Here is a 139,826-nt window from a genome sequence, read left to right on the forward strand (position 1 = left end):
CGTTTCTTCAGTGGAAAGACGTGGAGGCTGTATTAGACGACCTTTAAATTCCCTTCCAGCTTTAAATTCCCTTTTGTGATACTTGTCAGACTTGTCTTACGGCCCTGGAACATCCCCTCCTCCTCCTCCCTCAGCTGCTACGCCCGCATCCCACACCAGAGGGCGCTCCAGGCGGGTCCTGGGTAACATGCGGTGGGCGGAGTGCAGAATCAGGGGAGCGTCCAGGACGCGCGGTGATTGGCCCCGGCCGGGGCGGAAGGGGGCGTGGGGAGAAGGGGGCCGATCTGCGCGGTGACCTCAGGATGGTGGGGGCGGGGTCGGGCCGCGCAGCGTGTGACGCCGCGGCCGCCTCGGAGCTGGGGATTAATGGGAAAAGTTTTGGCAGGCTTCGGAGGATTCTGCGGAGCCTGCGGGACGGCAGAGGCGGCGCGGGAGGCGGCCAAAACAGGTCAGTCCGGGTCGGGGGAAGCGGTAGCAAGCAGCGGAAGGAGGTGGCGGGCCCGGGCTGAGGCGGCCAGCCGGGTTGGGACCCGAGGCCCGGTGGGGAGTGGGGTGGGGGGAGCGGCAGGGGTCCGCGGGTTGAGTCGCTGCGGCTTCCCGATGGCCCGGCCCCGGCCGGTGCGCCGTGGTTTGTTGCTCTCCTGGCGCCCGCGCGCCCCCAGCCTTTTGGTCCCCCATCACTGAGCCCGAACCGCGAGCCTCCCCCACCAGACTCTGTGCCCCCTCTTGGGCCTAGTGGCTCCGTCTTGTCCCATTTCTGTGTTCTGAGAGCTGGGTCTAAGGTTCGGGGTCCTCTTCCCTTCCCTACCATTGCCTCTGACCTCTTCCTTCATCCCTTCTGTGGTGTCTCCAAATCATTGCCCTCTTTACCGAGGATCTCCTTGGGGATCTTCTCTGTCCCTCTCGTTATCTTTATCTCCTGCCTTCGTCCCCCTGTCTGCCCTCTCGGTCTTTGCTCTCTTTTCCCATCCTGGTCCCCCTTCTTCCCCCATTTCCTGCCCCCCCACCTCAGGATTACCGCTCCCCCTCATCTTCGCGGTGTTATTAGGCTTTTTCAGCCCCGTGCCAGCAATCCCTGTCTATCTAAGCCCCTTTTACCCTGGCTACCCTCAGATGCCCTGTTTTCGCCTCTCTAATTTCCTTATTAGCCCCGTCCCCTGCATTCCTGTCACCTACCTCCCAGTTCCTTGCCTCTACTTCGGGAAGAAGCATTAACTAGCTCCACGCTCTACTCCGCTTTTCCCTTGACTTGCTGTTGAGATACCCCCCTGGGGTGGGGTGGGGGGCATTCAGCCCCTGATTGAAGTAAGGGGCTGAATGTCTGAGGTAAATAGCAGGCAGGTCTGTTTGGGAGAATTGACTTGGGTGTTGCATCCGGGATGATGTCCAATTTGTACACCATTCTTCTAATCTCAGTTTTAATACTTCCCCTTTATGGGTCTGTTGACTTCCAGGAACCCTTGGGGAGAGACCAGCCGCTGAGTTGGGTGTGTGCCAGGGGTAGCTGGAGGCCTCATCCAACTCTTTTCCCCTTCCAGGAAACAGGGCTCCGTGTCTTTCCACTCTGGATGTACCCAAGCACGGTTACATCATGATACTCCAGATTATCTCTGTCCTCTCTGCCCACCCTTCTCCCCGTGCCCCATCCCAAAGAGCTAAGAGAAGTCTCCAGAAGTTGTGCCCCAGAGAATGCCTTAACCTTTTTCCTCTGTACTGTGTCCAAGACATTTTTTTCCTGCATGAGTTTTGAAATAGATTGCCAGCCCGATAGCCCTGGGGGCTGGCAGGCGGCTGTCCCGTTTGTTATTGGTCACCTGAACCAGCCTCTGATTTTCACTCGTACATCCCTGACCTCACTGAATGTGAGGGCCTCTGATGTCAGTCACTGAGCAGGTTCTCTTGAAGATTCTTCCTCCATTTTCCTTGAGAGCTTAATTTCCTGCGGATCCAAGAGGGAGGCGGACCATAAGTTCTGTTCCTTTTGCCCTGCCAGGTGGATATCTGCCTGGGGAGGTTGTGGGGCTGTATTGGTTAGATGGTGTCCGGAATTTGAGTTGTGTCCAGTCACAGACATATCCTCTCTGGGGCTAGAGACCCCACCACCTTCTTGATGTGTCTTCGTGTCAGGCAGAAAGTTCTTTTCAGATGCTTTCAATTTGCGCTCCTTTATTTGGCATTGGTCCCCTGGAGAGATCTTCAGGAAATAACATATCCTCTGTTTCTGCCCAATCTGATCTTGGAGGATTCTGAAAGCATGACCCACTCTCACATTTAGAAATGAAGGCCTGTTGTTTCACCTGGCTCTGGGTTTCTAGGTCTCCTCTTTTGAGGATCGTGCTCTCTGTCTTTGAGCCAGAATTGGACCCAGAATTGGCAACCTTCAAGAGCTGTGGTGGACAGCCAAGTGAACCAGCTTGGACCAGACTTTAAAGTTTTGGAATTCTCTTGTGCACTGACCCTTTTCTGTGAAAGGAGTACGATTGTGGACGGCTGAGCCAGTTTACTCTCCACTGGCCCCTGAGCCCCTTCCTAAGCAGTACTTGTGTCGGATTTGGGCAGAATGGACCAAAAGGGGTGGCCTTCTTCCTGTGAAAAGCATCCCTCCAGGGTTTGAATGGGTCATTCTGATGGAGGTGAGCTTGTGTGTTTGGCAGTAATTTAGTCCAGTCTCTGGCTCCCAAGGACTTGACCTGGCTTTTTGAGAGGTTTGCTACTCCTCTCTTTGCTTATCCGTTAGTGGGGCTCTGTACCCAGGCAGCAGGTGAGAAGGGCTTGAGAAGAGGGCAAGCCCAGTCCTTATGCAACAGCTTGGGCACCAGCAGCTCTGGCTGGATACATTCCTTCAGTTTGTCCACTCTGTGGCCTTTGTGGATGGTCAGGATTATCAATTACCAAGTTCCCATTCAGTGATTTTTTGCAGAGTTTGGGCCAGCCGTCTCTGTTTTTCAAAAGGTGTAGGCAGACAGACCCCTGACATTATTCTACAGAAGATGTAACCTGTCAGCTCCTTAGTTTAACGGACTGTTCTTTTGTTTGGCTGCCTTTCTCCTTGCCTCTCCACCAGTGTTTTCTTCCTTTGGTGTGTGCCTCTACCCATTGAAGAAGAATGGCCCTTACCAGGCCTGTGGTCCCTCAGATCTCTTCCCTAAGGGCCGGATAGAGGATAGCCGTGTTGTACACTGGCCTCGGAAGCAAGTAGGCTTCTGCTTTGGGTAGAGTACAGCTGTTCTGGCTGTTGTGCAAGCTGTCCTGAGGGCATGCAGATCCTGGCATGTTCTGGGACCGTGTAGCTCCTCTCTTTCAGGAGTTGGATTGTGGCTTTAAAGACTTCAGCTGTATAGCCTGTCACTGAGGCTCACCTCCCAGTGTGTTCCCTGCTGGCTGGGAAGCTCAGTTGCAGGGCCCTTGTCCAGTGCCTGAGTAGGGCCTGGAAATGCCAGGAGCTGCCCCACTGCCTTGCACTGTCCACGCTGGGATCACTCTCTTCTTCCTCCCTACCCAGCGTTTCCACAGACTTGGTCTGTCCTGCCAGGCTCTGGCTTGTGTCGGGTCAGAAGTTCTGTGTGTGATGATTCCCTGGTCTATGCCATGTTGTCCCAGATTGCACAGTGGCTGCTTGTCAATGGTTTCAAATCCCCGAGCATTTTTCTGTGCCTTGGGATCCAGGGGGAGGAGCCACTGACAGCAGCTGGTTTCAGAGGAGAGCTGGGCACTTGCTTGAGCCTGGCAGGGAGGAGATGGCCTCTTGCATCAGGTTTCAGACATGTGGGTCTTCTTCCTTGGCAGGTGGTTCCTGGCCTTCATAACTCCGAGGCTGGTGATTGGGGTGTGACTCTAGTCCTGGTTCCATGGGGCTTGGGTCAAGGACTCAAGCATGACTCAGGGCATCTCCATTTATGAGCTGCCACCTGTGGGGGATGTTGGACTCCAGATCCTTCTTCACGTTGCCAGCTCCTTGTGCCCCACCCTGGTAAAATCAGCAAAGCCGGTGTCTGCTTACTTGGAAATCAGCACACTACTTCCAGGACTGGGAAATATTTGCTGACTCAGGCTCAGAATAACAACATCTCAGGGTGTGTGTGTGTGTGTGTGTGTGTGTGTGTGTATGTGTGTGTGTGGGAAGGACAGAGAAAGAGCCAGCTTGCTTGGGAGCACCTTTTGAGCCCTAGTGTTTAATTATAATATTAAAGCTGCTTTTCTGACCCCTGGTGCTTCTCAGCTGAAGATGTTGGGTTTCTTTCTATCCTGCAGTGTTGCGTGGTGTTTTGGGCATGCACGTGGTACTCACGCAGTGGCTTCTGTTCACCGACAGATGAGGACAGATGCACCGAAGTGGTAATCCCATTTTCCTTACACAAGGACCTCTGACAACCAACTGACACATCCCAGATTTAGGATCCTGGCCCAAAAGATGAAGTGATTTCACTAGGGCTGAGTTCCTAGATCCCAGGTGTCTATCATAACATTTGGTACTCATTGTTTACACATAGTGGGCATTTATTTAAACATTATTAAAGGTCTATGGCTTATGTAGTTTTGGGGAGAGCACTGAGATTTTTCACCTTTACACCCACTAAAACATAGACTCCACGAGGGCAGGGACTTAACTTTGTTTCCTGTTGTGTCTAGGACTGCCTTGCACCGAGGAGATGCTAAATAAATATTTGTCGAATGAATCAGTGTACAAACTTTTCTTCTCTGTCTGTGTGGGTGCCAGACAAAGATGGTGTCTGTCATTTTCTTTCATTTGTGCAACAGACATTTTTGAGTGTCTGCTATGTGCCAGGCACAGTAGTAGATACTTGGGGAATGATGATAGTAAAAAAAACCAGATTCAGTCCCCATCTTATGGGTCTGTGGTTTGCTGGCATATGTGAGCTGGGCATAAGAAATGGAGCCGTTTTCTTCCATCTCTGCTAGCGTAGCAGATCTGCACAATGCTCTGGGCTTCTTGTTACTGTTTCCCTGTTTGTCCTCAGGATGCCTGGCAGATTTCATAAACTCTCAGAAGGGGAGCTACAGGGAATTCGATGTCATTGTCCCAGCTATTTGGGAGGCCGGGCTATGGCGAGGTCCCTGCCGGGGGCCAGGGAAACATGGGCTTCCATCTGGTTTGTTGTAATCTCTGAAGTTCAGTGGTTCCAGGAGCTGTTTATGAGCCTTACTTCCCTTTCTCTGCCTTTAACACCCTGTGGGTTTTCCTGTTGCCAAACAGGGTGCCGAGCCCATGTGTCTGTCAGTCTGTGGGGGTCAGGTTGTTTGTGGATCTTGCAGGAAGGCCTCAGGCGGGGGCCCCTCCTGTTGTCCAACCCGTACCAAGTCCTTTCGTCTCAAGGAAATGTGCATGAGGAAGAAGGGGGGCTTGGGAGACTTCTGAGGTTCCCTGCGAGGGGATAAGGTAGAACTTCCCCCTGGGTTCATTGCTCTGTCGTTTGTGTCAGCAGCAGCTAGTCACAGTGGCAGCAATTGTACATGTCCAGGGGTCACTTGTCCAGTTTATCCCTAGGCTCTGAGCTCCCAGTCCCAGCTAGAAGTTTTCTTTCTTAGTTTCCATTGGCAAAAGGTGAGGCTGTCAGAGTTTTCAGTGCTAATCTCAAAAAACTGTGGTTTGGTTGTTATCTTTGTCTTTCTCATCTGAGGCACTTTTGTGGGTCAGGTGCTGTGACAGATGTTTCAGAAACGGTCCTTGGCTGCTCCCGTCCCCCAAGTGTGTGGAATCTAGTTGGGGAGAGAAGACATGTGCACAAAAAGATTTTGAGGGGCGCCTGGATGGTTCAGTCAGTTAAGCATTCAACTCTTGATCTCAGCTCAGGTCATGATCTCATGGTTTGTGGGTTTAAGCCCCGTGTCGGGCTCTGTGCTGACAGTATAGAGCCTGCTTGGAATTCTGTCTCTCCTTTCTGCCCCTCCCCACCCCCTCTTTCTCAAAATAAATAAATAAACTTAAAACAAAGTCTGTCAAATACTCAAATCTAACTTATAATTTGTTACTCTTGGGGTGCCTGGGTGGCTCAGTCGGTTAAGTGTCCGACTTCGGCTCAGGCCATGATCTCACAGTTCGTGAGTTCAAGCCCCACGTTGGGCTCTGTGCTGACATCTCAGAGCCTCGAGCCTGCTTCGGGTTCTGTGTCTCCCTCTCTCTGCCCCTCCCCCACTCATGCTCTGTCTCTCTCCCTCTCAAAAATAAATAAACACTAAAAAAACCTTATAATTTGTTACTCTTTTCTTTCAAGTAAAAAATGTTGTATCATGAAAAAAATGACTGGTTTAGCTTGCAACTCAATCTCACGACTGTTTTTTCTCGATAACCACGTAACTCTTGTTTTATTACAAAGAATATTTAAAAGACATGTACTTAAAGGTCAAGATTTAATGAAGTTAGTTTTTATTGTCTCATTTAGGACATTCTTTTTTTAAATTTTTTTTATTTTAGAGAGAGAGGGAAAGAGGGAGAACCCCAAGCAGGCTCCACAGTCAGCATGGAGCCTGATGTGAGGCTTGATCCCACAACCCTGGGATTATGACCTGAGCCAAAATCAAGAGTCAGGTGCTCAACCGACTGAGCCACCCAGGCGCCCCTCATTTAGGATATTCTTAAGTGGAATTGATAATTTATTATCTTTCATTGTTGTTTGAGTTGACTGGCTCATCTGGGCAGTTCTTAGTTGGGATATATTGCTTTAGTCAAATGGAGGCTGGGACAGGAGTCATTTGAAGGCTCAACTGGGCTGGACATCCACCCTGGCTCACTCACATGGCTCGCGCTTGATGCTGGCTGTTGGCTAGAGTGCTTACATGTGGCCTCCGCATGTGACTTGGTCTTCTCACAGCACGATGGCTGGATTCTGAACAGAAACATCCCAAGAGGGAGTATACTGAGAGATCCAGGGCTAAAGGGCAAGGTTTCTTGTGACCTAGCCTTGGAAGTAACACAGTGTCAATTCCTTTGTCTTTTCCTGGTCTCAGGACCAGTTCAGATTCAGAGGACTGCACAAGGGTATGAATACCAAGAGGCATGGTTCATTGGGAGGGAGAGAGGGCTCCTCAGAGACCAGCTACTGCTTCTTTTTTAGCATCCCTTTTGTGAGGTAGCCTGGCCGGTATATATGAGTGATACTTCCAGGAGAAAAGTGCATCTTCTCACGATTTCCATTCCTGGGAACCACTGTTAGTTAGGAAATTCCTAGTAGGTTGGTAGAGGCCATCGAATGCCAGGTGAAGGAATTTGCACTGTGTGTTTTTTGGGCAGTGGATAGCCATTAATGGTTTTGGAGCAAGGGGTGATTGTGTTAATATTGCATTAAAGATTGATTGAATGGAGAAAGAATGGAGATAGAGAGGTTAGGTAGGAGACTACTCCAGTGGTCTGAATGTGAGGAAATTCTTCCTCATACTAAATCTGAGTTCCTCTGGTTTTGATTTCGATCTTTCAGCCACACAGATTGAGGACCCAGGGCATGGCTGGAGGAACCCCATCCCCCCTTTATTCAGGGACGCTGGTACACAGGACAGATCAAAAGGTTCACCAAAGGTAGAAGGCAACTAAAGTCAGGTTTTATTGTCAAGGCGCATTAAAAAGTTAATAAAAGAAAAAAAAGTTAATAAAAGAAAAAAAGAAAAACCAGTTAGTAAAAGAAAAAAATAAAGCTTCGTTGTAGCACCACTAACAGTGTTTCAGTTACATCTTCGTTTCGCTCTCATGGACCATTAGGGAGCGAGGAGAAGAGTGAGAGGCAGAAAGAGGGGGACATATTAGAGGCTGGTAGGGAGAGGGGGAGAGAAGGAGGCCAAAGGGGGAAACAGCAAAAAGAGTGTGAAGGAGGTTGGGAATGGAGGAACTGCTCCAGGCTGAGGGGCGACTCACCGAGCTGGCAAAGAGCCCACTCCTTCTGTGCTTCCTGGGGGGCCCTGGCCTCAGGGTTTAGACACCTCATGTCTTGCCCAGCCTCTGTAGCTTTTTCATTTGAGAAGAGACCGTGGGAAGAGCTGGAGTGGATTTGGTGTTGGACAGACCTGGGGGTGATTCAGCTCTGGTATACAGGGTATACGGGGTGACTGAATGGCTGACGTGAACCTTGGGCTGTGCTGAGGTCCCAAACCCCCTTTGTACCGAGCTACGTTCTGAGGTGGAGAGCTCAGGAAGAAATGCCTGTCCGAAACAGTGCCTTCCCTGAGTTGCAGGCTGTGGCTCCGGGGGCCCAGCCTCAGCACGGGGAGTCTGCAGGTGCTGTTAAACAGTTGGTGTCCCGGGCAGTGCGTTGCGACACCTCCCCTTCCCCACCCCCCACCCTGAGTCCAGTCTTCAGAGCCTGCCTCCCAGCCCGGCCTTGCCATCATCTCAGCAGCCCTCCCAAGACCATTACCAAATTCTCCACAGCTAATAGTGACACACCTTTGAAAGAGTTCTCTCATGAGGCGAATGCTGAAGGGAGAGGCTCCCCAGTGTTAGGGGAAAACCACTTGCTGCTGAAGTTCATTTCTGCGCTGTTAGACGAACAGGTATCTAAAAACAGATTTTCCCTGCCTTCACTTGTAATCTGCTGTAACACCGTGATCCTTGTCTTATCACTGCTTTCGGCACTTCCCTCATCCAAGAGTTGTGAGCTCAGAAGCACGTGTTTTTGGCTACTATGCCAATGGAAGTGCAGGCCAACTTTGCTCTCCCAATAGGCGACATTAGCCAAGCAGGCCACCCTCCATATACAACAGTCTGTGGGCCCACTCTCCTCAAAAACAGGCCGTCCTTCAATTTGCCAGAACCCAGAGCTTTATCTATCGTCCTCTTTTCCAAACAAGCAAATGTGGTGTCCCTTCCTCAGTTTCCCTTAATTGCTTCAAATATTGCCTTGTTCATAACTCTCACTTTACTTTCTTTGCCTCTGGTTCCATTTCCTTTAGCACCAGGTTTCTCAGCCACAGACATTTTGGGCTGGGTAAGTCTTTTATTGATTGATTGAAAGTGTGTGTGTGTGTGTGTGTGTGTGTGTGTGTGCGCGCAAGCAGGGGAGAGGCAGAGAGAGAGAATCCCAAGCAGGCTTTGCCCTGTCAGCACAGAGCCAGATGCAGGGCTCAATCTCATGTAACGTGAGATCATGACCTGAGCTGAAACCAAGAGTCAGACGCTTAACCAACTGAGCCACCCAGGCAGCCCTGGGCTGGGTAATTCTTTATCAAGTGGGCTGTCTGTGTATTGTAGGATGTTTAGCATCATCCCTGGCTTCTACCCCACTAGATGTTGATAGCTCCTCCCTCTACCAGTTGTGAAAACCAAGAATGTCTCCAGACATTGCCACATATCAAGGGGGCAGAATCACTCTTGGTTGAGAGCCACTGCTGTGTCACTTCGCCCACTAAATATTTCTGGCCAGCTGGATCCACCGGTGAACAGCACATCAGTAAAACCAATACAGTAAGCGTGTAGTTCTTAACATTGGAAATGTATCCTCCTCAGTCACATCACTGGGCCCTTGAGGACTTTGGGGAGCAGTGAAATAATTGACAATGAGTAGCATGTTCCAACTAAGTAAGTGACAATGAGTAGCATGTTCCAACTAAGTAAGAAGCCGTATGATGTCTCCATAACAGAGGGACAGTGTCCAAGGTGTAAAGCAATCTCCTGGAGTGGTTGTGTTTCTTGTGTTTTGCTTTTCCAGGTCTTTTGGTATCTGGGCCAAAGCCACCTTCCTATAGCTCCCAGAGGTGCCGTGCAGGATAGAGTTGGTAATGTGTAGCGTGTAAACTGTCATTAACCTGTCCGTTCCTGGCGTCAGACATTACTAGCTGATCTGGTGCTCTGATCACAGCAGCATTCCTCTCCAAAGCCACATGAGTTCTTGGAACCCTCTACGCAAGGCAGTTCTCATGAGAGAAGGCTCACCTGCCATCCCTGATCTTGAGCTTGCTTGTCTGGTCCAGACCATTTCTTTCCAGCTTCCCCTACTGCAAAAGCCTTTGGGACAGTCCAGAGATCCTGGTGGGTTCCCTTTGACCCCACAGCACTTGCCTCTTGGGATGAACTCCTATGTGGTCCATTGGAGGCTTCAGGTTGGAGACTACCGTTCTCCCTTAAGGAGGCCTTCCAGCGGCCAAAATGCTCAGTTCCATGAAATTAGTTCCCCACCCCTTAGATAATAGCAAGCAATGATAGCAAAAGAAAGACCCTAGTCCAGGACGCTGCCAGGATTCTTGTTCTGACCCTCTTTCATGTGGACCAGAGGTCTGAACTATGTTCCTTCCGCACTTTTGGAGTCTGTCTTCCGTGGTGGTAGACTGGGAATGGTCCCCAAAGATATCCAATATCCAGCCTGTGACCCCTAGGACTTGTAGATGCTACCTTATATGGCAAAATGGACTTTGAAGATGCAATTAAGGATCTCAAAATGGGGAGATTATCCTGGATTATCCGAGTGGGCCCTAAGTGCAGTCACAGGTGTCCTGTTAAGAGGGAGGCAATGGGAAATTTGATACAGAGGAAGGCGGTGTGACTGTCACTGGATCTCAAGATGGAGGACGAGGCCAAGGAACACAAGGAATGCAGCTCTAGAAGCTGGAGAAGGCAAGGAAACACATGTTCCCCTAGAACCTCCGGAGCAACGTGGCCTTGCCAATAGCTAGATTTTGGAGTGAAACCGATTTTGGACTTTCACCTCCAGAACTGTAGGAGAATAATTATGTTTTAAGCCACTAAGTTTGTAATTTGTACCCATGGCAGTAGGAAGCTACCTATAGGTCTCATTTACCTCCAGGCACAGGTGGTGACTTGGCTGGTCCTCGTTCCTATTTTAAGGCAGTCTTAGAGCATCCCTTTTACAGCAGTTCAAGATTCTAGGTCCTGCCTTTTCCCAGACTAATATTTGAAACAATATGCTCTTTGGGGGAACCTTTAAAAGAGTTCTTAGGAGTAAAAGAGAAAGCCTCAGGTAGTGTCTGATCCTTGTTTTTGTAAGTCACCCCATACCTTCAATCAGACCAGTAATAGTTTCTTTCATACTGTTGAGGATCCAGGATTAGTGTACATCTCACTCCGCTTCCATCTACCACTCATTAATAGGCATATATTGGGTACCTCCTATGTGCTAGGCATTGGGGTGAAGGAGTGAACAAGCAGATGAAGAAGACTCCTGCTCTCATGGTGGTTGTGGTGGAGAATGAGGAGAGAGCCAGAATTATGTAGTGAACAGGTCAGATGGTGGTAAATGCTATATCAAAAAATAAAGCAGGAAAGAAGTAGTGGCACTTTTAAATAGAGGGATTGAGGAAGGCCTCACTGAGAAGATAATCTTAAGGCTCGAAGAGGAGAGTGAGCCATGTATGGGAAGAATCTTCTGAGTGAGGGAAAACAAGTGCAAAGGCCCAGAGGCGGGAACATGACTGGGTGTTTGAGGAATAGTCCGGAGGCCACTGTGGCTGGAGTGGAATGAGGGGAGAAAAGAATAGAAGGTGAGGTCAGAGAGGTGACTGGGGCCAGATCACCGTTGACCCAGAAGTCTGTAAAATCTCTTACTTCACCTGGCCCTTAGCCTCTTCCTTCCTTTTCTCCTCACACGACCCCTCAGTCTTTATGCCTGTGTTCCTCAGTTCCTTTACATAGAATACCTATCACATCGTACCTACGGCGCATCAGCAGGTAAACGTAGTCAACTTAAAATGTTGGAAGAGGGGGGAAAAGCATTCTCCTCTTTCTGAATAATAAAAGCACTTTCACTGTCAGTAGTGGTATGGAGCTGTGTTCCTAGGGATGCAGGTTGGCTGCTCTGCTCTCCCCAGGCAGTCCTGGGGTGCTTCCTGGGGGTCCTCACTTCGGTCACCCTCCTCCTCAGCCCATGAGGACCTCCAAGCCCCCAGGCCTGCTACTTCTTTCCACTCCACTCCTCCTGGGCTACTTAGTGTGGGTCCCACAGCTGCCTTCCTGACATTCTGTCTAACCAGCCCACTCTTCTCCCTGCTTTCCTCCCAGGAGCAGCACATAGCCTGCCTTCTCCCCCACTACTCAGCCAGGTGGCTGGGGGCTGCTGGAAGAAGGAGCAAAGTGTGCAAGCTGGTGCCACTGCACATTTATGGTCACCACTTAGCTTCTCAGCAGCCACAGGCCTGCCCCCACCATGTCTCAGAGCCCCTAGCTCTCCTGGGAGTGGCCTTTCCAATCCGAGGGAACTCTGCCTCCTCTAGGTCCTCATGATGTGGTTTGGGTTTCTAAGAATCAGGTCCATACAGGTCAAGTAAGCCCAGCTTGAAAAGTCATACTGTTCCTGGATAGTGACCCCATGCCAGTTCTGGTGCTTTGGCAACTTTTCAGAATGACAATCTGTCAGTAGTTCATGGTAAGCTTCATTGCCATCTAGGGGTCAGTTACATATTGTCCCCACAGATTAAATTCTCCATGCCCGTGTCCCTGATTTTATAGTCTGAGGTGACGCTTCCCAGCACCTGCTTTAAATAATGGCATCAAATTGATTGTTGCTGAGAAATTAAAAATCCTTGGTAATAAGCAAACTGAGCAATGATCATTTTCTATCTCCCAAGTGAAAATCACTAGGTGAATAAATTCCCAAACTGTAGAATGCATCCAATCAAAATTGTATTATCCCAGTCTTGTTTTTATTTTTGCAGTGTATGATTTCTATGACATCTCTTTTTTTTTTGGCATCTTAACGCCCCAGTGTATTGACAACATCTACTTACAATTTGCCTTTCATGTCCTTACAGCGTGTCACCTTGTAGAAAAATATTTTGTCCATTTTCTAGCCCATTTCCTGACCTAGTAGGCTTATCTGCACCCAGGCCAAGGCCTGTCTCCGTCCCCTGCCAGCCTAGGGTAGCCTTGTCTTCTCACGCACAGCCAGGACCATCTGTTTTTGATTCACTTTTGTACCCCCACCCTGGGCACGTTGCAGACAACCAAGAATACCTCTCCTGAGGTGGTTCCAGCGCCGCCAGTGCTGCCCATGTGCTGCTTTCCCTCTGTGGTCTGCGGCCTGGACCTTGCCCTCCTTTCTTCCTTCTGCTTCCACCGTGAGAAAGAACTGATCCATCCATCTGATGTTCTCGATGAATCAGAGACCTTGTTGAGTCGCAAGGGAGCAGCCTCCACCGCACAGTCACGTGCTCGGTCCTGATGAGTGTTCATTAGCCACGTTCAAAGATCATCTCCCCCGAAATTGGCTCCTTGATGGGCAAGTGTCTTGTGCAGAGATGGCTCACCAAGCACTTGTCAGACGGAAGGGTGACTGGATGGCCAACCTAAGTGGCTTGCTTCCTAGAGTAGCACTGGCACTAACCTGTGCCGGAGCCCTGTCTGGGAAGTCACTTCACGGGGCAGCAGTCAGACATCTGTAGAAGGAAACTTAAGGACCCCTTGGCTAGTTATTGCTCTTCCCTGTGGTTGAAGCTCAGTGAAAGACAGCTGAGGTTTTTGGTTTTGGCAGTCTTTCCCATTTGCCTCCTTCTCTCCACTTCCTCCCCCGGGGGTCTGGGGAGCCTCCCTTCTCGTACCTCTGGCTCAGCACCTACCGTGCTATATTATGGTGGAGTTATTGCCTGCATTCTAGGCTCTGATGTCTGATTGTGAGTTCTTTCGAGAGCTGGGCTCACCCGTGTCTAATACCCACAGAAGTCAGTAGCTACCCAGGAGCCAAGCAAGCTATGGCTCTAAGGTGTTGAATGCACTGTGCTAATCACGTCACATGTATCACCTTGTTGAATCCCCACAACCCTGAGAGGTAGGACTCATTATGCCCGTTTTATAGATGAGGATGTGGAGGCTCAGACTGGTTAGGAAAGTTGCCTAAAAGCTGCACAACTAGTAAGTGGCAGAGCTGAGATGTGAACCCAGGTGTGTAAAGCTGTGTCTTTGATTACCACACAGCAGGCCTCCCCACAGAGGATGGCTGGTTGACTGTAATTCTTCCGGTGTGGAAAGTACCTGCTTGACTGGCCAGACTGGTGTTGGCTTCCAAGAGCACTCCCTGCTTTTGAGCCCAGCAGAGTGTCTTGTTGGTCACTGGGCAGAACCAGATGTTGGCAGGCGTTGGAGCCCCCTGCGCAGTCTTGTGCCAGGTCAGTGGGAAGAGGAGGCCCTGAGAATGGCTGTACTTCGTGCCTCCCTGGATCTGCTTCAAGGCCGTGAGCAACCCCCTAGAACCAGAAGAAATAACCAGCCAACTGGTGGGCCAGGCATGTGTAGTGGCAGGGGCTTGAGGGAGGAAAAAAACCAATCTCTGATCTGAGTGATTAATCAGCCTGTTTGCAGTCTGGCGAAGGGAGAGAAGAAAGAGAGAAGGTGGCCCAGGTGTGCAGATATGGAGAGAAGAAAGAAAAGGAAATTGCCTTTATTCAGATTCTCCTTTGGGCCAGATGTCATGCCATGGGTGAGCTCACTCTCCTTCATACCAGCCTGCAAGAGGCAGGTATTGGTATTCCCATTTAACAGATGAGGACGTGCAGGATCACAGAGCTTAAAGAGCCCACTCAAGTCACACACCTGACAAATGACAGAGCTGGGGTTTAAGCCCTTTGGTTCCCCCTGTGCTTCTCAGTTCAGACTGCTTTTCCTGCTCTGTCCCCTTAGCCTGGGCTTTGCAGGCACTTGTGAATGTGTGCGGGTATCCACTGTGAGCAGAGGCTGAAGCAGAATTAGGGCTCTGGGTACCTGTCCTACTCAGCTGCTTGGTTCCTACCTAGACCAGCAGGACCCTGGGCTCAACCAGCAGGGCCTTATGTTTTTCCCCTTTCTAGTACCTTGCCATCCTTGGCTTATTTTTAGAGAGCTATTTTTATTTCTGCTCCCACTTCCTGACTGGAGGCGCAGGGTTTGGGGTACAGGGAAGGCTCTGGGAATCAGAAGAGACAGGCATAAGTAGCATCTCAGCGGTGTCCTTGGCTGGGCTCTGGGGACTGTGCTCCCCTGCCTGCCTTGATGGCCCCTCCTCAGGCCAGCTGTAGGCCCAGGGGATCTTGGACAGAGGGACAGTCGCACTCCTCCTTTCTTTGGCTCCTCAGAAGGGAAGGAGCTTTCCCCTGAAGCAGAACAGGAAGTAGCATGTGGCACTCTTCATATTTTTAGCTCACTGGCTCTTTCTGAGGATAAGGACTTTGAGGGAATTTGGGGTACTGGTTGAGAGCCAGAATACGTGGGACTGAGTTCTGGCTCTACTAGTAGCTTTGGGCAAGTCACTTTATGCCTCAGTGGCTTCCTCTTCTATAACAAAGGGGAGATAACTACCCCTCAGGGCTGACTTGAGGATTAAAAGAGCTCCTACTTGTAAAGGCATAGGTGTATCACTCATTGAGTGTTGATTGTTTTATTGTTAGTGTATCTCTGGACCTTAGGCACCTAGGGCTTGGGGTGGATGCCAGTACATGTTCCTTGGTGAATAGAACTTCAAGACTATTTATTTTCCTGTTTTCTTCTGAATGTTGGCTGGAGTGGGTGTTGACTCCCTGCGGAGCCCACAGAGTAATTCTCATGGCAGCTTCCTGCAGTCCACCCCCTCTAGCCCTTACCTGAGCCTTGGATGAGACAGTCAGGTGAAGTGAGGAGTCTTCCAGCTGGAGGATGTCAGTTGCCACCCCCCACCCCCCGCCCTGCTTTTTTACTTTTGCACCTTTCTGAAGCTCTGGCTTTTGGTTGTGAGCTCTGGAGGGGTAGGGACCTGGATCCCATGGGTGCAGACACGACCAGGCGATTCAGGGTGCTTGGGCCCAAGGTTTTGAAGGGGGGAGGGGTTTGCCACTGGCAAGCTGTTTAGCTAGTAACAATGAAAGACATCTTTGGAAACTTGTACTTGAGGGCTTGGAAATTAATCAGATACCACCAGTGGCCAGTATAATGGAATTTGGAAAACAGTCGTTTTTTAGGATATGGAGCTGGCACTCAGGCACAAGCGTTTCCATGTGTGTGGTTTTTAATTTATCTTAAAATGTCTTAATTATATAAATAATGCTTATTCATAATAGACAATTAGAAAATACTTAAGTCATGGGGATAGAATGGGCAGCATGCATTATTATAGTCAGTAACATTGTATTACAAATTTGAAAGTTGGTGAGAAAGTAAATCTTAAAGTTCTCATCACCAGAAGGAAAAAAATATTTGTAACTTTGGTGACAGATGGTAACGAGACTTATAGTGGAGATCATTTTGCAGTGGATACAAATGTCTAATCATTATGTTGTACACCTCAAACTACTGTATGTTGGTCATACTCCAATAAAAAAAGAAAATACACCTAAGCACTGAGAACGAAATACAAGTCATACATAGTCACACCATCCATAAGTGACGGCTGTAAAGTTTAGTCTGTGTTCAGATTTTACTATGACTTTGTGTACTTATTTTTTTTCTTTCAAGAATGGGATAGTATTTAACATTCAGTTTTGCGACTTGCCTTTCCAATTTTTCAGGTGGTTTCTTTCTTTTTTTAATTTTTTGGGGGGAGGGTTTGTTTATTTTTGAGAGAGAGAGCACTAGTGGGGGAGCGGCAGAGAGAGTGGGAGACACAGCATCCAAAGCAGGCTCCAGGCCCTAAGCTGTCAGCACAGAGCCCGACGCAGGGCTTGAACTCATGAACTGTGAGATCATGACCTGAGCCAAAGTCAGAACTTAACCAACTGAGCCACCCAGGCGCCCTGATAAGGAAATATGTCTTGGTGAAAGGTGCTCTTCCACCGAGGCCCTGCTCTTTCCATGAACTTGCACCTGGTCTGCTTTCTCCACCTGGCGGTGCCCAGGCCAGGTGGTTTCACAGGTCTGGTGTGCCCGGCCCTGCTGGCCTCTGTGTGTCAGCAGCTGCTCCGTGGCACCTCACTGGGCAATAGGCAGGGATCTGAGCATAGTAGTCAGGCATAAGGAAGATGTTCCCAGCACCCTCAACGGCTCAGATTCCATTCTAGAAAAACAGCTCAGATCCAGCAAGAAAATTGAAGATGGGGTATTCTGGGAGGAATAAGCTATGCCTCCCCTTTACTTCTTACAGAAAAAAATGAGATCTCTGGCACTAGGTGAGGAAAAGGCTTGTCTGAGCCCTGAGGGTGAGTGAGTCTTGGCATCTCAGCTTTTTTTCTGGGCCCCTCTGATTTGCACACAGGCTGGTGTTACATGGTGAGGCCAGGAATTCATGATTATGGACAGGATGACTTCTGTAAGTTGTGTGTTCCTATGGGCCTTCCTGGATCATACTTGTTTTCCTGTGGATCCCAGTCTTGGTACAACTTGGCAGAAACCCTCTGGGCCACAGAGCAGGGTAGCTTCCTGTACATCCCCTCAAGCATGCACTGCTCTTCTCCCTTCCTCCACTCCTGAGCTATAATTAAGTTCCTCCGTGAAACCGAATCCCTCAGCTGACACATGCTTGTAACTGCAGTCCTGGTCATTGGGCAGCTCGTCTGGGGTGACTCTTGGGGCTGGTGTCTCAGCCTCCAGACGGTCTTGGGTAGGTCTGTAGGAGGTGGAGACCTGCCAGGACAGGGATGGGTCTAAAGAAGCAGGGACAGGCCTTGCCCAAGAGCCCAAAAGTAGGAAGTCATGGGAGCAATGAAGGGCTTGTGAGCAGCCAGAGTGTGTTAGGGGACACAGAGGTGGAGGGGATGGACAGGCTGCCTTGCAGGGTGAGAGGGCACGGACAGGGACAGGCTTTTGAATCACTGAGCCCCAAGGCAAAATGTGAGCAGTTTATTTTATTTTACTTTGTATATGTTTCTCTAGCATTAAAAAATTTTTTTTGATGTTTATTCATTTTTGAGAGACAGAGCACGAAGGGGCAGAGTGAGAGACACACACACAGAATCCGAAGCAGGCTCCAGGCTCTGAGCTGTTAGCACAGAGCTCTCTATGTGGGTCTTGAACCCACAAACCGCGAGATATGGTCTGAGCCAAAGTTGGACGCTCAACCGACTGAGCCACCCAGGCGCCCCATAGTTCTCTAGCATTTTAAAATTGAGATATACTTCACATAACATAAAATTCGCTTCTTTAAAGCATGTATGTCAAGGGGTTTTGGTGTATTCTCTCTGATGACCTCTAATTCCAGAACATTTGCATCACCCCAAAACAAACCCTGTACCTATTTGTACTTAGCCCCTGGCACCACTCTCCCCTCAGCCCCTGGCAACCACTAACCTATCCTTCTCCCTGGATTTCCCTATTTTGGATATTTCACATAAATGGAATCTTACAATGTGTGGCCTTTTGTGTCTGTCTTTCATTCAGCATAATGTCAAGGTTAATCTGTGTACTTGCTATCTAAGTAGTATGCAATGGTACTTCATTCCTTTTTATGGCTGAATAACATTCTACTTTATGGAAAATACCATGTTTTGTTTATCCATTCAGCAGCTGATGGACATTTGGGTTGTTTCCATTTTTTGGCTGCTGTGAACATTCATTGACAGGCTTTTGTGTGGATATATGCTTTAAGTTCTTTTGGGAATATAACTAGGGATGGAATTGCTGGGTCATATGCCAACTTTGGCATTTTGAGGAACTACCCAAGTGGCTGCAGAGTGCCCTCACTCATTTATTTATTATGTTTATTGGCTCTTTATTTTTATTTTTTTTTAAGGTTTATTCATTTATTTTTGAGAGGCGGGGAGGGGCAGAGAGAGAGAGGGAGAGAGAGAATCCCAAGCAGGCTCTGCACTATCAGTACAGAGCCTGATACAGGGCTTGAACTCACCAACTGTGAGATCATGACCTAAGCCAAACTCAAGAGTTGGATGCTTAAGCGGCTAAGCCACCCAGGTGCCCCATATTGGCTCTTTCTTTCTCTCTTTATTTTAAGTGTTTATTTTTGAGAGAGAGGCACGCAGAGCACAAGCTAGGAGGAGCAGAGAGAGAGGGAGACACAGAATCTGAAGCAGGATCCAGGCTCTGAGCTGTTGGCACAGAGCCTGACGTGGGGCTCAAACTCACAAACCGTGAGATCGTGACCTGAGTTGAAGTCAGACGCTTAACCGACTGAGCCACCCAGGCACCCCGGCTCTTTATTTTTAATTGTAAAATATACATAACATAAAATTTACTGTTTCAACCATTTTTTTGATATGTTATTTTATTCAAATACCAGTCTGACCACACATGGTCCAAAAATATGCAAATAACCAACCAAATATAGACAGATGTTAAAGACTTGTCGCCCTGGAAGGAGGTGGCCTCAGACTTGAGAGCGTCGATGCAGTTGTTGATGATCTGGTTGACCTTGTCCCCCTCCTTGGCGATGGTGGAGATTTAGGCCACCGAGGTCTGGCTGTCAGGGCTGGGCTGGCCCAGCTCGCAGTCCTTGCGCTCGGCCTGCTGTCCCATGTGCACCTCCATGGAGTTGCCCTTGCTGGCCTTTGGCGTGTTGTCGCTATCCACCAGCTGTACTGCTCCGCCTCGCTGGCGGCTGCCGGCAGGTATGGGATGAGGGTCATGGCCTTGGGTCCCGACAGCGGGGCCCGGCCAGGTGCCTCCATCTCGGGCCGTACATGAGCTTGATGATGGTCTTCTTGAGGCCGCCGGCCGCGGCCGCCTTCTTGTGCTTCTCCTCCTGCCGCCTCCGCAGGCAGTAGTAGACGGTGCCGAGCACCGGCACCATGCCGAACAGACAGCTGTGTTCACTGGTCTGCCTCCTTGCTTCACATATTGTATCTTATCCCTCCTGGCATACCAGTACACTATGGAGCTTCCTCATTCTTTTTCGCGGCTCCCTCATTTGCTACATGGGTATGCGGGTGATTTCCAGTCTTCTGCGGCAGTGAATAACCTTGCCATCTGTCGTTTTGCACACAGATAAACAGGTTGATAATGATACAGTGTGACAGATGCAAGGATGGAGACATACTTGGGAACAGTGTTGGTGGGGAACAGGGAAAGGCTCCCAGAGGAGGCTAGTTGATGGTACTTTAAGAAAGTCTCAGGGGCGCCTGGGTGGCTCAGTCGGTTGAGCGTACGACTTCGGCTCAGGTCACAATCTCGCGGTCCGTGAGTTCGAGCCCCGCGTCGGGCTCTGTGCTGACTGCTCAGAGCCTGGAGCCTGTTTCAGATTCTGTGTCTCCCTCTCTCTCTGACCCTCCCCCGTTCATGCTCTGTCTCTCTCTGTCTCAGAAATAAACGTTAAAAAAAATTTTTTTTTTTTAAAAAGAAAGTTTCAGCCTGGGTGGCTCAGTTGGTTAAGCATCCAAGTTCGGCTCAGGTTGTGATCTCACGGTTCCTGAGTTTGAGCCCTGTGCCGGGTTCTGTGCAGACAGCTCGGAGCCTGGAGCCTGCTTCGGATTCTGTGTCTCCCTCTCTCTCTACCCCTCCCTGCTCACACTGTCTCTCTCTTTCTCTCAAAAATATAAAAAAAGTCTCAGGGTGAGCACTGGCATATGAGGTGGGCCCTGCAGGCTGGAAAGAAGTGCAGCAGGCAGAGATGTGGGAAAGGCAAGTGTGAGTCAAGGAGCAACAGCTCAGATGTGTTCGGGGAAATCAAGAGTATTGGTTATCTATCACCTCATAACAAATTACCCCAGAGCTTAGCGGCTTCAAGTAACATTTATGATCTTGCAGTTTCTGGGGGTCAGGAGGCAGGTATTATTGCGAGCAAGTTTAGAAGACCACCTCCAGTAGCAAGTTGTAGTGAGGATGGGGTTGACTGGAGCAGGCCAGCATGGCCGTATGCAGCCATTATTGTAGGTAATCTGACACGCTTGGCTGAGAAGTTGGGATTGACGTGAGGACAGGGGGAGCCAGCGGAAGGCCTGTGAGTAGGAGAATAATGTGGTAGCTGTCATTTTAGACAGTTAATCTGCTAGCATTATACTAGAGGGGTCAAAATGGAGAGAGAGAGAGAGAGAGAGAGAGAGAGAGAGAGAGAGAGAGAGACATAGAGACATTAGGAGATGTCTTTATTAACCTCGGTGAAAAGTTGCTGGCCCATAGTAACAGTTGCTTTATATTGAGCACTTTCTCTGTACTATGTACTTTGGCTGCATTTTTCTTATCTTTGAAACGACCACAGATTTACTTTGCAGCTGAGGAGACTAAAGCCTCCAAGAGATAAGAAGCTTGTGTATGGTCCACAGCTAGGAAGTTGGAGAGGAGCCCTCAGGTCGGCCTGGCCTTGAAGACGGCCTTTTGGTAGCCATGGGGGTGACTGGGGAGGCCTTGGCCGTTCCTGGATGCTGAAGAGAGACAGAGGAGTCTTGAGAGGTTGGCGTTTTGAACCCAGGTGGCTAGGACAAAGATGACACTGTAACAGGAAGGAGAGACACCAGAGGGGACACTGGTGTGGTGGGGGAAGATGAGTCATCCTTGGAATATGGGGCACTTGTTGGCGTGGTCCCTCCCAATTGTAGGGAGATCGTAAATAGTCCCTGTACTTTGTATATGAAGATGTACCCTTGGCTGAAAAGGGCTCTACAAGTGGGAGCTTGTTGGTGAAAGGGTACTTACTGTGGGGTTGTTGTTTGTTTGAACACTAGGTTTACACGTTCTCTCGGCAGCCCGTATGTTCTTGCCAAAGTCTGCTGGTCAGAGCAGTCACCGGCCAGCCCAGATTCGAGGAGGGGAACTAGACTCCACATCTTGATGGGAGGAGTAGCAAAAGGATTGTAGCCATCTTTACTCCACAGATAGTCAGTCATGGAGAGCAGAGATTTGAACCCAAATCTGTGTGACTCAACTAGAGCTCTTTCTGCCACACCATATCGTGTCCCTTTCTGCTTCTGATTCCTTGGGGGCTGCAAAGATTGCTTGCTGGCTCATGTATATGTTGTTAGAGGAAATGATTCTTTTTTTGGTCTCCCAGAGTAGGAGTTGCACTGGTTACCCCTTTTTCCCAGGTTAGCATCCAAGATTACTGAGCCTGAGAGAACCTTCCAAAACAAGCTTTTTCGTAGGGATTTGCTAGCTGCCTCCCCAGACTCCGGCGCTCCTTGCTAGACATGCATGGAATTTCCCCATGGAGTTTCCCTTTCTGCACTTTGTAGCATTTCGGTCCAGCGCTGGTCCTGTGGGATCCTTGTGGTGTTGCAGCCAGATGTGCAGGCTGGCCTGGTTGCTAGTTGTCCCCGACAGTATCTAGTCCAGTGATTCCCAGACATGGCTCAGCGGGCAGATTCACCAAGGAATTCTGGAAAAAATGTAGATTCCTGGGTCTTGTCTCAGACTCCTTGAATTAGAATTTCCAGAAATGATGTCCAGGAATCGGCATTGTAAAACTCCCCAGTAACTTGAGAGGGCAGCCTGATTGGGGAACCACCGACTTCTCAGAAAGGTGCCTTCTTAAAAAAGAAAAGAAAAGAAAGGTGCCTTCTTTTGAGGTCACTGATCAGAGGAATTAGTGGGGCCTGACAGTGATTGTCCAGAGGGCCTCACTCTTTACAACCAGGAAGTGACCCCTGAATGCATCCAGGAGATTTCTGACGCATCTGCTCAAATCTTTGATATGCTTTTGCATTCTTTGATAGTTTCTGAACATTATGGTGACAACTGGTTTTCTTTTAAGGCGTTTGCAGAGGGGAGTAAGCTCTGCCAGTGGTCGGCAGACCCTTCTTAACTGGGACCTCTTTGGTCCGATTTATCTGGAATACAAAATTTGTTTGCTTAGCTGTCTGATTATCTTTGGTGCAAAGGCTGGGACAACCTTATATATAAATAAGGTTAATTTGGATACATATATCCAAGTTAGGACAATAGTCAGACCTTCCTAAGTTCTGTGTCTCGGGCCTACTTAAGGTCCTCTTGTAGCTTTTAAAACCCTAGCTGTTTTGTCAGTTAAACAACTGGTAACTACATTTTAGAATAGTTGGAAATTACAGAGAAATATAAAGAAGAAAATAAAAATTACCTTAGAATCTTCCTCCCAGAGACTTACCACAGTTAATATTTTGATGGATATTCATTCTTTCATTTTTTTGTGCCTTCTCTCTCTCTCTCTCTCTCTCTCACCGCCCCCCCCCAACACCTTTATACACCCTCTTTTAGAAAGCCACATTGAAGTCATATTGTGATACGATTATTTAGCAGCTTAACGGAGATATAATTCAGATACCGTAAAGTTCACTGGCTAAAATGTACAATTTGATGGCTTTGAGTATATTTGCTGAGTTGTGTAACCATTGCTATAATCTAGTTTTAGAACTTTTTCATCATCCCAAAAGGCAGTCTTGTATCCATTAGCATTCACTCCCCGTTTTCTCCTCCCCTGCCACCAGCCCTAGGCAACCACTAATCTACTTTCTGTTTCCACGGATTTTCCTTCTCTGGACATTTCATGGGAATGGGGTCATACAGTATGTGGTCCTCTGTGATTGTCTTCTTTCACTGAACATAGCTGTGATACTATTTTGAAACCTGCTTTAAACGTTTATATCACTAGCAATTTGAATATAGTTTTCAAAAATGCATTTTTGACAAAGCAGAGCAGTATTCCATCTTAAGAGTGTATCTGAGCTTATTTATTTAACCAATCCTGCTGATGGACCCTTAGGTTATTTATCCTTTTTTGCTATTATATCTAATGCTTCCTGTACTCAGAAATCATCTTGTCTGTTAATTTACTGCCTAATTGTCTGAATTCCTGACCCAAACAGAAGCCCTTTGGGGGTAGCCACCTCATCTGTCTTGTTAACATTGTCTTCCCACTACCTGGCATTGTTCCTGGCTACTTGGTAGGTATTCGGTTGTATGTGTATATAATTTTGAAGGATCCAAAATGTTAAGGCTATTGATAAACTTCACCAAATTGCCAAATTCTAGAGTTGTACTAATTTACCATCTCTCTGCAGTATATGAGAGTGTTTGACTCCCTGCCCCCTTGACTGTGACTTAATTTATAAAGGAAATCCTGTGATCTTTTGTAATATAGCACTCTCTGACCTGTGAACCAGTTAATTTAGGAGTCAGTGAGTGGTCACATGCCCCTTTCTGTGGGCCACAGAGTCCTGCCTGTTGAAGGAGATGGTGCTCTGGACTCCTGGGTCCTCATTGTAGGCATTGTATCATTCCTTAGAGAGGCTGCGTGGCATCCCTGTCACATGTGGACATATTGGGGAGTGAGTAAAGTTGGCTTGGTCAAGTATGTGTAAGATGTTGTTTCCAGCTGCTGATTGAAATGCCTTTGAAGTTACCAAGAGAGATGTCACCTTGGAAGTTGTGTGTCTTCAAAAAAAGAAATAAAGAGGGGCGCCTGGGTGGCTTAGTTGGTTAAATGTCCAACTTCAGGTCATGATCTCACGGTTCGTGAGTTCGAGCCCCACGCGGGGCTCTCTGCTATCAGCATGGAGTCCACTTCAGATCCTCTGTTCCCCCCTCACCCTGTTCCTCCCCTCTGCGCTTGCTCTCTCTCTCTCTCTCTCTCAAAAATAAACATTAAAAAAATAGAAATGAAGAAATGCTTCCAGGAAGTGTGACACAGTCAACCCAGTGTGCCCTCTCTGAAGGTGGTGGGCACCCACATGGTTGGTAAACACTGCCTGAGTCACCACTGGCCGCAGCCCCTGCTCCTCTCCACACAGTTCCTGTCTGGGAAAGCCTGCCACTCGTCCGTGACGAAGAGCTGCCCCCGACAGTTGCCAGGGACGTGTGGGCACGTCTCAGGGTCTCACAGCAGCCCTTTCCTCCACAGATAAGCTGTGGCATCTGTTTGTTCTTTAGAGAAGTATATGCAGTGGACACGAGATTTGAAGAAGGAGGTGGGTAGTGCTTGTGTGTAGCAGAGGGCTCCTGTGTCCTTGCGTGGGGCCAGTTAAAGCCTAGTAATTCACCTTCTCCGTAACACCTGGCTATTTGTCCTTACACTCGTCTCTCATGGTTTTCATATCACGTTCCACTTAGAGCTTGCGCCAAGCCTTCGCCCACTCACTCCCATCTTTCTCCTGGGATCCTGCTGCGTCTTAGAACCGTGGTCAACACAAGTGCTACAGGTGCCATAACTTCTTTTTGCATCTCTGAGATCTCTCCTATTAGGTCTCTCACGTAATTGTTCACTGTTTGAGTCTTACTTTAGCCTACTCTCTGCCCACCACCTTATTAGACCGTGGAAATAAACCCCAGAAAGAGATTGGCCCCTGCCCTCTCTGAGGCCGACCGTCTTGTCTCCCTTGGCCCCTGTTCCTGTACTCTCTGACCGTGCCTTCGCTGCCCTGTGCCCTGCTTCCTCTTCCTCTTTCCTCTGCCTGCCTGTGAGTGTGCTGTGTGGTCTGCCCTTTTGCTGCTCCTCTTGGCCCTTCCTGGGGCTAAGACCTTCTTCCCTCATAGACAAAAATAGAGAACTTCTTGCCACAGATCCTGTTCTGCTGAATGCCAGACCCACATGTCTACCAGGCTACTGGAGTGCTCCGTTTTCAAGGCAGAGCTCACCTTTCTCTCCCCTCTTCCCACGCCTCTGTTTCTTTTCGTAATATGCCATTCTCTCAGCTCCTGGGAGCCTTATGACAGCTTGAACCCTTCTCTCCTCTGCCATCCACAAGTTCTCTCCATGTTTGTCTCCACTCTAATGATTTCACGCCTTTAGTGGGTTGGCTAGTGGCTGCCCAAGCAATATATCCACATTCTAATCTCTAGAACCTGTGAATGTGACATGATTTGGAAAAAGGCCCTTTGCAGGATTCTTCCGGGCTCTGCAGCTGTCTATAAACCTGTGCTCCTTGACCTCCTCTCTGGGCCTCCCCTCGGCCTGAAATAGGGACGGTGTTCCCAGTTTACAGTGATTACAGGTATATTATCTTGTTTGATCTTCTTGAGTCCAAAGGCAGGGTTCTCTGCCTTTCTCTTCCCCCTCACTCCTAGGTCTGGAGATGTTCAAGGCTGTGTGCACAGCAGCTACAAGTGCGGTCCTTGGAGATAGGTCTGGGTTTAAATCCTGGTTCTCTCACTCAGTAGCCGAGGGCCTTTGACAGATTATTAACCCCTCTGAGCTTCAGCTCCCTCTTCTAAGAGATGGGGCTGGTGGATTGTTGTGAGGAATAGGTTATGCAGGAATGTCTAGCACGGGTGCCTGACACTGTTTGCTTTGTAATTGGAGAGACGCTCAGCCTCCACAGTGAGCACTCAAGCCGGGCCTAGCCCAGGAGCTCTGACTCAAATCCAACCCCCCTGCTCTGTCGTCCTGCCCCAGTGTTCTTCACCTGTGCGCTGTGCCTGGTGCTAGCCGGGGAACAGGAATGTGATGGCGTGGTCGTCTAGGAGAGTAAGCAGGACATGTGTGTCCCTGGGGTGGTATGACAAAGTAATTAAGGATGTGGACTCTGCAGGTGGACCGGGGTTCAAATTCAGGCCCTGTGACCCTACCTCAGTGACCTTGGGGAAGTGTTCTTTGCCTTTCTGAACCTCACCTTCCTCATCTATAAACTGGGAATAACAGTGGTACATACCTTAGAAGGTAATTGAGGGAATTAAATGAAAGAATGCTCATAAAGCCTTCAGCACGTGCCTGATTCTTTGTAAGCACTTAATAGATTTTATTAGAAATCACCAGCTTCCACTGTGGAGAGGAGTAGGTACATCGAGGAGGTCCTGAGCCTCTGGGAGGCACAACTGCAGGAAGGCTGGTGCCCCTGGAATTAGGTAATGGGGACGGAAGTAAGAACATTTCCGATGTCGCCTCTTCCGTGAAGTCATGACTCTTCCCCTGAACTGCACAGAGCGCTTGCCATTCTTCAAACCCAGAGCTCTCGGTATTTCTCTTGTGGGGCTTGTCATAGTCTTTCTTGTATTATGGTTATCCTTTACACCACTGTATACCCCCTGGGAGCAGGATTGGGCAAACTACTGGATTACTGGAATTCAACCTTGGGATTTAGCCGCTGATATGGTCAACCCACTGGTAGCAAACCATAGAGGCCCTCTGGCTCCTGACCCCCACTTCTGGTGAGGCTTTTTACGATGGCTCTGAAATACAGGGTGCCTCCTTCCAAAGAGCTTTCCACTGTGTACATGGGACTTGAAGTGACTCCAGAAGTCCTAGGCATTGCCACTGTTGAAATCTGTCACTGCCTCTCTACCCAGCAGGGGCCTTGTTTGGATGAGCCACGCATCAGAAGGAAACACAGGTTTACTGCCAAGGTCACTGTAAGTCTAAGTCTTGGGGCTGGCATTTGAGGTTTGGTTGAGGGGTGCCTGGCTGGCTCAGTTAGGTGTCCGACTCTTGATTTCAGGGCAGGTCAAGATCTCACGGGTCATGGAATTGAGCCCCACATTGGGTTCTGCGCTGACAGAGAGAAGCCTGCCTGGGATTCTCTCTCCCTCTTTCCCTGCCCCCCCTCTGCTCATGCACGCACGTGTGTGCACACGTGCCCTCTCTCAAAGGAAATAAAATTAAAGAAAAAAAAAAAAGAAACAATAACTATGTACATTCTTAATACTGAGTGTTAAGAATCTCCTCTGGAAAACTCCAGAATAACCCAGTGGACTTGTGACTGTGTAACTGCTTACAGGACATCTGCACCTGAGGGTCTCTAGAGTTCCTGAAACACAGCATGCCCCAAGAGGACCCCTATGTTTTTTGCCAGACCTCCTCTTCCCACAGTCCCTGCCTTATAGGGAGCGTCCCCATGCCCCTGGTCACCTGATGGTTGCCCTCCATTTTTTCCCTCTCAGTCACCAAGTCTTGTTGACTCTTCCTTCTAAATATCTCTTCTGCTTTTTGCCCTAATGTCAGATGACACTGGTGCTGCCTCAGCTTGGGGTTGTTGTTTGCATTGAATTTTCAACCTTCTGTGTCCTCACGTTTTGGGAGTTTTCTTTCATAAATAGAATGTGACTGGATTTAAAATTTTAAATCAAATCTGAAAATCTGTCTTAAATGAATATAATTTATTTACATTTTTGGTATTTGACTTAAATATATTATGTTTTTAAGTACTTTCTGTATACCTTCCTTTTTTGCCTGTTTTTCTCTTTTCCTGTCTTCTGTTAGATTGCTTTAGATTTCTTTATTCCTTTTACTGGTTTGACAATTCTACATCTTGGTAGTCCTGGCTGGCCCAGTCAGAATAGCATGTGCCTCTTGAACTCAGGGTTGTGAGTTTGAGTTCCACATCGGGTGTAGAGATTATTTTTAAAAAAATAATAAACTTAAAAAATATATACATTTTATTTCTCTTCTTACTCCCACACCCCCCCCATCATTTTACTTTGAAAATACATGAAAATAGTATAGTGAATACCTATACCCTTTTTACTTACACTTAGTTAATGTATTTCTCTCTCTACCTCTGTATGCTTTTGCTTAGAACCATTTGAAGTAAGTGCGGATTTGTTTTTCATTTTCTTGTTCAGGATCTGGTGTGCTACTTCTATCCACTTTTTGAAAAAAAATCTTTTTATGTTGGAATAATTTTAGGTAGATTTAAATTTAGAGAGTTTCTGTATCCCTTCACCCACCTTCAACTAATGTTAACATCTTACATTTAATTCTTTTTTAAACTCCGGGAAATTCTCGGGGGTGCCTGGCCAGCTCATTTGGTTGAGCATGTGACTTTTAACCTTGGGGTCATGAGTTCAAGCCCCATATTGCGTGTGGAGCCTACTTAAAACATAAAAATAAGTAAAAATAAAATTCTGGGAAGTTCTCATGTATCTCTTTGGTTCTCTCCCATTTTCTCTACTCTGGCCTTCTGGAATTCCTCTTAGATATATGTTGACCATTCTACCATCCAAGCTTCTGCGTCTGTATTTTCTGTACTGCTTTGTCTCTTTAATCTAAATGTTCTCATTTCATAGTCTCAGATTGTTTTATTATTTCTGATTCTTGGGATGATAACTACTCTTTTTTGGTCTTATGCTTGTCCCTCTTGATAGTTTATTTCCTTGTGTGGTTTATAACTTGAGTTGTGGGACAAGTGGGTGGTTCGGTCAGTTAAGCGTCCAACTTCTGCTCAGGTCATGATCTCACGGTTCGTGAGTTCGAGCCCCACGTTGGGCTCTGTGCTGACAGCTCAGAGCCTGAAGCCTGCTTCCGATTCTGTGTGTCTCTCTCTCTCTTTCCCTCCCCTGTTCATGCTCTGTCTATCTCTGTCTCTGAAAAATAAATAAATGTTATAACTTGAGTTGTGAGTTCATCTTCAGGAAGGACTGTTTTATGGGTAGGTTTTGTGTCCTGGGTTGTGAAAGTATCCATAAAAGCAGTTTGCTTCTGGTGGGGCCATGGGTGCTTGAGTGGTCCTGGTTCAGTTTTTATGTTCATTTCTCAGTTTGGCACCTCTTCCCCCACCCCCTTGGTACAAAATCAGATTCATATCCATGGGCGGAACTGCTTAGTAGTGTAGCTTTCTAGGTGACCTCCTTCCCTCCAGTAGAGCCTTGGAGAAATTGCTAGCTTCTTGTGGCTTTCCTGAACTAGGCAGTCCTTTGAGGCTGTTGGTATTGGGGCTCACAGCCACAGCCAGCTATTCAAACCACTTCAGATGTGGGTTCAAAAGTCCACGGGTCATTTTGGTGTCCACTCCACTTACTGTTCATGTTTCCATTTTTCTTGTCATTTCTGGCATATGGGTTTTTTTTTCCTTTTTCTTTAAAAAAATTTTTTTTAATGTTTTATTTATTTTTGAGAGAGAGAGAGAGAAAGAGCGGGGGAGAGGCAGAGAGAGAGGGAGACACAGAATCTGAAGTGGGCTTCAGGCTCTGAGCTGTCAGTAAAAAGCCTGACGCAGGGCTCAACCTCAGAAGCCACGAGATCATGACCTGAGCCAAAGTTGGATGCTAACCCGACTGAGCCACCCAGGCGCCCCATCTTTCTTTCAAATTTGGGTGTATTTTTAAGCATATTTTTGTCTAGTATTTTATCTAGTATTTCTATGTGACTGTAGTGGGAAGGGGAAGCTCTTTCACAATAATTCACTACACTACATTGCCAAAAGTTCAAGTCCAAATTCTAGCATAGTGTGTGAAGCCCTTTTTGATCCAGCCGCTGTGTACCTGTCCTGCATAAGCTTAGCTCTTAAATTTTATACCAGCAAATTGAACTCTTTGCACCCCATGTACTGTGATGTTTGGAAGCTTAGATTTTAGAGTCCCAACTGTTTGTTTTGGAACCTGTCTTCATGCTTTTGTAACTTGTGATTTCAGACAAGTTTCTAATCCTCCCTGCCTCCAGTTTTCTCATCTGTAAAATAGCAGCATCTGGCACACAGTAACCTAATCCCTGTTAGCTCCCTCCGTGGTTACGCTCTCCACTAGGCCACACTGTCCGACTTCTGCACCTTTGCACATGTTCGTTCCTCCCAAGTAGTGCTCGTCTCCCCTTGACTTCCTTCCTTGATCCCCCTCGACGGAGTGGCCGTTACTCTTTCTGTGCTTGGGGTCTCTCTCTGTAGAAATTATCGCTCTGTGGGTCATTGCTTATTTATGTGTCTCCTTACCAGACTCTGAGCCCCTTGAGAACAGGGTCTTATTTTTCTTGGTGTTTGAAGCTCGTGGCATTCTGTCTGTCACTTGGTGTCTGTGTTCAGTATTGCCCGTGGAGTTGAACTATATTGAATTTCTCTGGTTGAATAGAAGCAAGCTGGGAGTGGTAAGAGATGCAAATGCAGAGAAAGAGAGAGAGTAGAAAGTTTGTCTTTTTGGCAAGTTTTATGCCAAGTTGATGGAAGTGTGACTGGGACACAAGGTAGCAGTTCTCAGTCTAGCTGATAGTGCCAGAGACTTAAAGCAAGACAGCAGCCAGAAAAAGCCACGAAATCCTGCAAAATTGAAGCAGTTTCCGGCCTTAAGGATGCATGCCCACATTCTGTCCCCAAACTTGGCTTCTCCAAGTGCCAGGCAGAGGAGCACAAACTAATTATAATCCCTAGTGGACCCTAAGAACCTTTAATTTTAGAATAAGGCTGTATTTCTGAAAGGGACAGTTGCTTTAGGAGTGGATGATTCCATGTGCTGGGGCTTCCAAAGGAGGCCAGGGTGTTAAATCTCAGTAGCTTGGTGTTGAGAGCTACAGGTCACCTACACCCATGACTTACAGCCCACTTCAGGTCTCTACCCCACGGAGAGTTCAGCAGCTGAAAAGGGTGGGTTGGATACACCTGGGATAGAGCTAAACAAGTCCTATGCCAGCCCTCTTTAGCTTTGCCCATGTTCTCTGGACTCATGGGACTCCAAAACAGGAATCGTTTCAGAAGTGAAGGGAACTTGTTCTTTGAAGATCCCCAGAGGGTGTCCAGCAGACAGTCTGGTGGGAGTGATGAACAATGAATGACAGCACTGATTCTCCATCCGCTTCACTGTGGTTTCAGGAATCAGCCTCAACTCAGGTAGGCACAGTGCTGGGGGTTGGCAGACAGCTTAGCCAAAACCCGCGGTTTCGTTAGTTCTTTCCTGATGACTCCCAGTCTGTAGCTGTGAATTCAGCACCTGTGTGCTCACTTCCGTGTTGGGCACTCTTGCTGAAGACACCGAAACAGTAATAACACAGCCGCTCTCCTTACAGTCTAGTTGGAGAGAATTTCTAGCACGCAGGAAGCTGCTGCCATCCGTGCGAGACGAATTCTGAGTGATGCTGCTCTATGCAAATCTGCCCCTCTTAACAGCCTGGTACTCTTGCTCAAAAGGAGCTCTTCTCTTTGTGAGGGTTAGACCATCTGTTTTTTTCTTGGATGATTTGTTAGCGCTGTTACTGTTTGGTCTCAGATTACTAGGACCACCTTTTATGTTTCTGAGGCATGGCCCCAAATGTGTCCTTATGAACTTTTCCTTCCTTCCATTTCTTTAAATATTGACAGGTTGGTTAGTTGTACAGTGGCACTTGGCTGGTCTCCTGGGACAGATCACCAATCAACAGTTGCTACTTTTGAGGCATCAAGGTTTTTCCTGTGGACTCTCAAGATTGTTTCTTTGCCTTTTCTAGTCTGACTCCATCTTTCTAGCAGACTACATCTCAAAGTGATTGTTGAATCAGGATCTCTGGGAGTGGGCCTTAGAATCTGTTATTGAGGATTGGAGGAAAATCGAGCAAATTGAGATCTAAAGCAGTTATAGATGGATTTATGGATAGGAACTCCAAGTGGATTAGGTAGTCTGTAGTCTCAGGTAGTTGTGGAAGCTCCACTACATCATAACGGACCCAAGCTCCTTCCAGTTCCTTGTTCTGTCATTCTTAGGGTGTGGCTGTTGTTCTCATTGCCCAAAATGGCTGCCATGGATCCAGCTATCACATCCGCATTCCAGGCAGTAGGATAGAGAAAGAAAGAGGGAAGGGTGACATCTCTCCTCCCTTCCTTTTAAGGCTACTTCAGGAAAGTCGTCTGCCTCTACCACTTTCCGTGACTGACGGGAAATTATTTAATATGTCAGAGCCACAGTTACCTCATTTGTAAAATGGGCATGGTAACGCTTACCTCAGGGGGTGAGGATTAGAGAGAATCACCCAGTGTGTGGCATAATGCCCAGCCCACGGCGAGTGCTAACTAACTGGTGACTGCTGTGGCAGCACATCTTGACACCACTCCCTTTCCCTTCTTCTCCGTGGTCTCTACCCTGCCTGTCATCTTCCCCTTTCCTTTTCTCTGACATGCTTTGCCCTCTCTTCCTACCCTGCCTTCCCCCCACATCCCTCTCTTTTCTGCCCCTCGTTTTCCTGCTCGCCCTCCTGCTGCCGTCTTTTATGATCTTTATCCTCTGTTCCACCACCTTGTCCTACCCTATCCTTGTATTGTTTCCATCCCTCCGTCTGCCTGATGTCCCTAATTAGCGGCAAACTATTGTTATATTACAAAGACCAGAAAGGTTAGAGGTGGTGACTGGCCTTTGAACTGCAAGTCCGCGATGAGTAATTTAAGAAAACATGTTTAATTGGTTTATTCATGAGTCAATTGCCAGTTACACTTGGCAGTTGGTAAGCAGAGATCAGAAATAGCAGTGGCTTAAACCAGCAGAAGTTTATTATCTGTTAGGGTTTTTTGTTTTTTTTTTTAATTTATTTGTTTTGAGAGAGAGCGCGCGCAACAGGGGAGGGGCAGAGAGAGAGAGGGAGAGAGAGAGAGAGAGAGAGAGAGAATCCCAAGCAGGCTCCGCGATGTCAGCGCAGAGCCCGATGCAGGGCTCAAACTCATGAACTGTGAGATCATGACCTGAGCTAAAATCAAGAGTCGGAGGCTTAACCCACTGAGCCAGCCGGGTGCCCCTCTGCTAGGTTGGGTTCAAAGAAGTCCGGGGAAGGCAGTCTAGGACCAGTCTCTGTTCTGCCATCCTTAGTGCATGGCTTCCAACCCCAGGGCTGCATCACAGTCTAAGATGACTGCTGGAGCTCTAGCTATTGAGTCAGGTTTCCAGGAAGGAGGGAGGGTATGGCAAGACAGAAAAGACATCCATACGCCAAGCTGTCTTTTCTCCCTCTTAAGAAACTTTCTTGGAAGTCCCACTCAATAGCTTGCACTTCTTCATTGGCCTCCCATCGCTGCAAGGGAGGCTGAGAAGTCTTTTAACTGGACACATTGCCACCTGAAGTAAAATTGGGATTGTGTGACTAAAGGGGAAGGGGAGAGAAGATATTGGGTTAACAACTTGTGAGGAAGGTCTGCCATGAATCATTCAGCATTACTTTATTACCTGCGGTCTGTCTGCTAGTTATTAGGACCAGGGAGTCCCCATTCCAGAGGGGAGACATAGAACATAGACAAGTACAGCAGAGAGTGAGGGTGGTGGAAAGAGAGGAGTGGCATGGAAGAAGGCGTGAGGAAGCACACCTCACACTTCTGCCCCCCCCCCCCCCCCCACACACACACACACCAGTCTCCGGAGTTTATCACACCCAACTCACTTCGCTGCCACTTGGTTCTTCTGTGACCTCTCCTCTGCTCTCTCCCTTTTATTGCTGTCATCGTTGTTGCTGGAGGGTTTTTTTTTTTTTCCCCCTTCGTTCTGACCCCAGCAATATCCCCTAGGACCTGAGCAAGTGGGAACAGTTGGTGGCTTAGTGGGAACCTCTGGGCTGAGGCCACACGTTTGAAGAGCCAAGTCGCAGGCCCATAGGCAGTTAGGGGCTGGCGGCAGGAATGCATCCTGCTCTTGCACAGGTTGTAGTCCTGCCCGGAGACATTGCTCCAGGAATGGGGTCGTCATTGGGAGGGGTGTTCCTCATCAGGCACCCGGCATCGGCTGTGCTGTGCTGTCCCTGACGGCTTGTCATCAAAATGAAACCTTTAGAGCAGTAAAATCCTTCTCCAGGTCCCATTAGATAGGCATGAGTATCTTAAGTAATCAGGAGTCTCTTTGACCTGTGGTCTCTTTGAGTTTGATCTCAGGAGCACCAATTGCCCTCCCTCCTCCTCCTCCTCCTCGTCCTTGCCCAGTTCCCTTTGGGGTGTCAGGGAGGTAACAGGAAGCTTACTGCAAACATTTTTTTAAAGGTACATTTCGGCCCTTAAGGATTTAATCTTTCAAGGAAGACTGATGGGTTAAAAGGTTATTATTTATGACCTAGTACACTCCTTATGAGCTTGACTGTGACCCTGGGCAAGTTATTTAGCCCTCCTGTCCTCGGTTTCCTCATCTGTCCAATTGTAATCCTGGTTGTTACAGAGATTAAGGGGTACGTGGGAAGCACTTGGTACACACGAGTTCTTATTACTGCTCTTACCTACTGTGATTGGACTTCTAGATTGGGGCCAGAGTGTGGGAGGCCTTGGATGCCCCATTAAGGAGTTGGATTTTATTCTTTTGGCACAGTGAGCTGCAGATTTATGGGCGGGGTTTTAACAGATCATGTCTGGGCTTAAGAGTGTCACCAGCAGGAGCAGGGAGGCTGGACTGAAGCAAGGGAGTGTCTAGAGGGAGTTCCAGGTGGGGGTGTGCAGGGCCTGAGCCACAGCACAATCACGGAAAGGGGGCGATGGGTGGTTGGAAAGTCAGGAATGAGGGAAGACCTGATGATGATGTTTTAGCTTGTGTGGCACGACGGTGTCCCGCTGACTGGTACCAGGAGCATCTGAGGAGCTGCAGGTGGAGGTTGCAGGAGAGGAAACAGCACTTGATGCCTGCCAGGTAGTCTGCTGGGCACGAGGGACGGGGCCGCCTCAGGCCTGGGGCAAAGATCACTGTGTTTTTAGACACGTGATGAGGCCCTGCAAGGCCTCGTGTGGTGTTTAGGCAGTCAGTAGGTGAGAAGCCTGAACAGACATGTAGGATGTGGTCACAGTGTGTGAAAACGGCGGTGATATTTTGTGTGGTGAGCAGAGAAGCCAGCCAGGCACAAGACCAGGGAGGAGTGTGTGTGACAGAGGGTCATCATTTCAAAGGTTGGTGAAGGGAAGGGCAAGCAGCAGTGTGTGTGTGTGTGTGTGTGTGTGTGTGTGTGTGTGTGTGTGTGTGTATGTGTGTGCGCGCGCGCGTGTGCGTGTGCATGCGTGTGTGCACACACGCGTGCAATCCCCAGGAAGGCTCGAAAGAGAGGCAGAGCCTGGATCAAGAAGGACCTCGTGCAACACAGCCAAGAGCTTGGGTTTGTTCATTTGGTATGTGGACTTTTTGGATCTTGGGAGCTCATTAAGGAGGTGAGGGGATAGCTTCAAGGTTAAGATCTCAACCAAGAGCTCACCCAAACATAAACCAGGAAGGTGATAAGGGACTCTGCCTCACTGCTAACCTGGCAGCTGGAGTTTGTTGATTGACCCGGAGAGTCCTGTAACTCCTCAAGGTCAAGGGTGAGGCTTAAGAATGGGCAGCCCTGTAGATGGGAGAAACAGAGATAGGCCCTTGCAGAGAGGTTGCTGCGATGTTTCTCCCTCCACCTTCAGGAAGCCCTGCTTCTACTGTATGGCTCTCAGAGCTGGGAAGACCAGCAGCCCCCTGGGGGCCCTTGTCCTTCTGCCTTCTCCCTTGGGTTGCTTCTCCCAACCTTGGGTTTGCGTATTTGTCAGGAGGTGGGGGAACCAGCCTCCTCCTCCCCCACCCTGCCCCGGGCCAGATCAGTTTGAACCACATAGCAGGGTGGGCAGCTTTTTTTTTTCCCCACTGTGGCCCCAGACTCACTGCTCCCCCTGTGGCCCTAGGCTCTCATCTCCCAGCCATTGGCTGCTAAGCAAAAGTGGAATTGTGTCAGGTCGTTGCTCCTTATGAGGCCTCAGGGGGGCTCTGGGTGAGCTCACAGGCTGTGGTCAGCTCTCTGACCTGTACTGAAATTCTGCCTCCAGGCTGTTTGCCCTTGACTTCTGGAGCCTGAGTTCAGGTGTCAACAGGCTGCCCTCAGTTTACCCTCAGGATGAACTGTAGTCATTTTACCTTATTTTTATGTTAAAATGTCTATTAATATAAAAATAATCCATGGACAGATGAGACAATTCTGTGACAAAAAGTGACTGACTGGCTGTAGGACTGCAGCTTCTCTCCCAAAGGGTGCAGGGTGATCAGTGTCCGGTGCATTCTTCCACAATTTTCCGTGTACATATTCAAGTGTATGTGTATGTTTCCTCTTCCCCCTCCTGTTTCCCTGTGACAGTGGGGAGCACACCAAATTGTTTGTGGACACCTAGTTCTTCCCTTAAGTGTATCTTTGAAATCTTTCCACATCAGCATACACAGATCCACTGCATTCTTTTTTTTTTAATCTTTTTTTGTTGTACATATGATGCATGTATAGTTTAGCCAATAATTTTCCAGCACTCACGTAACTAGACTTTAAAATGCCTTAGATTTGTCAAGTGAACTGTGGCTTATAAAACATCCTTGCAGCTGCTTTCTGGTGTGATGCTCCTCGTCCTACGAGGAAGACAGGCCAGGAGACATTTTCTGCAGCTCAGGATACTCTGTGAACAGTGAGGAGGTGAGAGAGGTTGGTTCTCCTTAAAGAAGAGTAAAACAGTGTTTCTCCTTTGAGCGACTCCACCTGTTTGGGGAGTAGAATCCAGAGGTACACGCACATCTACCCAGAAAGGACAGGCGAAGCAGCCTCTGCGGGATAAATGTGGTGGGCAGTGGATGCCGTGGGGGTGACCTTCCCCAAAGGGGATGGGTCTTGAGCCAAACTTTTAAAAAAGAGGGAGGTAGGAAGGATTTTGATACAAAAGGGAGGGCTGGGGTGCCTGGCTGGCTTAGAGGAGCGTGCGACTCTTGATCTTGGGGTCAGTGGGTTCAAGCCCCATGTTGAGTGTAGAGATTACTAGTAAATTTACATTTTTTTTATTTTTTTTTTTACAAGGGAGGGCATTTCAAGCAGGATAGCAGCATAGGCAGAGGCATGGAGATGCAAACACGGCCGAGATTTGGGGTCCCTAGGCACTCTTGCTTCCTGGTCTCATCATTCATTGAGCACATGTTCACATGCCTGCTCTGTGCCCAGCACTTTTGAGGTCCAGAGAACAGCAGGAACAACTCCATGGGCTCTCAGACTCCAACCGAGAGATGCTGGATGCATGCCAGGCAAAACTAGTTGATGTTGGTAGAGGTCAGACTAGCAGTTACCTCTTACTGAGGGCACTGACTGGGAAGGGGCATGAAGAACATTCAGGGGTGCTGGAAACGTTTGGGATCTTGAGCTGGGTAGTGATTTTGTGGTGATATATAAACATAAGACTTCATGGGGCTACATACTTAAAATTAACACAGACCGCACCTTCGAACCGTGAGCACTCCTGTTATAGAGCAAGGAAACAAGCAAATAAATAAATAGCATATCCCCAGAATAAATAAATGAGTAAAATACAACAGTTAGAAAATGTAGGAAGGGCTGTGCTTGAGGAAATTCAGGGCCGTTACGGGCGCGTTGCAGGAGGCTTATCTGAGGAAGTGTTCTTTCTATACACTGAGATTTGAAGGATGAGCAGGTATTAGGTTAAGAAGGGAGTGAGGTGTCCCAGGTAGAAGGAACAGCCTGTGCTGAGAGCCAGAGGCAGAGATAGCCTGGTGTCCTGGAACGTTCTAGGTGAAGAGAGTATAGCATTTGGGAGGGATGAGAGATGAGATTTCAGACCCTCCCCCTCTCTCACTGCATTGTTTCAGAAGCCCCCTAGTGAGTCTTTCAGCCTCTCTCTGCTCTTAAAGGCATTCAGACCAAAGCACCTCTTTGATTATACCTTCCCCCTTGCCTCAAGGCTGGCCATATTGGGGCCCTTTATCTGTCCATCAAAGATGGTGGACTCCCCAGCCAAGGGGAAGCTCACTGTTCCCAGATGTGCTCTGCGTTTTCAGCTGCCTTGCCTGGCTCACCTTCGCCTTCCCTCAGAGTGCCTTTCCCAACCTTCTGGCCCCATTGAAAGAAGGGCCATAACAACTACTCCAAAACCATCCCTGTTTCTCCCGAGTTGGAAGTATTTCTTCCTCCCATATGTCTCCCTCCTGTGTGGCCTCCACCACATAGTTCTTTGTGTGCTCACTGTCTTCAAGGGGAGTCTTTGTCTTACTCTTTTGGCATCTCCCCCTATAGGAGTCTGGGTCAGTGCTGGTGCGCGTAGTTCCCAAGTCAGTCCCATAAATGATTTTTTAATTGAAGGGCTCTGGCTAGAGGCAGGTGGCAGGTTACCATGGGGTCATAGCAAAGGCTGCCTGGAAAAGTGTCAAGGCTCTGGTGCTTCCTAACTCCTGACAGTTACTCTTCAGGATTTAGGAACAAGGAATTGAATTTCCTGGGAATTCCCCAAATCATGTTATTCTGTATCTTTCATAACACTTCATTTATGAGTTTTATGATTTTTTTTTTAATTTTATTAAGTGTTTGGGGTGCCTGGGTGGCTCAGTTGGTTAAGTGTCTGACTTTGGCTCAGGTCATGATCTCATGGTTTGTGAGTTCGAGCCCCGTGTCAGGCTCTGTGCTGACAGCTTGGAGCCTGGAGCCTGTTTCAGATTCTGTGTCTCCCTCTCTCTATACCTTACCCCTGCTCATGATCTCTCTCTCTCTCTCCTCTCTCTCTCAAAAATAAACATTAAAAATTTTTTTTTAATTTTATTAAATGTTTTACTTTAATTCCAGTATAGTTAACATACAGTGTTATATTAGTTTTAGATGAACAATATAGTGATTCAACAGCTCTGTACGTTATTCAGTGCTCATCAAGATAAGTGTACTCTTTAATCCCCTTCACCTGTTTCACCCATCCTCCACATTCCTCCCCCCCCCCCCCCCCCCCCCCCCCCCCCCCCCCCCGCCACCTCCTCTCCGGTAACCATTAGTTTGTTCCCTATAGTTAAGAGTCTGTTTCTTGGTTTGTCTCTCTCTTCTCTTTTTCTCTTTTGTTCGTTTGTTTTGTTTCTTAAATATCACATATGAGTGAGATTGTATGGTATTTGTCTTTCTCTGAATGACTTATTTCACTTAGCATTATACTCTCTAACCCCATCCATGTTATTGCAAATGGCAAGATTTCATTCTTTTTTATGGCTGAATAATATTCATGTGTACACACACACACACACACACACACACACCCGACATCTTCGTTATCCATTCATCTTGTCAGTGGATACTTGGACAGCTTCCATAATTTGGCTATTGTAGATAATGCTGCTATAAACATAGGGGTGTATATATCCTTTTGGATTAGTAAGTACTTTTGTATTCTTTGGGTAAATACCCAGTACTATGATCACTGGATTGTAGGGCAGTTATGTTTTTAACTTTTTGAGGAACCTTCATACTGTTCCCCACAGTGGCTGCACCAGTTTGCATTCCCACCAACAGTGCCTGAGGGTCCTTTTTCTGAACATCCTCACCAACACTTGTTGTTTCTTGCATTTACGAGTTTTTAAGAATGACAGACCATAATAAACTGAATTATTTTTCTGTGGTAAAAGTTTTAGAGGTTATTTTGTAAAAGAAGAAAAAAGATGTGATAGTATATGCATGATTTATTATTCTTATTAGGAACACTATATTGTGACAAAACTATAGATTTTATTTTATTAATTTATTTGTTTTTAAGTAGGCTCCATGCCCAATATGGGGCTTGAACTCATGACCTTGAGTCAGGAGTCACATGCTCTACTGACTGGGTCAGCAGGTAGCCCAAGATTATGTATTTTATTAACTTGTATAAGTGATCTCTACCTGGGGCACCTGGGTGGCTCAGTCAGTTAAGCATCTAACGCTTGATTTCAGCTCAGGTCATGATCTTGCAGTTCATGAGTTTGAACCCCTGTGTCGGACCCTGCACTGACAGTATGGAGCCTGCTTGGGATTCTCTCTCTCCCTCTCTCTCTCTGCCCCTACCCCGCTCGCAAGCACCTGCCTGCGCTCGCTCTCTCAAAAATAAACATTAAAAAACAGTTTAAAAAAATGATCTCTACCTGATACAGATGTTTGATAATAGGAAATGTTAAAAGATGAGAACATTAACACAAAATGAATGCCAAATAGAAATAATTTAATGATTTAAGGATAATACCACAAACACTTAATATTTAAAAGTTATTCTTAAATAATTTAAAATTTTTATTTTTAAATTTCCAGACACTAAAATTCACCCTTTTGAGCGTGCAGGTCTGTGAGTTTTGGCAGATTTGTAGTCATAAACCACCACCATGATCCAGATGAAGAACTGTACCATCACTCCATAAAAACAATGACATTCCCTCGTGCTACTCCTTTGTAGTCAAACCTCCGTGTATCATTAACCCCTGATCTATTGTCTGTTCTTGTAGTTTTGCCTTTTCTAAAATGTCATATGAATGGAATCATAAAGTACGTAGCATTTTTTTAAAATCTCTCACTTAGCATAATGTATTGAAATTTATCTGTTATTGCATGTATCAGTAGCTCCTTTTTATTGTTGAATAGTAGTCCATTGTAAAGATGTACCACAGTTTGTTTATCCATTTGTTTTTTTTTTAATGTTTGTTTATTTTTGAGACAGCGCATGCATGAGCAGGGGAAGGGCAGAGAGAGAGGGGAACAGAAGATCCAAAGCAGGCTCTGCGCTGACAGCAGAGAGCCCCATGTGGGGCTCTAACTCACAAACCATGAAATCATGTCCTGAGCTGAAGTCGGACACTTAAACAACTGAGCCACCCAGATGCCCCTGTTTATCCATTCTTTAGTTGAGGGACATTTACGATGCTTTCAGTTTCTGACAATTTTGAATGAGCATTCATGTGCTGGTTTGAACTTAGATTTTCGTTTTACTTAGGTAAATACCTAGGAGTGAATTGCTGAATCTATGGTAAGAATGTGTTTAACTGCCAATCTCTGTTCCAAAGTGGCTGTGCTAGTTTGAATTCCTATCAACAATGTATGAGATTCCAGCTTCTCTGCGTGGTATTGTCACTTTTTGTTTCATTTTGGCCATTCTAATAGGTATGTTGTGGCATCTCACTGTGTTTTAATTTGCTTTTCCCTAATGACTAAGGATGTTGAGCATCTTTTTTTGGTGCTGACTTTAATCTGTTTATCTTCTTTGGTGAAGTATCTGTTCAATTTTTTGCCCACGTCTTCTTTTTTTTTCTTTTGTCAAACCTAGAGGTTTTATTTATTTTTATTTTTTAATGTATTTATTGTTTATTTATTATTGTTTAATTTACATCCAAGTTAGTATATGGTGCAACAGTGATTTCAGGAGTAGATTCCTTAATGCCCCTTACCCATTTAGACCTTCCCTCCTCCCACAACACCTCTAGCAACCCTCTGTTTGTTCTCTATATTTAAGAGTCTTTTTATGTTTTGTCCCTTCCCTGTTTTTATATTATTTTTGCTTCCTTTCCCTTATGTTCATCTGTTTTGTATCTTAAATTCCTCATGTGAGTGAAATCATATATTTGTCTTTCTCTGACTGACTTATTTCACTTAGCATAATACCCTCCAGTTCCATCCACATAGTTGCAAAGGGCAAGATTTCATTTGTTTTGATTGCTGAGTAATACTCCATTGTGTGTGTGTGTGTGTATACATACACACACACACACACACACACACATATATATATACACACACACACATATATATATATATACACACACACACACACATACCACATCTTCTTAATCCATTCATCTGTCAATGGACATTTGGGTTCTTTCCACACTTTGGCTATTGTTGAAAGCACTGCTATAAACATGGGGGTGCGTGTGCCCCTTCAGAACAGCACACCTGTATCCCTTGGATAAAAATACCTAGTAGTGCAATTGCTGGGTCGTAGGGTAGTTCTATTTTTAGTTTTTTGAGGAACCTCCATACTGTTTTCCAGAGTAGCTGCACCAGTTTGCATTCCCACCAACAATGCAAAAGAGATCCTCTTTCTCCACATCCTCACCAACAAAAAAGATTTTATTTTTAAGTAACCCGTACAACCCAACGTGGGGCTCAAACTCAACCCAGAGATCAAGAGTAACACATTCCACTGTCTGGGACAGCTAGGCACCCCAAGATATTTGTTTTCAATAATTATTGCTGAGTCTGGGGAGGGTTTTTTTTTTGTTTTTTTTTAATATATATTTAGGCTACAAGTCTGTTGTGAGATACGAGATTTGCAAATATTTTCTGTTAGTGGCCTGACTTTTCATTCTCTCTATGGTATCTTTCAAAGAGCACAGTCCTTAATTTTGATGAAGTCCGATTTATCAATTTTTAATGAGTTGTGCTTTTTTTTAAAATATAATTTATTTATTGTCAAGTTAATTAACATACAGTGTATACAGTGTGCTCTTGGTTTTGGGGGTAGATTCCTGTGATTCATCACTTACATACAACACCCAGTGCCCATCCCAACAAGTGCCTTCCTCAGTGCCCATCACCCAATTTCCCCTCCCCCCACATCAACCTGCAGTTTGTTCTCTGTATTGAGGAGTCTCTTATGAGTTTCCCTCCCTCTCTGTTTGAAACTATTTTTTCCCCTTCCCTTCCCGCATGGTTATCTGTTGTTTCTCAAGTTCCACATATGAGTGAAAACATATGATATCTGTCTCTTTTCTGCCTGACTTATTTCACTTAGCATAATACCCTCCAGTTCCATCCATGTTGTTGCAAATGGCAGGATTTCATGCTTTCTCATTGCCAAGCAGTATTCCATCGTATATATAAACCACATCTTCTTTATCCATTCATCAGTTGATGGACATTTAGTCTCTTTCCATAATTTCGCTATGTTGAAAGTGCTGCTATAAACATTGGGGTACCTGTGCCCCTATGAGTCAGCACTCCTGTATCCTTTGGGTAAATTCCTAGTAGTGCTATTGCTGGGTCATAGGGTAATTCTATTTTTAATTTTTTGAGGAACCTCCACACAGTTTTCCAGAGCGGCTGGACCAGTTTGCATTCTAACAACAGTGCAAGAGGGTTCCCATTTCTCCACATCATCGCCAGAATCTGTTGTCTCCTGAGTTGTTAATTTTAGCCAATGAGTTGTGCTTTTGATGTCACATCTAAGAACTTCTTGCCCTACCCAAAGTCACGAAGATTTTCTCCTGTGTTTTCTTCTACAAGTTCGTAGTTTTTTATTTTAAACTTAGATTTAGGATTCATTTCTACACCCATAAAAGGTGTAAAGCATAGGTCAAGGTTCTTTTTTTGCATTTGAGTTGTTTCAATTGTTTCATCCCCGTTTGTTGAGTTCTATTGAATTCCCATTCACTTTTCTCACAAATCAATCGGTCATATCTGTGTGGGTCTAAAATGAAATTTTAAAATACACAAAGCACTGGGGCACCTGGGTGGCTCAGTCGGTTAAGCGTCCGACTTCAGCTCAGGTCACGATGTCACGGTCCGTGAGTTCGAGCCCCGCGTCGGGCTCTGGGCTGCTGGCTCAGAGCCTGGAGCCTGCTTCTGATTCTGTGTCTCCCTCTCTCTCTGCCCCTCCCCCGTTCATGCTCTGTCTCTCTCTGTCTCAAAAATAAATAAACGTTAAAAAAAATTTAAAATAAATAAATAAATAAATAAATAAATAAATAAAATACACAAAGCACTAATTGCTCTTTCTTATAGTCTTGATCTTTGTTTCTGGACAAATATTGCAGGCATAGAAAAATTTCTTTCATCTTGCATGGATGTTGGTTGAATCGTTAAGCATGTATCCACAAGTATCTTCAAGTTGGACGTTGAAGCACATGTTCCTTCATACAGGCTCATTTCCTTTTTTAGTGATGAAAATACTTTGCATGCCCCAATTTTGATTTAGTTATTCCCCTTACCAATTAATAATACTTTATGAATTCAGATTTTAGATCCGCTTCTGGTTTTGTGTCCTCGAATTCCACAATATTCACATCTTTTGTTTGTATTTCTTCCATGTCAAATAGTCAAACGCTGGAAAATGCCAGTGAACGTTATCGGGTAGCATTTGGATAACCGTACATGCCTATCTCCTAACAAAATTAAGAGTACCACACAAAATCATGTGTCAAAATTGCCAATTTGTGCATACTATGTATATAAATATATTAATACATATTTGCATGAATGACTCCCCATTCATGGCAAACACGGCCATAAACAGACACTTAACAGCGTGGCAGTGACTGAAAGCAAGGCTTGATTAGATTATGACTGCTTCTCTCCTTTGCACTCTTGTCATGGTTCCCAGATGTCAGCCTTAACCTTCAGCTGTGCCTGTTAGCTCCTTGCTCTTGCTTTGACTTGAAATTGGTGGATTCCTTCGAACCAGTAACATCTCTAGATTGATTATTCAGCTTTAATTCTCACCAGAGGATTATCATACTTTTTCCCATTTTCCCCAGTTTCTCCAATTGATGTTTCTCAGGTTTGGGGATTCAGTAAAACAGATATATTTCCCAAGAAGTGTTGAGAAGGAAATCTCATATGGGAGTATAGTCAAGAGTTCTCACAAGGCAGGACTTGACAAAAGGCAATTATAGTAGGGTTCTCTGGCGAGTAAGGTCCACTGAGTCTCGTCCATTACGGTGTCTCGGGGGCCAGGGTGGGTGCATGACCTGTGGAGAATACTCGGTGAAAAGTTGCCGGCTCAGCGAATGAGTTTCCAACTAATGGCTGTATGAAAGCAGTGTGTGAACAGTTGTGGCTGATGACGGTGGTTCAGGTTGTAGAGTTTTTGTGGAAGATGAGCTTAGAAAACTCTGAGATCCCTGTTGTGCCAAGGGATGCCTTGAATGACAGGGAAGCTTGGGTTTTTATATTCTGGACACTGGACAGAGAATTGAACATGATACAACTGAGACTTTGTTGAGAGCCATGGGGTGAGCTGAAGGCCGAAAAGCCTTTTTCTTCTCTGTTTTTTGTTTAATAAAAGGTCAAAGCTGCAGGAAAGTGGAAAGACTAGTGCAATGAACATGTGTATTTCCTTCGCTAAAATTTACCAGTTGCAAATAGTTTGCTACATTTGCTTGACATTGTGTCATCAATTGTCCACATTCCATACTTGTTGGGTTATTTCCTTGTGATTAGAAGCAAGTTACCACTTTTTGGTGAGAACCCGCATAAGCAGTGAGTGCTTGCTGTTGCTTCACAACAGGAAGCATGATGGTCCCAGTTGGCCCCAGTAAAGGTGATACTGACTTCAATCACCTGGTTAAATTGGTGTCTATGAAGGCTGCTTTTGTGTAAAGCAGAGAATTTTGGAAGGAACTTTTCACTGACTTGTTTCTCTGTCAGTTGTACCTGCTATTGAGAAACATTTTGGTGTAGTCAAAAAAAAAAAAAAAGCCCTGGAAGCCAGGAGACTGGGATTTGAGACCAAGCTCTACAGTCATCTCTCCCCCAAACTATAGACAAGTTACATCATCTCCCTGGGCTGAGCAGTTGTACATAAAAGGAAATAGATACTCAGAGAGGTGAAGCAATTTGCCCAAGGCCACTCAGCTAGGATTCACCAGCTGTTCTGTTTGGGCCAAAGCCCTGCCCTTGCCCTGAGGTGGCCAGTCATTATTATGGTGGCACCAAGCACTAGGAACTAGTGCTCAGAATCAAGCAAAACACCAGCCCTTGTAGCATCTGAGGCAAGAGGGAAGAGAGAGGTGGCTCTCTTGCCCAGTTTTCTCTCGTGCACACATGGCCTAAAAAGGCCCAGGCACCTCAGGTGAGCTGGTACGCAGGCTGTTAGGCTCTCTTTGCCACCTTTGGAATAAATGGTTCCATGTAGATGTGACAAAGGTGAGCTACTGGCCCCATTTCAGCCCCCACCTCCCAGACAGGGAAGGCTTTACGTACCTGGCCTTGGCTCATGTTAGGGTCAGTGCCCAGAGTCCCCAAATTGGCCCATGAATCCCAAGGGCAGTTTAGATGGATGGAGAAAGTACTGCCTCAGCCTGCCTGGGTTCCTGGGGGGAGGGAGGGAGGCAGGAAGGATTAATGGGGGAAAGGTGTGCAGAACCTTGCCAAGCAGGTCGCTGTGGGTGGGGAGTCACTGCCTGCGTGCTCTGGACGCCCTAGGATTTGGGTGGAGGTTCTCAAGGAGGCAGCCAGAAAGGAAGGCTGTGGCAGTGACTCTGGAGTGCTCCAGGACTGCTCTGCTGGCCCTCTGTGCTGGCAGCCCACCAGCCCACCAACTGACGTCTGTCTTCCCAGTTAGCAGCTCTCTCCAAAGCAAGTAGCACCTGAGCACTTGGTGAGTAATGTCTGTTCCTCATGCCCTTCCCCAGAGCAGTTGTTTTGAGGGAACCAGTGGCTCTGGCTCAATCAGGATATGGTTTGTCAAGGCCATGTTGTCCTATTGCTGTGGAGCTGAGAGTCCAGGAGAGTCAGCCTTCCTAAGTTCCTGCTGCTTCTCCTGGCATTGTTCATCCTCACAGGCCTCCTGGGAAGTGGCCAGATTCAGGGCAGGGCCAAAGTGGCGTGACCAGGAGCAAGCTATGCCTTGTGGGCCCAGAGGGGAATTCTGGGGAGCTCTTCTACGCTGAATGATGGCCTCCCTGGGCCCTGCATCTTGGAGAGACCCCCAGGGCTCTGGCGGCCGGGTAGGCAGCAGCAGGGGGACCCCTGGAGAGAACCACATAGGGAAAGCAGTGTTTATAGACCAGACTCCCCACCATCACTGGTTGTAACACTCGGGGAACAGTGGCAGTGCTTTACTTGATTCTTTTGAGGGAGCCCCTTCTTCCTCCTGCTGGATGGGGCTGAAATCCATACCGGGAGCCTGATGTGACCTGACATGTGAGGCCTTCTGCTCTCTGAATGAATTCCCCAAGTGTCATCCATAATTCACTCCAAGCCAGGTATTTCACCATCTCGTCCTGCACACCCCTCGTCCTGGCTCTGAGTCCCGAGAAGTGAGATGACAGATTTGTGACCAGCTTTCCCACCAAGAGCCCTTGAAGGCTCTGTCATGCAGGGATGAAACCCAGAAGCTACTGTCAAAATGATATGAGAATTGGAAGGTGAGGGCAGTTTTCTGACTCTCCAAGGTGCTTTGATGTTTAAAAAGTATGTTCTGGTGTTCCTGACATTTGAATACTTTTGTTTGATTTATTCTTTCATTCCCTCACCTCTGGCTCTCCCTTTCCTCTTTGAGAGACTTCATGCTTCTCAAATATTTGTTAAGTAGGCTCTTATCTGGGATCTTAGAGAGCAACCACATAGGTGTGCACTTGGGAAGGGAGAACAGAAAGCAAATTCTGAAAATGTGTTTTGAGATCCGGCACCAAGCAAGCTTTGCTTCCTCCAGGGTCCATATTCACCCTTAGTTCCCAAGCTGGTTTCCCGCAAGTGAGGTCCAGAGCTTTGGTTAGGGAGAAAGCAAGAAGTTTTTTGTTTGTTTTTTCGTTTTTGTTTGTTTGTCTGTTTGTTTGTTTTGAGAGAGTGCACACAAGTGGGGGAGAGGGGCAGAGAGAGGCAGAGAGAGAGAGAGAGAGAGAGAGAGAGAGAGAGAGAGAGAGAGAGGAAGAATCCTAAGCAGGCTCCATGCTCTGTGCAGAGCCTGACACCAGGCTTGATCTCACAAGCCTGGGATCACGACCTGAGCTCAAATCAAGAGTTGGACGCTCAACCTGAGCCACCCAGGCGCCCCGAGCCTTTGAAGGAGACTCCTTGCCCTTCTCAGCTTCATTACAAAAGACATTGGTGCCTGTTTTAAAGACAATTACAACTACACACCTGTAGAAACTGCCTACCATCACACTCCTCATTCCCCCCTCCCGTTCCTGACTGTTTTTCCCTTCGCAATTGTTGTGTTACTGGGCTAATGTGTGTCGGCTCTGTCTTGTCTTAAAATTGGTGTGAGGCAGATGTGCAGTGTGGCTCCTCGCGGTTTCCTTCCAGCGGTGTGTCAGGGCTGTCCTGCCATGGCGCCACGTGTGTGCCACCTGCTGCTCTTGACGACCTGCAGAGAGTTCCATGGCAGGGATGTGCCACAGTGTTGCATCTTGAGACTGACTTCTTCAGCTTTTCCTTCTTCATCTTCTCTAAAATAACGATGCCTTATGTTTGTATCATGCTTTTAAAACCTTTTTTTTTTTGCTTACTAAACAGTGCATGTTCATTATAGAAGATTTTTAAATATCAGATAAGCGGGGCGCCTGGGTGGCTCAGTCGGTTAAGCGTCCGGCTTCGGCTCAGGTCATGATCTTGCGGTTTGTGAGTTCAAGCCCCACGTTGGCTCTGTGCTGACAGCTCAGAGCCTGGAGCCTGCGTCTGCTTCCGTGTCTCCCTCTCTCTCTGCCCCTCCCCTGTTCATGCTCTGTCTCTTAATAATAAATAAACATTAAAAAAATATTAAAAAATAAATAAATAAATATCAGATAAGCAATAAGAGAAGAAATAAATATTACTCCTAAGAGATAACCATTATTAATATTTCAGCATATAAATTGTATAATGCAAAGGTCTTTCACATTTAATAACTCATTCAAGCCATGCGTCCACCATTAGGAAGGCATGTGGATACTAATCCCATCTCACAGATGGGAAAACTGAGCCGCAGAGAGGTTAGAAGGTTGCCCAGAGGTACACAGCATGTTAAAGACAGAACTGGGAGTATGCTTGTCATATAGTCCAGCATTAATGCCTTCCCCACTGTATCTTCTATCTTCTCACCTCCAGATAGAGAAGAGTCATGCCCGGAGTCTGGATTTCAGCAGGACACAGGCAGTCACTATAATTTGTTGAATTGCTCTATTCAGAGGTTAATAAATAGCACCTAGAGGAAAGCATCTCATGACACTTGGGCTCTTATTGACTTAGGAGAAAAGATAGATTTAAAGTATTGCCACTCCAATGCTTTAGCCTTATCTTGACTATTGGGGGCTTTAGAAGGGGCATTATTATGAGGGCATGAAAAACAAAGGAGGAGGGGAGGTCGGGAAAGGGTCAAATGACAGTTCCTGCAGTAACTGAGAGGTTTCACCTGGGCAAGATGGCTTGAGGGAGGAAGAAGGTGCAGTTTGGGACTTGGTGACCAGAGATCAGGCAGGACAGGACCAGGAATGGAAGTTAGTTGGAGGGAGGGTCTGCTTGTGAGGATACAGGAGACCCTTTAGCATTAGAGGGGCTCAGGAGTGGAAGCAAGAAGCAGTACAGTGGAGAGGTTGAGAGCTCCCACCCTGAAGGCAGATTGGCTTGACGGCTCTGCAGCCTGTCTCATTTGGGCACGAACATTATTTCACTCTTTCCTGCTCCGTTTTCTCATCTGTAACATTTTATTTATTTTTGCCAGATGGGGGGTGGGAGGGCAGAGAGAGAAGGAGACACAGAATCCAAAGCAGGCTCCAGGCTCTGAGCTGTCAGCACAAAGCCTGATGCAGGGCTCGAACCTACCAACCATGAGATCATGACCTGAGCCGAAGTCGGATGCTTAACCGACTGAGCCACCCAAGCACCCCTTGCTCTGTTTTCTCATCTGTAAGTGGGAATGGCAATAGTACCTGCTTCATAATTCTCACTTGTGAAGCCCCAGTGAGTCACTACATGTAAGGCACTTACAATAATGCCTGGCATCTAGAAATGCTTTGTACTGTTTGATTGAAGCAGAAGTTGGGTAGGCTCCGTGTGAGAGTTGTACGAGGTTCTCTGTGCGTTTGGCTATGACCTGCTTCCCCAGCCTTTTCTGGTCCCTGCCACTCAGTCTACTTGTGTCTCTGTCCATCCACCCCTTCCTGGGTCCAAACCCCTGCATTTCCCCTACCTAGAACACCCTGCTTCTCAGTCTGTATTTAAAAAGTAATCTGCCCACTCCTTGATTTTATTTTCTTCTAAGATCATTTCTGGACAACCCAGCTCTCCTTGGCCTTGAACCTTCCCTGAGGCCTCCAGCAGAAGTCACTCTCCCCACTCTGCCCCATTTGTGTACAGCTTTACTCAAGGTGATTGTATGTACTGGTCTTATCTTCTTCCTTGACTGGAGTGTAAACACTTTAAAGGCACTTGAGGATTTGTCACCACGTCCCCACCCCTCCCCTGAGGGGAACTGAGGCCTGTAAGTGACCTAGGCCTCTTTCCATTGACTATTGCTCTTGGGGTATGCTCAGTGAGAGTATTTTAGAGTTAAAAAGAGAGGTGGGGGATAGAAGCACCCAACAGTCCCTCCCCAAGGAGAGAATTAAGCCAAGAAAAATGAACCACTTTCTGCCACAGTCACCTGGCAGATTAGCAAAAGAGCTGGCCTGGAATACAGTTAGGCCCCCTCAGCCAGCTGTTTCTAGACTCCATGTCTTCCTCTACACTCCCATTTCTACCAATTCATTATAATCCTGATTAGCACTTCTTTTGCCTGGAGTGGTCTAGAGAGCAGGCTTAGGTACCCCTGGAAAACTGAATCCAAGGACAGTGATCTCTATGGAGCTGTTTCAGGGTGGGCCATGAATGGAAATCTTCTGTGCAGTTATAAAAAGTTATTCATTCAGGGGATGCCTGGGTGGCTCAGTCGGTTAAGTGTCCGACTTCAGCTGAGGTTGCAATCTCATAGCTTGTGAGTTTGAGCCCCATGTTGGGCTCTGTGCTGACAGCTCAGAGCTTGGGGCCTGCTTCAGATTCTGTGTCTCCCTTACCCTCTGCCCCTTTCCTGCTTGCACTCAGTCTCTCTCTCTCTCAAAAATAAACATTAAAAAAATTTTTTTAAAAAGATTATTCATTCAGCACATAGTTATTGAGCAATTACTGTCTGCCAGTCCCTGCTCTACGACTTGAAGATATGTGTGACTCTAATAGGTGAAAATCTCTGCCTTGTGGGGTTTATATTCTTTTGGGGAGAGACTGCCAATAAACAAATGAGTTTTTAAAAATACTTGTATGTATGTACATATATATGTACATACATACATATATGAGTACACAACACACTATTCCAGATAGTGGTAAGAGCTACGGAAAAAATTGAAGCAGGAAGGGAAATGGAAATACCTGAGGGTGGGCTAGGATGGTTTTAAATTGAGTGGTCAGGTGTCACTTTGAACAGAGGACAGGGAGAGACCAAAGAGGCAGGCCACTCCAGGTTGGTTAGGTGGCAGTTTTAATAGGCATAGGAAACTTACATATGAAGCTCATCTTGGGTGGCAGCAAGGCAAATGGATCCTCACCATGCCCACCAAATCTTAACAGCTTACAAAGAGGCCTTAATTGGATTCAGTCCTATAGACCATGCAGGTGTTTTCGATACCACATCACTACCTCCAGGCTGAATCCTCGGAACAGCCTCTGGGAACGGGAGAAGCAAGCAGAACCTACATTGCAAGGACTGGGAAGGGGGTGAGGAGCTTTTGATCACCTGGGTCCAGCTCACGGGTCAGTTGCTGGTCATATCTTTTCGTTTTCGATGACTGTCCCCAACATCAGGTTGACTTGTCACCTTGGAGCAAAGCCCTGAGGAAGTACATTTTCAGCCAGAGGGAACGGCAGCAAAGGCACTGCAGCAAGCTGTGCCTGCTGTGTTCAAGAGCAGCGAGAAGACCGTGTCCCTGTGCGTGGTATACCAGGAAGGGAGTAGCAGGCAGGGCACCCATTCCAGGAGGCTTCCCAGGCCACTGTAAAGATGGGCAGGAAGCTCCTGGAGAGATTGGATCACAAGAGAGACAGAATCTGACTTAAAAGGATCACTCTGACTGCTGTGTGGAGAGTAGAGGTGAAGCCAGAACCAGAAAAGCCAGGCGGGAGGCTGTTGGAATAATCCAGGCAAGAGGTGATGTTGGCTTGGACCAGGATCATTGCAGTGGAGGTGGTAAGAAGTGATTAGATTCTGGGCATTTATTAAAGGCACAGCCCACAGGATTTGCTGACTTCCAACATTTTGGCCTGACCAGCTAGAAGGTGGGAGGTGCCATTTAGTGAGATGGGACCTTGGGGAATGTCAGAGGCTCATTTTGGAAACAATTGGGGATCTATGTGAAGATGTCAGAGAAGCTGGACTGGAGAAGTAAATATGGGAGTCATAAGCATATTGAAGGTATTGAAAGCCAGTAGCCAGTTTAAGATCATGAAGGAAGGGAGTGTTGCTGGAGAATGAAAGAGATCTTCAGACTGGGAAGAAAATTCCTACCTGGGACCAGCAAAAGAAATTGCATAGGAGCAGCCAGGAAGCCTGGGAGCCAAGTAAGAAAAGGTGTAAAGGAGGAAGGATCCAGCAATGTAATAGATCTCTGATGGGTCAAGTAGGGTGAAGATAATACATGATCAGTATAGAAATTTTTAAAAGTACAGCAACAGAAAAACAGTCTATCACCTATCACCCTATTCATACAAGGGAACATCCTTCCATTTTTTCTCTAGTCATTTTTATGGGAATCATCCTGTGTAGTTCTGTATTTTTACTATTTTTTTTTAATTTTTAAAAAATGTTTTATTTATTTCTGAGAGAGACACAGAGTACAAGCAGGGGAGAGGCAGAGAGAAAGAGGGAGACACAGAATCCGGAGTAGGCTCCAGGCTCCAAGCTGTCAGCACAGAGTCTGGTGAGGGGCTTGAACTCACAAACTATGAGATCGTGACCTGAGCCTAAGTCGGATGTTTAACGGACTGAACCACCCAGGTACCCCAGTACTTTTACTATTTTTCACTTAAAAACAAGTTATTAAATACCGCATGGAAACATGAGTTTAATGGCTGAATAGTACTCCATTTTTCAGGGGATGCCTAATATATTTAACCATTCCTCTATTGGGCATAGAGTCGTTTCTGTTATTTTTCATTATAAATATTTCTCATTGTTAAAAAAATTTATTTCATTGTTGTAAATAACACTGCATTGAATAGCCCAGTGTATTTTCCTGTGAAGGGTATTACACGGTCAAAGGACATGAACAATTTTATTTATTTAAAGTTTATTTATTTTGAGAGAGAGAGTGCACATATGTGCCAGAGTGGGGGAGGGGCAGGGAGAGACTCCCAAGCAGGCTCTGGACTGTAAATGCAGAGCCTGATCTGGAACTCAAACCCATGAACCGTGAGATTATGACCTGAGTGGAAATCAACAGTTAAGTGCTTAACCAACTGAGCCAGCCAGGCGCCCCAAGGGCATGAACACTTTTTTTTTTTTAAGTTTATTTATTTATTTTGAGAGAGACAGAGACAGTGCCATTGAGGGAGGGGAAGAGAGACAGGAAGTTAGAGAATCCCAAGCAGGCTCCACACTGTCAGCATGGAGCCCGACATGGGGCTTGAACCCACGAAACTATGAGATCATGACCTGAGCCGAAACCAAGAGTTGAATGCTTAACCGGCTCAACCACCCAAGTGCTCCTAGGACATGAACATATATACGTATGTATGTCTGTATATGTGTGCGTGTGTGTGTGTGTGTAAAATATTTAAACAATTTTTAAATGTTTATTTTTGAGAGAGACAGAATGTGAGCAAGGAAGGGGTAGAAAGAGGAGACACAGAATCAGAAGCAGGTTCCAGGCTCCACACTGTCAGTGCAGAGGCCACCATGGGGCTCCATGAACCACAAGATCATGACCAGAGCTGAAGTCGGACGCTTAACTGACTGAACCACCCAGGCGCCCCATGAGTGTTCAGCTCTTGATATCGGTTCAGTTCATGATCTTGCGGTCTCAGTCTCATGGGATCCAGCACCTCGTCGGGCTCTGAGCTGAGCTTGAGATTCTCTCTCTCCCTCTCTCTGCCCCTCCCCTGCCTGTGCATGCGTTCTCTCTCTCTCTCTCTCTCTCTCTCTCTCTCTCTCACACACACACACACACACACACACACAAATAAGCATTTAACAAAATAAAAAGAGAAGGGTATGTGTAGTGGTATCTAGTCTGTGCCCTGTAACCACCTAGCTCCCAGAACAGGGCCACTGGTCCACAGTTTGGTGTGCTGGTTACGAGAGCTGTGTGTCAGGAGTTTGGAGGGCTTGGTGGAGTTGTCATGCCCAGAAATGTGGCTGCTTGTGTCAGTTGGCCTCCTGCCAAGCAGGGCCCAGGGCCACTGTCTGCTCCCCAGATCCATATGTATGTCACAGCTGGAATCACTATGACCAGGACAGAACTGGGAGGCTGGAGCCAAGAAGGCCAGAGCAGGAAGGGGCTTGGAGGTTATCTAACCCTGCCCTGACGTTTTACTTGGAGCACAGATGGAGCACCCAAAGAAGCATGCACCTCTGTGTGAGGGCCTCACCCCTCGGCTCTTTGGCCTGGATCTTCCCAGAAATGAACAGGTGGCTGCTTCCCATGCCTAGCCTTCCGGGGCTCTGGGAGGTGGCCTTTTCTCCCCTGTCCATGCCCCAGCTAGGTTTGCTATAGCCCTGGCTTCCCAGAACCCAGCTGAACTCTCCAACCTGTCCTCTGCAGCAGCCAGAAATGTTTTCTCTTTCTTTCTTTTTCTCTTTCTTTCTTTCTTTCTTTCTTTCTTTCTTTCTTTCTTTCTTTCTGTTTATTATCTTATTTTGAGAGAGAGAGAGAGAGAGAGAGAGAGAGAGAGAGAGAATATCCCAAGCAGGCTCCACACTGTTAGTGCAGAGTCTGACTCGGGGCTTGATCTCACGAAATCAAGTGCCAAATGCTTTACTGACTGATCCATCCAGGCACCCCAAGAAGTTCATTTTTTAAATGCAGCTCTGATCCTGCCCATCTTCTAAATGACCGTCCTAGGTTCTCTGCTGTTCTTCGGGTAAACGCCCACAACCCTAGCTTGCCCTTGGAAGCCCCAGATGATGACCAGCCTTCCTGTGCTCTCAGAGGGTCCATGCCATCCTTCTGTCTGTGTGGGACCTTTTCACATGTCTGTTCCTGGTGGCCCTGGGACCCTACAGGTCTCCCTCTCAGTCCGAGGTCTTGTCCTCAGGAGGGCCTCCCCTGACCACACACCCTAGGCTAGCATGCTCTGAGTGTGCCCCCACTGTACTTGACCTTTGTCCTTCAGAGCCCTGTTCATCATTCCTAGTTACATATTTGTGTTGGTTACATATTTGTGTTGGTTTGTGTAGCCTGGCACGTGATATTAGGTACTTAACAAATATTTGTTGGATGAGTGAATGAAAGCAGCTGGCAGCAGCTGGCAGGGACCAGAAGAAGAGTGGAGGGGCATTGATAGCACTGGCAGCCTTATTAGCACCTGAGGTCCTCAGATGAGGAGTGTTCTGGAAAGGTCCCCTGGAGTGACCCTCTCCTGCTGGCACAACCATCCTTACCTCGGGAGCCTTCTGTGAACAGTGGCAGATCCTCATTCCTCCCTCAGGCTTCCAGTAGGAAAGATCTGGGTCTCTTCTGGGCAGGCCTTTCTTTTACTTCATCAGTATCTCAGCATATTATTCAGTTTTCTTTGTTCATGACACTGTTTTAAATGTCTCCCCCCCCCCCCATCATAAAAGCAACCCATTCTCATTGTGAAGAAATTGGAGAACACAGAAAAATAGAATTAAGAAAATAAGAATCACCCATAACTTGACCCCTCAGAAAAAAAGTACCATCAACAATTTGGGCCATGTCTTTCCAGTTTTTTTCTTTCTTTCTTTCTTTCTTTCTTTCTTTCTTTCTTTCTTTCTTTCTTTCTTTCTTTCTTTTAATTTATTTATTTTGAGAGAGAACTCGAGCAGGGGAGGCTCAGAGAGAGAGAGAGAGAGAGAGAGTCCCAAGCAGGGGCTTGGGACTCGATCCCATGAACCGGGAGATTATGACCTGAGCCAAAACCAAGAGTTGGACACTTAAGTAATTGAGCCAACCAGGTGCCCCTCTTTTTTTTTTTTTTTTTTTTAATGTTTTATTTATTTATTTAGAGAGAGAATCCTAAGCATGTTTCTCACTGTAAGCACAGAGCCTGACACAGGGCTCGATCTCATGAAGTGTGAGATCATGACCTGAGCCAAACTCAAGTTGGATGCTTAACCGACTGAGCCACCCAGGCGCCCGCCCCTCCCCCCCCAGTTTTGTTTTTATGCCATATGTACATGTTTCGACATCGCTGAGGTTGTGTTGTCTGTGAAAACCAGATTTTTAATATCCTCAGTCTGCAGCAGCTCCACTCGGAGGCAGCGGGGACAGTGCTCAGGGGGCAGTGCTCAGCGGGTTCACCCTCACAGCGGGAAAGGTGATGGCTGAGGGTCTGCGCCTCAGCGTACTCAGGCCCCGCTGATCCCAGGTGAAGAGCCCTCTTTCCCCCTCACGTCTCTCTTCCCCTACAAGCTCTCAGTAGCTCCCTGAGGCAACTTTTCCTTTTATTTTAATTCAGCTCCACTCTGCAGGGGTTAGGAGCTAAGTTAGATAATGTGAGGGCAAGCATGGCCTGCTGCCTGTCTTTTCTCTGGTTCCAGCACACTCTGAATAAAACCAGCCCCCGGCTACTTCTGGGGTTAGCTTCAAGATGGCCTGCCAGCAAGAAGGTACACAGGCTTCTCCTGTACCCTGAGAGGAATGGGGTGATCTGAATTGGCAAATGGAAAGCAAAGAGCCCTGTGGAGTTGCTGGTCTGGAAAACCAGGGCACTGGGTCAGTACCTGGATTAATGATTGATTGGAAAGCTTGGGACAGAGTCAAGCAGGTCCATCCTCCCATGGCCTCTCTCACTGCTGATCCTGAAAGCACTTACCAGGGAAATGGGGCAACCTCTGCCCGTCTTCTGGAGACTGCTGACCCTCATCCTCCTGCCGTGGTGGGAGGGAGGAAAGGGCAGCAGCTGGGTCATCTGCATCAGGGCAGAGGGCACAACACGGGGAGGAAGTCTGGGCCCAGCTCTCTGAAAGAGAAGCACATGTCCAGAGTAGGGAGCTCCCTGTCAGTTCCCTTTTACACAGTTGATTGTAAAGCAGGGAAGTGGGAAATTCTGTGTTTGTGTAAGTCCTGGAATATCACTTGCTCCTTCTAATCCCTTAAGATGAGCCAACAGTGATGATAATGGCAGCAGCCACAGTCCCTATTGGCCAGACATTTACCATATACTTAACGCTATTTTATTTTATTTTATTTTACTTTATTTTATTTTATTTTATTTTATTTTATTTTATTTTATTTTATTTTTAATGCTTATTTATTTATTTATTTATTTATTTATTTATTTTAAGAGAGAAAGAAAGCAAGTGTGGGAGGGACAGAGAGAGAGAGGGAGAGAGAGAATCCCAAGCAGGCTCTGTGCTGTCAGTGGGTTGATCCCACGACCTGTGAGACAGTGACCTGAGCCGAGATCAGCTTAGAGCCACCCAGGTGCTCCATATACTCAGCACTGTTAAGTATTTGCTGTGTGGTTAATGAATACTTATGACGTCTGTTCAAGTTAAGTGGTAGTTTCCCAAATTCAGGGCTAAGAAACTCTGAAGAGTTAGTTTCTTCCCCCAAGTCACAGAAAGGGTGGGCAGAGCCAAGGTTAGAGCCCAGGCCTGACACAGAAGCCCCTGGAATTAACTTCTATAGAGTATTGCATCTCAGGGGCAGTGACACATGAAAATGGATAGAGCGGCAAAAGCTACAAGTGAAAACACTGTGCCTGAGCTTAATGTTTGTACTCTGTGTGTTCATTCAACAAGTGTGTGTTGTGCACCCACTAAATGCCAGGCGTGGTGTCAGGTGCTGGGGACCTACCTCACTCGGCAAGATAGAGGGCATTGTCTGGGAAACTGATCATAACATGGTGAGGCCACACCAGTTGCCTGACATTGCAGTTTGCTGCAGTAATCGCAGATCCGGAGAGCCAGGCTCAGGTTTGCCTTAGGAAGGAACAGAATGGGACCACTCAGGGAGAGCTTCCTTCCTTGAAGGAAGAATGGGCCTTAACTAGTAGAGGGGACAGCATTCCAAGCTGAGGCCTGTACGTCCCTCCACTTTCAGAGAGTGATGCTGGGACAGGGGCAGGTGAGATGGGACTGGAGAAGGAGCCAGAGACCAGAGCCTATGGCTGTCTTTAGCACACAGAAGTCATTTTCTGGCAGGGAGTATTCAGAAGGGCTTTGACCCAGGGTACTGTTGACAGAAAAACAGTAGGGGATTGGCAGCTAGACAAAGAATTCAGCAGTGATGGCTCCAGACTGAGGCTAAAAGCAGCTTCTAGATCCAGCAGGGCAGGGACATACCAGCCTCTGGTCCAGTCTCACCCGGCATCACATGCAAGGCACACAGTGCACTGATGAACACCAAACCAACCTGCCTGGGCTCCAATCCTGCTATTCCAATTACTGTGTGACCTTGAGTCAGTTACCTTCCCTGTCTGGGTGCGATTTCCTCATCAGTTAAATGGAAATAATAACAGCATCTGAGTCTTAGGGTCGTTGTGAGGGTTAAATGTGTCCGTACCCACGGAACCTGGTATGTAGTAAGCCCTCGGAGAACGGAAGCGGTACTGTTGTGATGGAGGCGGTGGGCTGGAAGCTTAAGGCTGGGACCCAGCGTGGGCTCTGATGCAGAGAGAGGCCTGTCAGGTTTGAGGGATGAGTGGGGCTCCGGCACTCTGCCTGACCCCAGTCGGAGCATGCGGCCTGCCGGGGGGCGTCAGGGATGCTCCATCTCCTGAGGACGGCTAGGGATGGATCAGGGCACCAGGTGGTGGTTGCTCAGACCCCAGACCAGGCCTCCCTAGGGTCATTTGGGTTAAGCTCCTAACTACCTCTGCCCGTGGGATGGGCAGATGGGAAATGGATGAAGTGTGTGCCTCCCCCCACCTCTGCTGCCAGAAGGCCTGACTTTCTTCTTGGGGCAAGAGAGTGGGTGCTGGGATGGGAGCACTAGTTTGCTTGCGCGACAGGCTCGTGTGTGCACTTATACACACAACACACACGTGTGTGCGTGCCAGAAGCAGAGTAGTCCAGGCATTTGTTGTGTGAGAAATTCTTTTGCTGGGGACTCCATTTTTTGTCCAAGGGCAGCAGAGCAGCGCCTCCTCGTGCCGGCTGCGGGACCTTTGCCCCGTTTGACTCCAGCACCAACCTCCCAAATAGGGGGAGGCTGTGACACAGTCAAAGGGTTTCTGACTCTGGCACAGCCCTGGGGGGTGGCAATAGCTAAAACCTGGGCTTCTCAGCCACATAAAAGTCAAACCTAGTGCCAGGGCATGCTACTTTCAGTGCTAGGGCTGAATAAAGGAAGGGAAATAAGGTCCATTGCAGGGGTAGTGGTAGTGGGGTGGCAGCCACCTGTGAAAACCCAGCCTGTGGGCCTGGGCCCTGGGGTGGCGGGGGGCGGGGAGGGCCCAGGGAGATCAAAGTAGCTCCTGACTGGGCAGGCTGAGAACAGTGGTAGGGATGGGGGCGGCCTTGGCCGCTGGGAGGTGGGCAGACCTCAGCTGTAAATGGAACAGTCAGGGCTGTGTGAAAATGGATGGTTTCTGGCAAAATGCAGGGATGGGCTGCAGCACAGTGGTTACATCTAAATATGAAACAGCCCAAGGGACGTGTGTGGGTTTTCGAACAGCCGGACTGCTGCTCTCCTCCCCCTTCAGCTGGTCACAGCCAGAAGAGACCATTCCAGTCTGGGGAGGACCGTCTGCCTAGAATCCGAGGATCCTGGCCCCAAATGCAGAACTCTGGCGAGAGTCCAGAACCACATCTGTTTCAAGAGGTGATCACTTGCACCCTCCCCCACCCCCCCAACTGATAACAGTTCCTCTGGTCACCGGAAATAACCTTCCAGCAGTTGAGATATGGAGCAGAAGCTGAGGCTCAGGGTGTCAGAGGTACATAAGGTGGCCCACTGCCCACAGCTCCTCAGAAGCCTGGCACCTTTTCCAGGAGACACCCTGTCAGGCTCCACAGGACTGAGCTTTTGTCGCTTCCCTCATCTCCCTAGGGGAGCTCACAAGGCTCGCCCGTGGCAGCTCGTGAGGATTGGCAGAGCCTGTTTTTCACACGCCGGATGTGACGTGTAGTGGGAGCTCAGTCAGCACCCACCCCTCCTTCCAGGACTCAGTCCTGACCATGAACTCCGTCCCGTCTCCCCAGAGTCACTCAGAGGATCAGAGGGTGTGAGGGAATGAGTGAGAAAATATTTTGTCAAGTATCTGTCTGAGGCAGGGTTGTGGTTTTCCCTCCTCTGTTTCCAGCTGCCAAGGGGGACCCCAAATCTTCATGTCCCTGTCTCCCCAGCTCTCACCACCACGGTCCGGGGTGCATTTCCACTGACATCCACGCTACACGGATCCAAAAAGTTGGTTCTGATCAGCCTCACGCCTCTTACCCTGTGGTCATTGCCACCGCTGTGCTTGTAGCTCTGAGAAACCACATTGTGTGACCCTTCTGTCACCATGCTGCCCATACTCTCGTTGTGGCTCCTCAAGCCTCCTTGTAGTCCCTTCTGCCATTGGCCTGGTTGAGGGTTTCTCACGCCTCACCTGCCCCAGCCTCCTCCACCTCCAGACTTTTCAGTCCTGTGGAGAATGAAGATTCCGTGTGCCCGGCCCCTGCTGTTCAGATAGTAACTAATTAGAGCGTTTACTACATGCCACACTAGTCACAAACTGCTCCTGGTAATCACCAGGGTCCTTTTCCCGGTGTTGTCGCCATCCCCCTTCCACAACCCTGTTCTCCTCCTTGGCTAAGTGTCCTGTATCTTGCTGTTTTAGTTAGGATTGTGTTCAGCTGCATGCGGCTGAAGTCTGGCAAACAGAGCCTTGTAAAACAGGCATTTCGTTGTTTCACCTCCGCAAGCTGTCTGGAGACAGGCCTTCTGGGGCTAGGTCAGTCCCTGCACAAGGCCCCTTCATACTTTCTGCCCCACCCTCCTAACCTGTCTTCTCCTGCTCAGAAGGGAGCAGTTACACCTCCAGGCACAGTATTCCTGTTGCGGGCAGGAAGGAGAGAAGGTAAACCTTTGTCACTTTTTATCAGGAGAAAAACAGTATTTTCAGAAGGCCCTCCCAACAGATTTCTGTTTACATATCGTTGGTCAGAATTGTGTCACATGAACTGGATAGCTGCAGAAGAGCTCAGGAAATTGAGTGTTTAGCTAAGCGCGTGGCTGATCCAAAGAGATTGGGACTCAGGAAGATGGGGAGTGGAATTAGGTAGACAACTAGAAGTGATCGCCCCAGGCCACCAGTGGTAATCAGAGCCACAGGGCTGGCCATGGGAACTGCCTTACTCTGGGTCTGGTGATTGCCAAGTTTGATGATCAGGGATTGATCCTTGAGGAAGTGATTTATTCTAACCAAACTCAGGTTCCTGCCGGAGGGGACACCTTTAGGGAGTGACAGCAGGAAGTAGTAGAGACGGGACCAGAGGTGAACACGTGTGTAGGTAAAGGGGTTCTGCGTGGTGTCAGGGGCATGCAGGCACCCAGTGGCCAGGTCTGCCCAGTTTTCAAGAGAAGCCAGAAAGCCAGAACGTTTTTTAGCTGTTTTTTGAAAAAACTGTAGGGTTATGGAAATACCACAGCGATCACACAGAGTTCCCATATGTCCTTCATCCAGCTTCCCCTAATGTGCACAATCTTACGTAAACTCCGGACACGTACCCAAACTAAGAAACGAACGCTGGTTCAGTGCCACAAACCAAGTGGATTTTATCGGATCCTGCCAGTTTTTCTTCTACTGTCTTCTTTCTGTTCCAGGGTCCATCTTACATCGTATTTAGTTTCTGTGTCACCATAGTCTCCCATCTGTGAGACTTTCTCAGTCAGAAAGGTAGAGTTTTACATGGCTTCTAAGTTTTCCTACTCTACGATAATAATTTGGAAATCATACATGCTATTGTATGTATGTATGTATGTGTGTATGTATTGTATGTCTTAGTGGTCATCTTAGAAATTTTTCCATTTATATTTGCCCGAACTGTTAAAGCTCATCAGCACTTCCAGCTGCCTCCCTCTCATCTTCCACGTTGTCATTTGTATGTTTTACCTTTTTTATTTTATTCCAGTTTAAATTGTTTTTGGAACAGGCAACACGCCTGTAGTTCAGAGTTTAAAAGGTACGAAAGGTACCGTGAAATACCCCTCTCCCTTTAGTGGTCCAGAGGCAACCAGTGTTCCCAGTTCTGTGTAGCCTTCCTGGCTTACACACACATGAGCAAACATAGCTTCAGTAGATCTTTCTTGCATGAGGTTGTAGCTCTTCACTTCATTCTGCAAGTTGCTGTCTTCCCTTACTAATATGTCTTAGAGATACTTCCATTTCAGTCCATAAACATCATGACTCTTATATGTGGCTGTGCAGAATTCCTGTTTCCGTATCATAATTTATTTGCAAAGGCCCCTGTTAATAGACATTCAGCTTGTTCCCCACCTCTTACTAGTCAAATAATACTGTCACGAATAACCAATACTTTGGGTCATTTTGCTGCAGTAGAAACAGCTGTAGAATACAACGTAGAAGTGGCATTTCTGGGTCAAAGGGAATGTGCACCTGTAATTTAGATAAATGTAGCAAATTACCCTCTTCAGAGGTTGTGCCCACTTACCTCTCTACCAGGGATGTGTGAGATTGGTTCCCCACATGTTTAGCAGCGTGTTAGCTTTTGTTTGTTTTAAGTTTATTTATTTGTTTTTGAGAGAGAGCGAGCAAGCATGTGTGCAAGTTGGGGAGGGGCAGAGGGAGAGAGAGAATCCCAAGCAGGCTCCACACTGTCAGCACAGAGCCCAACAAGGGGGCTCAATCCCACGAACCATGAGATCATGACCTGAGCCAAATCAAGAGTTGGACACTTAACCAACTGAGCCACCCAGGTGCCCTAACATTTTGTTTTAATTTGATTGTAAAAAGTATATTTCAGTATTGTTTTAATTTGAGTTTCTTTTTTTTATGAGTGATATTCAGCAGCCTTTCAAATGGGTACCTTTTCTGTATACATTTTCATATCCCGGGCCTATTTATCTATTAGATTGGTGTCCTTTTACTTATTCATAGGAAATATTTTAGAGAAATTAGTCCTTTGATGAGAGTTGCAAATATTTTTCCCAGTTTATTATATTTTGTTTCTTATGACTTTTTTTCTACCATGTAGAAAGTTTATATTTTCATGTAATCAAATTTACTAATCTTTTATCCATAATCTTTTAACACATAAAGTTTTTACAGCTTTAGTGTCATGCTTAGCTCTTCCCCACCTCAAGAGTATTTTTATAGTTCAAATATGTAAAAATTTTTTTCAAAGTGGGCTCTGCCCAGTGTGAGGCTCGAATCCACAACCCTGAGATCAACAGTTATATGTCTCATTGATTGTACCAGCCACGTGCCCAATAGTTCATGTATGTTTGTGTTTGTTTGTTTAAAGTTTATTTATTTTGAGAGAGACCGAGAGTATGAGTGGGGGAAGGGCAGAGAAAGAGAGAGAATCCCAAGCAGCTCATGCTGTCAGCACAGAGCCCAATGCGGGGCTCAACCTCATGAGACCGTGAGATCATGACCTGGGTCGAATCGGACGCTTAACTGACTGAGCCACCCACATGCCCCCATATAATTTTGTTTTAACTTAAAATTTTTGTTTACTTCTTTGGACCTTGTCTTGGTGTAAGGTTGGAGGCAGAGATCCATCTTAGTTTTTCCAGATGACTATTCAGTTGTCCCAGTACCATTTCTTGGAGAATCCATTTTTTTCCTTTGGTTTGAAGTACTATCTTTATAATATGCTAAAGTTCCGTATGTGTTTGCATCTATTTATGGACTCTTTGTATTCTCTCTCACTGATTGTCTGTTCATGTGCCAGTGCGACGGTGTTTTAATTATTGTGGCTTTACTGTAATTCTTTTTATTCCTCTCCCGTGAATTCCCTGTCATGTTTGCCAAAGTGCCTCCACCCAGCCTCTTTGCTTCCTGCAAGTCCCGTCTTTTACTCTCCATAGACAACTTTCTCTTCTACTTTATTAACTAAAAGAGTGAGGCCATTCCATATGAACTTTAACCACCCCCTCCCCAATTGCTATGATACTTCTTTGTGTTTTGCTCACCCTGTGCCCTTGAATTATTCCCCTCGCATCAGTTATTCTGCCACAGCTACCTCCCTGAATCTTCAGACTGTCTTTCTCTGCAGACCTCTTTATCCACAGACCGAGTCTCCCCTAGTCTAAAATACTTCCTGGCTTCAGCACTTTCTCAAGGCAGTATCCTCTTGTACATTTATTTCCTTGACATATTTACCAAAAAAAGCTCGTCTCCATTCACTGTCCTACCTTCTTCACTACCACTTATTCTTCAGAGCCCAGGGTTCCGTCCTAACCACTTGACTTAAAACTTGTCTCACAAAGTCACCAACAACCTGGTAGTCACCGAATCCAGGGGTCATGTGTCAGTTTATCACCCTTAACCTCTGCAGCATTTGAGATGGTTGAGCCCTCCCCTGTGAAACAGCCCTTCCCATGACTCTGAGTTGTCCGGCTGTCCCCAGTCTCTCTTGCCCCTGACCTTCCTTGACATGTTGCTATCTCCTTTGGTGAACTGAATCCCTTCCTGTGACTGTCAAATCAACAAGGACACTCCCTGTATCTTCAGATTCCCAACCCCCCAGCTCTTAGACTCTAGGGCTGGATTTCCAAACTGCCTTTTGTTGACAAACTAAGAGGTTATTGTCAGTCTGAACAAAAAATGAAAGCCTGATGGAAAGGAATGATGAGAGGGAAGATTTACTGTCAGTTGGAAGTTGCTTTGCTGTGGAACATTGATTCCCAAGCTTGGCTGTACATTAAAATCAGCAGAAAAATTAGAAATAAAGATCCCAATGCCCAGGCTGCTCCCCAGACCATCAGATGAGAAGCTCTGGGGACAGGCCCAGACATCCACATTTTAAAAACTCCCCAGTGGTTCCAGCGTACAGCCAAGTCTGCAAGTGTAGAGCAGCGTGGGTGAGGGAAGAGTCTCAGCTCACCCTTGCCTTCTGGCTTTGAGAAGTGGGTGGATGGGCACACGGGTCACTCAAGTGGGGATTACCAGAGGAAGGGTGGGTTTGGGGGAAGATGATGGGTTCTGTTTGGATAGGTTGAGTTTGAGCTGCCCATGGCACATGCAGGAGAAGTCCCACAGATGCTTGAATTTCTGTAAAGCAGACCTTTCCTCTCTCTATCCTCCCACAGCCTGCACGTGCCTAGATACAGCCCACCTTCCCAGCCCTCCCTCCACATCCTCTCTCCTGCAGCACCCACTGCCTGGTCACCAGGACTCCTTACGGTTCCCCCACTGTGCTGCCTCCGAGTCTTTTCTCGTGCTGTACCTCCAAGACAAGTTTCATGCCATCTCTGGTCAAAATCTACCCCACTCTCAAGGCCTCTGCCTACTGTCCCCTGCCAGGATGACCCTCACCAGCAACACCTCAGGATCTTACCACCGCTGACTGTGGCATTTGTGGGCAATATTTTATTTGGAGATTGGAACTGCCTCCTCCTGGGTGATAAGGATGTGGGGGTCACCACCCAGTAACCCATCTTGGAAAGTCCTGGACAGAATGCATCTCCCCTTGCCTGATGGCTATGCTATTGAGGGTCTAGTTGCAGATCTGCTGCCAGTTGTGAGCCTAACCCAGCAGGGACTCATGTCCTCTTCCCCCCACACCCAAACACAGGAAGGATAGGATCCGCTCCCTTCAAGAATTGTGGCTTAGGAGAGCCTGAGTGCTGGGGGGCGGGGGCAGGGGGTGGGGGAGTAGGGACAGGATGGTGGTTAGGAGGTGCAGTGCTTATCAGGAGCTTGAAAAAATCCCCTGAAGTCGTTCTGATCTGGCTCAAAGAGCAGGATGGGGTCGAGGAGGCTGGGAAAAGTGATGTGGTGGCTTGTCGCCCTGTCTGGTTCATGGAGACTGCTCTGAACCCCACAAACCTGTCTCAGGAACCAAATGGATACAGGGCAGAAGGAGAAGTGCCTCGTGGTGCAAGGAGTGGAGACCACAGGATAGCACTGCAGGAGGAGGCGTTCCTGCCACGCAGGAGCAGGAGCAGGGGAGCCCCCTCCATACCGGCTCCTCAGGTGTTAGCCCTCATGCATGCCCTGCTCCATCACCTTCTCATCCTCTTCCTGTCTGCCCCTTGGCCCAGGCTGATGGGAACTTCCCTGTAGAGGTCCATCTGCGTCCAGACCCAGATGATGCCAGAGCTATGACCGGGCCTGCAGGCGTGGCGCCGAGGGGAAATCAGCCATGGAGCAGCCACCAGGGGAAGCCCCTGAGGTCCGGCAAGAGGAGGAGAAAAAGGAAGTGGCAGAGGCAGAAGGAGGCCCAGAACTCAACGGAGGACCAGAGCGCTCGCTTCCTTCCAGCAGCTATACAGGTGAGGGCGCGGCAGGGGACATGGGGCGGAGGCAGCACGGCAGGCAGAACAGGAAATGCCCTCTGCAAACAACGTCATGGGGTGCAGAGTAGCAGAGTGGTTCAGGACTGGAGCCAGACAGCCTCTGTTCACACCCCTGTTCTGTTGCTCATCAGCTGCAAGACCTCAGGCAGTTGCACTTCTTCTTTCTGTAAAACAGACGGGGCTTGTGGGGGATGTGGACAGGGAGTTTTGTGGGAATTAAATGAGCTGGCATTTGTCATGCGTGTCGTCAGTATTATTCCCACTGCTACTGCCCAAGGGATCCGGAGCCAATCTACATTAACAACACACTGGAAAGGTCGACTGTACCTGTGACTGTAATGATCAGTCAGAACACCCAACTCCATTGATCTGGTGCCAATTATACAAGTCATCGAGCTGCACTATAATTAGGCATCAATGCTAAGCGGTTAGTATGAATGACTGTAATTAAGATTACTTTTGTGCAGCCAGACAGTTTTTAGCTTCTCTTATCTCGCTTGTTGGTTCCCCTTTTGTTTATCCACTGTTAGTAGCAGGGTAGACATTCTTCTCTGGGACCCTGTACCTTTCTGTCCCTGTCACCGTGATGATGTTACGTCCACCTTCAGGGGCACTCAGAATCCACTTCTTGGCCCCTGGTTTTCCCTGCTGCTGATGCTGCCTCTTCCCTGCTCCCAGCGCCCTCCCCACCACTCCTCTCCTTCTCCCTCCACATAAGTGCCAACACATTCAGTTGATTCTTGCTCCCTTCCCTCAGAGGGAACTCGGTGTCATGAGAGGATGTACTTCCAGGAGGGGACATCCTGATTTTGCTACTGGTTTCCGCTGAAGGAGATCCTGACCACAGATGGTGGTGATTCAGGGTGGAGGAGTAGGCCCACCCCACAAGGATGGACTCTGGAACCCATCTCTGCGTGGAGAGGAGGTAGATGGTGTCAGAGTTGGGGCAGGGGCTGTTGAGGTAGAACAGGTTCCTGCCTAGCCTGTAGCTAAGAAAGGCCCAAATCCTTGAGCCACACTATTTTGAACCTGCAAAACGAGTCCCTGGATTTTGCAGCGCTTCTTCCTCTTCCGGGCACGTGGCGGGGGTAAGGGAAAGGCCATTATCCCATCCCTCTGAGCCCACCCACATACCCAGGAGTGACCAAAGTGGGCTTGGTGTGATTTCAGGCCTTAGGAGAAAGTATCCCCCAAACCCCACGGTAACCTATTCCCTGTGTGTTGGCTGGTGACTGGGATGAAGTTGGAGACCGAGCCTTTCTCAGAAAAGGAATAGCTAACCAGAGGTGATCGGTCACTTAGTGCTAATAGCATGTACTGTTCTGAAATTGAGACGGGCAAGGAAGGTTAGGAAGCAGAAGGAAGACACCAGGGGCTAAGAATGAGCAAACTACGTCACTGAGGAAGAGTGAAAAGGGAAGAAAAGGCCATGGGATTTGTGGACTCACCACCCAGCCTGGCCCACCCTATCCCCACATCTGGGGCCAGGCACACAGAAGTAATGACCTGTCCTGGAGTTTCCTACACAGCCTTGTGGGACCATATCCTCACATGATACTGCTGTTCACGTACAGATCAGAGTACAGTGCCTGCATGCCCAGGCAGGGCAAGTGGGCAAGATGATGGCATCTCGGGGAGCTTTATCCATGGGATTAGGGCACGCAGGGAGATGTCTGGGGGGAAGTTTGCCCAACCGCCCTTGCGGTGCTATGTATGATGTGGTATTTAATATATTCCATTTATCAATAAATCGATGAAGAAGAGATAGGAAGACTTCCTTGCTCAGGATTTGAAACAGGAGGGGGTTGTTTAACATAATCATAATGTGTTAAAGCCATAGTATAAAAAATGTTCCCACAAATTCTATAAGGCAAACAACCGAAAAATAGAAACAGGCAGTTCATGGTAGGACAAATACAGCTGGCCAGAAAACAAAATGTTTTTCAGTCTACTCACTAATCAAAGAAGATGTCTTCAAGATAAAATGTCATTTAGCCTGTCAGATTAGCAAAGAGAACCGTTTTGGCCAGAGGGGGAAGACATGGCCCTCCAGCTAAGAGGGTGGAGGGCAGTTTGGCTACGCAGGCCAACACTTTTTACATTCCTTTGGCCCTGCAGTTCCCCTCCTAGGAATGTATCCCATGTAAATACCCGCGCAGAACACGCAGAGATTTCCACACTTATTTACTGCAGCACTGCTCATAGAAGCAAAAAATTGGCAAGCTCCCATCGTAGGGAATTGGTTATATAAACTGTGGTAGAGGCATATTGTGGAATGCGGTGTAGTCATTAACAAGGATAGGGTAGGTCTGAATACACTGACGGGAAAAACAGCTCCTGACAAATTGGGGATCCCATTGCTTAAAAATCTTTTAAGTATCGGGGCACCTGGGTGGCTCAGTCGGTCAAGCGTCTAACTCTTGATTTCAACTCAGATCATGATCTCACGGCTCGTGGGTTTGACCCCTACAAGTTTAAATAAACTTAAAAAAAAAAATCTTTAAGTATCATGGAAGGCACTAGAAGAGTATGCACACAAAGGACTATGCCATTAACTCAAAGGAGTAGGATCTTTGGTACATGCCATTATGTATTATTCTCAAATCTACAGTACTCTCCTAATTTAAGAAGCAAACGCATTGCTTTTCTTTAACAGGTTAAAGTAATTTGGGGGCACCTGGATGGTTCAGTCGGTTGAATGTCTGACTCTTGATTTCGGCTCAGGTCATGGTCCCAGGGTTGTGGGATCAAGTCCCAATTTGGGTTCTGAGCTGACAGTGCAGAACCTGCTTGAGATTCTCTCTGTCTGTCTGTCTGTCTGTCTGTCTCTCTCTCTCTCTCTCTCTCTTTACCCCTTCCTGTTCATGCATTCTGTCTCTGTCAAAATAAATAAACATTAAAAACAAAAAGTTAAAGTAGTTTTGTTTCCCAAAAAAGGCCAGCAGGTGAAAGGCCCTGGAAGAAAGAGCCTCACCTTGGGGAGCCAGAGCAGGGATCTCAAGTCTGTGTGATTATGAGCTGTGGCTTTTGCTGGTGACTTCACTTCTCCAATCTCAGTCTTCACTTCTCCATTCTCAGTCTTTACTTTTACATTTTATTTTTATTTATTTTGAGGGAGAGATAGAGAGCAAGCGGGGGAGGGGGAGAGAGAGAGAGAGAGAGATAGAATTCCAAGCAGGCTCCACACTGTCAGTGCAGAGCCCAATGTGGGGCTTGAACTCATGAACTGTGAGATCATGACCTGAGCTGAAATCAAGACCTGGACGATTAACCGACCGAGCCACCCACGCACCCCTCAGTCTCTACCTTTAAAGTGTGCCCACCTCAAGGGCTGGCTGGGTAAGGTTCTCTGCCATGAGTCTATGACTTTGGCCTCTGGAGTCCCCTCAGGAATTCAAGAGGATGGGACACAGCCTCAAGCCCTGAAACAGAAGGAAGATCACACAGTTTGCTTCTCTTCTGACCCTTCAGAGGTTCTGCACTGATTCTGTGTCTATACCGAGCTCAACACCTGAGAAGGCAGGCAGGACGAAGAAACTCCTATGCCCAGTGTCCCCCCGCTGGGTCATGGCAAGGGTTGCTGTCCCCTCCTGCTTTAGTGATGGGCATCCCAGCCACACCCTAGAAAGAAGTCAGGGGTCTTCATGTGGGGATGGAGCTGAGAAAGATCAGGTGTCCTTCCTCCTGGCCTGGGCACCTCCTCTCTCAGCAAGTATGTGGTGGGTGTCCAGGCAGGGGCTGGCTGTGCAGTTGAGGACAAGGCTGTGCGGCAGCCCTGAGAAGCCCACTGTGAAGTGAACAGGACAACAGAAGTAAGGAGGCTGCTTAGTACCCCGGCTCCAGAGTCCCACAGAATTGGCCCTGACACTTCAGAAGCTATTTACCTATGGGGCTCTGCCAGCAAAGGTAACCATGTTGGCCCCTCCTGGCCACTCTCACGGGTGTGACAACAGCATACCTGCAGTGATGGAAACTAGATATGCGCGAGAACCTTCATCCATACATAAATGATGTGAATAAGGTCAGTAGTGTCTATTTGCTGAACTTGTAATCCAAGATGGTACAACTGATTGTTCGTTCACTCTCTGGGAGTTGGGTTTAGTGTTTACTCTGAGTCCAAACATTTGAATAATGGCACGGTGTCATCCTCAGCAGTGACATGTCTCATCATTTATCATAATCATGAATTACTGATTTAATAGTAATGAACATATACATGCTTATGGGAAGTCATAGAGTACAATAAGAGCTCAGCCCAAGGGATTGGATGGTTTTAGGTTCCAGTTCTTATTCTGCTGCTGTATTAGTCAGGGTTCTCTAGAGAAACAGAACCAATAGGATGTGTGCATACATAGAAAGAGAGGGAGTGTGTGTGTGTGGTTTTTTGGTGTGTTTTTTTGTTTTTTTGTTTTTTTTTTTTTAGACAGGGAGAGACAGAGCATGAACAGGGGAGGGTCAGAGAGAGGGAGACACAGAATCTGAAACAGGCTCCAGGCTCTGAGCTGTCGGCACAGAGCCCGACGCGGGGCTCGAACTCACGGACCGCGAGATCATGACCTGAGCCGAAGTCGGCCGCTTAACCGACTGAGCCACCCAGGCGCTCCTGTGTGTGTGTTTAAGGAACTGGCTCACACCATTGTGAAGGCTGGCAAGTTGAAAATCTGCAGGACAGGCCACCAGACAAGAGACCCAGGGAAGTTAATGCCGTAACTCGGGTTTGAAGGCAGTCCCGAGGCAGAATTTCTTCTTTCTTAGGGAGGCCTCAGTCTTTTCTCATAAGGCCTTCAACTAATTGGCTGAGGCCTACTTACATTATGGAAAGTCATGATTTAAATGTTAATCACATCTAAGGGCGCCTGGGTGGCTCAGTCATTTGACCCGGTTTCAGCTCAGGTCATCATCTCAGTTTCATTAGTTTGAGCCCCACTTTGGGTTCTGCGCTGGCAGCTCGGAGCCTGCTTGGGAATCTCTCTCTCTCTCTCTCTCTCTCTCTCTCTCTCTCTGCCCCTCCCCTACTCGTTCTCTCTCTCAAAATAAATAAATAAACTTAAAAAAATTAAATTAAAAAAAAACTTTAATCACATCTAAAAAATACTTTCACAGCAACATCTAGACTGGTGTTTGATCAAAAACTGGGTACCATGGGTATCATGGCCTGGCCAAGAGGACATATAAAATTAACGATCTGGTTAATGCCACTGTCAACATGTTACTTAACCTTCTGAACCTCACTTTCCTCACCTATAAAAGGATAAGTAGACCTGCCTGAAGGGTTATTTAAGGTTCACATGGGATTAATGGTACAACGTATCCAGCAGAGCGCCTGGTACACAGTAGGCGTGCCCAAAAAAAGAGCTGTTATTCATATAAATACACAGTCTTTACAGGGCAGTCAGGTTTAGGTTCAAGTCCTGGTCCCACCGTGTATTAGGTGACCTTGGGCAGATCCCTTAACCTCATCTTAAATGGGGTCAGTTCTGTCTTCCAAGGTGATATGAAATGATACTAACAAGCTCTTAGTGGGGGGCTGATAAATGCTGGTTCTTTCCCCCTCCCCTCCTGCGGTAGAGGGGGAGGTAGACCCTCAGGAGATGTTTGGGAGGTCAGGCAGGGTGCGGCTGGAGTGGAAGTTCAGAGGCGGGGGCTCAGGGCCCAGATGATGGCCATCAGGTGAGCAAGTACGTTTCCTGAGAACAGAGGAGGAGCGGGAGGAGGGCTGTGCTGTGCCGGCTTGGGAGAGTGGCCCGCTGTGCAGGCAGGCAGCCCTCGGAATGGCATGCCCTAATGGCTCCACCCAGCATTCCTGAGGGACACCAAGGCTGGGACTCCTGGTATGGGAGGGCCTCTCAGAACCCTATGGCTCATGGTGAGGCTGTGGGGCCTTCGGAACCTGGTCCCTAGAACGCGGAGCATTCTGCCATCATTACTTTTAGGTAGGGTGGTGATTCAAGGATAAACCCTTAAGCCAGGTGGTCAACCAGGAAGAAACCAAATTCTTTATCTTTTATCTTTAGAAAACCCACTCTCGAATCACCACCACTCCAGTAGCACATGCACACTGCCACAAAACCTCCCCCTGGAGAATGCATACGCTTTTGCCCACCCTAGCCCCTCATCTCCTCTGCCTCTTTCTGCCTTTTGGGTCAGTTTTTTTGTTCTCTTATTCCCCTCAAATGGGCAGCGGGTGCCTGTGTCTCACTAGCCTGCTACCACCAAGCCTCGCTGACTGCTTTCAAGTTCTGCAGCCTGTGCCTGTTCACCACCTGGGGGCAGGACATCCATCTCCCAGTGCCCTGACACCGCCCTGGGCCTGTTTCTCCATAGTCCCCATTTGCAGCACTTCCCTTGGGATGCACACCCAGGGTCTCTCCTCAGGATGCAGAGCTCAGGTGGTTTTGGTGGCTAGTAGGGCTTGAGCAGCTTGGCGTCTCCCAGGTGATCCTGATGCCCCTGGGCCAAGGGCCGGTGGCAGGCCAGGGGAAGTGAGACGCTTGGTCTTGGCCTGGGGCCTCTCCGGGTCTCATAAGCAGAGACGCTCCCCTCCCCCACAACCTTGGATTTCTGTGAAGCTGTGGGTGAAGGGGTACAATCAGCCAGAAAGAGGAAGGTCCCTGCCTGTGTGGGGTACACAGCTTGGAGAGGGCAGAATTGCAGCTTGCTGACGGGCATCCTCCTAACTTAACACTGATAGTTCCGTGCCTCTTCCAAGTTCTAGGCCTTCTGTCTGTGGTAGTTCCATTACTTTTCACCATGACTCTCAGATAGATATGCCTGTCATCTATCTCTCTTTTACTGAGAAGGAAACTGAGGCCCAGAAGGCAGAGCTGGGTTTTGAGCCCAAGACACCAATTTGATCTCAGACCACATGGCTCCTGAGTCACATTCTTAACTCTCAAGCCTGCTGTTCCTGAGCATCTGGAAGCTATTTGGAGGTCTTCCAAAGCTCTCATTTTTTTTTTAATTATTATTTTTTTAAGTTTATTTATTTATTTTGAGAGGGAGGGAGGGAGGGAGAGAGAAGGAACAGGGGAGGGGCAGCAAGAGGGAGGAACAGAGGATCTAAAGTGGGCTCTGTGCTGACAGCAGAGAGCTCGATGCAGGGCTTGAACTCATGAACTGTAAGATCATGACCTGAGCTGAAGTCAGACTCTTAACCAACTGAGCCACCCAGGCACCCCCAAAGCTCTCACCTTTGAGCCCAGAGGGAAGCAATCTCCCTGACAGTCTCATGTCTGAGTGGTGGCTCCTTCAACAGTCCTGTGTCATCTGCCTGCCCCTCGGCCAGTGATGCCACTCGCCATGTTGTGTTCCAGTTTTCTTACCTCATTCTTACCTGAGCTAGTCCAGGGCAGGGTCCGATCCCACCCTGCACACAGCTGGTGCTCATCACATGTCTGTTGAATGAAAAGAGAGGGTGGCATTGCAGTACAAATGACCAGACACCTGCCCAGCCTCCAGGGTCACGAGGGAAAACAAGGAAGGCACCACCCAAGAGGTTGGTTACTGTGGACGAGACTCGGTGGTGGAGGTGGGCTTTGAGACCCAAAGACAACGTGATTAGAGATGTCCCAAGTCTAGCAGAGGAGGCAGACGTGTCAGCCACAAAAACAACACTGCTTACAAGAAGTGACACAAAGTGAGCACGCCTACAGACCACACAGATCAGAGGAGGAAGTGCCGGAAACCCTTGTGCCTGGCATCTGCGCAGGTCTCGTTTTCTCCCAACAATTCGCCCTGTGAGTTCTCCTGCCCTATTAAAATGCCTCTAGGAGTGGTGGATATTGCCCAGCTCCTCTAGCCAGTTGGTGCTGAGCTCAGGATGCCCAGGGACCTTAAGGACCGCTTATTCCAGAGTCACTGAGTGCCGGCTCCCCATCCGGCAGCACCCTGGTGGCAGAGCTCCTGTGCCGTGGCCCTTACGTTCTGGTGGAGGGCGCCCAACACTGAGTAAACACACATAGTCTGTCATGTGGTGACAAAAGGCTAGGAAGAAAACCAAAGTGGCTTTGCCCTCCACGGCTGGAGGCTCCCCTACAGCCCTGTGCCCAGGAGAGGAAGGGAGCCCACTCGCCCCCATCTGTGGGCTGAGGTGGGTGCTTCCACCCCGTGGAATGACAGAAGGTTAGGAGCTAAGTCTCTGGGACAGGACAGGCCATTTTAGGAACCAGGGACTTGTGTCACCCCTGCCCTTGTGTCACCAGCCCAGGATGGCAGCAGACCGCTCGGTCCTCCCTGCTGGGGTCTGGTCTGGTGCTTGTGTGCCCCTCCCTGTGGCCGAGATGGGGTCTAGCTGAAGGCTCTTCTGCTGTCACTCCTAGGACCCGAGGGAGAGCTGAGGAAGGTGTGGGAAGAGTGGAGTGCACTTTGGTCTGGGAGGGTGGGTTACTCCATGGGAGGGAAATCAAGATATGTTGTGGAGTTGGCCTAAATCTGTATTACGTAGAGGTAGGAACAGCAGCCTGGGAAATGTTAAATCTGGGCTCATCTCCATGGTCTGAGTCTCCCTAAGGTACCATCCTGCTCTGAGCCACTGCTTCTCCGGTCTGGGGATTTGGCCTGTGCCGCCGATGAGGTTGCTTGGTCATCAGGAAAGAGAGCAGAGAATAGAGCAGATTGGCAGGCCAGCATTGCAGGCCAGATGGCACGTGGGGCCATGCAGCTGGCCCTGGGCTGGGAGACTGGGGCTCGGGGCACGTCCCTTTTCCCCGGGAAGGGTTCGTTTCTGAGTGCCCAAGGGAGAGATTCAGAAGGGATTCCCGGAAATTCTTACTAAGTCATCTGGCAGCACATACACCCTGAAGTCATTGCCACGGCCGAGTGCTTTCCGCGCTTACACTCACAACGCCTGGTTCGAACATCTTGTACATTTAATAGGAAAAAACTTGGGGAAGTTCAGTATGCTTCCCAGTCAACATGACTGATACCTGCATTCTTTGTACTTGAGCAAGAAGTTTTGTGAGAATGAATCTGAACTTCTTGAGTGATCCTTTACAGCATCTCCGGAGTCCACGCAGGAATCACATTTCCCAGCAGAGGGGAGTGAAGGGCAGCTCTGCAGAGGTCTGCACTAATTCAGTGTCCACAAAACACATTTCACACAACCCCACGTGGTCCACACAGTGGAGCCTCTTAAGCTAAGAGAGCTACTTCCCAAGGATGGTCTAAAAAAATTCTGTCTGCTTCCTCCCTCTTGCTCCTTTCTTCCCAAAACAGTCGCTTCTCCCAACACACACACACGCACACACCCTCTCTCTCCTCCCCAGCGGTGAGCTCAGCCCAGGAATGCTCTGACTTACCCTGGAGAGTAGAGCTGCCATTTCCCAAATGCCTGCTGTATGTCAGATCTGGGGAAATGCTTTGGAAACTTTTTGCCATCCTCCTAGAGAAGCCCCACGTTCTAGATGAAGAAAGCAATCCTCAGAGAGGTCGACTCCTTGAGGCACATAGCCCTCAAGTGTCTGAGCTGAGGGCTGTGTGATTCAGAAACATGGGCTCTTCCCACCGCCTGCTCTGCCCCCACAGTCTCTGTCCACCTCCCCTGGCCCCAGTCCTGGCAGCGTGTGAAGCCACCCCTATGTTGTGTGTCTGCAGACCTCTCCCAGAGCTCCTCACCACCCTCGCTGCTGGACCAGTTGCAGATGGGCTGTGACGGGGCCTCGTGTGGCAGCCTCAGCATGGAGTGCCGTGTGTGCGGGGACAAGGCATCAGGCTTCCACTACGGTGTTCACGCATGCGAGGGGTGCAAGGTAGGGGCCATGGCGAGTGGGGGCTGGCAGTCGGGGCTGTGATTACATGGTGAGTTGAGCTGCCAGAGAGGCCGGGCCCTGACAGTGCCTCCAGTGGAATTCCCACCTGGGAGGCAGCCAGGCCCTTGGGGCCATTCCAGGCCTCCACTCTGGGTCCTGCTGGTCCCTCGTCAGGCCTGCCCTGCTGGGCGCCACCCCAGCAGCTCACATGGGCTGTCTGGCTGCTGGCACCCCTGGGGACTCAGCTGTAGAAGACCAGCAGGACAGAATGAGGGTCTTGGGCTGAACCATCTCCTGACATCAGAGCTTCCAGCATGTCGAGGCCTGAAAGGGGCTCTTTGACATTTCTTTTTCCAGTCGTGCTTTTGGGATTGTCCTCCCAACTGCACACCCATCAAAATGTCACATATATGTTTTTAAGTTTATTTATTTATTTTGAGAGAGAGAATGAGAGCAAGTGAGCACCAGCAGGGGAGTGGCAGAGAGAGAGAGAGGAAGAGAGAGAATCCCAAGCAGGCTCGGCACTGTCAGCACAGAGCCTGACTCGGGGCTCGAACTCACAAACCATGAGATCATAACCTGAGCCGAAATTAAGAGTCAGACGCTCCACTGACTGAGCCACCCAGGCGCCCCTCACATATCATTTTATTAAACCACTGCCTGGAAAGTACACAGAACCAGATACATTTCTGAATGAATCAAGTTATCCAGGATACAATTTTATGTTACCAAACTAACAAAGAAGCACGTAAAATAAATAAGGGGCGTCCCGAAGTTTGCTTGGGATTCATTCTCTCCCTCTCTCTCTCTCTCTCTCTCTCTCTCTCTCTCTCTCTCTCTCTCTCTCTCTGCCTTACTCTCTGCCCCTCCCCTGCTCTCCTTCTCTGTGTGTGTGTGTGTCTCTCTCCCTCTCTCAAAAATAAACATTTTAAAAAAAATTTAATAAATAATTAAGATATATAAATATATATTTCAAAAGTTTTCGAGTTATTTCTTTTCCTTCTCCCTCTCCCCTCCAAAAAAATTTCCCTGCATTACTTCCAGAGCTCAGGGATTTTTACATCCTTACACGTAACTGGGGCCCCTGACGTAACCCATTGGGCAGAGCGGGATTCCCAACTTTCTCCCTTTCTCATGGCTTTTCCTCACCTCCTCACCGTCCCTCAGGGCTTCTTCCGTCGGACGATCCGCATGAAGCTGGAATATGAGAAGTGTGAGCGGATCTGCAAGATCCAGAAGAAGAACCGCAACAAGTGCCAGTACTGTCGCTTCCAGAAATGTGTGGCCCTGGGCATGTCGCATAATGGTGAGAGCCGACCCGGGCAAGGCACAGGGGATGCTGGCTCCCTCCACACAGCCTGGAACTAGGCTCCCGGGAGCCCAGAAAGGGAGTGCCCTCGGAGCAGTGCCTGGCACGCAGCAGGCACTGCATACGTGTCACAATACCAGCCGGCCTAAGACCTGCCTTCCCCAGGCTGCTCAACGCCCACATGGGTCCCGGGTCCCGGGTCCCGGGCAGTCACCACCTCTCAGTACCTGAGGCTTAGCCTCTGTGGCCCAGAAGGGAACTGGGAATGGACCCCAGCTCCAGTAGTGTTGGAAACATCACTCCTAGAACCTCAAGCCTGTCTCAGATGGCCTGACAGAGGGTGAAAAGCCACTGCCAAAGCCTGGGATCACCTCAGCCCTTCTTGGTTATCGAAGGCGGGCAGGAGCCACCAAGTGACCATATGTGTCAGCTGCCAGAAGCCAGGCAGGAATTTCCTGGAGGCCGGCCACTCCTGGGAGTCAGAGCCTGCCCTGCACGCCAGGCCTCCCTCAGTCTTGTCTTCAGACCCCATACAGTAGGATTTTGCGGCCCACCTGCCCCCTCTTTGCCTATCTGGGTCACCCACCCCCAGGGGACAAGGGGGAGCCTTCTTGTTTAAAGGTCTTCACCCACAGCTACCCTCTCTTACATTTTAGATGGTGGCAGGACCCAAGCCCTCCATCTGAAACATTTCCTAGGTGCTGGGGCCTGGCACGTCTGGGGTTTGATCCCTCCCCTCAGTCTGTAAACGCCTGGGCTCCATTCCTTGGGTGGGCTGAGGGGATTTCTTAGGAGATCCCAGGGCCAACTCCATTCTTCTCACCTTTTCTTTTAGAGAAGCCAGATTTGTATCCTGTTCCATCACTAATGACTAGTTTTTGAGTGCTTACCGTGTGAACATTCTTATTTAATTGTTTTGAAGCTGCCTTCTTAGCACAGCGGGCAGCGCGTCAGTCTCACGACTGTTTTGACAATCCAGTGAGGTTGAAGTATTGGCCCATTTTTCTTATGAATAAAGGTGAAATAGCCTGCCTTAAGTCACATGGCTAGTAAGCTGCCAAGCTGGAACTCGAGTACAGGCCTTTGACACCGGAGACCGTCTTCCTACCTGTCACACTGCACTGCCTTCCAGCCACAGAGGCTCAGTCAACTCCATGAGTTAGGGCCCTTGTGTGCCAGGCACTGTGAACAAGACAGAATCCCTGTCCCCCCGGAGCTTACATTCCGGAGGAGTTCCCCAACATGTCCAACGTTGTGGCTCTAGAGCTTCTGAGGGTCCTGAGGTCAAAAAGTATGTTTCCATTTTGACCCACGTAGCTGTAGTGGGACAAGGAGGTCAGAGGTGCTAGCCCCTGCCTGGGCTCCTCGATGACCTCTCCCTCACCCCCACCCCACAATACAGCCATTCGCTTTGGCCGGATGCCAGAGGCCGAGAAGAGGAAGCTGGTGGCAGGGCTGACAGCAAGCGAGGGGAATCAGCACAACCCGCAGGTGGCCGACCTGAAGGCCTTCTCCAAGCACATCTACAACGCCTACCTGAAAAACTTCAACATGACCAAAAAGAAGGCCCGCGGCATCCTCACCGGCAAGGCCAGTCACACGGCGGTGAGTGTCACTGCTCGGCCTGGCGGTCCCAGGCTCTGGGCCCTGCTGCCACCTGCCTGACTTCTGGGAGAACCGGGCCTCCTCCCTCCCCTAACTTCATGGTACAGGCAGGGGGTCTGGGGAGCATATGGGCGGGGGTCCCCCAAGGCCTGGCCTCTAACGGGGCCTGGTTTTCAGCCCTTTGTGATCCACGACATCGAGACATTGTGGCAAGCAGAGAAGGGCCTGGTGTGGAAGCAGCTGGTGAACGGCCTGCCACCCTACAAGGAGATCAGCGTGCATGTCTTCTACCGCTGCCAGTGCACCACAGTAGAGACTGTGCGTGAGCTCACCGAGTTCGCCAAGAGCATACCCAGCTTCAGCAACCTCTTCCTCAACGACCAGGTGACACTTCTCAAGTATGGTGTGCATGAGGCCATCTTTGCCATGCTGGCCTCCATTGTCAACAAGGACGGGTTGCTGGTGGCCAACGGCACTGGTTTTGTCACCCGTGAGTTCCTGCGAAGCCTCCGAAAGCCCTTCAGTGACATCATCGAGCCCAAGTTTGAGTTTGCTGTCAAGTTCAATGCCCTGGAACTTGATGACAGTGACCTGGCTCTCTTCATTGCGGCCATCATTCTTTGTGGAGGTAAGTGAGGGTGGGGCAGGTAGGCCTGCCCCACACACCCAGCCCTTCTGGGGGTTGGGCCCTCACTGCAGGGCGCCAAGCCTAAGCTGGAGCAGCATGGGGAAGTGTCCATGTGATGATGGCAGTGGAACACACGAGGCACTAACTGTACGTGGAGGACCGGCTCTGTCTTATAGATGGAGAGGAGACGGAAAAAAGACTGAAAAGGAATGTGCCAATATGTTAATGGGAATTATTTCCCTTTTTTTTTTTGAAGTTTATGTATTTACTTTGAGAGAGAGAAAGAGAACGAGCGGGTCGGGGCAGAGAGAGAGAGAGAGAGAGAGAGAGAGAGAGAGAACCCCAAGCAGGCTCAGTGCTGTCAGTGTGGAGCCCGATGCGAGGCTCGAACTCACGAACCGTGAGATCATGACCTGAGCCAAAATCAAGAGTTAGACGCTTAACCGACTGGGCCGCCCAGGTGCCCCTTCATGGGGATTATTTCTGATGGTAGAGAAATTTTCCATCCTTGGCCTGCGTTTTTCAGATTCCAATACAATAGATACAGTACTCATGCTAACAGTGCCACAGAACTTACTTCATGCCAGGTACTGTTCTGTTTCCTAGAGTATAACTCATTTGATCCTCACAACAACCCTGTGCAGAAGGTGCTTCTGTTACCCCATTTTACGGGTGAGGAAACTGAAGTCAGAGAGGCTGAGTGGCCTGCCCATAGCCTCATCGCTAGTCTGTGGTAGCGATGGGAGTTGAATCCAGGCAGCGAGTCTCTTAACCCTGATGGGATACTGCCTTTTTCAGAAGAAAAAACAAAAAAGCAAAGGAGATGGGCCAGGACCCGGGGTGGAGACACTAGAATACTCAGTGGGGCAGTCACCGACAGGCCAGGGCTTGGGTCCATCACAGCAATAGGTCTGCTGTCCCCCGGGCCGAGTCACCCACACAGGGTAGGGTAGAGGTAAGGGAGCTCCTCTGACCCCGTTATGTCCCCATGCGTGCCTGCCCCCTCCCACACCTCTGCCCTGTGTCCCCACAGACCGGCCAGGCCTCATAAACGTTCCCCAGGTGGAGGCCATCCAGGACACCATCCTGCGTGCCCTCGAGTTCCACCTGCAGGCCAACCACCCCTACGCCCAGTACCTCTTCCCCAAGCTGCTGCAGAAGATGGCCGACCTGCGGCAGCTGGTCACCGAGCACGCCCAGATGATGCAGCGCATCAAGAAGACCGAGACGGAGACCTCACTGCACCCGCTGCTCCAGGAGATCTACAAGGACATGTACTGAGGGTGTGCGCCTGGGGCCTCCAGGGGCAGGTGGACAGAGCAGGGATGGGCACCACCCACGGGACGTTTCCGGAGAGCAGCCCTGAGCGCCGGCGCCGCTTGGCACCACACTGCACCCGGAGCCGCACCGGGAGCCGTGGAATCCCGTCCTGCGCTCAGACACGCGGTCTCTCGCCCCTGCTCTGCTCCCTGCGCTCCCTTCTTCCTCGTGCTCGGTCTCAGTCCCTCTTTCTTCTCTAATTTCCTTGCGCTCCCTCTCTTCCTTTCTCTCTGTAGGTTTGCCTCTTCCTCCCTCCCTCCCTCCCTCCCCTTCTCTCTCCCCATCCCTGTGTCTGTCCCTCCTTTTGTGAGACAGTTTGTGTTACTTCACCAGCAGCATGGAACGGGTCCTCTGCCTTTGTCCGCCCCGTCCCCTGTCCCCTAAGGAGCAGGAGGAATGGGCCTGCCCTCTGTACCAACAGTCACCTGCAAGGGTAGGGGCCTCACTTCTCCTGTCTTCACAGCAAAGGATTTGGGCCATCCAAAGAAACACTAAGTTCTCTGGGCCAGGCTTCCTGGGGAAGCCACGCAGGGCCTGGGCTGACTGCAGCAACAGCCCGAGTCACCGAGTCACTCCCCCAGACTATCACCGCCCTCCCCTACCCAGCCAACCCCTCTCCAGCAGCACGTCCCAGCCCCACTGATACCAATGCCCTCTCTGTTCTTCTTTTCACCAGTCTTCCAGGTCAGTGTCACTGATGGTCCCCTGCGCTGGCCGCTGGGGGACACCCCCAGCCTGGAAGGAGGTGGACGTCCCTCCAGGTGGGACCCCCACTGAAGAGGAGCAAGCCTCGAGGGAGGCAGAGGTTGGCAGGGAAGGCAGCAGGCGGTGTACTTAATTCTGACCCCAGGCCTTGGTGTCATCGGCACCCACCCCCCCTACTCCCACTCTGCAGCAGCCACTGACCATGACTCCTGTTTCTCCACTCAGTGCCAGGACCCGGCCTCAGATGCATCCAGGAGCCCAGCTGAAGCCCACACCCCCACACACACACTCCCTGGAGCTGCCACTCCACACACACAAGCACTGACTCACTTTACCTGGTTCCACACCCTTCACCCTTCCCTCCCTTCCCTGAGACAGATGGGCTAGAGAGGCCTACAGGCGGATGGGCAGAGCTGGGCCAGATCCCTTGGTGGCCAGGGGTCAGCTGAGCCAGCCCAGCACCTGCTCACGTGTGACTGCTCAGTGTGACGTCCATTCGTCCCAACAGTTCTGCCGCCCTCCCCTTCCCGTGTTTGGCCCGGCTGGTCACTGACCCTGTGCCGCTTCTGGTGACCAGAGATCTTGCCGGGCCCAGTCCCGCTCCTCCCACGTGAAGCACTAAGCCCGGGAAGAGGGGCTGAAGCCCAGCTTGGATGCTGTGTCTGAGCAGGAAAGCTGAGAGCCCACCCAGGCTGCTTCTCCAGGAAAGAGACTGGCCTGGAAGGGCGAGGGACTTGGTGAGGGTCTATGAGAAAGGTTGGGGAAGGCCTGAGGCCAGAGCCCAGGCTTCCTGGGTCCCGTCCATCTGCCCCTGCCTTCCATGCCCTGGGCTCATTCTCTACTGACAAGATACTTCCCTCTCCCACCCCCACCCTCGGCTGACCAAGGATTGGGGTTGGGGTGCTCCCTTTGAGCCAGCGCTGTAAAGGGAGAGACGCTGTGCCTGACCCCCAGCCCCACCCCCCACCCAGGTCTGGTGCTGAGGATATAGCTCTTCTCAGTGTCTGAACAATCTCCAAAATCGAAATGTATATTTTTGCTAGGAGCCCCAGCTTCCTGTGTTTTTAATATAAATAGTGTACACAGACTGACAGAACTTTAAATAAATGGGAATTAAATATTTAAGAGTTGATTTAGGCTGACTCAGTTATTTACATGTTTTTCCCAGGCGGCTGACCAGACCCCTCCCCCTCCTCCATGTCCAGCGCACGAAGTGGGAAACTTGGCTGGGCAAGTGAGACTTTGGGGTGCAGGCCAGGAGAGTTGATTCTGGCTTGTGAGAGCTGCCCACCTTTCCCCATCCCCCGCTTTGCCCACCATCCGTCAGTGAGCGAGCGGGGGCGGAGGAGCGAGAAGATGCCATCCCCGTCCTGCAAGGAACATCCGGGGTACCGGCGGGGGGTGGGGGGCGGGAGGCGGCAGAAAGGACACACACACCCCCTTGGTGTCACGGTACAAACCAGGGTGGTGTGAGGAGGGCCTGGGAGGGTCTCAGAAGGGCCTTGAGTGGTGTGTGGAACTGCAAAGCCAAAAACCTGTCGTTCGCTGTCCAGTTTTGGCCACCCACACAAGAGACCAGGACTTTCCTCAGCCGACACCCCAGTTTTCTCCTCTGCTTGCAGAGGTGCCATCTTCACAGAGGCCCCAGGAGCGCCCAGCCCTCAGCAGCCAGTGGGCTGGGCCGCCGTGAGGCCAGCTCGGGGTACGTTTCAGTGCTTATCTAGCCAGGAAAGCAGACACCCCTAAGAATTTCAAAACGGGGAATTTACTACAGGAAGTTGTTACAAAAGCATTGGAAGGACTGAAAGATCAAAAGGGGGTAAGCGGAGGTCATCCAGACATCAATAGCGGGCCGACACTCTCACCCCCGGGGCCGTGTGGGAAATGGTATCATCTGGTGGCCAGCATCTCTCGAACCTCCACCGACGCTGCAGAAACCAGGAGCCCAGAGCCAGCGATTAACTAGCACAAAGTGCAGACACCCGCTGGAGGGGAGCGGCCCCAGGAGGCTCAAGCTTATGGTGACGGTCAAGTGTGACACTTGCCTCCTGGTTTTCTCTGTTACTGGCCAGAGTGATCTGAACTGTCAAGTCCCATGAGGTTCATCTCAGCCAGGAGAGTGACAGTCCCAGGGGAACAGGAGGAAGTGAGGAGCAGGACGAGGAATGCTTGGAACAGGGGCATCTCTGAAATTGATAGCCTTGCTTGCTGATCTGCTTGGTTTCTTTTTCTCACTTCCCTCTCCTTTCCCACACACTAGGCGGTAGAAAAATAGTTGAAGACTAGCTCAGCTGTTAAAGGCCAGTCCTCTTCCCAGTGCTAAAGAGGTAAGGACAGAGGATACCAAATAACTAAATAACACTCAGTTCAGGGAGGAGAAGGTAAGTCTCAGTACCAGTTTTCTTTATTTTTGTAAGATTTTATTTTTAATGTAATCTTGACACCCAGTGTAGGTCTCAAACTTATAACACCAAGATCAAGAACCCCATGTTCTACCAACTGAGCCAACCAGGCACCCCACCAGCTTTCTATTGTTACCTGGCTTCTGGTGCTGTAAAGAGATAGCATCTCTTCGCTCTGGCACCTTATTATTGCTGTCACTAAGTGATATTCTTTATTAAGCACCTATTTTGAGCCAGGCATTCTATATACATCACCTCTTAATTCTCACCACTACCCTAAGGTAAATACTATCACCTGCCCGTTTTGCAGGTGAGGCACAATGAGAGATTAGCAAGTGTGGCTGGGGTCACTCAGCTGGAATGAGGCATACTGTTCCAGGGCCTTAGGCCATCTGCTTTTTACCTGTGAGCAAAACTTAGGGAGCAATAGTCACCCAGTCTCCTTTTAATGATGCTCAGGACAATAAGTGAATCAAATATTTAGACTAAAAGAGAAGAAAGCAACCTTAAGAGAATTAGAAGATACTATCGTTGTGATAGTTCTTTAAAACTTCTGAAATTATTTTTTTGAAAAAGAAAGAAAGAAAGGGGTGCTTGGGTGGCTCAGCCAACTAAGCTCTTGATTTTGGCTGCAGTCATGATCTCATGGTTCCTGGGATCAAGCCCCATGTTAGGGGCTCTTGCACTGACAGTGTGGAGCCTGCTTGGGATTCTCTCTCTCCCTCTCTCTCTGCCCCTCCCCTACTCAAGCTCTCTCTCTCTCTCTCTCTCTCTCTCTCTCTCTTTCTCTCTTTCTCTCTCTCTCTCAAAATAAATAAATACGAAGGAGGGAAGGAAGAGAGAGAGAAAAAATACGAAAAGAGGGGTGCCTGGCTGACTCAGTCAGTGGAGCATGCGACTCTTAATCTCAGGGTCATGAATTTAAGCCCCACATTGTGTATGGAGCTTATAAGGAAGGAAGGAAGGAAGGAAGGAAGGAAGGAAGGAAGGAAGGAAGGAAGGAAGGAAGGAAGGAAGGAAGGGAGGGAAGGAAGGAAGAGAGAGAGAGGGAGGGAGGAAGAAGAAAGAAAGGAAGGAAGGAAGAAATGGGGTCTCAGGCTGGTAATATCCCTGGGGAGCCTGGAAGAAACATGCAAAACCTTTCTGGAGGACACATACTGGCAGTTGAGAATTCCCACAAAATTACAAAAATGAAGAAAATAATCCTGCATGAAAATACGTAGCCATAACAACCAGTGAAATTAGAACCCCCAGGACATCCAAAAATATAACTTGAATACATTATAAGAAATAAATAGGGGCGCCTGGGTGGCTCAGTCGGTTGAGTGTCCGACTTCAGCTCAGGTCATGATCTCACACTCCGTGAGTTCGAGCCCCACGTTGGGCTCTGTGCTGACAGCTCAGAGCCCGGAGCCTGCTTCGGGTTCTGTGTCTCCCTCTCTGCCCCCTCCCCTGCTCATGCTGTCTCTCTCTGTCTCAAAAATAAATTAAAAAAAAAAAAAAAAAGTAAGTAAATAAATAAATAAATAAAGGCGCCTGCCTGGCTCTGTCAGGAGAGCATGCAACTCTTGATCTCGGGGTCATGAGTTTGAGCCCTACACTGGGAGTAGAGATTACATAAAAAAATAAAATCATAAATAACTTTTATATTTTTAAAAAATACAAAGAAAAAAATCAACACTGTAAGGAGCAGTTTGTTTTCTAAGAAAGAAATAAACATTGTATTTATTTTATTTTTATTTTTTTATTAGAGAGAGAGAGAATCCCAAGTAGGCTCCACACTCAACACAGAGCCCAACGTGGGGCTCCATCCCACAACCTGGGATCATGACCTGAGCAGAAATCAAGGACACTCAACCAACTGAGTCACCCAGACACCCCCAAGAAAAGGAACATTTTTTTTTTAATGTTTATTTATTTTTCAGAGAGAGAGTGAGTGAGTGCGAGTGGGGGAGGGACAGAGAAAGAGGAAGACAGAGGATCTGAAGGGGGCTCTGCTGACAGCAGAGAGCCTGATGTGGAGCTTGAATTCATGAACTGCGAGATCATGACCTGAGCTAAAGTCAGACAGTTAACCAACTAAGGCCCCCAAAAAGAAACATTTTAAAAGAAATACCTGGAACTTCCAGGGGGAAAAAGGGGAAAAAAAAGAGTTAAACAAAACAGGTTAGACACCATCAAAGAGATCATTTTTGCACCACAAGAAGGATCTATGGAAATATCCCAGAAAATAGTATGGAAGACCAACATAGAAAATGTCGACAGAAAGAATAGCAGTACAAATTCTTATATGCTGAGAAGGGAATAGAAATTGGTATAATCCACTTGAAAAACAAGTTGGCAAAACCTAGAAAAGCTAGGGGTGCCTGAAGAGCTCAGTCAGTTGAGCGTCTGACTTCGGCTTAGGTCATGGTCTCCTGGTTCATGGGTTTGAGCCTGGTGTTGGGCTCTGTGCTGACAGTTTGGAGCCTGGATCCTGCTTTGGATCCTCTGTCCCCCTCTCTGTCTCCCTCTCTGTCTAAAACAAACAAACAAAAAAAAGCGAAAATGTGACTGTGCCTATGGAGGCTGTGGAGCTTCCAAGAGGTTCTACCACCCAGAACCCAGGCACTAGTTTCCACGGCCGCTGGGCTCACAGCTGACTTCCTCTCAGGAAAGTGCTCTTGCTCAAAGGAGTTGCCTTGCCCAGGATAAGCACATCCCCAGGGGTAGCCTATAGCTAACACTGGGCTATGAAGCCAAGCTACCCTGAACTAGTTTCGTTTTTAATTTTTTTTAACGTATGTTTATTTTGAGAGAGAGAGAGAGAGCACAAGCAGGGGAGGGGCAGAGAGAAAGAAGGAGACAGAATCTGAAACAGACCCCAGGCTCCGAGCTGTCAGTGGGGCAGAGCCCGACGTGGGGCTTGAACTCAGGAACATCGAGATCATGACCTGAGCCGAAGTTGGACGCTTTACTGACAGAGCCACCGAGGCGTGCCTACCCTGAACTAGTTTGGGACAGCCTGAAGAATCACCCCAGCTCCAGAGTTGAGGCTTCTGTTGTAACTACAATGCAGTTTAACTTCTCTCCATACCATCCTGCTTCTTTCCAATTCCTTACAGCTGTTGTACCAAAGAGCACTCCCTAGTGAGTGTCCTGCACGTAAACCTCCAAATGTATTTACTGGAGAAGCCAACCTGACACACACCCTAAAGTGAGACCCTCTAAATTATAAAGACTCCTATGCATTTTCACTGCAGCAATAACAAAAACTTGGAAACGAAATAGTGTTCATCAACAGGACAATGGATATACTTGATATATTTATACAATGTTTAAAAAAAAAAAGAACTTGGGACACCTGGGTGACTCAGTCGGTTAAGGGTCCGACTTCTTTGGCTCAGGTCATGATCTCGAGGTTATGGGTTTTAGGCCTGTGTCAGGCTCTGTGCTGACAGCTCAGAGCCCAGAGCCTGCTTTGGATTCTGTGTCTCCCTCTCCCTCTGCCCCTCCTCCACTCACGCTCTGTCTCTCTCTCTCTCTCTCAAAAATGAATAAACTTAAAAAAAAATTTTTTAAAGAACTAGAAGAAACACATGGGGAAAGATTTTTATATAAAGTGGATAGATAGACCAAAGTGTATTGTATACACAAAACTTTCTACTTTTCATGCAGCATAAACAAAACTTAGAATGTATCAGATAAAAAATGAAAAATCTTACTATGTATACATCTTAAAATTTTCTTCCTGGGGCAAAAACCATAAAACACTAAGTCAACCATGTGAAAAGAGGTGTGGCATAATCAGAGAACTAGTTTCCTTAATAAATAAAGAACACCTATAAATCAGTGAGTAAAATGTCAACAACCTGTTAGGAAAATGGGCAAAGGAAATCAATAGAGAAAGAAAGGCCTCTGAAACATATGAAAAGATGCTAGGGGGCGCCTGGCTGGCTCAGGTGGTAGAGTGTACAACTCTTGATCTCTGGATCGTGAGTTCAAGCCCCATGCTGGGTGTAGAGATTACTTTAAAAACAAACATATGAGAAGATGCTTAATTTCATTCATAGAGAAATATAAATTCAAACCAAATGAGATACTGTTTGTTTAATTACCAAATTACCAAATACTAACAAGTTTGATAACATTGTGTTGGCAGGGGTGTGCAAAAACAGGCACTCTCATGTTGTTGGTAGGAGTATAAATGGACATAGTCTCCATAGAGGGAAGATTGGCAGCACCTATAAAACATTTTTCAAGTTTATTTATTTTAAGAAAGAGAGAGAGTGGGAGAGGAGCAGAGAGAGAGGAGAGAGAGAAACCCAAGCAGGCTCCTCACTGTTAGCTCAGAGCCCCATGCGGGGCTCAATCTCATGAACCCTGAGATCATGACCTGAGCAGACATCAAGAGTTGATGTTTAACCGACCAAGCTACCCAGGCACACCCCCCCAAATTTTTAAAAATAATTTTGATCCATTTGCAATGATGTGGATGAAACTAGAGAATATGTTAGGCAAAATAAGTCAGTCAGAGAAAGACAAATAGCATACCATCTCACTCATATGTGGAATTTAAGAAACAAAACAAAGGAACAAAGAGAAAAAAAGAGACAAACCAAGAAACAGACTCTTTATAGAGAATGACGGTTACCAGAGGGCAGGTGGGGGGGGGGGGGGAATGGGTGAAACAGGTGATGGAGATTAAGGAGGCCACTTGTGATGAGCACCAAGTGACGTACGGAAGTGTTGAATCATTATATTGTACACCTGAAACTACTATTGCATTGTATGCTAACTAAATGGAATTAAAATAAAAACTTAAAATTAAAAAAAATAATAATTTTGATCCAAAACTGGCTCCATAGCTCAGTGGTTAAAGCAGTGGCCTTATAAATAATTTTGATCCAGCAAAAGTAAAAGAAATAACAAAGATGTCCAAGATTATTGGTTTCCCAGTCTATGGTCTCAATTTACTGATAGATATAAGAAGTTGTTTAAATTTAATTTTAAAACTTCTCCTTTAACTTTATAAAAAGTGTTTACTTATTTATTTTGAGTGAGAGAGCAGGGGAAGGGCAGAGAGAAGGGAGAGAGAGAATCTCAAGCAGGCTCTGCACTGTCAGTGGGGCCTGAACCCATGAACCGTGAGATTGCGACCTGAGCCAAAATCAACAGTCAGATGCTCAACCGACTGAGCCATCCAGGCACCCCTCTGCTTTACCTTTTAAGTGAATTCCTCTCATTTGGTCTTTTTAAACTTCTCTTCCACCCAGGGCAGTGCAGTCTAGCGGAGACAACAGGGGCTCTGGAGGAGTTAAGGGGGTATTAGATGGGACTTGAGGGGGTATTAGAAATAGAACCAGGGGCACCTGGGTGGCTCAGTCAGTTGGGTGTCCGACTTCAGCTTAGGTCATGATCTCATGGTTCATGAATTTGAACCCCATGTTGGGTTCACTGCTGTCAGAGCAGAGCCTGCTTTGGATCTTCTGCCCCTCCCCCACTCCCACTTTCTCTCTCTCTCTCTCAAAAACAAGCAAACATTTAAAAATTAAAAAAGAAGAAAGAAAAAGAAAGAAAGAAAGAAAGAAAGAAAGAAAGAAAGAAAGAAGAAAGAAAGAAAGAAAGAAAGAAAGAAAAGAAAGAAAAAAAAGAAAGAAAGAAAGAAAGAAAGAGAAAGAAAGAAAGAAGAAAGAAAAGAGAAATAGAACCAGAGGGTGCCTGGCTGGCTCAGTCAGTAGAGCATGCAATTCTTGATCTTGGGGTTGTGAGTCTGAGCCCCACGTTGGGTGTAGAGATTACTTTAAAAAATAAAAGAAATAGAATGGGAAGGGAAAGACTCTTAAAGCTCATGGTCCCCCTTGCCCTATCTCCCCATCCTCAATGGGCCCAGCCCATTGCTCTCCCCCCACTACAAGCTTTTGAATACACCAGGGCTTTATGCTGCCCAAGATGGACACTCTGTTTGGCGGATTTAGTATCATCCGATTCGAGGTGTCCTCCTTGAATAAAGCCTTGGGCAATCCCCCTCCTGGCCACCTCTCATGGTAGCCCTTTCTGAGGCACCAACACTGTTCTAATTTCTTACGATCAGGATAGCAAACTGGCTTCAAGACCAGGCCACGGTGACTTTTTCTAGAAAGAACATCTTGGTCTTGGAGGCAAGTCCCCAGAGTCTCTTGGATCTGTCTAGTACACGGCCCCTCTGGAACAGGCCTCTCTGTACCCCATGCCTGGCTTACACCAACTCCCGAAGCCTCCCAAGCCTCCCAGCCCGCCCTCTGATTTCTCCACCAACCTCAGCTCCACCTGTGGAGTTTATGTAGCCTGGAGTTGGGGGAGGCCCCCCTCTGGCCTCCTCTATTATAAACTTCCCTCAGATACCACAAGTTAGTTCCTCAGCCCCAAGACTCGAGCCTCTGAGAACTTTGGCCCTGGGTCCCAGGTCCTTATATCTCCTCCCAAGTTACCCTGCCTTCCTGGACCCTTAAAGTTTTAACCCATTCACCAGTTTCCTTCAGTAATCACCTAGGGATCCCTGAAGGTCCTCGTGCCCCACCCCACCCACATCCTGGAGCCTGGACTGGGCAGTTCAACGCCAGAGCCTCCCAGCCATCCTGCCTCTGCCCTCCATCCCTCCTTCCTGCAGGCCTGCGGCCAAGGGAAGGGGCAGGCCTGGCTGTGGAGCCCCTCCTCCTTTGGGCCCGGCCTGGAGAGGGCGGGATAAAGGAGCATTGGAGCAGGCCTGCTTGACGTTCACTAGTGGCTACAGCTGGAATGGACCCCACAGAGTCAGATGGCAGCGGCCATGGTAAAGACAGCAGCCCCCACTCCCAGCGTCCATGCAGGTAGGGGTACGGGCCTCAGGGTACATGGGGAAGGTGGGAGAAAAGTCTTTGAGGTTTGGCCTGGCCTTTGAAAGCCCAGTCTCTAAGAATTTGGGGTGCATCAGGGGGAGGAGGGGTTTCCTTGCCCCACCCCAATGTTAGAAGGGTCTAGAGATCATTTCCCATGCCCTCATTGTCCAGAGGAGGAGACTGAGACCAGAGAGGAGAAAAGGCACACCAAGGCTGCACAGCTGAGTCAGGGCTAGCTCAGGTCTGATCATTTAGAACAGGTATTCCCCACTTGCCTTCTTTCTCTTCCACCCAGCAAAGGTTTCTCTGCCCAGGAATACCAAGTATCTCCCTGTGGGTGGGATCCAATGACCTGGTCACTTCTCTAGCCCCAGAATTTAGCATGAAGCCAGGTGTTCATAAACATTTAAATGGAAACATATCAGGTTGAACATTACACCATTAGAGAATCATTCTCTGGGGCATGCTGACTCAAACATTCATACCTTAGCCTAACTTCATTTTACCAACAGTTTGAAGAGCTCAGTTCCCTCAGAGAGAACTGAAATTTGGGTAAGGATGGGATACTTGTAGATCTTAGGGTCTCAGAGGGAAGTGGTTTTCCCAGGCTGGGAAGAAAGGCAGCTAGGTAGCAAGAGGAAGGCACAGATGTTTACTGAAGGAGATTATCAATTGTTCCTTCCTGAGCTTTGGACAGGGCCAGAAAGGTGACAGCCTGGACTAAGTTTGGGCCCTCAGTTCTAAAAACCCCAGTCAGAGGGCTCATCTGGCAGGCTCCACCTCCCCCTATACCATACCCAACCCTAAATTCCTCAGTCCCTCCTCCTGTACCCAGCCCCCCACAGTGCAGTCCTGATTCCCCAGGCTCACTACTCAGGGGTCCAAGGCTCCAGCACCCCAAACACCAAGGCCCTTTGGCTGCCTCCCCAGGCCTGGATTACCTATGATCTCCTGCTGCTCTGTCCCTCCTCCTTGGCCTCAGACCTTGACTTGAGAAATTTCCCAAAGCCGGCAGACCTCACCCCTGACAAGTCAATCTTGTTTACTTAGAGGATGATTGGGCTGAATGAGGGCACCTGGGTTGTACGGTCCTGGCTCTTGTTCCGGGGCCCAGGCCAGTTACTTTACTTCTCTGAGCCTCAGCTTTTGAAAACAAAACAAAACAACAAAAATGACTCCTGACTTTAAGGCTTGTTTTGAGGATTCAATGAACTAATGACATTTCCAAAAACAAAATGTGTTTCATCAGTACGTTAAGAGTGTGGGGGTGGAGGGCCTAAACAATTAACGATAAAAATAGGTTTAAGCAATGCTGGGTTAAATCAAATAGGTTCCTTTGCGGGGCTTACCAGAGCCTTTAATACGTTCACATACAGTAAGCAATACACAACACGGCTTGAAGAAAATATAGAAGGAAGAGTTACTCAAATGTGGCTTTGATCGCAAAGCCCCTAGCCCCTTTTCTTGTGCCTCATCCAAGGGGCTGAGCCCCCCCGTGGACATGCTTGGAGACCTCCGGTCACCGAGCCTCTCAGGAGTTAGTTTGGTGGCCCCTGTTTTGGCAGTCCTGGAAGTTGGCCTCATTGGTGGTCTTTAGGGAAAGGCAAAGTTTCCCTAGCACATCTCTCCTTCTGGAGGCTTCCATTGTTGAAGAGGAGACCTGCAAACCCTTCCTCTGAGGGTTACTGGCTCTTGCTCTAGGATCCCCCCCTTCCATGGTGACTCTTCTTTTCCATTTCCCCCATCCTCAGCCCTGCTGAACTTTGGTTGTCACCTACTGGTCTGGTCCCTACCCCAACCCAGTCTTTTCGTGTTTACTCCCCCGACATGGTAATTGGGAGCAAAAACAGAGCAGACCAGGCATCTTCCACAAACCTCCTAAAAGAAATTTGGACAACCGCATGTCCCCTCCACACTTCACGTTACCTACTGGTTTACGTGGTAATGTGAATTGTTGCAAAAGATGATTGTCTCTAAAGTATTACAAATAGTCCCATTTTAAAATAAAACAATTACTTTTTAAAAAATTCCAGAAGCTATTTTTAAAAGATGTTTTTAGAGACAAGTTACATCACTAAATCAGATGCATTTTGTCATTTCTGAATCTTTCCTTTCCAAGGCTGGTCCTTCAGGCAATATTTTGAGGGATGTGTTCAAAGCCCTCAGCCCACAAGAACTTGCCCTCAATCTTCCTGTAGCAGCTTCTCATTTTTTCCAAGCCAGGCAGTGAGGATGATTACAAGGCACCACAGAGCACTGGGCTGGGGCAGGCTGTAGCTCTGGGTAGAAATCTGAATCCTGCTTGCTTTGGGTCCTACACTTGCTGTGTAGGCAGACCAGTAATGGCAGGTAAGCGGGTAGATGTGAATAAGTCCATTCTTCTTTCCATGTATCCAATGTCATCCATCTAAAAAAAGAAAAAAAAAAAAAAAGAAAGAAAAAAAAGAGAAAAAAATATATATACAGGCTCTTAGAGTTTTACATAATTCCCTTTTCTCCTTGCATGCCTCCTCCATTTCACTTTCCCCCAAAATTTTATCCTAACATATTTTTATTCTCAGATGCTGTCTTTTGCTGATCACAATATTATATGTTTCTGCAACAAAGATATTTGTGAAACAAAATTAATTTTTTTTCTGGATTTAGTTATTGGTAGTACTCAACTGATCCAAATAACCTGAACAGTTAATTACTAAATAACAAAGAATTTTCTTTAGAAAATTTTCTCCTGAGGTAGATGGAACAGTTGCTTTTTTTTTCTGCTCCCCAGAAAGCTCATGTATCCATGGATATAAATATTACTTATTGCTAGAATAAGCCAACGTTCAACATCAATTTCTTTTTTTTTTTAATTTTTTAAATGTTTATTTATTTTTGAGAGAGAGAGTGTGAACAGGAGAGGAGCAGAGAGAGAGAGAGAGACACAGAATCTGAAGCAATCTCCAGGCTCTGAGTTGTCAGCACAGAGCCCAATATGGGGCTTGAACCCACAAACCCAAGATCATGACCTGAGTTGAAGTCAGATGCTAAAATGACTGACCGACCCAGGTGCCCCAACATCAGTTTCTATTTTCAGTTTTTGTAAATGGAAGCACTATGAAATCTTGTTCACATAAATAAGTGGATGGGAATGAAAGGTGATTTGTTCTGCTGGGGCACTGAATTCTTTGCATTTCCTCTGAATTAAATGGCAAAAATTACATAGTACTCTCATCAAAAAGTACTGTTTAGTGATCTTACATTACACTCAAAGGCCTTCCCTGACCACCCTGTCGAGTGCCCACCTTGCCAGCCATTTGTTTCTGTCTGAGCCCTTTTCACGGTCTGTGTTTGTCCTGGTTACTTGTGTCCTTGCGGGGCCGGGGAGGCAAATAGCTTGTGTGGCGTTGAACCCTCTCTTTGTTTAAAAGTTTGATATTTGTCCAGTGTAGATTTTTTTGTGTGTTAATTTTGATCTTTAAAATATGATTTCTTTTATTGGTGAGGTTTTTTGTTTGTTTGTTAGTTTGTTAGTTTGTTTTTTTGGCATCCCCTGAGTTGTTGTGTCTGAGGTGAGTACCCACTCTCCTCCCGCTAGTCCTGGCCCTGGTTTCTTGGTTGTGTGCTCTGTCACCTCAGCAGGAGCTCCATAGGCAGGTTCCTCATCCAGGAGTTCCACACCATCGTTGAATATGAAGGACCACGTGCCCCACAATCTGGAACCCTCACCAACAAGTCCTGTCGCCCATCTTTTTTTCCCTTGGCCTACTTCTCTGCTGGGGCCTCTCACCATTGGACATTCTTGAGGGAGTGGTGCCCACCAGTCTATGGCAGACCCTTAGCTCGGGTTGGCAATCTGTGTTCTCTTGGGACTAGAATAAAGCCTCTGTCCCCATCCCTGATGCCCTGCCCACCTCATGTGTGGCCTCATTCGCCCTCCAGGCAAGGAAGCACATGACAAAAGTGGACCGCTGTCCCAGAGCCCTGGCCCAGGCCTGAACATGTGGTAGATTCTTAACAAACCCAGCCTCTTCCTTCCCTTCTCCATCTCCCACCTTGACCCTCAAAAGCCCCTGTAATAGTGATGATGAGGAAGACAACAGCTATTATTTTATTGAGGGCTTGCTATAGGCCAGGTGTCTCACATATATTATCTCATTTACATTTGACATCCCTCATGTCAATGTACAAATATTATCGCCATTTTACAAGTGAAGAAACTGAGGCATAAAAAGGCTGTCCAAGCTCAAGCAACCAAGAAGTAGCGGTATCAGGCAGAACAGGCTGTGTAATCTGTGGGCCCCCATTCAAAATGAACATCACGGCCCTTGTTAAAAAATTTAATCATTTCAGGTGGGCAACAGCAGATCATTAAAGCAAGTGTCGGGCCCCTGTGTGACTAAATATCCATGCCCATGAAGCTGGTCCTAGTAGCAGAATTTGAACCCAGAGTTCTGATTCCAGAACCTACAAGACTCTGTACTTGGAGGACAGAATAGTAATCACTATGATTTACTGAGCACTCACTAAGTGCCTTGTGCAAAACCTTAAAAAACAAAACAAAACAAAAAAAACCCCTTGCAGGGTGCCTGGGTGGCTCAGTCGGTGAAGCATCTGACTTCAGGACATGATCTCACACTCTGTAGGTTCAAGTCCCATTTTGGGGTCTGTGCTGACAGCTCAGAGCCTAGAGCCCGCTTCGGATTCTGTGTCCTTCTCTCTCTGCCCCTCCCCTGCTCATGCTCTGTCTCTGTCTCTCAAAAATGAATAAATGTTAAAAAACAAAAACAAAAACTTTGCAACAACTCTGAGGTAACAAAGAGGCATTGTTAACTCTTTTTGTTTGTTTGTTTGTTTGTTTATTTGTTTGTTTTGAAAGAGAGGGAGAGGAAGCACAGGCAGGGGAGAGGCAGAAAGACAGAATCCCAAGCAGGCTCCATGCTGTCATCACGGGGCTCAATCTCATGAACTGTGAAATCACAAACTGAGCTGAAATCAAGAGTCAGATGCTTAACTGATGAAGCCACCCAGGTGCCCTCTTTTTTTAAGAGTGAGGAAACCAAGCTTTAGGAAAGTTTGAGTTACCCACCCAGGGCTCCCTAGAAGGGGCAGGATTTGAACACAGGACCAACTCCAGAGCCTGTGTTCAGCTATCCTACAGCCTCTCTCTCTAAGGATTACAAAGGCAGGAACTAAAACGAGGTTGAGCATGACTCAGACAATCTCTTAGGACATTCGCCCGAGGGGCCTGTCACTGGGGGTTGAGCTGCTACATCGCTCAAGACAGAAAGGTGTCCCAGGTCTGCAGATACTTCCAGAGAGGCTTCTGCTTCCACGGAGATCAATGCAGGTAAGCAGCCCTTGTCCTCAAATAAGGAATAGGGTGGGGGACACAGGAAGGATCATCCCTTCATGGACCACGCATCTTCCCAAAGCCTCCTCTCCCCTCTCAGTTCCGACTTCTAGGCTGAGCTAGCTCTGAGCCCTGGCGGATCTAGCCGTGTCTCCTCACTCTTCTCTTTCCCACTGCAGCTATCAGCACCCTCAGCCCCCTGGCCACCTGGAATGGGGCCGGCGCCACTCGGAGCCACGTGTCACCCTGCCAAGACCCCGGCTGGGGCTGACCCGCAGGGGCTCCGAGCCCACCTACCTGCCCTCTGTGGCCGTGGGTTGGGACTGGCCGGGGGCCTGCTGGGGTATGGAGCCTGGCCTGGTGGGGTTGGCCGGCAAGGCGGAGGAGGTTGATGGCAGTTCCTGGAAGTCCCCGTCACCATCATGTGAGTCATCAGGGGCCCTGCAGGTGGGCACAAGTGGGATCTGAGACCAGGGTTCCTGTGCTGTCTCTGAGCAAGGTTTATATCTCCTTTTACCTCTTTCCCACCTCAAGATTCCCAACTAGAGGGAAACTTACCTCCAGCTCTGTTGTTGTCTGTGTGCTAGAAGCAGAATTTCATGGTGCCTGAGGAGTCAAACCACCTAGTCTCAAATGCCAGCTCTGCCACTTAGTAGCTGTGTGGGCTTGGATAAGTCACTTAACCTCTCTGGACCTCCGTGTCCTCAGTGATAACAGTACCTGTCTCAGGTCTTGTGAGGGTGCAGTGAATTCATAAATGTGATGTGCTTAGCACACAGTACCTGGCACAGAGTAAACACTAAATGTTAGCAGTTATTTTTTAAATTATTCTAATTCAGCGCCGTCCAGCTGGAACACAAGTCACCTATATAATTTAACAGCTTTAGTGAGATATAATTCACAAATTCACCAGTTTAAAGTATACAATCCAATGTAATATAGTATATTCAGGGATGCCTGGGTGGCTCAGTTGGTTAAGCGACCGACTCTTGATCTTGGCTCAGGTCATAATCACAGTTTGTGGGATCGAGCCCTGCATCAGGCTCTGCCTGCTTGGGATTCTCTCTCCCTCCTTCTCTCTCTGCCCCTTCTCTGCTTGATCGATCTCTCTCTCTCTCTCTCTCTCTCTCAAATAAAACATTTTAAAAAAAGAATTGATATAGTATATTCAGAGTTCTACAAACATTACCACTATCTAATTTTAGAAGATTTTCCTCACCCCAAAAGGAAACCCATGAGCCAACCACTCCCTCTCCCTCACTCCTTCCTGCCCCTAGAAACCGCCAGTCTACTTTCTGTCTCTATGGATTTGCCTGTTCTGGACACTTCATATAAATGGAATCCCACTATATGGCCCTTCGTGTCTGGCTTCTTTGACTTAGCATCACATTTTCTGGGTTCATCCATGTTGTAGCACGAATGGGTACTTCATTCCTTTTTATGCTCAAATGCTATTCTGTTATATGAAAATACTACATTTTGTTTTATTAATTCATCAGTTGATGGACCTTTGGGTTGTTTTGTTTTTTGACTATTATGAATAATGTTGCTGTAAGCGTGCACGTATACAAGTTTTTGTGTGGACGTGTATCTCATTTCTTTGCTATATACCTAGGAGTAGAATTGCTGGATCGCGTGGTAACTCCATGTTTAATATTTTCAGGACGTGCCCAGCTGTTTTCTAAAGTGGTTGTAATTCACATATGCAATCTACATTTTTTCATTAAAAATTTTTTTAATGTTTATTTAGAGAGAGAGGGAGAGGCAGAGAGAGAGAGAGAGAGAGGATCCCAAGCAGGCTCTGTGCTGTCAGTTCAGAGCCTGATGCAGGGCTCACACTCACGAACCATGAGATCATGACCTGAGCTGAAATCAAGAGTCACATGCTTAACTGACTGAGCCACCCAGGTGCCCCTGAAATTTACATTTTTCTAGAAGCCACATTCAAAAAGTAAAAAGCAACAGGTGAAATTTAATTTTAATATTATATTTTATTTAACCCAATATATCAAAAAACATATATCCAAAATCATCCCAACATGTAATCAATATAAAAAGTTATTAATGGAATATTTTAGAGTCCTTTCTGGTACTAAGCTTCAAAATCTCAGTTCAGAGTAGCTGCGTTTCAGGTGCTCAATAGCCACATGTGGCCAGCGGCTGCTGTATAGGACAGCATAGCTGTAAATGGTGTATTAGAGACCTACGCTTCTGACTGGATTCCCAGTTACTTGGGGGCAAGACTTTGTGTGCCCATAGAGCTCTATGTGCAGCAGACACTCAGCAGATGTTACACGAATGAGTAAATGAATGAATGGATCCAGTTTTCCCCAACAGCTGCTGACGACGATCACTGTTACTCCCAGGAGCCTCAGCCTAAGTCAGACCCTGTCCGGGAGCTCATGGCCCCACTTCAGAGCCTGGGCCTGGAGCTGCAGCAGGTAGCGGGGGAGGGGCAGTGGCAGAGGATGCCATGCTGGACCTCTGAGATGCCCGGGCCAGCTGGAGGAGGGCTGTATTGGGGATGGCAGTGTGTATGCGTCGGGGGAGGGGGTGGACATGGATGTGCCCTGACCCTGTGTGTGGCTGCAGAGGGAGCAGGACAGTCGGGACGTCGTGTGTGGCATCTGCATGGACAAGGTGTGGGACAAGCCAGAGGCCGAGCGGATCTTCGGCATCCTACCCAACTGCACCCACGCCCACTGCCTGGGCTGCCTGCGCACCTGGCGGAAAAGCCAACAGAACTTCCCGCTGGCTGTCGTCAAGTCAGTGTCAGGAGGAGCCTGGGAGGGAGGGAGGGAGGGAGACGCCTCAGAGAGGTGAGGGCTTGTGACTGTTCTCCCACCCCGCCTTGGCAGGGCCTGTCCCCAGTGCCGTGTCCATTCCAGCTACATCATCCCCCACAAATTCTGGGTGAGCGAGGGGGCTGAGAAGGAGCAACTCATCAGGAACTTCAAGGCTCGGACCAGGTGAGGCTGGCAGAGGGACCATGACCCAGGTTAGGGAAGAGGAGAAGACAGCCTCTGCTCCATTCTGGCTCAGCCGTGGTTCCCAGCCTGGGATCCCCCAAATCCCAGAAGTTCAGAATGATAGAGATGGCAGCTATTGATAGGATGTGAGCTATTTCCACTATTTCAGAAAGCCCAATAAATAATGATGAGTGACCGAGACAGCAGATCAAGCCTTCCAGCCTGGCTCAAGGTCAAGGTCAATGCAGGGTAACTGTTTTTCTCAGTGCAATGAGAAACCCTCCTTGGCTTTTACTTCTGATTTTTTTTTTTTTAAGCAAGGAGATAAATTGATATGAATGCTGTTTGTGTAGATGATCTTTGAAAACGTGGGGTCTCTGAGAAAGAGACCAAAAGGCAGCCCTTGGAGACAGGGAAAAAGTCAGTAGGTTTTAATCTCTTGTGGAGGGTGGGCATACATCCAGATCTGGAATTAACTACAATTCCAGGCTCTTAATTTCACCTTCCCAAAGGGCTTATTATATGCTACATATGCAAAGTCTATTTGGATAAAGGGTGGGATCAAAAAAGAAGGTCTTGTCTCTACCTGTGACACATTCGACGTTGTTGAGAAGGCACCGGATTTTGCTGTGAACTATAACAGCTGACTCAACAAAGTGGGGAAAAGCTCTTGGGTGAGTCTCACAGAGGAGGAAGTATTTGAGCTGTGGGTTGGAGGAGGGGGCTCCTCTGGAGGAGAAAAGTGAGAACACTCCAGGCAGAGACAGGTCAAAGTGAGGAGATATTGGCATCTGGGGTACCAGTCGGGAGTCTTTAGAAGTTGTCTGAGCCAAAAGGGAGCACCCAGGCCCAGGTAGGATAGGAGATGATGTAGATGAAGGGCTTATTATATATGACAGACTTTGCACATTATAAACTCTGTGAAGTAGGGCGTCCTAAGATCCTCATGCTGCAGAAGAAGACACTGAGGCATGGTCTGTATGACTTAAGTGAGAAAGTGGGGTTTGAAGCCAAGCATTCTGACTCCTAGTGCATACTGGAAGGAATGGGGGGTATTGAGAGGAAGTGGCCAAGTGACCATGAGGTTAGAAGGAAGATTTAAGAGGCCTAATACCTTCAGCATAGGTGGTCCCAGGACTGTCACTGTCCCATGAGGGTGAAGAGAAGGAAGCTGATGGGAAATGTAGATAGGTTGCGTGTGGGGTTTTTGTAGGCTATCCAGATGGAGGGGGTTCTGTCGCCAGGTTTGAGTAAATAGGAGGAGGAAGAAGAGAAAGGGCATCAATTTCATTTCATGAGCTAGCAATTGCCAAATCATAAGCCCACTCCTCAGAACAGGACATTGTTTTAAGTTGGTTACAGAGACACATTTTAGGATTATCTTTTCTTGGTGGTATTGTTGAAACTTAGTTCAAAGAAGGAAAAGAGATGCCCAGCTAGCCCAAATGAACTTTGTGGAGACTTAGAGAAAGGCACCCCCCCTTAAGACACTTTACTGCCATCTGCTGGAAAATAGTTGTAATAAATGTAAAATCTACACCATGATGCCAGCGGTGACTGCGTACAAGTGGTGCCTTTGTGCTACGTACAACCTACCCAGCCTTACGCGTCAGCCTTCAGTGCTCCTTGTTCCTGGGGCAACAGGGCTTGAAGTAATGGTCTTCTCTCCTTCTGTCCTCTCATAGCCAGATCCGATGTCGGTTCTTCATGCAGGGGAATGGCCGCTGCCCCTTCAAGTCTGATTGTATTTATCTGCACCAGCTACCGGATAAAGCCCTGACCTCTGATTCTCCCTGGACTGAGAGTATGCAGCTGACCTCTGGGAGTGAGGTGGTAACAGCAGGAATGTGGGACAGGGAGGCTGCTTGCCCTGTTTACAATAAATGTCTGTGATAAATATAAGACCTATACACGATGTCCATAAGGATAATGGTGCCTGCTTAGATGGGGCATCTTTGTTCTACGTACAACCTGCTCAACCTTATGTGTCAGCCTTGATTCTCTTGTTCCTGGGGCAATTGGGTTGAAGGTGATGGGTTTTCATTGATTTCTTTCTCTACTCCCAGGTACTGGGCCCAACAGGGTTCCAAGGGGGCACCGAGCAGGAGGACGAAGCATTCTTCATGGACTGTGCCCTGGCCATGGCCTTCTGGGGTTCAGAACTCTTACTGGATCGCAATAATTCTTACCTTGGCTTTCTGTGACCAGGATCAACATGTGGGGGATGGGGCTGAGGGGCAGGGGGTTGCTAGGTGGTAGGTCTTTCCCCTTTTGGGACTTGGTGGGGGATGAAAGTAGCAAGCCCTCCATGCCCATGAAACAAGTACTGACCCAGCTAGGGAACAGGGGGAGAGGTGGGGGGCTCTCGGGAAAGAGGAGGTGTTCACTTTCTTGCCAGGGACTTGGTTTTTAACTTTGCTTTTTGTAGGATTCTGAAAGAAAACCAATAAAATGCATCTAAGCCATTACTGCTAGTATCTAAAAAGTGTCTGCTCATAGCCCGGATACCCTCCCCGTAAACCAAGGCGGGTGGTTCTGCATTCATTCTGTTGCAATATCACCTGTCAGCCTCTGGAAAACTTCATTTTATGCTCATAAGAATACGAGAGTGGAAAAGAAAATTAATAACAACTTAGTATTATAAAAATAGTAATGACATCAGAATCCCATGAAAGGGTCTCCAGGATCCCCCTGGGTTGTTTAACCACTCTCAGAACTTTCCCCTCCATTCTCCTTCCCAGTGGCTAGAATGCAGACCTTGGTGGGCATGAGCCAGAGCCGCCACCACCAGAGGGTAAAGCTGGTAGTTGAGGATTGGCAAGTCACTGAAGGCTATTTAGCATTCCTGACCCTACCCGCTACTTGTCAGGGCCTGTCCTCCCAACAGCTGGTCATTTGAAGACTGAAAACATCTCTTATGAAGTTAGAACAGCTAACCTGAGACAGAGATGTCTGCACAAAACTTCTGCTAATGTGGTGTCTGCAAAGCAGTCACTATCTGAGAGATACTCCTTAGTCTTTCCCAACAGCTCCCTTGAAATTATTTTGGAAAAAACAAAAGTTTGGCTCCAATGAAAATCAGATCCAGCTCAAAATATTCCTATGGCTTACCGTACCACTACCATGCCCACCTGGCCAGCTCAGGTGGTAGAATGTACAACTCTTGATCTCAAGGCCATGAGTTCAAGCTCTGCATTGGGTGTAGAGACTACTTAAACAAACCAAATATTCCTATGCTTACCATACTACTTAGAGTGAAAACTGAAGTCCTCTTTCTGATCTCAAGGCCTCAGAAGACCTGGCCCAGTTACCTCTCTGATCTCTTCTCTGATTACTCTCCAAGTACATTCTGCTCCAGTCATGCTTATGCCTCAGGGCCTTTGCATGTGCTGCTCCCTCTGCATGAGATGTCTCCCCACAGATCTCTCTACCTGACTTGCTCCCTTAACTTCTTCAGGTTCATCTTGCCTGCCTACCTATTTAAATTCACCTCCCCCACCCCTGCTTCCCTGCTATATTCTTCTTGAAAGCACTCACCACAATCAAACATTCTACTGTTTACTTATTAGTTGTCTCTCCTCACTGGAGTGTCAGCAACAATGAGGTGTTTGTTTTGTTCCCTGAAACCCCAGCCTCAGGTGCTCAGCAAAGATTGACTGAATGAATGGATGTGTGTGTGACTGCAGAAGCTGGGAGAATGGTAAACTGGAACCCAAAGTGGGGTTTGTGGGGTGCTGTGGAGCTCTTCTCCCCTCTCTATTCTTATCCTCTGTGGTGATTCCTCCTAGCCTGCTACTTCAGTAGAAGTCTGCCTCCTCCAGCAAATTTCCTTAAAACTGGAACCTTGGGAGGTGGAGCCACTCCCCGCTCCTTGTGAACAACCAGAGCAAGTGGGCTTCTTGGACTTTGTGAGGCAGTTCACAGCAAGGCCTTTGGCCATATAGTGTTGGGTTTTACTACCACCCCATTCTGAGGGATAGTTGTGCATCAAATATTTCCAGAGGACTGAAACCTTAATGATGGCAGTTGATGGCCTGTGGAAGAGGTGACATCAAGGCAGGTTGGTAAATGGTGACCAAATCCTATCGCAGTTTGTGATCTACACATAACATGGACATCAGATAAAATTAAATGATACTTGGATCCTGAAGAACAACAGGATTTCTGGGGCGCCTAGGTGGCTCAGTCAGTTAAGCGACGCACTTCGGGTCATGATCTCATGGTTCGTGGGTTCGAGTCCCGCATTGGGGGCAGCCCGAAGCCTCTTCGGATTCTGTGTCTCCCGCTCTCTCTGCCCCTCCCTTGCTCCCGCTCTGACTCCCTCAAAAATAAACATTGAAAAAAAAAAAAAAAAAAAAAAAAAAAAGAACAACAGAAACCCTCACATCCACTCAGCACCCCCACCTCCCGCCCAACTACTTCAGGAAGTGTGGAGGAAGGAAGGTGTAGATCACAGGCAAAGATCCACCCCTTCACCAAGCCCCGCCCCACTCCACTATCTCCGGCAGGACACCTCCTACAAGCTACAAGCGAATTCCCACATTGTGGCCCTGCCCTCACCGCGGCCCCGCCCCGTCCGCGGATCTCGCGGGGCCTTCCTCCCGCCCCCTTACTCCGTTCCCAGACTCTCTGGCCTGGATCATTGCTAGCCCCGCCCCTTCCGGCCTACCCTGGCCGCTCGCTCCACGTCCGGCCCCGCCCCTAGCCACACCCCCCTCGGTACCTTTCTAACACTGGGCGCGAATCTCACCGGCTGGTGGTGCTCAGTGTGCGTCTCCGAGCGCCGAGTGTGGCAGGTGCGGGCGGACGCTCTCCGCGGCGTCGGGGCAGGCGCTGGGGTCCTGCTCCCTTTCCCCAGTTGTCGAGGCTGAGGTCAGGAACCAGATCGGCAGCTGGCGCAGCACCCGGGTTCCAGGCATGGCAGCCTCGGAGGCTGCACCCGCCCTGCCTGAGGGCTCGGGGTCGGCGCCCTGGGCGCAGCTGGATGCCTCCGCCCGGCTCCTGCTGCAGGCGCTGCAGGCCGGGCCGGATGGAGCGCGGCGCGGCCTGGGCCTGCTGCGGGCGCTGGGCAGTCGCGGCGGGGAGCCCTTCGGCTGGGGCCACGTCCTCGAGGCGCTGTGCCAGGAGGAACCCGTCGTGGAGGGCCCGGACTGTCGCCTTGAGCTGTAAGTCGTCTGGTTGTGGGGCGCGGCATTTCTCCACGGTCGTGTGAGGCAGGGGCTAGCGCCGCCCACTTTTCTAGATGAAGAGACCGAATCCCGGAGCGGTTAATTGGTTCCCCTCAGCCGGGCGTCCCTGCCGCGCACCCTGTAGGGAGGAGCATCCAACAGACCTTTATTGAGAACCTTCTGGGTGCCGGGCCGGAGCCGCGAACCCGCCTGGAAGACACCCGCCTTCCGCTGAGTGTAAATGAGTAATTAGAAGCCAGTGGGCCGGGGGCGCCTGGGTGGCTCAGTTTGGTTCAGCGTCCCACTTTGGCTCAGGTCAGGTCATGAGCTCCTGGTGGTTCATGAGTTCGAGCCCCACCTCGGGCTCTGTGCTGACGATTCAGAGCCTGGAGCCTACTTCGGATTCTGTGTCTCCCTCTCTTTCTGCCCCTCCCGTGCTCACGCTCCGTGTCTCTCTCTCTCTCTCTGTCTCTCTCTCTCTCTCTCTCTCTCTCTCTCTCTCTCTGAAAAATAAATATTTAAAAACTAAAAATAAAAAAAAAGACGACACTGGGCTCAAATAGATTCTGTTCGCAGATTCCCATCTCTAAAGAAATGGAACGCATGCCTACCTATAACAAAGTGTACACAAGTGGAAAAATAATGCCCAAGGGGTGCCTGGGTGGCTCAGTCAGTTGAGCCTTTGACTCTTGAATTGGACTCAAGTCATGGTCCCATGGTTTATGGGATCCAGCCCCCGGTCCGGCTCTGTGCTGACTTGGTGGAGCCTGCTTGGGATTCTCACCCTCTCTCTCTGCCCCACCCCCAAATAAATAAATAAAACTTAAAAAAAAGTAGCGCACATTATAAAGTATACAAAAATAGACATTTAAAACGTGGTGAGAAAACGGACCATCTGTTGGAATGGCTTTATAATGTCGAATTTTCAAAGCACAGTGTACATTCTAGGGCAAAATCACTTTTCTTAAGGATGGTGTTTTTGATAATTATAGTCTTTGGTATGACTTTGAACTTTTTTTTTAAATTTTTTTTAATGTGACAATTTCTGCTAGGAGAAGGGTCAGCTCTGCCATTTTCTTATTTGGTGTGCGTCATTTACTGGCATTCAGTTTCTTTTCAGTCATCCTTATAAGTTGTGTGTCCATTTAGTGAGGTTGGTGTTGTTAAAAAACAATACCGTATCCATAAAGTACACAGAAAAATTTAAAAAGTGACTGAGGTGCTGCCTTCAGCCTCTAGGGGGCTCTGCACACTTGGATACCCCTCCCTCAAAATTGGGCTGGAGCCTGGAAGGTGAAGGGCCATTCCATACCTTAAATATTTATGATAACTAACTTCTTATGTTTTAGGTAAGTAGAAATGTAAGTTCTAATACTGGCTTCCCACACCCCACTTTGAATTTTTTTTTCAAGAAATGGCTCAGGAGGACTTTCTGCATCCCCAAATTGGAGGTCATAGAAATGTTTGTCCAGCTGTCTGGCTTTTTCCAGACAGAATAAGAGGAGGGGACTTAATCTAAGGTCTCTGGGTACAACTTTACTTCAGTATAATTGGTTTCTTTCATTATCTCATGTATTTTATTTTGTGCATTTAACACTTATTTTGATAAGGGGGTTCGTGCACACACAAGAGTTAAAAGTCCTTGAAGTTAGGATAGGGTTTCCCCCACCTCTGTACTCCTAATCATCCTCTACCACAAATTGACCATATATTTTTTTTTTATTTTTTTTAATGCTTATTTATTTTTGAGAGAGAGAGGCAGAGCATGAGCCAGGGGAGGGGCACAGAGAGAGGGAGACACAGAATCCGAAGCAGGCTCCAGGCTCTGAGCTGTCAGCACAGAGCCCGACCCAGGGCTCAGAGGACCCACGAACCATGAGATCATGACCTGAGCCAAGTCGGAGGCTTAACTGACTGAGCCACCCAGGTACCCCAAATTGATCATCTTTTTAACTTTTACTTTAGTTTTCTCTCTCACTTAAGTGGTTGGTTTTCACAAAGAAATAAAAGTCAGATTTTTTTCTCTTTCACTCATCCCAGGTGCCCCTTGTGTATGATGATAAGCAGCCCTGCAAAGTCCCATAGAGAGGATTAGAGGCGTGATGGCAGGTGGGCTTGGTGTACCCATGACTTGCCACACCAGTAAGCCTCGGGTCCCACAGCGTCTGGATTCGTGCCTTTACAACATTACAGATGGCTACACTGCTGTGTCCACAGTAGTCCTTGCCGATGTCTGGACACTTAATTCTGAGAGTTAATTCATTCAATAAAGTGTGTACCAAGTGCCTGATGTGGGCTGATGCTCTGCTGGGTACTGGGACATGGAGGAAGGAGACACTGCCTGTGCCTCTCAGGAACTCAGCTGGGTGAAAGGAATGTCACAGCTAGACTGATGTAACCTTGAGAGTTCCAGGGGATTGCCAAGGAGAGCACAGGGCTGCAGAATAAGCACTGCACAGCATCCTAGAGTGTTATTATTTTACTTTGGGCCTTGGTCCATCCCACAGCACATTCTTTTTGTTTGTTTAATTTTATTTATCTTTTTTTTTTTTTAATTTTTTTTTTTAACGTTTATTTATTTTTGAGACAGAGAGAGACAAAGCATGAATGGGGGAGGGTCAGAGAGAGGGAGACACAGAATCTGAAACAGGCCCCAGGCTCTGAGCTGTCAGCACAGAGCCCGACGCGGGGCTCGAACTCATGGACCGCGAGATCATGACCTGGGCCGAAGTCGGCCGCTTAACCGACTGAGCCACCCAGGCGCCCTAATTTTATTTATCTTTTTAAGTAAGCTCTGTGCCCAACCTGGGGCTTGAACTCATGACCCTGAGATCAAGAATCACACGCTCTAGGGGTGCCTGGCTGGCTCAGTTGGTGGAGCATGTGACTCTTGATCTTAGGGTCTTGAGTTTGAGCCCCCCCCATATTGGGTGTAGACTTAAATAAATAAATCATTTTACAAAATTAAAAAAGAGTCACATGCTCTACTGACTGAGTCAGCCAGGCACCCCTGGGGTATTATTTTTATGTAAAGTTTGGGAAGGGACTTTTTTTTTTTTGTAAAACAAGCATAGATCTTTTGTAGAGTAGGTTTCAACGTGAATTTTTGAGCTGAACTAGGAGATGTCAAAGAGCAGAGCCTAGCATAGAATACACGAATACATGCTCAATTTAAAAAATATTGAATTGTTCAGAGAAATTTTGGCTGTTTAGTAATAGTAAAATGAACTCAAGCTGATTTAACAACAACGTAAAATACACGCTCGATAAATGCTTGTTGAATGACTGTCATGCTGTCCCCCTCCATCCATACTGACTCGCAGGTACTGCCTCCTAGTTACCCTGTCTGTCCATTGCCATCTACCCTGTAGCTCTATGCAGTCTGTCCTGTGCTCCTTCCAGGAAGATGCTCTTGACTGCTTGTCCTCCTGCTCCCCAGGAAGCCACTGCTGCTGCGATTGCCTCAGTTATGCCAGAGGAACCTGATGTCCCTGCTGATGGCTGTTTGGCCGTCGCTGCCTGAAAGCGGACTGCTCTCTGTGCTGCAGATTGCACAGCAAGACCAAAGCCCTGACCCTGACACCTGGCTCCGGGCCCTGGGGGAATTGCTGCGAAGGGATCTAGACATTGGGGTATCGACTGCAGGAGCATCCCCATTGTCTAAAAGCTGCCAGAGACAGCTCCAAGGCCTGTGTAGGCAGCTGGGCCAGGGAGGCAGGAGGCTGAAGTTGCTCCAGACTCCGGATCCTGGAGAGGAAGAAAAGGAGGACAAGGAGGACGAGGACCCCCATTGGCCTGGGAAACGCAGAAAGGGGCCAGAGGAAGAGCCTGCCAGACCTGAGGGGGAGAGGGCCCCCAAAAGGTTCCGATATTTGGAAAGGGAGGAAGAAGGTCACAAGGAGGAGAAACACGAACCTGAATCTTTGGAATCCCTGGCAGACGGAGGAGGCACATTGCCCATTAAGAACCAGCCTGTCCAGGCTGAGCCCAGTGTGGCTGGTCAGAGTCTGGAGGATGCCAAGGGCCTAGCTGAGAATTTGGAGCTGCCCAAAGCTATCCAGGTACTAGGGTGGGGAGGCTGGCTTTAGAGGGATCCTCCAGGAGTGGGGGGTTTATCCAGGGTCAAAGCTGGTTGGGAGACCATTTCCCAACTGGGATAACTGTGGTCTGTGGAGCAAGGGGTAGGAGGGTGGGGTTAAGGGAATATAGTCTCTGCTCCACAGCTTCTGAGGATGAGGTAGGAAGGGAGTTATTGGAGGTGGGGAACCTTTGGCCTAATGATGTACAACGTGAGGTTAAAGGGTGCCAAGCAAGAAGAGAAGCTCCAGAGCTATCCTATGGAGAGGGCGTGGGACTGACTGTGCCGTGTTCGGCCTGTCCTCCCGACCCAAGGCCTGGGTCTTACCCCCATTAGGGTGGGTGCAGAGAGGTCAATCTAGACAGCTGGATTTCCATGGGCCTTGTCTACTTTGAGTTCTTAAGTACTTTTCAAGGTTAGGCTTTGTGTTCTTGGTCTTCGTAAATCATCTTTGCCCCCTAGCTCCCACTGACCCAGGGCCTTCTCTGGAGAGGGAGCTAGGGCTGGGCTTGGGGCCACACTGTGCTGGTAGGGACTCAGCAGTGATCAGGTTCTCCTCTGCAGGACCAGGTTCCCAGGCTGCAGCAGCTGCTCAAGACCTTCGGGGAGGTAACTGACCCCTGCTCAGCATTGCCCTTCTTCCACCTTCTGCCTGGATTTCAGCCACGCCCAGGAGAGCACAGGCTGTTTGGACAATGAGAGTCAGGGTGAAGGTCTGAGGTGAAGGTCTGAAGAGCCGCAGGGGCTCTTCTTGACCCAAGTCCAGATATGTCATCTAACCCCAGAGCAGTCCCTCTCCTCTGGTAGCATCCAGGGTCCTCACCCACCCACTGTGCCAGACAAAGGGGTGGTCTCTGACTTGTCACCAAGGGCTCTGCCAGCCCTAACATGGGATTTGCCTTTCCAGGGCTTGGAGGGTGCCCCTCCAGTTGAGCTACAGCTTCTCCACGAATGCAGTCCAAGCCAGGTGAGTCCAGGAAGACGGCCTGGCCTGAGGATATGTCCCCAGCCTTTTTCTACTTACATCTGTGTTTCCTTGCCTCGTGTGGGAATTTGGGGAGGGGATTTTATTGGGTTTTTGGTCTCTTGGGCAGGGGTCACCGTGTGCTTCCTTTTAGCCCTTGGACCCTCACCATAGGGCAGCTCTCCCTGCCTTACCTTACCTTGGAGTGTCCTTGCCCCACCCATTCTGCTGCCCAGTTGGCTTGAGACTGCCTAGCAGAGACAGACCGAGTGTCTATGTTTCCCTCCTACTCGGCAGATGGAACTGCTGTGTGCCCAGCTGCAGCTCCTGCAGCTTTCAGACACAGCTCTCCTGCAGTTCTGCACCTGGCTTCTGTCCCTTTCACCAGACCTTAGCCTCAGCAATGCTACCATTCTGACCAAGAGCCTCTTTCTAAGACGGGTAGGTGCATTGGGATACACTCGGCATGCTGGGGGCAGTGGGGGAGAGAATGTGAGCCCGCAGAAGAGTGTGCTTGGGAGAAGGGGTTCCCAAGGCAGCCTGGGGCACAGAAAGAGCATGGACCTCCAGGCCATCTCTCCACATGGCATCGCATTCCTCCCTTGTGGGCCCCAGACCCTTCCAGAAGCTGAAGGAATTTGGGAGCTGGGGAAGGGAACTTTTTGTCTTCCCATGTGAGTTCTAAATAAAAGAATTTTTGTTTTTTCTTTGTAACGTCTATCACCATCTGAAATATGTCTGATAAGCATTTATTACAGGGAAGAAGAAATGAATTAATTAATATTTTCCTCCCCACTGGCTGTAGATTCTGTCCCTGACTTCCTCGGCCTCCCGCCTGCTCGTGACTGCCCTGACCTCCTTCTGTGCCAAGTATGCTTATCCTGTCTGCAGAACCCTTCTTGGCCCCGTGCTCCAGGCCCCAGGAACTGGTAATTCTGGAACGAGCCCCGGCCCGGTAGTTCTTCCCTCTCTGTTCCCAGCACCCTTCACTCCAGGGTGGCCCTGGCAGTTGTGTATTCAGTCGGTAAGGTTACCTGCTGCTTCCCTGACGATGCCCCCCTGTAATGCGCCAGGCATCCCGTTCCATCCTCTCCTACCATTTCCTCCCAGACTTCCCTTGTTCTGCTGTCCTCTACCCAGGTCCAGCTCAAACAGAGTTACTCTGCTGCCTTATGAAGGACGAGGCCCTGGAGCCAGACACGCAGGTTCTAATGCTGGGGTAAGTGTACAGGCCTCCGTGCTGCCCCCACCCGCTCCCACTGGCCAGGCTGGCTCCCGGCATTCTGGAGTTGGAGCTGGCTGGGTACCAGGCCCTGTGCCCGAAAGACTGGCAACTGCACAGCTGATGCCCCTCTCGCTGTTGCCTGGCCTGTCCGCCCTCCCGTGGGCATGTGCCAGTTGCCGTCCTGTGAACCTTCCCAAGGCCAGGGTTTCAGTCTTCCATTCTGGGTACGTTGGAGAAGGTAGAGAAGAGGCTGGGGTCCCTGCTCCTGAGTAGTGCACAGTGTAGTTGGCACAGTGGTTAAGAGCACTGGCTCTGGGGTCAGACAGACAGGATTTCAAATCTCAGCCTTGCCTTGGTGAATCCAGACAGGTTATTCCATCTCTGTGAGCCTGTTTCCTCATATAAAAAAATGGGGATGATATTCGCTCCGTGGGATTTTTTCTAGATATCAAATGTGGTAATGCACATAGACCTCCGCACAGTATTTGGCCCCTAGTAAGTGCTCAAAGATTGTTATTAAATTGGTGTTTGGTTTGGGTATTAAAACTGGGGAGTCACAATCCAGACATGTAGAAACAATGGGGAGCTACAACCCCATTGGACACTAATGTGAAATGTAAAACGCTAACTGTAACATGAGAAGGGGGCGGCCTGAAAAACAACGTCCGCCACCACTTATCGAGTACATTGTCTGTGCTTTAGGTTCATTATCTCAGTCTTCATGCCGTCCTGTGAGGTAGGTGCTGTTGCTGCCTTAGAGTTGGAAAAACTGAAGCTCAGAGTAGTTAAGGGACGTGGTCAGAGGTCACACAGCCAGCCAGGGATAAAGCCTGGGATCCGACTCAAGACCGTCTACCCACGAAGCCACACTGTTTCCATGTGATGCACTGCCCGTGCATGCAAGCAGAGGACTGTGCGGTAGAACAGGAAGCACAGTAGAGTGGCCCCCACTGTGGTCTACTTTTTCCCTGTGCTCTGCAGGGCATGCCGCCTTCTCTAGAAAGCCTTCATAGGTATCATCTCACTGCATCCTTGGCTCACCCTCACCTTTGGTACCTGGGATGCTCTCTCCACTCCTGCTTATTTTTCAGGGAACCTTTGTACACCTCACGCCAAATCCTTCACCATCCCTTCCAGGAGTCTTGGGCTGTAGTCTTCCCAGCACCGAGTATGGGCTGGCTACTGAATGGCTGCCAGCATCGGGGGCTCTGAGTACTTCCTTGGTTGGCTGGGGATCTTGGCTGTCTCCAGTGCCTGGCACTGCCTTGGGGTAGGAGCAATGGATTCCCAGGCTTGGGCCGGTCTCACTGGAGCCTGTGCTTTTTGCAGACAGATCTTGGAGCTGCCCTGGAAAGAGAAGACGTTCCTGGTGTTGCAGTCACTCCTGGAACGGCAGGTGAGCAGGCTGCCCTGGGGAGGGGTGGACCGAGAAGTGCTGCAATGCTGTGGCCGGGCGTGGGGCTCCCGGGTTTCTGATCCCTCCAGTGGTGGAGGGGCAAGCAGAACAGGTGCCCCCTGACGGTAAGGGAGTCCTGGGGCCGGAAAGGCTGGTAGCAGAGAGCTGACTGCCTGGTAAGTCCTAGCTCTGCCTCTTACTAGTCGTGTGGCCTTGGGGAGGGACTTTTTGATGTGTTTGTGTATAAATTTAATTTTATTTTTGAATAGGTTATAGATTCATTTGTTCAAAAATTGTAAAGCCCAAAGGATATGGTGAAAAATGTTCCCCCAGCCATCCAGGTCCCCTCTCCAGGGCTAGTCAGTGTTACTAGTTCCAGGGGAACCCTCCCAGAGGGTTTTTCTGTATAAGGACGTGTGTTTAAGTTCACTTTTTCCTTGCTTTTTACATAGATGGTAACACACCAAGCTCAGTTCTCTGTACTTTGCTTTTTTAACCTGACAGTATATTTTGGCAATTTTTCCATATCACTACCTGAAGTTCTACCTCATTTTTTATAACTTAGGTAGTAGACCTGACCTCTTTATGCCTCAGTCTCCCCATCTACAAAATGGAAGTGATGACACCCAAGGTTGGGGTGAGGTTGAAATCGATAATTGGTGTAAAGTGCTCAGAACAGTGCCTGATACATAATAAATATCGATTACATTATTATTTTTTTTTAAATTTTTTTTTTAATGTTTTATTTATTTTTGAGACAGAGACAGAACATGAGCAAGGGAGGGGCAGAGAGAGAGGGAGACACAGAATCTGAAACAGGCTCCAGGCTCAGCCGTCAGCACAGAGCCGGACGCGGGGCTCGAACCCACGGACCGTGAGATCATGACCTGAGCCGAAGTCGGACCCTTAACCGACTGAGCCACCCAGGCGCCCCTCGATTACATTATTATTAAGGAGAGCTATTGTTACTATGCTGGCAGTACCCCTTGGGACTCCTCACTCCTTTATACCTTAAACCACCAAGCCAGGCCAAGACCTATGTGCCAGGCTTTATGTGCATTATCTCATTTAATCCTTTTCGCCATCTTTAGGATTAGATATCATGAACCGCATTTTACAGATGCAGAAACTGAGGCTTCGTGTGGTTAAGTGACCTTACCGGGGTTACCTAGTTAGGAAGTGGTGGAATTGGGATTTAAATCTGGGGCCCTTTCTTGTTCTGTCCCATCTCCCAATGTGTGCAGGTGGAGATGACCCCTGAGAAGTTCAGTGTGTTGATGGAGAAGCTCTGTAAAGAGGGGCCAGCAGCCGCCACGTCCGTGGCCTATGCCAAGCTCATGCTGACAGTGATGACCAAGTATCAGGCCAATGTGAGTATCAGTAGGGCCATGAGGGCTGGTCCCGCTGCTCTGAGTGTGCCATGAGGGTGTATGTCTAGTGTTTGCTGGGGAAGACACCCTGAGTGTTAGCCAGGGAAACTATGAGTTCAAGCCTAAGACTGGGGAATGAGACTGCTTAGGAGTTCATTCATCCCAGTAACACCGCTGTGGGCCAGATGTTATATGGGGCACTGGGGAATGAATAGTGACCATGACGCAGTCCCTGTCCTTGACTTGACACTCTCCACCAGTGCCAGGCTAGTGAGGCAAGAGAGAGATGATAACCAGATCACTGTAATATCTGGTAGGTGCCAGGTGAGAGGTGTGGGTGCCGGGCATTGGGTGGCAGAGGAAGTGGGGTGCAACTAAACCCTGCTTGTGGTTGGGAATTGGGACAGGCTTCTCAACTCTGAAAGGGTAAATGGTGGTCAGGGCCAAGACTGAGGAAAGGGCATTTCAGGCAAAGGAAACAGTTTAAGCAGTGAGTGTCCAAGGGGTCTACAGGTAGTTTGTTGTAGCTGAGGCCTAAAAACGTGAGAGCAGATGGTAGTTGGGGTGAGGTTCAAGGCTAGAGTTAAAATACTGAGAGCTAATATTGCGTAGCCCCTGCTCCGTCTCAGGCACTGTTCTAAGCCCTTTGCTTATGCTAACTTGCTAGTTTATTCCATGTGTTAGCCCAATAAGAAGGTACCATTATTAGCTCCATTTTATAGATGAGGAAATTGAGACTCACATTGCCAGGCCATGCTAGCATCTTATGGAGGATGCTGTAGGATTTGATGAGCATGGAGTTATCTTGAAGGCCAGGCATCCTTGGCTGTTGGCTCTTTACCTTTTTGGGGGAGTCACAGGCCCATCCGATGATTTGATGAAAGCTATAGATCCTCTCAGAAAAATGAAACCATGAACACACATCTTATGCACAATTTCAGGAGGCTCCTGGATCCACCGAAGACCCTATGTAGATCCTGGAAGAAGGTCCTCGAATGTGAGGCATCAGTAGTTATCCCAGCGCTTTCAGCTGGAGTGTCTTGGTCAGATGTACATTTTATAAAGAAGCCTCGGACATCTGTAAGGAGTGGGGATTCAAGAGAAGACAGGGCAGAGATCTGTCAGGAGGTTGTAGCAACAGATCAGGGAAGAAATACTGGCCCAGAAGGAATGTGGCAGTCACAATGGAGTATCTCTGACCCTCAGTTTTCTATTCTGTAAAATAGGAGGGGGGCACCTGGGTGGTTCAGTCGGTTAAGCGTCTGACTTCGGCTCAAGGTCATGATCTCACAGCTCATGAGTTCGAGCCCTGAATCAGGCTCTGTGCTGACAGCTCAGAGCCTGGAGTCTGCTTCAGATTCTGTGTCTCCCTCTCTCTGCCCTTCCCCTGCTCACACTCCGTGTCTCTCTCCCTCAAAATAAATAAACATTAAAAAAAAAACCTTTTTTTTAGTAAAATAGGGTTGTACAGATTTTATGAAGTCATGGCTATAAAGTGTTCCTACATAGAAAGCACCCAATAATTGTCAACTGTTATTAACATGGCCGACTTGGGGGGGGCGGGCGCCTGGGTTGCTCACTCAATTACGCATCGGACTCTTTGATTTTGGCTCAGGTCATGATTTCCGTTCCTGAGTTTGAGCCCTGCATCAGGCTCTGCACTGTCAGATTTTCTGTTTCCTGTCTCCCTCTTTGTCCCTTCCCTGCTTGGGTGCATGTGCATGCACACACTCTCAAAAATAAATATATGAACGTTTTTTTTTAAATGTGGCTGACTTAGTAAGTTGTACACTTAACATCTGACCCCTGGTTCACTTGAACCCGAAAACTTACTTAATCATAGTAGAATAATGGGTTTAGATATCTCCTCCATTGTCCTGGTGTCCTAGATTCCTCTCTCCTTCCTAAATAGTGCCCCAAGGCAGAGGGGAAAGGGAAGGATCAGCTGCTGGAGTCCTGATAATTATTCTTCCTTCTCCCCAGATCACTGAAATCCAGAGGCTGGGCCTGGCCACAGCCCTAGAGCTCAACACCACTTTTCTGAGGAAGTCCCTGCAAGCCGCCCTGAGACGTCTGGCTCCCTGACCATCCAGCTAAGGGACCATACTCCTGGAGCTCCCTCACCAGCTTCCTGAAGGATACTTCTGCCCCCAGTACCTCTCCCTGACCCCTTGCCTGGGGCTAATGGCGGAACCTGCCATCCCTGCTCCAGGATGCAGAGAGGCCATCTTGGCCTTCCAGCCAGCAGGCAGGGTCCTGGGCTAGAGGGGTTGGATGGGCTCACTCCTTGTCACTTTTACTTCAGGCTGCCGGGACAGAAACTTTCTGATAGGCCTCAGTAGAGTCAAAGCAGACCCAGAATAGATGAATGATGCTTCAGGAGCCCTGGAGGTGACCTGTGTGCTCAGCACAAATATCTTATGCTCAAGTGTATGTTATGACCCTCTGTGTTCTTTCTGGTTTGGATAATAATTTATTAAAAAGCAGATATTTAATAAAAAGCAGGAAGTTTAATGTCTTATTCAAAGCAGTGTCTGCCTTCCTATTAACTCTGGGTGTTTGTTGAAACCAACACACCACCACCACCCACCTACTCAGTGACAAGGGGCATCTTTTTCCTGGTGAAATCCTCTGTGAGGGGAAGGTGACAGTTCTCAGGTTCGTTCATTCACAGTTCTGTGCGATAAGGTGTGATGCCACTCACCTCGGCCCTATCAGAGCTGTCTGTTGAATAGGTGAAGTGTGCACTGACCACTGGGGAATGGGGCCGTGAAGGTGGGTGCAGCTCAGTCTGGAGCTGGAGGCTTTTGAGGAGGAGTCTATAGGACTCCTGAGGTTTCTATGGGCAGAGAAGAGGATGGGGCCGGTTGGACAGAGGAAGGGGCAGAAAGGGTTGTGCAGTGCTGGCCGTGTGTGTTGTAGTAGCTAGGGAGGCACCTTGTGTATAGTAACTACTTAACGGGTAGATGACATTGAATCAGCTATCAAGTGAAAATTCATTACAGTACTTTCCCAGCTCTTCCCCACTGCAGGCTTTGAGGGGCCAGGAACCGAAGTTTCGTGACATTTCCCTTCTCACAACGTCCTCTGAAGCCCTGAGCCCCAGAGCAAGATGGTGAGGGAGAGGTTAGGAGCAAAACCCGCTTTTGAGACCCGAAGCAGGTGTGCAGGACCGGAGGAAAAGGGCAGAAAAGGTTGGAGAGACAAACATGGGGGAACTGCATGCTTTCAGCGACCATTACGGTGCGGTGCCCAGTACCAGCCTATTAAGTGCCTGGCAGTGGCTGGCGCCCACGAGAATATTTCTCGCGGGCCACGGGGCTCCCAGGACCGCAGAAAGCTATCTCCCAGTGTTCGAGCCACTCTAGCTGTGTAACACGCGGCAGCGCCCTCCAGCGGCCGCAAACGGCTGGGCTCCCCGGGGATTGCGTGTCCCGGCCCTCGCGCTCAGAAGGAAAGCTACATCTCGCGAGAACAGGAGCCTTATTTGAGCGCATGCGCGAACTGAATTATTCTTTTTTCCTGCTGTTGTGTGTGGCGCTATGAGGTAAGTGGCACTTAGGGAGCCATCCACACTCATCCGCGCCCCCTGGCACCTTGGTGGGGGGAGACTTGCGGGCTGAATCGGGGGGATCCTTGCCTCTGCTTCGCCGAGGGGCATTTCTTGCCGGACGCCGCCCTGCAGGCCCGGCGTTCGAGTTTGAGCGCCAGGCCCGACCGCTAGGAAGGTATCTCTTCCTCCTGGCCTCCACCTTTATCGCACCCAAAGCTCCCGATTTGGTGTCCGGAAGCCCCTTGGCGTGCGTCGTGAACCCTTTCTCCGTCTCAAAGTCTGAGACTTCTGACTACGCCGAGGGTGTTGATCGGCGCCTCCCGCGTTCTAATCGCTCGTCTTGATTCTCTCTCGCAGCAGCAAAGTCTCCCGCGATACCCTGTACGAGGCGGTGCGGGAAGTCCTGCACGGGAACCAGCGCAAGCGCAGGAAGTAAGCGCGCGTCTCCGCGGGGAGGGCGGGCCCGGAGCGCGGTGGCTTGGGCAGTCGCGGGCGGCTGGTTAACTTTGTTACTTTCTCTAAGGTTTTTGGAGACCGTGGAGCTGCAGATCAGCTTGAAGAACTATGATCCTCAGAAGGACAAACGCTTCTCGGGCACCGTCAGGTTGGCACCGTTCTGATCCCACCCAGCCCTCCGTGACCCCGTGCCCGTCGCCTCCCTTCGGGCTCCCGGTTGAGCTCGAGGCGGCGGGCACGTGCGGCACTGACGCGCTTGGGTAGTTCAGACCCCCTGCTCCGGGCAGGCGTGGCTGGACGGACCCCCACCCTGGGTCTTAAAATAAGAGGGGAGGCGTGGGGAGGCCTTGGCCGAGCCCGCCGGCTAGTTTGAGAAGCCAGACTAGCTGTTGGTGAATGTGGACCTTCTGGGTAAGGCTCAGTGGCTGCAGCGATCCCAGACCCCTTCACCTGCTCTTGGAGTCCCAGGCTGGGTTTGACCTGTTCTGTCCCCCCAAAACGCAGGCTTAAGTCCACTCCCCGCCCCAAGTTCTCCGTATGTGTGCTGGGGGACCAACAGCACTGTGATGAGGCAAAGGCTGTGGATATTCCCCACATGGACATTGAGGCTCTGAAGAAACTCAACAAGAATAAAAAGCTAGTCAAGAAGCTGGGTGAGTGTGGCTTGCTGTGGTTTTGTATTTGGGCAGACAGTTCCCATGGGAATGGTAGAAGAGTGGTATTTCTGCCATTGGGATTTTCATTTATTTGTTTTTTTAATGCTTATTTTTGAGAGTGAGTGAGAGCACAGGGGAGGTGCAGAGGGAGGCAGATGATCCAAATTGGGCTCTGCGCTGACAGTGGAGAGCCCAGTGTGGGGCTTGAACTCCTGAACCATGAGATCATGACCTGAGCTGAAATAGGAAGCTTAACGGCTGAGCCACCCAGGTGCCCCTGTCCCCCTCCCCCCCATTTGGATTTTTTAAATGATGGGAGAGGGAGTAGAATCGTGATGGAAAGGATCTGCTGTGGTTAGTTGACTTCTGATAATTTTTAACCTTTTAAATGTTCCTTTTTATGTTGGCTTTGAAGATTCTAATTGGGTTAGCTCTCACAGATGGACTAGTCAGGTGCTGGTATGTTTTGATTAGGGATTTCTATTTAAAACTGATTTCTTTTTCGTTTTTATCCTTTGTGTAAGCATTTTACAGGTAGGAAATAGGTGCCCTAGTTACTGTGAATCTAGAAAGTAGGAAGGCAGGATTTGAACTCAGCCTTAACGAGCATGTGTATTTTCTATTGAACATGAGGGTGGGTCAGCCTGGGCTTTTGACCGGGTTTCATGTGAATGTTGGACCAGTAAAACTCAAGAGGATAGAGAAACTGGAGTGAGAAGATTAAAAAAGACTTGGTACTTGGAGAGAGGGGTTAGCAGGGTGGTTAGGGGCCGCTTCGTGGTTGGTTGACAGAGCCCTGGTTGGAGTTGCCTTCAGGGGCCAGATCCTAAGCATCCAACTGCTTCTCTTCACCAGCCAAGAAGTATGATGCCTTTCTGGCTTCTGAATCTCTGATCAAGCAGATTCCACGAATCCTGGGCCCTGGCCTGAATAAGGCTGGCAAGTTCCCTTCCTTGCTGACCCACAATGAAAATATGGTGGCCAAAGTGGATGAAGTGAAGTCCACAATCAAATTCCAGATGAAGAAGGTAAGGAAGGCTGGCTGGGTTGCATAGGTTAAGCACCACCCGTCCTGGAGTTCTCTAAATAAGTTTTCCATTTATTTTTTCTGAATTCTCTACATGGGAGCCCTGGTTTGTGTTTCTGTAGATACTTAGGACATGTCACAGTCACTGAGCAGGGTTGAAGCTTTTAACATAGCCCTGGTCTTCCTGGCCTGGGGTCAGAGTAGGTTTATTAGTGACTGGAGGTCAATTTGGACCATCTGGCTTGTAGTTGTGCCTACTCTCTTACTCTGTTGCATCTAGCCACCAACCTGATTGACTTTACTCTTCCCACAGGTGTTGTGTCTGGCAGTGGCTGTTGGCCACGTGAAGATGACAGATGATGAGCTTGTGTATAACATCCACCTAGCTGTCAATTTCCTGGTGTCATTGCTCAAGAAGAATTGGCAGAATGTCCGGGCTTTATACATCAAGAGCACCATGGGCAAGCCCCAACGCCTGTACTAAGGCACAGTTTAATAAACCCTAGTGCTACCTGCCATTATCTGTCTGCCTGTGACTAGGGGAGAGGGAAGTGCTCTGTGAGCTGACATTGCATGCCAGAGCTTTGTGCTGATGACTGCAGTTCCTGGCACCCAGTGATGGCTGGTCCTTTTCTCCGTGCTGCAGACCAGGAAGTGCATTCTATCTACCTTAAAATTTAGGTCTTTTGGATGCTTACAACATGTGACAGTATAGGACTACTAACAGGGACTGAAACTCTTCTGTACCCTGGAGGGGCTGATCTAGGCTAGGACTCCAGCCTGTAGTGCTCCTGCTTACTAGTAGAATGGAGTCAGGGCCTTCACTGAGGACGTTGACTCTGTCCTTGGCAGCGTGCTTAACCTGTGCGCTGAAGTTGCTTCCCTTTTACACCATTGGTTCTTTCTGTGGGCTTTTTTTGTTTGGTTTTATCCCTCTAAATGATGTGTTGAGGCTCAGTCTGTAGGGATCACAAGGACCAAATGGAGTTTGGATCCTTAGATTCTTGTCTGCAATCCTGATCTAGTATTTGTGTGACCCCAAGTTGAATACTGTATATTCAGGGGTAGTAATTTACTCGGAGATGTTTAGGAAAACACAAATAGATCTGTATTAATACTGTAATTCACCAACCTTGTTTTTTGGGGGAGCTTAGCAAGCGGGTAGAATTGGACTGTGGAAACTTTTAGATCTTTGTACTTGGGCAGGCTCTGTGGCAGGCAGTTCCCTGTTCTTGCCTCCAACACCCAGTACTGGGAAGTTGGTTTTTTAATGGGAAATACCTGTGATTTAACATTAGACTTGAACCTGCTTCATTTAACTTTGGTAAAGTAACAGGTTCATCCTTCCATCTCTTATTACAGCTGAAAGGCTAATTCAAAGTATATATAAAAATGTACCTTGAAACAAGCTTGAACCATGAACAATCCGAGGTTTTCACCAAAGATCTTTGAGGTTTTTTTTTTTTATTGTTTTAGCTTTTAAGTTAGTAACTGCTAGTAACTTTGCTTACTGGCAAAAAAGCTGCAGTCTTGTGATAAGCCCGGAATTTGGGGTCCTAGTTTATGCATAGTAAAAGTGATCGGAAATTGACTTAACAAAATGTTGGCCATGTTTAACTCGGAGTAAAATGATTACCTGGGATTTCCTGGAGTTCTGTCATGTTTGTAATCAGAAAGAAAAAGGCAATACTGAAGGCAAGAAAGTTTGATACTTTGACTAGAGGAATATAATCGAAAATTGCAAGTGCAAGTATATCTTAACGCCTGGCCTCTCGCACTGCTGCTTATTAGGCACTGAATACAACCAAAAAGGCAGAGCCATGAGGCAGAAGCATAAAACCCAAGTCCTCACTGGAGTTTGCTGTGATGGGTCCCAGCTGCATCTCTAGCGCCAAGTCCCAAGGGCCCTAGTGGGCAAAGCCTCTCAGAACCTGCAAACCACCCCAGAGCCTAAGACCAGAGAGACCTTTTGTTCCTGCCAGCAGTGGTGCAGTACTGAGCAATGCCTGTGGAGCCAAGGGTTTTTTAGAAGCAGTTTCTCATTCATGATCCTGTGTATCCTACCAATCAGAAGGCAATTCTCCAGGAAGTGTTCCTAAAACAGCAGTTGCTAAATAGCAATCACATGTAGCTACCTACGTAGTGTTTGGTCATAGTATGTAAAGTCTGTTGGTCTGGTTCAGTTGAATTTAGATGCTGGTGAGTGGGGAGAAAGACCAGGATGGCTTTAGAATTAGACACACCTTCCTGTTTGAAATGAGCCAAGGATTAAAAATTTTTTTTGTAAGTTTGGAAACTCCAGGGAAAGGTTAAGTGGGTGTTTTAGAAATACTTAGGGACTTGAGTCTTACTGGATTGATTTGAATCACCTGGATTTAAATCAAACCCATTCTATTTATTAAGCCTTACGTTACTGGGGTAGGAATTCTTACCAACTATACTAAAATGCTGACCCACTACTAGGCAGTGGGGAACCTGTTTAGAGCCATGGTGCCTGCTCTCAAGAGGCCCCCAGCAGCACAATAAAGAGTAGGTAGCAGAAGAGAAAGCAAATGGAAAATGGACATGGAGACAGATTCCATTGTGAAAGAAGGTTGAGCTATTTTCATCAAATTCCAGCCTCTGGGATGATCCGTCGAAAGCTTGTGTGCACCTGAGAATTCAGGGTTCAGCTATCTGGGGAGCCCCAGTTCTCCAGCATTAGCACTACAGGGAAATAAAGAGCCCCTAAGAAATCTCGGAGTAGCACCTAGGCCTTGACCTTAGAATTGGCAAGATGACATCAGAACAGAAATGGGTAGGAAAGGCAGAACTTCAGCTCCATTCTCTGGGATCCAGCCATCTTGGCCCTTTAAAGCTTCCCACAGAATCCTGAGCAGGTAAGAGCCACTTCAGGAGAGTCCTGGGCTCCAGCCTCACAAGACTCCCCTTATTCTGATCCTCGCCTTACTTTGGGACCTTGAAACTAGACATCACCCACCTCTGGATCTGTTACATTTGCATGTGGGGGCAAGGAAGTAGGGAGATGGGCGAGAGGGCGGCCATATTGCACTTGGATTTTCCACAGGAGATCTACATGATTCTAAATCACCCGAAGGCTGTTTACTGCTGTTTACTCCGGGAGAGAGAAGGCAACAGCACACGTGATGATGCCTCAAGCATCCAATAGATAGAATTACCTGTTAAGCCCAGAGATCAGATTTTGGATCCAGTCCTAGGCTGGGCACGTAGTGGGTGCTTCATAAACCAAGTTCTGACTCCAGGAGCCACAACCATCTGGCCGGGGCTCCAGGCACCCTCCCCATCTTGCAAGTGAGTCTGGTGGCCATCCAATGCTGTGGACTAAGACAAAAAGCTACCAGATTAGTCTACCAGGTGCATGGTCTTGGAGTCAGGCCGACCAGATTCAAATCTTGGTGTTGCCACTGGCTGAGTGAATACAGCATTTAACTTCAGTGTTTCCCCATCTGCAAATCTGGAGGTTGAACCAGAAAAATCTAGAAAACGATTCTAGAGTAGGGTTACCCGATTGAGCAAATGAAAATACAGGATGCTTATTTAAATTTGAATTTCAGATAAACAATGCATATCCATTAAAGATACTGTCTCCTCACCCTCCCCACTCTGTGGTCCCTGCTGTATGAGCACAAGATGGTTCAGAGGGGAGAGTAGGGCTTTTCCAGGCAGAGAACAGGTTGGAATCTGGCTTCCCCTGCTAGCAGCCATCCACTTGGGAAAGCACTCTTCCCCCTTGAGGTTCTTCTCTGGTGTAAAGTGAGAACAGGCTGGAGAACCAGCAGTAGCCACCACGAAGACTGGGGATTTAGCAGGGGGCCTCAGTAGTTGTGTGACCTTGGGCAGGTCACTTCAAAGAGACAATGCAGCAGAACCTAGGCCAGCACTGGGCACATTTTAGCACTCCACTCATGGCAGGAGTGGGTGGGAGAAAGGGAGTCTGCAAAACTTTCATGGGACCTTGAGTGCAAGTATGGCTTGGGGGCCCTCCAGCAGAGATGGAGTAGAGTGGGGGGACCCACCAGGAGCTAACCTAGCAGGAGCACCCATTGGAAGCTAATCCAACCCAGAGAGGTCTGGCATACACTGGTCACACAACTAACCCACAAACAAATAACTTTAATTTTTTTTTTTTTTTTTTTTTTTTGAGCAGGAGCTGGGCCTTGAGGGCCCCTGCCCCAGCCGCACGCCACGTTTATGATATAACCCATCACAGCTGGATTTAAAAAATACACAAAAAATATAATATACATTATAAAACCTAGGTTGGGTTTGGAAGTGGCCTGAGCGATATGCAAATTGTGAGGACCTTCAGGAAGCTCAGGGGCGGGTGGTGTAAGGAAGGGAAGGGGCACAGTACTTCATATGAAACTCGTGAATGCCCAGAGGTGGCTGGTAGACAGGCCAAGCTGGCAGAGGGGCCTGGGTGTTGGGAAGGGCCAGCAGGGGAAGGGTTAACCTTCAGTCCCAGAACTGATTCTGGGAAGCTGCTGTCCGAGTCCTGGGAGACTGAGATGGAGAAAAACATAAGGGAGTGGCGCCCACCAAGGGTTGACCAAACCCAAGTCTTGGGCATTAAAAAATAGCAAAGACTTTCTGCTACCCCTTGTCCCTGGAACACTGGTCTGCCCTGAGGCTGGGGCTCCATCTTTCTACAGGACGCTCCAAGCTATTTTGGAGTCTGCCCCTGGGGGCCTTCTCCCATCAGGAAGCTGCTGACGGGCTCAGGCACTGGATCTGAGCCAGGGCAGGTTGGAGGAGGTCAGCACAGGGGCTGACAGAGGGCACCTAACAGGTGCCAAGTACCTGCTGCTCCTCTCTTCCTGCCTGGTCAGAAGCAGCTGCTCCCCTGGGAGGAGGCTCCCAACGTGGATGGCCCCAGCCCCTAGTACAGACCCTCTTTCCCATCCCCTCCAGGGAGGTAGTGTAAACCTGGGCTCTGGGGACAGGCAGCCCTGGATGAGAATTCCAACTCTGCCCCACCCTGCAAGGGTCGCTCAACTTCAAGTCTCAGCACATCATGAGACGCCAAGACCCACGACCCGTGCTCGCCTCACGCGGTCTGAGAACGGCACTGGGTACACATAGGACCTAGCACCGGGCCCGGCACATAGCAGGTGCAAGAAAGTGTGGGCCCCTCTCTCTTCTCAACCTAACTCCAACTCGACACTCTCCTTCCTGGGGCCTCTGCACTCTGACTCCCTCGGTCTCCGTTCCACCCTCCCCTGCCGGCCACACGTGCCTGAGCCCAAAGGGGTCCTCCCATTCACCGGAGGCTGGGCAGAGCTGGGCGATGGTTCGGCATCTAGGGCGGGCTGCCCCACCACTGAGCCCTCCTCTCTTCTCCCACAATTAAAGCGCAGAACAGTGGCAGGGAGTGTGTGTGCTGGGGGTAGGTGGGGAGGCCTCCTGGGTCCTGGGCCTGAGGCCTGGCAGGCGGGTGAGTCCTCAATCCCAGACTTCCAGGGGGGGCCAGGCAGGTGTGTGGAACAGACGCTCGTCCTGGATCCTGGTGGTGGGGGCAGAGGGTAGCCTAGTCTTTGACGAGTTTGTAGACGTGGTGCTGGGCCCCGTGCTCGCTGGTGGAGACTTCGAAGACGAAAGCAATGACAAGCAGGGTCTCCTGGGAGTCCCGGCTCGTGACCACCTGGGGGCCAGGCAGGAGGATTCAAGGGGTCAGGCGGCACAGAGCCACAGGTGTAGGGGCCGAGAAGACCCTTCTCCTTTCTGGATAGCAGTCTCCTCACCTGAGCGATGGGTCTGGCCACCCCCACTTTGAGGCCCCTGTGCCCCCCATTCCCCGGCTGCCCCCCCACCCCCCCCACCTGCAGGATGGTGAAGTTCTCCAGGACGCTGTTCATCATGTACTTCTCCGGCAGGTGCTTCAGCTTGTGGATGAAATTGATCATGTACTCGCACATGGGGGAGCGGTGGATGCGGTACACGAAGCGCCCGTTCTCCAGCCTGGCATACTCCGTCTGCGGAAGGCCACGAGGAGGGCGTCACCCAGCGTGCCTGCTCCCGGCCCCACCGTGCCACCCTGGGCCCCCACTCACCTCCACCTTCTCCACCACTTGCTTGCCAAAGGAGCACACCTTGGTGGAGACGCTGATGGTCATGCTATCGGCCGAGCTATACTGGGAGCTGACCCCGTAGAAGGCTCCCGGGCCCTCCTGGATGGTGCTGTTGAGGTCGGCCTAGATGGGGGGAAGCGAGCGTGGTGTCAGGAGGGGCGGAGGCCAGAGGGAGGCTTCTGGGCGTGCCACACCAGTGTTCCGCCCAAGGACCCGTCCCCAGCACTCTGCCCACAGGCCACAGGGAGAGAGGGCAGGGTCAGGGGTCAGCAGGGGGACCCGGGTACGCTGCACATCTGGGGGGCAGGGGTTGGTGGGAGCAGAGAGGGCAGCTCACCCAGAACTTGACAAGGAAGAAGGCATTAGGGGGCCCCTTCTCATAGAGTTCCTTCAGTCCCCCTTTTTTCTCTGGGAACTTGTCATAGATCTGACGCACGTCGACGGCCTCCAGAGGCGGGTCCGAAAAGGCAGGGTTCGTCTGGCCGATGTGCACAAATAGGTGTTTGCTGTACTGTGGGGAGGGCCCAGTACTGGGTCAGGAGAGCACTCAAGTGTGCAGGCCTGAGAGCTGCACGGGACAGAGCCGCCCTGTGGCTTCCCCACCCCAGGACCCTGAGCCGTGGCCCTGGACCGCCACGCCAGGGTCTCTCCATGATTGCACAAACCCTCACCCCCACCCCCCCCCCCCAGCCACATTACCGTGTCGGGGTCTCGCTGCACCTCCATGAAGGCAGAATACTCGAGGAGCCGCAGCCGGGAGGAAGCGATGGTGCGGTCCTGCCACACGGGCACAGAGGCAGCAGCTGGGGGGAGCGGGGTCAGGGGCTCGTAACCTGGGAGGGCGAGATGGACCCTCATCTGCATGGCTGTGTGTGCGTGGTTACACATAGAGCCGCCTCCAGCTGCGCAGAGCATTGTGCAAACTAGAAAATGGCACCCCTTTTGGGTAGAACACGGGTTGGATTTTGACTCCCTTTCCACGGCTTCTTGCACAGTGTACAACCTGCACAACTGTTTGCAGTGGCCCCAGTAGTACATAGCAGTGGAATTTTTATATCACTATTAACATGTATTCAAACAGAAAATGCAGGCAAGTAAAAAGGGAAAAATAGGGTGCCTGGCTGACTCGGTCAGAAGAGCATATGACTCTTGATCTCGGAGTCATGGGTTCGAGCCCCACATTGGATGTAGAGATTACTTAAATGAATAAAAAAATTTTTAAATAGGGAGAGTAAAAATTACCCAGGATCTCATCACCTAGAGAGAGTGAAATTCTGTTAAGATGTTGGTATGTTTCCACGCGAGAATTTTATACACACACACACACACACACACACACACACATATACATATATAAATGTTGTATTTTTGTTGGTGTGTACTAGTTAGTAGCAGAGTTCTGGAAGCAACACTATAAAAGGTGAGGGGCCTATTCCTGTACCAATCCCCTATAGACACCACCCACTTCTCCCTCCCAGCGTAAACACAGGCACAGCCTTGCTGCCCACCCCGCCCCCCCGCCCCACCCCTGCTCTTCTCAGCAGACGGGGAAGGGCAGAGGGGAGTCGGTGGCAATGTTGTGTGGGGAACTTACTGCTGAGCGTTGGCGGCAGGGGCGGCTGGATGGGGTAGGCTGGTTGTGCAAAGGGCTTGATGCTGCAGACAGGAGGAGCACAGCCTGGTTAGAGGGTCACCCCTAAGCCCACCTTCCACCTGGTCCAGTCACTTGGAGTCTCATCTGGTCTCAATAGGGAGCCACCCAGCCTTTCTGCAAAGGCCCAGAAATGCATGCTGACAAGCTAACTCACCAGCTTTTTGTCTTCTCCGCATTTTAGCATTTGTGAAATCCTGCTGTATCTCACAACTGATGTGCACATTTAATGTAGCCTTTTGACCCCACCCCGAGCTGCTCATTAAACTGAGGGTGTGTCTGAGGATGAAAGTCCTCTTAGAATTGAGGGAACCGAGTTCACTCGACTACCTGACGTGCTGACTAGGGGACCGACTGGGAGAGCAACTGAATGAGAAGGAGCTGAAGGACAGGCGACAAGTGGGTGAGTGGGTTGATGAGTGAACACACACATGAATGAATAGACAGATGCACTGCTCTCTTGCTGGTGCTCTCCATCCTCTGTTTTCGCATTAAAACTTTGCCCAGCTGTTGCTGGAACCCTGATCAAAGGGGAAGATGACTGCCAGGGACGAGGGTGTGGGAAGGATGTGCCACAATACTCACTCCTGAGAGGGTCCAGGCTGCTGTCCCAGGAGAGGGGGGCTGCTCCAGAACTGCAGAGATGGGACAAAGCCCAGCGGCCCCTCAGCATCCACGACCCCCACCACAGCCCAGCCCTGAAGGCACTCCCTCACCTCAGCCCCACCTCCCAGGCCCCCTGTACCCGTGAGGAAGTGGAGAAGACGGCCTGGGGCAGAGGGGAGGGTGGGCTGAACTTGTTCTGTAGGACGCTGGCGGAGACAATCTGGGCGGATGACATGGATGCCATGCTCTGGAGGGCTTTGTCCTTGGAGACCTGGTCCTGGGGAGGGGAGAGGCAGTGTGAGGCCAGGCCAGAGACAGGGTTGGGGTTTGCCTCAGGGCCCCTCCCAGGCCCTCAGGGCTCTGCTATGCGGGCTCAGGGGAGTCCCAGCCCCCACCTGGGCCGGTCTCCTAAGTGTCCATCACCCCTCTGAGCACAATCCTTGGTGAGAAATAATTTTACTTTATTCTGTAACCCAGTATATACCCAAACGCTTCCCCTTATGCTGTGTGTCATGCACTCATATTTTCTATTCTGTTTCATCAGCGGTTCTCAAAGCGTGGTCCATGAACCAACAGCACCAGGATCACCTGGAAGCTTGTTAGAAACGCAAATTCTCAGGCCTCAGCCCAGACCCACTGAATCAGAAACCCTGAGGGTGAAGTCCAGAAATCTGTCTTCAACCAGCCCTCCAGGCGATTCTGATGCAGGCTCGAGTTTGAGAACCACTATCAGTGTTCATTTTCAAAGCATGCTGGTCGCAACCTATTCAACTGATTTCACAATTCATGATTTGAAGATCCTGTATTAGGTGCTCTCCCCCCATCTCCCACCCTGGGGAGGGGCAGGCTACTTACCAGGTTCATGGCCTGTGAAGGAGAGGGAGGTGGATTAGAAGAGGCACACATGAGGGCCATGTAGGGCGGGGACCTGTCTTCTCACCCTCCTCCGTTCAACGGCCACCCGGCTCTCGGGTCTGAGGAACCCAAGGGAGCTCAGAGGCCGCTGTGGACCCTCACCCCACCCCACGGCTACCCAGAGCGAGAGCTTGCCAGTGGGCGTGCCCTGGAAAGAGCAGAATGAGGGAGGGCATGCTGGAGACCTAGATGGTGGACCAAGCTGGTGCCCCGGGGGGGCTGCCCAGGTCCTCTGGAGCTGTGATACAGGCATGGGGCCTAGAGCGGCAGGCTTAGTCTGCTGGGCAGCTATGAAGTAAGGGGAAGGCACAGCCTACAGGGGCCCTGAGCCCTATGCTCTGGGATCCTCAGCCGTAAGGCAGTCAGGATTGAGCATCAGGATTGAGCGTCCAATGCAAGGAACAGCCATGCCCACCACAACAGCTCTGCCAGCCGATGCCCCCGTGTCTCCCCCCTGCCCACCGAAGGCCCCATGCAATTAACAAGCAGCAATTAGGAGGAAGGAGAAAAAGGAAAACGAAGAAGAGAGGTGAGCCGCAGTGGCCCCCAGATGGTCTTCCTCTCCCTCATTGTAGGGCTGGCGGTCCCCCTGGGCTTCTGCCTAGTTTCCAGAGGCTGTGGCCCTCTGTAGCCTGAAGTGGCCTTTAGACTTCATGCTGCTGTTTGTGTTTCTGAGACACCCTCCACCCCTCCATACTCTTCAGCCACCTGTCTGCCCTGGGCTGGTCTCAGAAACCAGCAGGGCCGGGCCAAAAGGCGGGGACCCCCTACCTTCAGCTTGGACTGAATCTCTCGAGATTTCCGCCTGGCTAGAACCTGCAAGTGGCTAGAGACCTGTAGAAAGAGAAAGAAAGAGAGAAAAAGAGCAGAAAGGGCAGAAGAAGAGGCAAGAACAGAGCTTCAAGCCAGAAAAGAGGCACAGTGGGGCCAGAGAGCCCGCCGAGGCAGAGGCCTGAGCTGCGCGGAGATAGCGGTGGAGGTGCCGAGGAGGGACTGGAGGCCCTAGTCAGGCGCCCGACATACCTTGATGCCAACCTGGTACTCCCGCACCTTCTTCCGAGCTAGAACCTGTATGTGGCTGGACACCTAGGGGCCGCCCCGCGCCCCGTCAGAGAGGAAAACACAGAGAGTGAGGAGGCACGGCATGGGGCGGCCATGGGCAAGGAGCACCCCAGCCCTCGTCTCTGGGGCCAAATGGAAGTGGGGGAAACTATGGGGCCCTGAGCCCTGCCAGTTCTTTGCTCTCTTCTTGGCCCTGTTTTGATCAAGGGCCTATGGTAGCCTCCAGGACCACCATGTACAGTTGTATAGGTTGATCACTGCACAAGAGAACCTAAGTCAGCAAGGACTTGGGGCACCTGAATGGCTCAGTCAGTTAAACGTCCGACTTTGGCTCAGGTCATGGTCTCAAGGTTCATAGGTTCAAGCCCTGCGTCAGGCAAGATCTGTGCTGATAGCTCGGAGCCTGGAGCCTGCTTTTGATTCTGATTCTGTGTCTCCCTCTCTCTCTGCCCCTCCCCTGCTCATGCTCTGTCTCTCTCTCAAAAAAAAAAAAAAAACAAAAAACACATAAAAAACATTTTCAATCAATCAGTCAATCAATCAGCAAGGACTAAAATCCAGCCCAAGGTCTGCTGCTCAAGTTATGTGCCCTGGAGTAGGGCTGCCTCTAACCCAGAAGGGTATCTTTTTATTTTTCCAAAACAGGATGACTTTTTCTCTCTGATGTCTTCAGAGGAGACAGTTTCTCTCTCTCTCTTTTTTTTAAATGTTGATTATTTTTGAGAGAGAGAGAGAGAGAGAGAGAGAGAGCAGGAGGGACAGAGAGAGAGAGAGAGAGGGAGACAGAGGATCCAAAGCTGCTCCATGCTGTCAGCACAGAGCCCTATCGATATGGGACTTGAACTCAAGAAATGTGAGATCATGACCTAAGCCAAAGTCGGATGTTTAACCGACTGAGCCACCCAGGTGCCCCTTTCTCTTTTTAAAACAGATTTATGTATGTATGTACATATGTATGTATTTAAGTAATCTCTGCACCCAGTGTGGGGCTTGAACTCGTGACCCCGTGATGAGGTCACATGCTCTACTGACTGAGCCAGCCAGGTACCCTGAGACTTTTTTCTGATTGTCATCACCCATGGCCATAATGCTCCTGCGGGCCATCAGATTATACATCGAGGCCATATCCTCTATGAAAGATCTCCCCCTGTACCACCGCCTACATCCTGTGTCAACCCCAACAGCTTGCCAGCCGATAAAACCAGGCCTGGCCCTGCTCCTGCTTTGCTCATCAGCTTCCTCCCCCAGCATACCTTCCTTCTCCTTGGACAAATATATGGCCATATATATATCTACACACACACACACACACACACACACACACACACAGCAGGTGCCCTTAATAGCATTTCTTCTCCAGCGTATTACAAGGGTCTAACCCTAAGCCTGAGAGAACCTAAAGGTCACTGTTTTCCCACGAAACACAAGGGGACACATGGATCCTTCCAGGATGCTTCACACAGGCATTATCAGCAATGGCTGTGGGCTTTCTTTGCAAGTTGTTTTCGTCCCCACAAAGAAACCGTTTCTTTTTCTTTTTAATCATATACCGCAAGTTACTGTGTAAGTGATGCCGGGCAGCCCTCTGCTACTGGGTTAGGGCCCAGGCTGGGTGTTCCTCGTGCTGCCTCACCGTGCACAGCAATCAGACACGTGTCCGGCGAGATTACTGATCGCTCTATATCATGACAGTAAGTGAGGTTTCGTGGGCACAGCTATTACTGCTGTCAGCATTCTACACCTCCCTCATCTGACCTTCATAGTGACACGGACAAGTCAGTACTCACATCATCCCTCGAGTTACAGATGATGAAACCAAAGCACAGATTGGTGAAGCAGCTTATCCAAGGTCACACAGCTGGGGGCTAGAGCTGGGATTTGAACCGAGGTGGCCTGAGTCCAGAGCCCACTTGCCACCAAGCTGTGCTGCCAGGATTCTCTGGACCCTTAGCACAGAGGACCACCGCCGAATGCTCAACTCGGTGACAGCTGGAAGTCACATGGAACTTAATCCTAATATAATGCTTAGCTGTTTTTTCAATGTGGAGGCATTGTACTTGCTATTAATTGCTGTATGTGTCTGTAAAAACCCTAAAACCACATTTTTAAACCAAAAGTAAAATAAAAACAACCAAAGAAAACCCCTGCCTGTCATCTGGTTGCTCTTTGCAACACATAAAGACATGCTTAGTCCTCACAACCATAGGATGGGTCTGTCTGTCTTATCTATCTATCCATCCATACATCTATTTTTTTAAGATTTGATTTGATTTGATTTTGTTAGTTTATCGTCCATTTATTTATTTTGAGAGAGATTGAGAGCATGCAAGCACGAGCAGGGAAGGGGCAGAGAGAGAGAGAGAGAGGGAGGGAGAAAATTCCAAGCTGGCTCAGCGTACAGCCTGATGTGGGGCTCCAATCCACAAACCATGAGCTCATGATCTCAGCCAAAATCAAGGGTCAGACGCTCAACTGACTGGGCCACCCAGGCAACCTAAATTTTATTTTCTTAAGTAATCTCCACACCCAACGTGGGGCTCAAACTCATATGAGATGGGTCCTCTTTTACAGAGATATTAGATATCAGAGTTCTAGGAAAGAATCAAGTTAGAGGAATGCTACCCTTGCAAAATGACCACATTTTTAAATTCTGACCTTGCCCCCTGCTGGCCTGTAACACATCATCGTACAGCCAGCCTTCCTGGGATACCTGGCCAGGAGCAGGTACAATGTTCCTCTGAATCAAGAGGCTCTACTACCCTCCCTACACCTCAGGTCAAAGGGACTGAGCCTAAAGGTCCCTTGACCCCTTCCCACTCTGACAAACACGTTCCTATAAACATTTCTTTCGGTGAAGCAGGAGACAGTGCCCTTCTCCTGTGTCTGCAATGGCTTTCTGTTTAGTCTTTTTTTAAAAAACTAAGTTAGCTCTACACCCAACATGGGACTTAAAGTCACAACCCTGAGATCAAGGGTCACAAGTTCTTAGGGGCATCGGGGGGGCTCAGTTGGTTGAGCATCCGACTTCTGTTCAGGTCATGATCTCACGGTTTGTGGGCTCGAGTCCCACTTTGGATACTCTGTCCCCCTCTCTCGGCCCCTCCTCCACTTGTGCTCTCTCTCTCAAAAATAAATGAAAAAAAAAAAAAAAAAAAAAAGAGTGACATGCTCCTCCAACTGAGCCAGTCAGGAGCCCTGGCTTTCTGCTTATAAAGACAGAATAATAACAGCAATAGCAGCGGCAAATTCTTCTACAGTGCCCACTCTGTTCTAAGTGTCTTCACATAATAGCTAATTTAATGGCAGAGGAAGAGCCTGAGAGGCAAAGTACCCCTTCCCTGCAGGTAGCAGCGAGGGTATCTGAACTTGGGGGCATGATCAGTCGGCACCTCTGACAGTCAGTCCCAGGCCCCTGGGAACAGGGCCCTTGTCTGCCTGGTTCCCTGCCGTATCCCTCATGCCTAGAACATAGTAAGTAGTAGCTCACTGATTCGCTAAATGAGTAAATGCGGTGCAGTATGAACTGGCCCAGGGAAAGTGGTTAATAAAGGCCTGAACAGGGGCGTTTAAGTGTCGGATGGCTCAGTCGGTTAAGTGTCCGGCTTCCGCCCAGGTCATGACTTCACGGTTTGCGAGTTCGAGCCCCACATCAGGCTCTGTGCTGACAGCTCAGAGCCTGGGCCCTGCTTCAGATTGTCTCCTTCTCTCTCTCTGCCCCGCCCCCACTCATACTCTGTCTCTCTCTCTAAAAAATAAACATGAAAAACAATTTTTAAAAAAATAATAAATGCCTGAATAAATGAGGGAGGTTCCTGCTCCCACACTGAGGGGGTGGACTCAAAACCTTCCTTTGAGACAACAGGATGGGACAGGTCAGCTCTGTCATATGCACATGGGGATCCGGGGAGGTGGGTGCAAGGTCCAAACCCCACCAGACAGGGAGGTTAGAAGAGCTGAGGATCAGAGGCGGCTTCCGGTCCTCCCGTCTGTGCGCCCAGCCTGCCTCTCTCCCAGGCACCCCACACGGAACCCACCCCAACCAGCCCCCTTTCAGGCCTCCCGTCAGCACACAGCTGCCCTCCCTGGCCCGGGGAGCCACCCCATCATCTCTCCATGCCGCCACCACTACCCTCACCATTGCCACTACCCAGGCCACCATCGCTGTGGATCTAGGTCCCTGCCTCTGCCTGGCCCTCCCTGATCCACTGCCCCAGCTGCTCCAGGGCCAACATTCCTCGACAGCTGCCACCTGCCACTCCCTGTTCTATTCCCTTCCGTGGACCCAGCTGCCCGGAGGGGAAACCTGTCCCTCGGGCCTCCGGCCACCATCCTCGGCTCTTCCCGCCCCTCTCCCCACCCACCGCGCTGCTGACTGGTGGCTCTTTCCTGCCCGGTGGGTTCAGTCCGGGGTCCACCCCTACCAGCCACGTGACCTGGAGGAAGTTACTTATCTTCCCCACGCCTCAGTTTTCTCATCTGTAAAATGGAGGTAATTACTATACCCACCTCATAAGGTTACTGTGAGGAATAAATACATTAATATAGAGTAAGCCCTGTATGGGTTCCCAATTATTATACGTCTATCCAACTTCCTCAGCCTAGCAGAATCCCTTCCCCTTCTTCTGCCTGCCTAAATCCTAAGTTCCTACTTAAAAATGCATCTTGGGCGATACCTCCTCCAGAAAGCCTCGGCGGCCCCCCTCCTCCCTTCCCCTGCCCGGTCCAGGTCAGACCCTGTCCACCCGCCCACACTCTTTTGTTGGCCGTGCCGCCCTGCTCCGCACTCCTGTCACTGCAACCGTCTGTCTCGCTGGCTGGTCAGTGGGCCACTCAGGGCGGTGACCATGCACCGCTGAGGCTGCCCCACGGGGCTTCTCGGAGGTCACTCAGGTTGGGGTGGTGGTGGCCGGTCGGAGAGGACAGTGCCCCTTTCTCTACGACAGCGGCAAGAGCGGCCTGGGGAGCGTGTGTGGGCAGCGGGGATGCAGCACCTGTGTCTCCCTACCTGTTTTCTCGTCCGCGTCTTCCCCGTCCTCAGTTTGATGTAGCGCGCAATCAACTCATTTCGACCTGGATTGGGGTGAGAGAAGAATGAAGAGAGGCCAAGACCCGCCCTTCCCCGCCCCAAGCTGGGAAACCCACAGGCCTCTCCCCCAACGCTGCTCTTCTGTTCCCTCCCCCGACCCTCTTCACTCCAGCCGCCCCCCAAGGGCACGAGTGAGCGGGGCAGATGGAGGGTAGGGGGAGTCCCAGGTGCTCCCCGCACTGCCCTGGGGGAGTGAGTAGGGGGCAACAGAGTGGGAGGAGGAAGGTGGGGCAATGTCAGGCCGCCTGACAGGTTTCCCTGCAGACAGACAGGGGCAGGTGCGGCCAAAGTGCGGCAGGACAGCTGGGCCGCTCACTCCTAGCTCCAGCAGCACTTCCTTCCTCCCGGTGCCTGTCACCAGTGTTCACGTGTGAGTGAGGCCTGCCGCAGGTGGCACACGTCCCCAAGGGCGTCTGATGGGAGTTCTGGATAGGCTCCTGTCCTAGCTGTCCTTGCCATGAGGAGAGACCCTGGACAAGTCCCTTTCCTTCTCTGGTGAAAGAGGCAGGAAGGACCCAATGGTCTCCACCACACCTTCTACCCTGACAGCCTGTGTCAAGATGTCACTGAGCACATCACTGTGTCCTTGAGCCTGTCACCGCCATGATACGGCTTACCAGTGTCTCTCCTGACTTGTTGAGATGCCGGCAAATGCTTAGCCAATACCTTTTATCCCCCAAATCCAGGCTCCCTGGCCCCCAACCCCATCACCTCCCCAGAAGGGCCACATTCTCCAAATTCCTCTTCCATGACAGAACCAGCCCCACTGCCCCTCCCTTCCTGCCTGCCCCTCTCCACCCCACTCCCTCCGCCCTGTCTAAAAATACCCTGTGGGGCTGCCCCAGCCATCTGGGAGGTAGCAGTAGGGACAGGCAGCCCCCGCCCTATGGAAGCGCTCTGGAACATCTGCCTGCCCACGAGTGGGCTCTGGGGCTAGGGCGAGCATGGCACAGAGGGTGGGGACAAGGGACACTGCAGTCCTTACCACTTGGCCCAGCTGTCTCCTTCCTGGCCCCCCGTCGCGGTCATGGACGCTGGGAGGGGATGGGCTAAGGGCTTGCCTCAGTCAGCCATAGGCCGTCAGGGAGGGTTGGAGGGAGCCGGCAAGGAGCCAGGCCCAGAAGGGTTGAGTTATCCCAAAAATGCAGCTCTGGGAGAGCCCTCTCAGGGCTGGACAAGAGGGGGACACTCCCTTCTGGAGGCAAGGGATGGGCAAGGTGGCAGAGAGCAGGCCAGGAGGGCAGGAGACACTTGGGAGGTGGTCTGAGGAACGAAGGCGTCTCCTGGTCTCTCCAGCCCTCGTCCTAACCCAGGCCCCTGTCGCCGTGCGGCCTCCCACCAGCGCACAGCGCCCCCATCCCACACCCAGGAACTGGAGGGAACTCGCCAGTAGGACACCCCAGGTCTTACCCTGGGGCTTCCCCACCCTCTGTGGGGAAAGACCTTGTCCCAGGCCTAGCCTGGAGCACACTGGACTGACCCAGTTTCCTGTGTCCACTGAGTCACCCTGAAACCTGTAGGCCAGCAGGGGGAGGAGAGGAGGAGCCGCCGGGGGGTGTCAAGGTGTGGGCCTCACTCTGGTGGAGGGGGCGAGCCTGGCTTGTTTATGAGGAGGATGGATCCAGACACACAGGCTTACACGCCCAGACTCGCCCGTGGCAGGCTGGCGGCCTCACAGGACTTCGCCAAACCGGTTCGGTGAGGGGGCAGAGAGCAGGGGGAGGTGCCAGGGAGGGCCAGGCCACCTCTCCGGTCCTGTCCAGTGTCCCCGTGCCTCCCCGCACGCACCGTACATCTTGCCCTCGTCTGACAGGATGATCTTGCGGCGGCCGCAGGGCGGGTAGATGGCCAGGGCCTCCTGGAAGCTCTGCTCGATGTCGGGGCTCCACACACCCTCGGCGTCGTTGTCCAGCCCCTTGTCCAGGCCCTCGGGCCCATCCTCCCGGGCCTCCCCGGGGCTGCTGCTGGCATTCCAGCTGTTGGACGCTATTGTGCTGGTTGCTCTGGGCTCTGGGCCTGAGCCCACTGGGCAGCCGGAGCCTGTGGGGCAGACACAGAGGAGTTAGGGCCAGGCTTCTCCCAGACCACAGCAATCTCCCACCCCAGGGGCAGGTGCTCCAGGGCAGGGTGGAGGTAACCAGAGGTTATGCCTGTTCAGCGCTGTGTGACCTTGACCGAGCTACATCACCTCTCTGAGCTTTCGGTCCTATAAGACAAGGAAAAGGTCTCCTTGAGGTTGTGAGGGAAATGAGATCATGACGAAGTACCAACCCCCAATGCCTGACTCATAAAACACTCAAGACATAGTCTTGGTGGTGATCGATAACAACAATAATAATGCCTATATCTACACGGCACTTTTGTGGGGAAGAAGCATATTCAAATTCATTTAATCCTCAAAGCTAAGGCAGGGAGGGCAAGGACTGGTGTCCATTATTCAGATGAGAGACTGAGGCTCCCAAGGTTATGCGGCTGCCAAAGGCATCGTGATGAGTGGAGAGGAGAAACAGGAGTGGGGCCCGGTGTGTCTGCAGCTCTCAGAGGGGCTGCTCGGCTCTGACTCTGCCTGCTCCTCCTCGGGGCTTGGGCATCCCCAGCCAGGGACCCCCCCCCCCCACCTCCTCAATCTCCCCCTGCCCCAGTGCAACCCTGCTGAAGACCCATTATGCGGGATGGGGAGGGTCCCTGACCCAGGAAGGGTGTGGTTTTGACTTCCCTAAAAGATAACTCACAAGGAACCTAAACATGGGGGCTGGGACTGTCCCAGGAATTGCGAGGAGGGAGGGATGCTGGCTGGCAAGGAAGCAGCTGAGAAGGTGCCTGGCCAACAGCCTTGCTCAACCCCACTGGCTCCTCCGTCCCACTTCCTGTTCCTGCACTTCCCGGCCCCACAGCAGCCCATAAACCACCCACACGCCTGCCCCTGCCCTGGCCCACATTGCAGATGGGCCGGGGCTCTGTAAACTCTGAGTTCCCTGCACACGCCAGACCGGGTTATTAACTTAGACCGCACCCGGCAGTGCCCCCAACACACACAGCTCCAAGGCTCACCCCCAACCCCCTTCGGCCTCAGACTCTGCATGGCCAATGCATTATCAGGGTCCTGGGAGCCTTGGAGCCCAAGACGGCTACATCCAAGGACTTTGCTCTGGCCTGCAGGGAAAGCGGGGGGTGGGTAGGGTAGGAAAGAGATGTGGAGACCCCTCTGCAGCCAAGGAAGAGAATTCTTTCCTCTCAGACAAGAATTCCAGGTCCTGCCAAATGGGTAGAGGGTCCTCTCTGCGGGGCCACCTGTTTAGGGAGGCTTGAAGAGTGTGGCTAGTGGCAAAGGATGGGGAGGGCCTAGGAGGCCTAAATGTCAGAAGGATATAGACTTAAGATTACTAATGAGGGGCGCCTGGGGGGCTCCATCAGTTAAGCGTCTGACTTCAGCTCAGGTCTTGATCTCACGGTTCGTGCGTTCGAGTCCCATGTTGGGCTTTGTGCTGACAGCTCGGATCCTGGAGCCCGCTTCGGATTCTGTGTCTCCCTCTCTCTCTACCGCTTCCCTGCTTGTGCTCTGTCTCTCTCTCTCACACACACAAAAATAAACATTAAAAAAAAATTTTTTTTAATAATAAACATCAATATTTAAAAAAAAGACTACTAAAAAAAAAAAAAAAAAAAAAAAGACTACTAATGAGAGCACCTGTTATATGGCAGGCACCGTTCTGGGATTTTACCCGCCTTGATTCATTTAATCCTCAAAATAACCCATGGGGTAGAGACTATTACTAGTCCCACTTTACAGATGAGGAAACCAAAGAACAGAGAGGTTAAGCAACTTGTCAGACACACAGCTAGTAAGTGCTGGAGCTGGGCTCTGAGCGTAGGCAATCTGGCTTCAGTCCCTTAACCAAGGGGATGAAGCTGAGAAGCCTCACCACCTTGAGCCAGAAAGGAGGCCCAGCTGTCATGGCAACCACTCTGAGCCCACCCAGTGGGGTCCAGACCAGGGGCCTCCCCCCAGCCCAAGTAGCTGGGGCAACTTCAAGGACACCCATATTCCTGAAGCCCTTTCTGTGAGGCCTCCATGACCAGGAGGAACAGCTCTCCCACACCAGAGGGGTGGCCAGGGAGAGAGGAAGCCATGCTCCTGACCAGTGAGACGGCCAACTCCTCTACTCCCAGCCTGTCTCTCCCCACCGGAAGTTATATCCCCATCCCCTCCTTAACTCCTGAGGCCACGTTCTTGGAATAAAAATGTGAGAGGGCAGAGACTCAAGACTCTGGAGACCCAGTGACTCCCATATTGAGGTAGTTGAGATGCAGGGCCTCCTCCCAGATCCGACACTGCCACAGGCTATGAGGGGAGGCAGAAGAGGGGCTACAGTGGGCTAAGACCCCTCCCAACAGAGTCCTCAACGCATTTCCCCCCAAATCCTTTCCTGAGGCCTCCCTCAGAGCAGCAGGGGCCCAGCGCATGGGGGGCCCTGGCAGCCCCAGACTTTTTACAGCAATTTTCCTGCCTCCCCCAAGTCTCTGCCCGCCTCCCCTCTTCCAGGCGGTGGCCCCCCCCCTTCTCGGGGTGATGTCAGCCCCGCCCCGCCCCCCGCAGGAGCACTGTGGCCAAATATGGCGAACACAGCAGTGCTTGGGAGCTGGGACAGACTGGGGGGGCGGGGCGGCGGCCCCTGGCTGGGACCGCTGGCAGCTGGTGAGGGGGAGGGGAGCCCAGGGGGCGGCTGCAAGGACGAGTCAAGGAGACAGTGGGACCACCGTCCCTTCCGCTGGCTCATAGGCACGGGCAAGGCTCACTTTCTAGGAACACTCCTGTGGGCACAGGCGCCAACACAGGGGCCCACAGGTGACCCCTGCCCCACACAGCCACGCACAGGTATGCTGTGTGGGTGCCTGGACTGACATCCAAATGAGAATGTCCGTACCCCCCAGGCTGAGGCACACCCGTGGGGGTCGGCGAGCAGGCAGCTGCGCCAGGCAGGGGGCTGAGCTGGGGTCTCTGTCCTAGGGCAGCGCTCAGGAGTCTAGGCCAGCTGCTCTGGTCTTCCCAGAGTTACTGCTGTGGGTTGAGGACCGAACCTCGGACCCTCACACCACTGGGGACCCAGCTCCGGGGCTGCGGGCTCTTCAGACGGCTGCAAGCTGGACACGTGTGGGGCTCAGGCACGGTGGAGGGAGGAACGGAGAGGGGTGCCCTGGGGTGAGAGGCGGCCGGGGGCAGGGTCTCCTCCCCGCTGTGCAGAGTGGGGTGGGGAGGGATGGCAGCCCCCAGCTGCTTGTCGGTGCTCACCCAGCCGTCCAGGGCGTCTGCCTGCTGGACTGGGCCACCAAGAGGGGTGGG

General features: G+C 49.4%; 5 protein-coding genes across 10 annotated transcripts in view; 4 read left to right on the forward strand and 1 right to left on the reverse strand.

Annotated features, from left to right (window-relative positions):
• The first annotated feature begins 316 nt into the window (after positions 1-316).
• PPARD (peroxisome proliferator activated receptor delta) lies at positions 317-82,769 on the forward strand. Of its 6 annotated transcripts, none has more exons than XM_042986191.1 (8): positions 317-448; positions 3,787-4,335; positions 66,077-66,307; positions 75,923-76,077; positions 77,245-77,383; positions 78,789-78,991; positions 79,169-79,619; positions 80,653-82,769. In XM_042986191.1, the coding sequence occupies exons 3-8, from the start codon at positions 66,178-66,180 to the stop codon at positions 80,898-80,900; spliced, it is 1,326 nt and encodes a 441-aa protein (XP_042842125.1). In that variant the 5' UTR covers positions 317-448; positions 3,787-4,335; positions 66,077-66,177; the 3' UTR covers positions 80,901-82,769. The 6 variants fall into 6 exon arrangements, with proteins under 6 accessions (XP_042842125.1, XP_042842124.1, XP_042842126.1 ...); XM_042986190.1 differs by having other exon boundaries at positions 4,252-4,335; XM_042986192.1 differs by lacking the exon at positions 3,787-4,335 and having other exon boundaries at positions 80,653-80,902; positions 81,616-82,769.
• A 15,791-nt stretch (positions 82,770-98,560) lies between these two features.
• On the forward strand, positions 98,561-101,380 carry LOC122238370 (probable E3 ubiquitin-protein ligase makorin-1). Its single transcript, XM_042985275.1, has 5 exons — positions 98,561-98,655; positions 98,807-98,979; positions 99,073-99,183; positions 100,869-100,987; positions 101,250-101,380. Exons 1-5 carry the CDS (start codon positions 98,617-98,619, stop codon positions 101,363-101,365), a joined length of 558 nt encoding a protein of 185 aa, XP_042841209.1. The 5' UTR covers positions 98,561-98,616; the 3' UTR covers positions 101,366-101,380.
• Positions 101,381-103,934: 2,554 nt separating this feature from the next.
• FANCE (FA complementation group E) lies at positions 103,935-115,908 on the forward strand. The gene is made up of 10 exons (XM_042986194.1): positions 103,935-104,348; positions 107,791-108,412; positions 108,994-109,038; positions 109,337-109,396; positions 109,691-109,834; positions 110,199-110,322; positions 110,534-110,612; positions 111,948-112,014; positions 113,259-113,384; positions 115,368-115,908. Exons 1-10 carry the CDS (start codon positions 104,101-104,103, stop codon positions 115,467-115,469), a joined length of 1,617 nt encoding a protein of 538 aa, XP_042842128.1. The 5' UTR covers positions 103,935-104,100; the 3' UTR covers positions 115,470-115,908.
• Positions 115,909-116,826: 918 nt separating this feature from the next.
• RPL10A (ribosomal protein L10a) lies at positions 116,827-119,592 on the forward strand. The gene is made up of 6 exons (XM_007085277.3): positions 116,827-116,931; positions 117,295-117,369; positions 117,461-117,541; positions 117,898-118,046; positions 118,905-119,077; positions 119,390-119,592. Exons 1-6 carry the CDS (start codon positions 116,927-116,929, stop codon positions 119,558-119,560), a joined length of 654 nt encoding a protein of 217 aa, XP_007085339.1. The 5' UTR covers positions 116,827-116,926; the 3' UTR covers positions 119,561-119,592.
• A 3,598-nt stretch (positions 119,593-123,190) lies between these two features.
• The window catches only part of TEAD3 (TEA domain transcription factor 3), a 23,863-nt gene continuing 7,227 nt past the window's right edge, over positions 123,191-139,826 (reverse strand). Inside the window, exons 3-14 of the mRNA XM_042987593.1 lie at positions 136,274-136,525; positions 134,405-134,469; positions 129,361-129,423; positions 128,278-128,289; positions 127,562-127,699; positions 127,402-127,451; positions 126,760-126,821; positions 125,865-125,998; positions 125,503-125,676; positions 125,148-125,288; positions 124,917-125,069; positions 123,191-124,738 (exon numbers count right to left, since the gene is read on the reverse strand). Coding sequence (XP_042843527.1) covers positions 124,625-124,738; positions 124,917-125,069; positions 125,148-125,288; positions 125,503-125,676; positions 125,865-125,998; positions 126,760-126,821; positions 127,402-127,451; positions 127,562-127,699; positions 128,278-128,289; positions 129,361-129,423; positions 134,405-134,469; positions 136,274-136,525 — 1,358 coding nt within the window. The 3' untranslated portion in view covers positions 123,191-124,624. The remainder of the gene's footprint in view (positions 124,739-124,916; positions 125,070-125,147; positions 125,289-125,502; positions 125,677-125,864; positions 125,999-126,759; positions 126,822-127,401; positions 127,452-127,561; positions 127,700-128,277; positions 128,290-129,360; positions 129,424-134,404; positions 134,470-136,273; positions 136,526-139,826) is intronic.

This window comes from Panthera tigris, chromosome B2, assembly GCF_018350195.1.
Source record: "Panthera tigris isolate Pti1 chromosome B2, P.tigris_Pti1_mat1.1, whole genome shotgun sequence".
In the NCBI taxonomy this organism is placed as follows: domain Eukaryota; kingdom Metazoa; phylum Chordata; class Mammalia; order Carnivora; family Felidae; genus Panthera; species Panthera tigris.

Coding starts and splice junctions, on each gene's coding strand:
- LOC122238370 (XM_042985275.1), top strand. CDS start 98,617: ATGGCCCCACTTCAGAGCCTGGGCCTGGAGCTGCAGCAG. Junction 98,656..98,806: donor TGGGCCTGGAGCTGCAGCAG/GTAGCGGGGGAG, acceptor GTGTGGCTGCAG/AGGGAGCAGGACAGTCGGGA. Junction 98,980..99,072: donor TTCCCGCTGGCTGTCGTCAA/GTCAGTGTCAGG, acceptor CCGCCTTGGCAG/GGCCTGTCCCCAGTGCCGTG.
- PPARD (XM_042986191.1), top strand. CDS start 66,178: ATGGAGCAGCCACCAGGGGAAGCCCCTGAGGTCCGGCAAGAGGAGGAG. Junction 66,308..75,922: donor TCCTTCCAGCAGCTATACAG/GTGAGGGCGCGG, acceptor GTGTGTCTGCAG/ACCTCTCCCAGAGCTCCTCA. Junction 77,384..78,788: donor CCTGGGCATGTCGCATAATG/GTGAGAGCCGAC, acceptor CCCACAATACAG/CCATTCGCTTTGGCCGGATG.
- RPL10A (XM_007085277.3), top strand. Junction 117,542..117,897: donor CGCTTCTCGGGCACCGTCAG/GTTGGCACCGTT, acceptor CCCAAAACGCAG/GCTTAAGTCCACTCCCCGCC. Junction 118,047..118,904: donor AAAGCTAGTCAAGAAGCTGG/GTGAGTGTGGCT, acceptor TCTCTTCACCAG/CCAAGAAGTATGATGCCTTT.
- FANCE (XM_042986194.1), top strand. CDS start 104,101: ATGGCAGCCTCGGAGGCTGCACCCGCCCTGCCTGAGGGCTCGGGGTCG. Junction 110,613..111,947: donor ACGCAGGTTCTAATGCTGGG/GTAAGTGTACAG, acceptor TGCTTTTTGCAG/ACAGATCTTGGAGCTGCCCT. Junction 113,385..115,367: donor TGACCAAGTATCAGGCCAAT/GTGAGTATCAGT, acceptor CCTTCTCCCCAG/ATCACTGAAATCCAGAGGCT.